We start from the raw sequence: 144,179 nt of genomic DNA on the forward strand, positions 1-144,179 counted from the left end.
TCAAAGTGGGATCTACGAACAAGCAACATCAGCATCTCCACGCCATCACTCAGAATCTTAGGCCCCACTCCAGATGTACATTATAAAAACCTGCATCCTCGTGATTTGTATGCACAGTAAAGTTTGAAAAGTACTAGTTTAGGAAAACCCAAGGCTGCTTGGGGAATGTTCTTAGCTGTCAAAATGGAGGCACTATAACTCTGAATTCCACAACTACCTTCTGGGCATACTATACTGACTATGTGATATTCAGGGTAGGTTAGATGCTTCTCATAACGATTGCAGTAGTTCAGAATGCAGTTACTCTAAACATGAGACGCTCACACCAAAAGATCTGGAGTCAACCCCTCAATGCCGTGGTAATTCTGACCCTTTCAGCTGTGACTGCAGTAGACCAGAGAGGATTCCATCTCCCAAAGAGTATTCAGTTTTGGTGTGGAAGTCACTTTACAGTCATTGCTGGAATTTTCCTTTGAGAAGCATTCATATAATCTACACAGCCAAATGAAGAAAGAAAAGACAGTTCATAGCTGACACAGGTCAAGGAACAACGTTCTAGCTTTACCATCTAATCTGCCATGGCCTCTGAGTTTGTACCTGCCAGTCCCAATATTACTCTGATCAAAAGTACAGAATGTAGGGGGAGGGTATAGCTCAGTGGTAGACTGCATGCTTAGCATGCATGAGGTCCTGGGTTCAATCCCCAGTACCTCCACTTAAAAAAAAAAAAAAAAGTAAAAGTACAGAATGTTGAGGAAGATGGTGATTTCTTACACATGGAAGTACTTTGCAAGACTGAATTCCGATGTACCTCTTCAAAATCACAACAAAACCTCAGTTTTAGACAAGACACACACATGTTCAGAAGAACCAAGTGCACAAGAAAGAGTTTATCCTCTAAATGAAGATAACATGCTTGTGGCCCCAGTGAAAAGAAAGGACACAAAAATTTTGTGTGGGTTTTGGTTTTGTTTTGTTTCTTTGTTTTTTACCACTTGGACAAAATACAAACATGATATAGCAAAACAAGAAGGCTACAGTCCTGATGGACAGAAACCATCAGAATACCCAAGATCCTGGATGCCTTAATCTTATAAGACTGAGCCATTTTCCTTTCCTTCTTTCATTAAGTATCTTTGATAATGTACAGGTTTCTGAGACAGTTATACAGTCTGGTCCCATATTTAAAGGGCTCTTTTTCATTCTGAAGAAATGCTACAGTCATTGTTCATAAGCTATTATTTGATACATCATCATCCATTTCTCAACGGTCACTTTTTAAATTGTGTGGTCAACTGAGCTGTGTTGAGCTCATGAGTACAATACTCAATGGCTTTTGGAGAGGCAAATGACCTGTCTTTCCCTCTTATTTTTCCTGTTGTGACCACAATAGGTATATTAATACTATGTCATTAGGATGGCTGTCTAATGTATAACAAAATACTAAGCAGGGATTTCTGGAAGTGTCTAGGAGCTTTTTTACATAAGAAATTCCAGGGGTGGGAAAGAGACATAATTTTTAAATCGCAAAGTTTGTGCTAAAGACATAATGTATGCAAAAATATTAATAGAGCCTTTCTAATCTTCTTTTGACAAGTTCTACTGACAGTCATTTGAGAGTTCTTGTTTCTGGCGTATTCTTTGAAATTCAATAGAGGATTTATTGAGGAGTCTGCAACAGGGAATAAAGAATGCTGACTCGAAATTTGTAATTCAAATGTACTTTTCTCTAAATCCTAAAATGCAGTCCATCAGAATATAAGTCAAAAATATAACTGAACAGCTTTCAAAGTGTTGAGGGGTGTGGTTAACAGCACACACAGACTTTGAAGTCAGAGGTCAGAGATGTGGTTCTGTCACTCAGCAGTTGTAAACTGGGGCAAGTTACTCAAATTCTCTAAGTTTTAGTTTCCTCATTTGTAAAATGGAAACCAAAATGTCCACTTCCTCAGATTGTTCTGAAAATTAAGTAAGATAATTGCTTAATAAACCTTAAGACCAATGAATGTATTATTATATTATTATTATATACCTGACAATATCTAGCTAGACAATGAAAGATACATTTAGATATTATTATATAGATAAATATTGTTATTATGGATATTTTTATTACATATCTACCAATATCTGGCTAGATAATGTAAAAGATAAGATACTTTGTTCACAATAGTCACATTTCATGACCTACATAAAGAAAAAGCTAAAAATATACTATGTTCCCTGGAAAAGAAAACTGAATAATTTAAAGGTGTCAAATCATTCCAAATTGGTTTATAAGTTCACTGACAGTCCAAAAACCATTTTTAAAAATTTTTTCAAAATGATCTTAAAATGTATTTAGATGAAGAAACACACAAAGTAAGTTTAAAAATGAAAAATAATAATTGTGAGGGGAGATGTAACATGTTCAAACATTAAAATATTATAGTGCTACCAAATTTTTTTAAATATATGATAAAGAAAACCTCCCAAATTAAAAAAAAAAAAAAAGGATTATTCATTAAATGATTCTGGGGAAAGTCATGAGCTTAGAGGTTTTTTTATAACTCATACTATAAAATATATGATATAAACCATTTCATCAAATACATACCAAATAAATTTAAGAATTAAATGCAAATTTTAAAATATAAAAAGCAAGCATAAAATTAAGTATGTATTAAATTTCTGCAAGGAAGAGCTTCCTATAATTAAAAATAGTAAAAGAAGTCTCCAGTAAACATTTTTACAAAAGATATGAACAGACAATTGCCCATAAGGAAATTAATATGTGTTAAAAATGTGGAAAAGTCTAACATCATTAGAAGCCTTTAAAAATTTTCAAAATGAAATGATTAGATCCAGGTAGATTCCATATTCATCTCTTCATTTATTTATTTTAAAAATAAAAATACTCAGTGCTGGTAAGGAGGTAATAAAACAAGCACTCTCATATTCCCTGGGAGTATAAACTGGTTTAAACCTTTTTGTTACTATTAGATTAAAAGTCTTAAAATTACTGAATCCCTTAATCCACTTAGTTCCACTTTTAGAATTTTCTTCTTGAAGAAATTCCTATACAAAAATTGTAATATGCACACATACAATTATCACAAAAGTATTTATAAAACTTGAAGATACCATAAATAGTAATGTGAGTGAATATGATATAAGATAAATTTTGGAAAATATTAAAAATAAAAACATTTATAACGATGAGAGGAAATAATTTTTTAAAGAAACAAACTTCAATATAAAAGTATATAATAAACATGCAAAAATATTAACTCTTTGTCTTTGGATTATGAAACTACTGGAATTTTTTGTATTTTTGAAAAAACATATGTTCTGATTTGTCTAATATGAACATGTGTAACTTTTAGGATCAGAAAAAGATAATGTACTTTTGAAAACTCAGCAAGTAACATATTTGCTTTTATAACAATTCATGCTTTTCCACCTATGTCAGAAATATACAAAATAACAATTGTCAATTTATATTTCTTCCCTGACCATGTGCACAATTATAGATTCCCAGGTATCCAAGTTGAATGATATTACATACATTTCAACAAATTTTGATAAGAAAACATGAAACTTTTTTCAGTTTTAATCAGCTAATATAAAGAGTACCTGCAATTTACATTTTATAATATTTTAAAATATTTTATATTCTACACAGTAATTTCAAAACTGAATGATGATAAATAAAATGATTGGGAAAAGAAGAAGAAATACAGAATTATAACTGTGGGTCACATTTTAATTTTTATTACAATTGATACCTATCTAATTTTTTTTTCCTTTTTAATTCATAATAAGTTTTAGTGGTTCATGACAAGAAAAATTAAAATTTGTGACTATGGAGAAGATGCTGAATTATCCAAGGTATTATTAAAATATAAAAGTTTAGAATTCTTATTAAGCAACAAAATGCATCCAGCATAGGTTTTCAAAGAACATCTGTAATGAAAAAAAATTGTGGGGAACTATTAATAGAGAAATGAAAGAATTGGAGCTATTCCACTGGGAATATTCCCAGACTGTTAGCAACCATTACCATGTAAGAGCCTTGCAAGGGTAATTATGTTTGGAATATTTACATTTGGACTAAATGCACACTGGAGGAAAGTGCACTGTAATTAGTAGCAGATAAGCTTGCTAGGATAAAACCATGCTTCAGCCAGCAAACATTAGATATTTAGACAATGTCTTTTTTCTAAATTTCAGTATTTCACAAGACAATTATTCATTTATGTGTCCCGTTTGGCATGCACAATTTTTTCCAGGGTACTTCCAGGAGAAAAGTTACCCTGGTTGCAGGGAGCTTGCAATCAATCAGGCTAGAATGGGCAGACTATCATGTATATTACAGTTTATTATTTTGAATTTCATTGATTTAAGATATTCATTCCAGTCTGACTGGGCTCTTGTTTTCTGTGGAATCAAGGGAGAAAATGTTTACAATGCAAAATAATATCATAAATGAGAACCCCCTAAGAGAGAAAACTAATGTAATCACGTCAGCACAGTGTTTCGCTATGAGAGTTAAGTGAGTTCCATGTGAATGAGCCTTACCTGCAAGGAAGGAGAGAGCACAGCCGTGAGGACCGAACAGCAGGTGAGATGTGCAGGGTCTGCTGCTGTAACTCCTGCAGACAGCTGAGCTCTGCAGATGAGCGGACTGTGGAATCAGCACAGTTTGAACAAAGATCATCGCACACAGAAGGGCCAACCATCATCAAATAGGCAATAGTTTAGGGTTGCATATGTAAGAATAGCACTCCATCCTGATGTCAAAACCAGCCTTCCATGGGTACATAAATATATAATATGAATGTGATTTTTAGAATCCTTCCTGAAAGGAGGAATCAGTTTATTTCAGAGTACGTAAACCACAGAATCCATTAACTAAATACAGTCATATGTTTATTTTTAAAAATGAAAATTCTACATAATTCTCTGTGAAATAAGAAACATCCCTAATTGACCTTCTGACCGGTGGTGAGACAGCTAGTGCCCAGCAAAACATTCTGATAACAAACTGAAGTCAATATAAATGATGCATTTTGGCACTTTGGGTGTTTTTTAATTTAACTTTTTAGTATGAACATGTTCAAACATATGCAAAAATAGAGAGGCTAGTATAATGAGTCTCCACATATCTATCACCAAATGAAAATAATTATCAATATTTTGGTGGCCAAAAAAAAATTTGGTGGCATGAACTGTGATTAGAATCACTTCCGCAGGGTATGTCTGTCTCTTTCACCTCATTATCTGGAATTCCAAGCACAGTCATGATACCTTTATGAATGAACGACTTAATGAACAAGTTTCAAATTAAAAGAAAAGTAAAAGGATTTAGTTCAGAAAACTGTAGCAGGGAAAAAAGGCTAAGGCCACTGCTGGAAGAATACTGCACTCTAACTCGTAGACCAATTTGATAGAAGGACTTGTAAAATGAAAGTGTGATAACAGAATAAATCACAATCCAATCTCTCTCTCTCTCACACACACACACACACACACACACACACAGACGGAGGTTTATCCACTTTTCAGGGCCCAGAATGAAGGAAGAAAAGTCAGTCAACATGTACCAACTTTCCAAAGACTAACAGAGAAGCTATTTTGGATCTATAAAAGAAGGGCCAATCAGGAATGAGGGTTGGGATTGGTACAAATAACCGTGTATTGCAGATGCAAAATGATGAAAGAATCAGAAGCAGGTAGGGATGACTGAAATAAATGGGAGAAGACAGGCACTTTTAAGGAAAAGAAACAGGAAGAGCTCTGTCCAGTGAAAGGGCCCTGGAACCCAAACAACAAGTGTACTTTGTGCCATGACCCTGGGTCTCTAACATCATCCCCTACAGAAAGGAACCAGGGCTTCTAAGAGGAATGGTTGATTCTGGGACTGGCATGTGGCTACGATATTGAATAAAGGTTTAGTCTATTCCCTGTTTTATAGACTAGTAAATGGGGATTTAGGGAAGTTATGTAACTTTTTAAAAGTCATACAGTTCTTCAGAGGCAAAAATCAAAATTAAAATCCACATCTCCTGACTACTAGAAAGTTGCCTTTTCATTATGCCATATTATTTATACGTGTGAATGTTTATATTTATATAATGTTTCTTTTTAGTTAGTATTTTCTTTTCTTTTATATTTATGTATTTTATATTTACACACTATTACACTTACTTATAAAGAAAAATAAATGTATTTAAAAATGAATACTATACTAAAAGCTCCTTGAGAGCACGGATTTTTTTTTTTTTTCTGATTCACTGAATTTTCCCAGGGCCTAGAAAAGTAATGACATATATTTAGTGCTTCTGAAATATTTCCTGAATGAATGAATATAGGAGCAAACAGTTATAAGATGTCAAAATCATTAGTGATGTGATATTGTAACTAAGCTGGTACTATATGGAGGCAAGTACTATATTTTGTTCACTGTCCTATCTTTAAGCACCTAGAACTTGGGCTGATATAAAATATTTAAATAACTTTCTGAAATAGCTATGAAATGGTGATTTATTTGTACCACAAACTTTGATGAGAGGCAGCATGATGTAGTAGAAAGAGCAGTAGCCCAGATGGGTGGCCTCAGTTAGGTCCTCAACTCTGTAATTAGCTGGCTTTGTAGCTTTGGCTAAGTTCCTTCAGCTCTCTGGGCAGTGCTAAAATGAAAAGTAGAACCGTATTTCCAATCTCCAATTCACCCCTAATACTCTAAGATTAATCTCTCCACACCTTTGCCAAAAAACCCCCAATATTAATAATCTTGTGAGACTCCAAATGTAACAGCTTGGTAACTCACTAATTTTTAAATGTATGACATTCTTCTTCTGAAAACTGTCATATCAGATAGGTCATGAGGGAGCCAAGACATAAAGTTTGGCTACAATCGCTCTGAGCAACAATGTTCATCTAGATCACAGAGGTAAAATGTTGAAAAACAGACATCTTGACAGTAGCATCAAATAGATCTAATGGCAAAATTTTCTAGCCCCTGCAGTTAAATGTGAAATGTATCTAAACATAGATGTTTCTAATGTTTCAATTTCAGACATCAGAATATAAAGAGCTGTAAAATGTCACTTAGGCATAGAGTAGGGTGCATAACGTAACAGGTCAACTGCTATCACTGGAGACACCATTTTCTGCATAAAACTGACCATCATCAATAAACTTGACTTAGTCATTGGTTCCTCTTCTACCTAGCTGTGTAAAATCCACCATAGTCAACAGAGTCTATTTTTTCAAGAAATTCTACTGGTGTGCTTATTGGTTTCATGTACTGCCTACCCTCACCACCACTCCCAATCAGAATTGTCTTGAATAGGAATAATATTAATAATTCATTTTATTATTTGTTATTGGTGAGTTAGCCCTTGAAATTTTATCATATTTAGAAAGTGATGACAATATGAAGTCTAAAAGGCAAGTTGTGTCAACTATAAGAATTGCACTTTTTTTTTTTATTTCTCTCATGATTTTTAAGGTGTCTTCTCTTAGGGTAAGCAAATGGATTGGAATTTAAATTTGACATTCAAAATCTAAGTTCTAATTCTGAAGCTTGATACATGCAAGTTTGAATGGTGGCAATATGCAAAAAGGCAAAATCACATGTTTTCAGAGGAGGTTATGATGTTTACTCCTCCATAGTTTTCAATATCATGTTCCCTCTTCTTACAATGAATTTTCTCTCCACTTGTCTATCTGTAAAATCCTATGTATCCAAAACCAAGCTCAGGCATCACCCTCTGTTCCAGATCGTTTTCAGAATTTCCCTCCTTACACCCAGGAGCTTGGGTATTCTGACTTTTGGCTTGGCCAAGGAGAATAACAAATGTGACACAAGCGACTTGAAAAGTGATTCTGCATTGAAACTTACTTTCTCTTGCTGTTTTAGGAACTCAGCAACCATGTAAAGAAGCCTCGCTTCCCCTGCTACAGGTTGGAGACGTGTAACACAATTGCCCCTGTTGCTCCCATCACCCACCACAGATGTGAGTGAAGCCATTCATAAACAACCAGATCCCAGTGATACCACCCGCCAAACGTAGCCACATGAGAGTCCAGGTGAGACCATCCAGATATGTCCCATCAAAATCGCTAATCTACCGATTAGTGAGCTCATAGATGATTATGCTTTTAAGACTATGCTTTGGAGTGGTTCGTTATAAGCAAGAATTAACTGATATAAAGACATGTTTCTCTAAGTAAGGTGTTGCTATAACAAATATCTAAAATGTGTGACAGTGGCTTTAGGACTAGCGGAAGCTGAGAAAGCTGTGGACCAAGGCTGTTAGCAAAGATCGGAACATTAGCAAGAAAACTGTAAGCAAAGGCTAGAAAGAATGTTGAGCAAACTATTAGTGAAAGCTGTAACAACAATAAGTAAACTGCTAGAGCAGGCTGACAGAATGGTGACCCACCAGGATAGCAATGTAACAACTCACAACCGCCACCTGGACTACTTTGGAAGAAAGAAAATATACCTAATGGGGGGAGGGTACAGCTCAATGGTAGAGCGCATATCTAACGTGCGCGTGAGGTCCTGGGTTCAATCCCCAGTACCTACATTAAATGAATAAATAAACCTAATTACCACTCCCACCTCTCCCCCCTCAAAAAAAAAAAAAAAGAAAGAAAATATATCTAATAAACTTGTGGAACTGACAATAGCAATTTCCAGGCAGTGCCAACTGGTTTCTGCTAGCTGTCTATTAGAAGTACTGTGAGAGAGAGTGAAGGAACTGGTTGATTTGTAAATAGAATTTAGAAGACAATGACCTTCAAGAAACTTTAAGAATATAAGACTGCATTATATTCATATTTCAATTTTGTATTGAATATTGATTTGTACTTTCCTTGAGTCTGCAGATTCTTTTACTAGACCACGATGTTTTATTAGAACATGCAAATCTCTGAGGTTATAGATGAAGTAATCAAAGCTAAGAAATTTACCCAATGACAGCACGTAGTTAAGCCAGGATTTGATCTTGAGCTATCTGGATTCAAAATTCGTACTCCTTCTATCTTCCCAGTTTCCCCAATTCTGTCAATAAGGAGAACCTTCTAATTTACAAGTTATTTCACTTAAAATGAAATGTAGACTATTTTTTCATTTGTAATGGTCCTCAAAAAACATACAAGATTTTCACAGAACGGAATCCTTTTAATATTCAAGATGGGTGATACATTATGTGCAAAGGGCTAGACTATGCCTTCCACTTTTGTAATTATAATGGAGAGGAAATTACAGTGTCCCAATAGTTTGTGCTGTTGAAGGTGGAATTCTCTTTGATATCTGACCCGTAATGCTCCCGTGGTGTATCTCCTGCTATTTCTGGCTTAGCATCTTCCTCTTTTTCTGGAGAAGCTTTTTCTCTATTTTCTATTTGGAAAATTCCCACTTAGATTAATGAAATGGAATTTTCCCTGGCAGGAGAACAAGGAAGAAATGGATTTTCAACAACAAGAGGATATAATATTAAACCTACTCAGGAAGGGAGGAATACATTCAGTTAAGATAATTGCTCCCTTTCTTTCTCCTCTACAAAGAAAAGAGAACTCTATTCTTGGAACAATTTATATGTTATTTTGCCTGGAATTAGAGAACATATAATACATTTCTTTAAGTCCTTTATTCTTTGAATTTTTGCATAATCTCCATTCTCTTGGGATTTGGAAAAGAGAAAATTCTCCATTTCTTTAAAACATGAATACAATAATAATAGTCTCCTACAGTGACCTTTACATGTGCCAGAAGAAACTTTAATATAAAACAGTACTGTATTTTACTTAATTTTTAGATTTTTAAAATTCAACATTAGTTTGTACTTTCCTTGAGTTTGCAAATTATGTGTGTTACTGCTTCTGCCATGGTATTTAATTTTAAAATGAATGCCCATCAAATGTGATTCTGTCATTTACCAAATATCTTAAATGTTGTAGAAGGAAGAGAATTAAAGCACAGCCTCATAGTTTATCATGAGTTAAATCATCATAATGCATGGTTTCTCAGTAGAGGCACTATTTAGTAGCATTTTGGGCAGACAGGTAATTCCCTGTGTGAGACTGTTCTGAGCACTGTATTAGCTTATAATGTCAGGTCCCACACACTAAATGGCTACAGGGCCCCAGAGTCACTGTGATGAGCAAAAATGCCCTCACACATTTACAATTACCCCTTGGGTGGTATAGTGCTGTCCCTAACTGAGAGAGATTCATTGATACAGTGAAAATTTGAGAGATCCCAGACTCTCTCCTTCTCCCCTCTACATCTCTCCCAGGGAACTATAGAAGTCTTTGGGGGACACCTCACTTGTGCTCATGAAACAGACCTCTCCTCTCCAGCATGGCAGCAGTTAATTTCCTTCTTCCCGCTTCAGCTTTCTGCAGTGATATCCATCTATCTCATCACTGCTGATGGTTTTTCTTGCTACAGCCCTTTCCAGATAGACACTTGCTTCTCAGAACCTGCATGTTTCCTCTGCATTCCCACAGTCAGTATTAAGTGAGATGAGTGGTACCCCATGGTTCGTTTGGGGGTGAGGAGGACAGAAGGTAGAGGAGCCATGGAGCTGAGAACTCCATCCTTTTATCCCAGAACCCGTTCTCAACACTCTCCTCCCTTCGAATGAGTGACTTCCCAAGAGCATCTCAGTGCCTACCCGATTCTGGACTCCATGAGAACAGGGATTTCTGAGGAACAGCACCTGGCTCATTGCCAGTGTCAAATATTTAGGGTTTGGATTTATGTTGAATTCAATGTATTCAACCTTTTGAATTAAGAAGCAGCCTCTGCTAGACCTCCAGATGTACTCAAAAGTGACCCATCCAACCACAGCCCTGTTTAAATTCTTAGGCTGAGAGATCCAATTTTAGCTTCTAAAACTTAGTTGAAATCTTAACTATGTGCTCATCTCATGCTTCCAATGGTTTATATTTTTCTATTGTCTCAAACTCATTATGTCTAGAACAAAAGTATTATCTTTCCTATCAAACCTGCTAGAAAGTCTTTCCAATTTCCTAATTTGTGGAGGAAGAGAGAAGAATCAGTAGTATAATCATAACATCATGGAAAAAGTTGAGATAATCTTTGACTTTTCCCTTTCTTATTTTTGTATTAGATACTAATTATTATATGTTTATAATTCCTTTTAGTGACCTATTATGTCACTAATTTCAATGATTCCTTTATAAATATTTCCTTAATTTTCCAACTATGTTGTTTTCACATTGCCATGACACTTTTTTCAGGCCTTTATTACCTTAAAACTAGATTAATCAGCTATCTTGTGATACAGTTTTTCCTTGAGTCATTCTGCCCTCTATCAAAACCATCAAATGAATTTTCCATCGGACCACCATATATACCTCTGCACCTATTTGGTCAAATATTCCTTGATGTCACTCATTTTACAAATACTTTTTGAATGTCTATTATGTACCAGACCTTGCTCTTCCTTTCTTTATTTAAAAAAAAATCCTACCCATTTAATGTGAAATTTATCCTGATTACTCAATCCACGCTGTTCTCTGCTTTCTCTGAATTCTTATTCACAATAACTCATAGTCAGAACTACAAAGTTTGGAATTTTATTGATAATCAATTGTTTTCACAATAAATTATAAATCCTTGGGAGACTGAAATTTTACTCCATTTACATATTTTTATATTATCTGGAACACGGCTAGCTAGGTACATTATAATTGCTTATGAATAGATACTTGTTCCCTGACTTTATTGAAAGCTTAGATCCTCCCAAGATAGGCCTGATTCAAAAGTGAGCTAGATGGGATGGAACATATAAAATCTCTACTCATTGATCTTGGCTGGTTTCCTAGAGGCTGTGATGTTTCATGTTTTGTAAACAAAATAAAATCTGGCTAATTAAATTTATTAGGATTGATGATATTGAGTTAACTCATTCCTTAATCTCTCAGCACTCCTTTAAAATGATTTAACACTTATTTGTGCAGACTCGGTCTATGTTATAGAAAAAAAACTGTAATTAAAGAAAGTAAACCTGCAGAAAAAGTTGATTAAATTGCTTTTGTGGGATGTGATAAGCTAATTTAAAATTTATACAAAAGAGCAAAAGAATGAGAATAGCCAAGGAGAAAAAAGAACAGCCAATACACTAAGGAAGAAAAAAATGTGCATATGGGGATGAAGAGAATTTACCCACCAGATTTCGAGGATTATTTAAAGTTTCACTAGTATGTTACTGGCACAGAGATAGACAGAAAATATACCAATGCAACAAAAATAGGAACCTCAGAGACAGACCTTCACCTACGTATATGGAAGTCTGAGCTGCAATTTTAGAGTAGTGTGGAGGGGAGGTGTTAGAGCAGGCAGATAGCCAGATGTGAGCAGAGAAAGGGGAACACAGGCCAAATGCAGGAAACTCCAACAACAGGGGTCCCCAGTCAGAGAAAGAAAAGCAGGAACCTTTGGGCTGATAGGTGGTCACACATTTTGGGGTTACAAGCGGCCTGGAGACTGACAAAAAAGGTGGGAAAAGGCAGGAATCTCTAGTGTCTGAATGTAACCTTTTGCTCATTATACCCTTATTTCAATAAAATTAGCCTTGTAGATTAGAAGTGCCATATCATGCCCTGATGCTAGGACACTTTCAATCCAGACTAAATAAGGACAAATATCCCTCCTTCCTTTGGGAAGGTGGAGTTGAGATGAAAATCAGGAAATATGACCCCAAACCCCTCCCTCCCCAGTGAATATTCCACCCATTCATTTTACACTCTATGTAACTAACTTGCCAAAGAAACTCAAGGCAGCTGCTCACCTGAGCTTGCCTGCTCTTCCCTTGAGACTGTACCATTCATCCCTTAATAAATCCCCACTTTACTTTCTTAACCTCCGTGTCCTGTCTCTGAATTCTTTCTGGGATGGGACAAGAACCTGGACATCAGTTACATCTACCAGTAACAGATGGACAACTTAACAACTAATGCCTGGACGGTTTGCTTTCCCTATGGGCCCACATCATAACCAAAAAATAAATTCCTGATGGATTAAATACATACACACTTCTAAACTTTCTGAAGAAAATATAGATTATCTTTGCAAACTTGTCACAAAAAGGATTTCTTAAGACAAAAAAGGGACAGAATCCAGAAAGTAAAAGAGACAAACACAAGTCTATCAAAATAAGAACTTCTGTTTATTGGAAGACACCATTTTCAAAATGTGAAAAGACAAGATATAAACCGAGGTAATAAATTCCAATACATACTAGTTAGAATAAAGTATTAGAATTATGTACATATATAAAAACAAACATGCCAACCACTAGAAAAACAGGCAAAAAGAATGGATACCCATTTCACAGAAGAGGAAAAGCCAATAATAAGAAAACATACAAAAAGATGTCCAACTTCACTCGTAATCAGGAAAAGGCTGAAATACCATTTTACACCCAAATTACTGGCCACAGTTTTAAAGCCTGACAGATCAATGTGCTTGTGAGAAAGAGGGGCAACAGGAATTCTTAAATACTGCTCATGAGAGAGTAAATGTGTCCAACCCCCTTGGAGAATAATTTGACCTTACTTAACTAAAGTTAAAGATGTACACACTTAATAGCCAGCAATTCCAACTCTAGATAAATACGCTACACTAGGGAAACTCTCCCACACATGCAACAGGACACAGGTACTAAAATATTCCTTGCGGCACTGGTTTTAACAGTAAAAAAACTGGAACCAAACCCAAAGGACCATTGACAAGAGACTGGCTAAATAAATTGTGGTAGATACAAAAACTGGAATATCCAATGTACAGCAGTGAAAACAAATGGACGAGAGTTTCATGCATCCACATAAATAAAGAAATGATAAGCTTTAATTCAAGATAATGTTTACCTAGGAATCAAGGAGTGGAGTATGTGGGGAGGGTGGTGATGCCAGGATCAAAAATACACTGTAGTTCATTCTTAAACTGAGTGGTGGGTACAGGCATGTTTATTTTATTTTTCTTATTTATACTGTACATACGTAGAGCAGATATTCTTTAAATATATGAAATAATTAAATGAATTTTTGTTACCATATGTACTAGGTGTTTAGCTAAATAACTCTGCTCCTGGTTTGTATCTTGATTCTAAAGTGGGTTTGTTTGCCTATTCCTGGATATGGAACTGAAGTGATCAATTTAAGCACAATTTCTGCTTTGTATGCATGGTTCCAATAACTGTAGGTAAAGAGAATTTGCTCTGTACAGTTCTGTCTTCCTTCATAGAGAATTTACACCCAAACTCTACAGAGTCAGACTTAAATTGGGAACATGCAGAAAGTCGGGATAGGTGTGATGAAACTGGGGGCTGGGATTATTTATTTTCGCTCTGTATGTGAACAATTTGGGAGATTTCCACTTCGCTCCATGCTGAGTGGTAATGGTCTTCGTGTCTACAATTTTAAAATAACATTTTCAAAAAGAATCCCCTTTCCTCTTGTTTTTGTTTTTTGTTTTTTTTGGTTTTTTTGCAACTCTCCACTCACTCCATATCTTTAGGAACATATGGTGGTTCCCAGAAAAAGCCAAGTGAATATCTGAAATATTAATGTGCCTTGCTGCTATGATCACAAGAATAAAGAAAACTGGGAATCCAGCAATCTCCTAACACAACCAGTGCCGCCTGCTAGTTCTTATATCAAACAAAAATCATCACTTAGGGGAAGGATAGTGGCACGGTGACTAAGCAGGCAGATGGCAGGTGTGAGTCAAAACACTCTGGGATGCTAGCACAGATCCTTCTGCATTACTCACTGCTAGAGAAAGAGGGAATCAAAAAACCAATTGCCCGGTGGACTAGGAGTAAAATGCTGAAAACCCAACCAATAGACAGAAATAAAAAAGGTAGAGGAGATGGCCAAGGCTTTAAGTGTGTTTTTTTTTTTAATTGAAGTAAAATGTTGTGTTAGTTTTTAATTTTTTTAATTGAAGTTCCAATGTTGTGTTAGTTTCAGGTGTACAGCCTAGTGACTCAGTTATACACATGTACATATACCTGTTCTTTTTCAGATTCTTTTCCACTGTAGGTTATTACAAGATACCGAGTCTAGCTCCCTGTGCTATACAAGTAGGTCTTTGTTGGTTTTAAGTGTTGTAACTTCTAATCAAATTCCTCAGGCCTGCCCTTTGATCTTTCTCTGCCTTCATCTGGCTTAAGCCTCTCCCGCCTTTCCTGGCTAGCACTCCCCGCGAGGCACAAGGAAGTTATTGTTTCTCTACTTTACCGCCCTGCCTGGGCTGGGACCACCTGTTACAAAGGTTAGCCGGCTGCATTCCTTGAGGGCACTGTCCCAAGGCCAGAGATGTTAACCACGTCCTTGGTTGGCCAGCAGCCCGTTAGTGCAGTTCTGTTTCGGGGGCAGGGGTGGGGGCGGTGAGGGGGAATCAAATCTAATTTGTCTGTACTAGATGTTCAGAACAAAACAAAGACTCGACCGCTCTCACTAATTTGCATAATTGTTTTCCATATTGCCATCATAAAGGAGATCAGCTTTAATGAATATGAATGTAATTATAGAAAAGGGCCCTAGGTGGAGCCTCAGTACTGGTGGCCACAAATGCAAGAACAAATTGAAAATAAAATAAATCAAAGTCCTCTAAATATTCCATAAGGAACTACAGCATTTTATCCTAGAAACGGCTGTTGTGCTTCCAGCATTGAAAACAGATGAATAAAGAAACATATGTTTTGCTGAAGACTCTCAAAAGAGCGTGTTCTGTAATAAAGAAGGAAAGCACATTAACACGGCAACGGGTATTCTGTGTCTGAGAAGGTTTCTACCAGGCAGTGTTTGGATGGGAGGAAGTGTCCCAGCTGTTAGCACGTTCTTCTCAACATTATTTCTCCTTGCTCTTTAAAGGGACACCACCACTCACTCATTTAATGAATTAAACAAACAAACAAACTAAAAACAACTAACCTAACAAAACCAATCTCACATTAGAGAAATAATCAGAACTCTTTTTTAACAACTTGCCTTCATTAGATTACAAACAGAAACCGTAAGGTATCAAAATTACTTTTTTGTTTTTTTTTAAAAATCTTTGTCTCATTGCCAAAGAATTGAGACAGACATTTGATTCTGAAACCTTATTTTATCATAAGGAATTTATGTAGCACAGAGTTTAAAAAAAAACCTATTTTTTTTGTGGTCACATATAAAGATTATTAATGCAAAAATGAGATTTGGAAGATTTTGATGATTCTGCTCAGTGACAAGTAAGTGGTTGAAATTTTTTAAAAAGTGAGAACACCTGCTTATCGTGCAGGACTTCTTAACCTGGGGAGGGGCTCATGGGTAGAATCCTTCGGGTCTGCAGTTAGAATTCAGAACATTCACCCTGGTTCTCTCTTTATTTAAAAATCTGGATATTTTGCTCATCAGGATTCTTTTTAACTGAACTTTTATTTTTAAAGTACTTTTAAATATTTTAAAATTTATTAAATATCTTAAAATTTTAAAAATAGCTTGAAAACTGAGTTTTTTGGTGCTCCTTAAATGTTGCGACTGAGGCTAATGCTTCCCTCACCACCCCCTTGGTTCTGGCCCTGATATACAGACTGTTACTATTTTCACAAACTTCTAATTGAAACTTAGCATTAGAATCTTTAACTATAAACTCAGACAACACGCTATAATAGTATAAGCAATATCCGTGTCTGAAGGCCAGTAGAAATTACAGATGTTTTCATGTGACATTATGATTGTTGCAAATATTACTAAATATCATTTATGTTCATCATTACTTTCACATTATGTGTTATTCTATCTCCAGTTGAGACAGGAGGGAAGAGGGCAGGAGACAACCACTGAAGGAATGACAAAGCCTTTGAGGACAGGACAAACTGGTTAGAACCAAGACAGCAGAAGATCTGACTTCCAGGAGACCTTGAGCCTCATGGCACAATCACAGGCGCCATGACAATTCCTAGGCCGACCTTAAAATGTGAAAAAGTGGGCAGGGGACCAATTCCTGGAAATCCCTGCTCTTTCTGCAAAATAGTTGGAACAATCCTCCTACTCATTAGCATACGAAATTACTGAACCCATAAAACCGAACTCCGCACTTCATGGTCGCTCTCTCTCTTGCCTTTTGAGACAGCCCGCACTGTTTACGGAGTGTGTATCTACTTTTACTTTAAACCGAACACCGCACACCTCTCAGTCTCTCTCCCTCTCACCCTTTAGAGATGGCCCACATTCTGCCGATGGAGTGTGTATCTCCTAAGCCATTTTCCCTTCCGAGTGAGATGGATGCCACTCTGTCTATGGAGTGTGTATCTTTCTAAATAAACTTGCTTTCACTTTACTGTGCCTCACTCTTGAATTCTACCCTGTCCAAGAACCTATCCAACATCACTGTCTATCTTATTATTCAATGCCTTATTACAGAAGCACACATTAATATATCACAAATTTATTTACTTTAATAATTTATAACTACATTTTAATATAATTGGTTTATTTTATAATTTTATGTAATTTATTTTATTCATTTATATGCACTGTTTTCAAAAGGGACCCACAACTTCACTAGCCTGTCAAAGGATCCAAAGTACAAAAAGGTTAAAAACCCCACATAAGTAGATAGCTACCAGGCTAGCTAATTATCTCTTGGTCAAGTTATCTCTGAGCTAGGACTACTCATTAACTCAGGCAACCTAGCACTCACATATACATACATTCATACTCACATAAAGTATATATATGTAGATGAATAAGAAGTTTTTTGAAATCAATTCATGGCTGAAGCAAACCAAATCAGCCTACCTATACAGACACAATCTGAACGACATAAGAACACTACGAGAGTTTTATAAAAGTTCAAGTTCCTGGGTCCTACTAGATGGGGTCTTGGGTCCAGAATCAAACTTTTATGTGAGCTTCCTCGAGATTCTGATTCAGATGCTGTTTGTCCTAAATGTGCATCAAGCTCCAGTCCTTAACGGTTACTACAAGAAGCTGTTAAAATCGTTCTCTGCGAGGCTTCCAAACCACTGAGAAAAAAGTATTTTTTTAAAGTTTTGTATTTAGTACTGCCTTTTGTCCTTCCCGCATCTCTCTCTCTCTCAAAAGAGAAACTGATTTTTTTAAATGATCAAATATTTCAAATAATGTAAAGAGAGAATTTTATAACAAAATGTGTATGTGGATGCACCACACAGCTTAAGAAATTAAACATTGCAAACAAAGTTCAAATTCTATCATTAACCTTTCTGATCATATGCCATTCCCTCACAGTCAAGAAGTAACATTCAGAATTTGGTGTTTATCATTCATGTATATATGTTTAAAATTATACTACATATGCATGTATCATTAAATAAGACATGATATTATACTGAATGCTTTTACATTTGTATATTTGGTTACATATTATATGTGTCATCTTCAATTTACTATTTTCTCAGCATTGTTTGTGAGATTTATCCATAATGACACAAGTAGCTCTCATCATTCTTTTTTTTAAATACACTTAAATTTTTTATTTTTAAAAATGTTGTCTTTACATAATTTTTAAAGATTACTTTCCACTTACAGTTTCTACAAAATATTGGCTCTATTCCCTGTGTTGTACAATACATCTTTGAGTCTATCTTACACTCAGTAGTTTGTGCCTCTCTCTCCCCCACCCCTATATAATAAACTTTTTATTTTGAAATAGTTTTAGACATACAGAAAAGTTAGAACAGAGAGCTCCCATCATCACTTCTCCAGCTTCCCCCAGTGTTAACATCCCACACAACAATGGTACTTTTGTTCAAACCAAGAAATTAACATTCATACATTACAAATAACTACACTACAGACTTAATTCAGACATCAGCAGTTTTTCCAGTAATATCCTTTTTCTGTTGCAGAATCTAATCTGGGATACCATATTGCATTTAAGATTCACTCTATTTTTTTCCTATCACATGATCAAATCAAAATTTATTTCTCCCTTCTTATATTTATAGATGACTAGGTTGTTTCCAGTTTCTCATTAATATACTTGATGACATCTTTGTGTACACATATGATCTCCTTGTGCACATACATGTAACATGTATTCTTCAGAGTAGTTATACCAGCATACAGCTCACAAATAAGTGAAAGCTCCCACTGCTCTAAATTATTCCCAACTTTTGGTATCATCAGACTACATTTTGACCAATTTCATGAGTGTAAGATAGCATCCATTTTTATTAAAATTTATGTTTCCTTTACTACTAGTGAGACTGAGCATTTTTCCTGTGTTTCCTATTCTGTGAAGTGCTTGTTCATCTGCATTGCTATTTGATTTTTTTCTGTATTGATTTGTAGAGATGCAATATTCACACACGCATACTCTAAATCATGGTTGACAGTATGTATGGCAATTATCTTCTCTAGTTAGTGGCTTACCTTCTCTCACTTTTTCACACAGACGTTTTAAATGTTAATGTGGTCTAACTGAGTCACAGTCTCATCCTTGAAAGCACAAAAATATTCTTCTATATTTTATTCTAAAGGCTTGAAAGTCTTGATTGGTACATTTTGGTCTTCACTTGATACAAATGTTTGTGCATAGTGTGAGGTAGGAATCCAGCTTTATTTTCCCTCTCTCTCTCAATGTATATATCCATTATCCCTGCAGCATTTATCAACTGGCTAATCTTTCCCCACCACTCTGCAATGCCACTGATGTTAAATATCAATTTTCCAGATGGTCTTGGCTCCATTTTGTAGTTTTTCTTCAAGGGTGACTTGGTTATTCTTTGCCCTCTGCTCTGCCATTTCATTGAAAGGACCCTAATGAATCTTTCATTTTAGGATCAGCTTGTTAAGGTCCATAAACCAAAGCAAAACAACAACAAGAAACTTAGTGGATTTCAGAATTGTGTTAAAATTGAAGTAAAATTGCTATCTTTAAGTTCTGAGTCTTTGCATCCACATACATGATGTCAGTGAAAAATTACTCAGTCAATCGAAGAAAGAAATAGAAAATTTCATTTTTTAAAATTTTATTTTTTTATTGAAGTGTAGTTGATTTACAATGGTGGTTCCAGGTGTACAGCAAAGCAACTCAGCCATACATACTAAAATTTTATTTGAGCCAAATTTGAGGATTATAACCCAGGAAGAGCATCTCAGAAAGCTCTGAGAACTATTCTACCCATTAGAAGTTCAGGTACAGCTATGAAAGTTTTTGAGAGAGAAGGCTGTACATTAAATGACTATGTTATCGCATTATTGACAGCTTACGTAATCCAGATCTAAGCATCATCACGGTCCCTTACAAGATTAAGAAGGAATGTTATCTTTAAGACGTTGTCTCATTGATGCTGGGAGAATGCTGCTCTTCATGGTTGAGCAGGTATTTCTGCCGAGGGGGGAGGTTTGCTTGATGCCTAATGCAGATACAGCACGCACAGTGTGGGGGAGAGGAGGAGGTCAAAGGACAGAGAAAAAATTTTATGTTAAAATTTTTCTTGTCTTGCCATAAAACATGAATTTTATTTCATAATAGAATATTAGCAGGTCTCTTTTAAAGTATCTCAATAAAGATTTATAATTTTATTTCTAGAGTGAGACTGAAATAAAGGCAGTCATAATCTGAAACAGTTAACAACAATCGTCCCTCACTGTAAGAAATTCTAAAGAACATACTCCAGACGGAAAGTGATCCTAACTGGGATGGGAAGACAGGCTCCAGATTTTTAATTAATATGCCTAAATATGAGGATATGGGCATTGAAGGGCTGTTAATGTGAGAGTGGCTGGAAGTCAGATTTCCCTAAAGAAGGAGCAGAATCTGCTTCCAACAGTCCTTGAGGGCACACGTCTGCCTATTTGGACTTAGGTGATCTTGCCTGAACTCAAAGGTTAAGAAAAATGGTCTCATTTTGGTAACTTTTGGCTTTATACTTGCTTTCCCTCCCTTATCTCCTATTTAAGTAAAAGAGAGACAAGTGAGAAATGCAGTTGGATGATGGAAACATTATAATTCAGATTCATATTTAAGGTTGGAATAATTTAGAGGTTGAAAAACCAGGAGGGAGTTATATGAAATGTCTCTTCTTTTTCAGTCTGCTGAGGGTGTGGTTAGAGGGGAGAGTGCAGGGGAGAGGAGAAAGGGGCAGGACCTGGGGGAAAGAGAGAGTGAGGGTGAGACAGTGAGGGTGAGAGAGAGAGAAGGAGAGAGAGTGAAAAAGAGAGAGAGAGGAGAGAGCCTCTGCTTTAAAAGGAATGTGATGCTGAAAAAAGCTGACAGGCAGAAAACAAGCCAAAGCGGTGTTGCTATGGTTACTGTACTATCTGTGTTCTTGCCAAACCCACAGCAAAGGGTTACATAACCTTGTAGCTAGATAAATATGAAAATAGACCTGACAGTGAAACCTGTCATTTCTGTTATTTTTAAAAAGGGTGACTCAAAACCAAAATGAAACACTACACAACTGCTTTGAAGGTCTACCCCCAGGCGAAGCCCTCTAAGAGGCAGGCCCAGTTACCCTCCAGGGCATCAAGCAATCTCTGGAGTGCTGCAGTGGCCCTGATTTTCAATCCTTGAGAAGCTATCATGCTTATTTAATTTACAATTAGGCGATGATGTCCCAGCAGTGGATACATTTATGTTTTCAATTGCAATTGATTTACAAATAAACCAAAGGTAAACTAAAGCACAAGAACTGTTCTCTACAAGGAAATGAGGCTCTCCATTGACCAAAAATCCAATTTTCTGCAAATGTGGGAGCGTGCAAAGAATATACACTCTCCCGGGCACAGAGAAGAGAACATTCTAGATTCATATTGAAACGGAGCAGGACCCTTCGGGGTCTTCCCTGGTACAAATCCTTTCCGTGTCCCTCGTTTCTTGTTTGTAGGAAGTAGGCTTCATTCAGTCTCCTTGACCTTCCCTGAGTTCCAAAGGACAGATTCAATCAGTTGCTAAACAGAAAGGGAGGAGATGCAGAAACCCCCGAGGAACAGCCAAGAAAAAAGAGTGCAGACTTTGGCCAGCGTCCTGGTTCCTCCTCAGGGAGTGCACAGAACAATATCCCTGAGTTCTTCTGCAGGAACCAAGGCCCTGCAGCCAGGTGGAGGCTGGCAACTTCAGGCCAAGCATAAGATTCCTGGACACCACCCTGTTACCTCACCACCAACCAATCAGAAGAAAGACACACACCCCACAGCCTTCACCCCAAATTTTGCCCACAAAAACTTTTCCTCAGAAACCATCAGAGAGTTCGGGTTTTTCAAGTTCGAGCCACCCATCCTCCTTGCTTAGCCCGGCAATTGGCCTTTGTCTGCTCCAAACTCTGACATTTCATATGAGTTGTTTGGCTTCACTGTGCGTTAAGCACACAATCTTTTGTTCAGTAACAATATCTCTCACTAGAAATAGAGCTTTCCCTGCGCAAACTTACAGGAACTGTGATCAGAACTGTCATATCACAACTGGCAGAAAACCCAGCCCTGACCATCCCACCCACCCATGACCCAAAAGACAATATATTAGAAACCGCCAGCCACCAATGAGCAACTTGAAACCGTGACAAGCTCGAATTGGGCAGCTGTTGGAATCTGCCAGGGTTCCATCCCCAAATGCTGCTCAACCTCTCTGGGAAAACTTGTGTTAGGATCTCATGAAAGCCAATCATTCATAATTCTGTATTTCCAGCCTTCAGCTCTTCCCCATAGAAACCCTGCTGGGACTTTGAAAGAGCAGAGAACTAACAAGATGGCTACTGAGTTGTTCAGGTCTTGAAAGAAGGTCATGGACTTGGCTCTGCACCCACCAAGAAGCAAACCCAATTTTCAGGTAACACTCCCTACAGGGTCCCAGTACATAATCATTAGCTTATTGCAGTTTTCCTGACCTTGTGTCATCATTGTGTTGGGTGTATAGGGAAGAGAAAACTTGCCTTTTTAGTTCACAAGTTTCTAGATGGAGAGAACCACATGGAGCAGCTGCAGACAGGGGCACAAGGAACTCACCCTTCCACGTTTGCACCAGATGGAGATGCCTAGATCCCAGACTTGGAGCAGACACCCTAATATGATGAGCTGCAGAGAAAGGTGGTGATCAGTGGACTTTGCATGTGGCTGGAGTGTGACTTGTTTTAGTTAAGAGGTGGAGTATGGTAGATGGTTTTCCAAAATGGCGGCATCCATCTCTCCCCTCCCATAAGCTTTTTGCAATGTGACTTTGCTACTTTCTTCTCAAGAGGTGATGTCTATTTTCTCTCTTCTTGAACTGGGGCTGGCTTCATGTCTTGCTTTGACCAATAAAATGTGACAGAAATGACATAGGTCTTGTAGCTTCATTTAAAAGGTTTTATAGCTGTTTTCACACCCTTGGAATCCTCCTTTTAAGAATGCTGCCTTGAGCCCACCACAGTGTTAGAAATGTGGAAAGGCTGCATGTGGTTAACATCAGTGTGCCTCGCTGACAGCCAAGCTGAGCCCAGCCGAGCCCAGCCTCCGGCCAACCTGCCACATGGGTGCAGCCAGGAAAGAATCACCCAGGCAATCCACAGGATCCTGAGAAAACCATGAGTTGTTGAACTATGAATCATGTGAATGAATACCTCCATAATCTTGTTTCAGTCTTCTTACAGTTTAATTTCCTACCCCCCACCCTGTATGTCACATGAGGAATTAATTTCCACAAATATTAAGATCATAATTTTCTTCACAGAGTATTATCCAAAACCACCTTGAATTTTCAATGTTGTCGTAAAGCTGTAATATTCATAGTACATTTTTAAATGTGGGGAACTGAGTCAATGAATACCTAGATTCAAATGTTAAGTGACATATATTCAGAGAAAACTCTTACTTGAAAAGATACTTGCACCACAATGTTCATAGCACTAACAATAGCCAAGACATGAAAGCAACCTAAATGTCCACTGGCAGAAGAACGGATAAAGAAGATGTGGTGTATATACATAATGGAACACTACTCAGCCATAAGAAAGAATGAAATGATGCCATTTACAGCAACATGAATGGATGTACCCAAAGATTATCATATTAAGTGAAGTAAGTCAAATGTCATATGATATCACTTATATGTGGAATCTTAAAAAAAAAAGACACGAACTTATTTACAAACCAGAAATAGACTCACAGACATAGGAAACAAACTTATGGTTACCAAAAAGGAAAGGGGTTGGGGGAGGGATAAATTAGGAGTCTGGGATTAACAGATGTACACTATTATATATAAAACAGATGAATAACAAGGACCTAGTGTATAGCACAGGGAACTATATTCAATATCTTGTAATAACCTACAATAGAAAAGAATTTGAAAAAGGTTTTGGTTTTTGGTTTTATATGAATATATATTTTATATTACATATTTTATTATATAATATATATTATATATTTTATATTCATATAAAACCAAAACCAAACAAACAAAACAACCCAAATGTTAAGTGCCCAGATGAAATCTTGGGAATTCAAGCAGCCGAATAAGCATTGTTATCATGAATTGACTGCTGGTGCACAGGAGAGTCAAAATGCAAGTCCTGTAAGGAAAACTTTGAACACGCGCGGTTGATTATAGTCAGTCTGATTAAACACAGTCCAAAGAGAAATGATTCCCGCTGAGCAAATCAGGAAACAAAAACAAGTATCTGAAAGCATTATGGCAGAGTTGGTCACTAGGAAGCAAATTTCAACCTGAGATGAAACCTGGTGGAAAATTTTATTTTGATTACTTCTCCTGGGCATTTAAGATTGCTGACTTAATCATATTCATCCCCAATAGAAAGAAATCAGGGGCTTCTAACTGAACATAGATAATAATGTGATGAAGTTTTCTAGTCCTATTGAATCGGTCGTCAAAACCCGACTCTGCATGTTGGGAAACTGATGCTGCAGGGCTTTTCCAGAGACGGGAGATGGCTCACAATCACCGGGCATCCTATTGATCCTCGGTGGGGGCTGCAAAGTGTCCTTTCAGCTGTAGGAGAGGACAAGTGTGCCCTGCTTAGATCTCTGGGTGTCCATCCTTGAAGCCTCAGGAAAATCCTAACACAATGTGTTTAGGTTTTAGTCGGGGAGGCACATATATTTTGTTTTCCTAACTCTCCTTAGCCACATACACACCTACAGCTGCCTTTTTTTTCCTATTCTCAGGTCGCTGAAGACTTATTTTCTTCATGCCGGGCATTAAATACCCTTGCTGGAAGAATTCAGACCTTTCTTCTGTCACAGTGATGCTTACACTGCATTTCCCTTGCCATGCTGAGCTGCTGACTGGTTCTACTGGGACTGACACTGGTGCATCACAGAAAAACAGTCTAACCGGTGGTGTCCAGCTGGCTGGCTGGCAGACCCTTTAGATGTCATTTGCTTTTTGGTTAAAATGTGATAACTGACTGTGTCAAGGAACTTTGATCTTTGGCTTTTTAGAAATCAGAAACCTGTATTCCCCTTTCTTTTTACTAAATACCTTTTTTTTTTTTTTTTTTTTTGTCATTGAAGCTCAGGAAAAGTTCCTTTTTCAGATCAGTTTCTATAAATGAACAAATTTGGTCATTTACTTACACACTAAAATCTGGATGGAAAGTTCTGCTATTAGTACACGTTGAATAAGTAATGCTGTTAGCTACTACCACTTTTTTTTTTTTTTGAGAAAACGATTTCAGTTTTGGATGTTCATTATTTTCAGAATTAAACTTTCGGCTCCAGTTTTGAGATGGACCTGAATATGTTTTTTCAATTTTTTAAAAGGAAAACACACTGTTTCTCTGTGAGAATAGAGAGAGACAAGCACCCCTCTATAGGGCATTTTTAGAATTCTTCAGACCTTTAAAAGAGACTTTTCTGCTGACTTTACTACCAGAACCCCATCCATCTTTCCCTGCACTCGTTTTAAGAGAATGTAAATAACTTTGTTTTACAACATGCCCTTCTGCACAGAGGCCTGGGTTGCTCCCAGACTCACTGTGGTCTCCGCTGATGTAGTTTGGTGCAGCTGGTCTTAAGTTTTTCTGTAGTTCGGTGCTTCTTCCTCTCGGCTGATTCCCTGTAACTTCAAAACCACAGCAGTGGCCCTCTAGCCTTGCAATAGAGCATGGACAAACAAGAAAACCAGCAGTCTGCCGGACAGATTCAGGGCTGGAAGGCAGGTGGCGTGCTGGAATATCAGGTTCAGAAGGCACAGCTGGACAAACAGCACATGCTGGGCTCCCAGTGTACCTGGCAGAAGGCAGAATTCCTGGCCCTTTGGATTTCCTCTTCTCTTATCTTCAGTAGCATCATCTTCCTCCCTTCTTTAAATGCACAGTCCAGTTGAGTACTTTCTCCACAGATCTCTGGCATAACTGCATATTCCAGCCTTTCTTCAGTTCTTCCATCAGAGGTGGGAGGTGCTTCCATGCTGCTCCATCCTAACCCTCTTGGGACAGCTGCACTCAGCACATAGGCACTGCCCTTGGGCACTTCATCAATTATGAGAAAGAAAAGAAGCAACCTTGGCCCCCTAGGAAGACAGTTACCAGCATCATGTGGGTCAAGGTGTTCCAGGATCATCTCTTCCGGACCTCTGGCTCCTTCAGTCTGTAGATTATCACCTGATTACTCATGCATGAGAGTCTAGATTTTTCAGTCTAGATTCAGTGTCAGTTTCCTCTAAACAGAAAACATGCTTAACCTACTGAGTTGCCCAAAGGGCTTGGCACATGGTAACTGTTCAAGAGGTTCTGACTTAATAGGATCCAAAGCCTCCTTCAGAAAGATTACAGTTCCAAACGAGAGCAGGACGAGAGTGACGTGGGGCATCCTGACATTGGTTTTTACCAAGATTCCTAGACTGTCTCAGCAGTTGTTATTCAGGGGGGAAATTCTCTTATGACCTACAAAATCTCTCTACTTTTTCCCCCCAGAATTCAACCTAGGAATCCAGCTTCCCATTCTGACTGTAGATCAGAACCACCTGGAGTGCTTGCTAGAAAGACGGCTGTCCTGCCACCACCCCCACGCTCCTCACCACTAATTTTGATTCATCAGATATGTGATTCAGTTGGAAAATATGCATTTATTTTAAGTTCCCTGGGTAATTGTCTCACGCCTGGCAAGGTTTGGGTGCGCCGCCTGCAGAGAATGCTGAAATGCGAGTTGTTTGCTAAGAGAATAGTGAGACTGACCTTTCACACCCTGCAAAGTTGTGGGGGAGGCTGAGGGTGTAGCACTCCACAGCCGTAACAATCGGTTTCCTATCAAGGCTGCCACAGGGAGGGGTGGAGAGTCTAGTTGATCATTTACACAAAACATACATTTTCACTTTTGGTGCTAGAGGTGCCTCCTCATTGGTAAGCAACAGACTTTTCCCTCGTGTGATAAGCACCTTTCCAATTCATGACACTGGACATTAAGATATGTATTTGAAGCTGTTGTGCTGGGCATCAAAGTAGTGAGATAGCACTGGCTGCAAAATGAAAGTTTAATGAAGAGAAAAATGTATATAAAGGGCAGGAAGCATGTACTGCTTGAGAAGTCTCTGTCTGATGGGGGGGGATGGCATAGCTTAGCACTGAAGTGTGTGCTTAGTATGCACGAGGTCCTGGGTTCAATCCCCAGTACCTCCATTAAAAAGAAATAAATTTGGGAGTTTGAGATTTGCAAATGTTAACCACTATATATGAAAATAGATAAAAAAAAAACAAATTTAAAATAGCACAGGGAACTATATTCAATATCTTATAATAAACTTTAATGAAAAAGAATATGAAAACGAATATATGTATGTATATGCATGACTGGGACATTATGCTGTATGCCAGAAACTGACACACCGTGATTGACTACACTTCAATAAGTAAATACATAAATAAACCTAATTATCTATCTCCCCAAAGAAAATAAAAATAATAAATTAATAATTTTTTTAAAAAGAAAAGTCTTTGCCTACCATGGGGGCTGTTGTTTAGATACATCCTTGTTGACTAGAAGGAACAGGGCCCCAACAGCACCGTCCCTATCCTCTCCCTGCTGACAGATGGGTCTCCCAGTTAGAGGAGTCTCCTTTCATCCCTCATGCTTCTGTCCAGGCTCACCCATCCCCAGCCCCACAGCACGGTTAAGTCAACAGAGTTGGGACAATGCTTTTTCTACGGTGATTATTAATGAGTCATTCATACACCATTTACCCAATAGCCATGTTGATCCAAGCAGTCACACAGCTGTATTTCCATTAGCCATCAGGGTTCCCCAACATAGAATCAGTCAAGTCTCAGCCTGGCAGCCTTTATGATAAAGATGGTCTTCTTTTCCACTATTGCAGCAAGTGTGCTTGTGGACACAGAGTTAGAGGACACTGGCTAGAATCTTATCATCCACTTATCTGAACAAAAAAGGCAGGCCATTCAAGTCTCATTTCTCATGTAGCCCAGCAAACAGAATGATGATTGCATTTCTGCACATGGAGGAGGGCACATTTCCAATGTCAAATTAGAGAATTTTAGAAATGTTATTACCCCACCTGTTAGAGCTTTAGTGGTATGCTGCTTGACATAACGCCTGCCTTTCCATACACTGACTTACATTTGCTTCTTCAAAGATTTCAAGACATTCTGCTGACATTCTTATTCTGAAACAAAGGAGGGCACAATATTACTGCCCCTTTTTATAATGCTGAAAGAGTCCAAAGAAGCTAACTGGAAGAATGAAATAGAAATTGGATGGAGGCTTCAAGACCAAGATTACTGCTAACTGGTTAAGTAACTTTGGATGTTACTTGACTCACTAAGCTTACTTTTCTCAGTCATGCATTTTTTCATTCAACATACATTTCTTAAATTATTTGCAAATATTTAGAGCCACAAGAGTCTCAAAAACAAAGTGGTTCAGGAGTTCATGTTTTTGGCTCAGAAAGACAGAGGATCTCATAGGCTTGAGGCCAATGGGGAAGCTGTATCCTGGGCTTGCATTGTGCCCGGCGGGGCCACTTTTATCTTCAGAAATGCCCCGGGCAGTTCACAAGTTGTGACGTTAATGAACATGGCCTTTTGGTATAGAAACAGATGCTTTTTCTTATTCTTAGTAACTGCATTACAATAAGTCATCCAGTAAGGTTCTAGTCAACACTCATGGACTTCATTTTGTGTGGGACATAAAACCATTTTGATTTGACTCTGACTGAAGCTTGGATGTTTTGGCAACAAACTTCCTCTTGAATTAAGTTCTGCCTGGGATAAAAATCAATGGCCATTTCCTGAGTTCACAGCCAACTGAAAGCAGGAACAGGCAGCTCAGAAACCTACTTGGTTTCAGAAAAGCTCACCTTGTTCAAGGTTAACTGTTTGCTACAGAAATCCTCCAGCAATCCATAAAATGCACTGAATCAAGAACTGTCTACTCATCAAGTGGGAAACGTGTGGAGAATGGACTGAATTAGCAAGCGCTAGCCAGTCCCACTCAGGTGCCTGTGTTCTTCCTGGCCATCTAGGGGCCTGGGGGCAGCCCTCGGGGACATCTGACTGCAGCCCCTGCTGTCCTTGGCTTTGCTCAGGGGACCCAGGGCTCCCTGCTGAGGAAGACCCGATTTACTGGGACTTTTTTTTACCCAAGAGGCCCACATGGGGACACCTCTGCAGGGCTGTGAACCCCAAGCCAAGCAGCACATTGTTGAGCCCACAGCTATTAATAAAAGATCATCCAGGCTGTCCTTTTTCGAATCAGAAATGAAAAGAATCAAGGATAACTCTCTTCATTCTTATTACAGCATCAAAACCTAGCTTTCAAGTGCCTTAAGAAGGCTTTTTTCCCCTAAAGTGCCTGAAATAGGTAAGCAAGGGCCTAGAGAAGGAAAGAGTCACATTCACTTAAGTGAGTGAAATTGACCCTTATAAAGATGCTATGTTAGTTTATAGTAAACTATCCATAATTTCTGGGAATATTTTGGGGAAATAATGTAGAGAAGGAGTTATATTCTTTTTTGTCACATGAAAGTATTTGAACTCTAGAGATAATGCTTTTTTTAGTGGTGGGGTTGGGGGGATTGGTTTATTTATTTATTTATTTTAATGGAGGTACTGGGGATTGAACCCAGGACCTCGTGCATGCTAAGCACACACTCTACCCCTGAGCTATACCCTTCCCCCTAAGAGAATGCTTTTGTGTAAACTTTAGAAACAGTGTTTTAATGAACTTTGGAACGCCCACCTGTCAGATCATTGTCCTTCAGTTACTCCTGAAAAGCAAATTATTTTGACTGGATTCTTTCGTGATGTTATTGTGCTTCCTCTTTGGAAGAGGGGTTTGGAGCATCAGGTGATGTGAGACAGGGCAGCTGGCACCCGGGCATCTGGCCCCAGCCCCAAGCCTGGCCAGGGGGCAGCGAGAGGGGAGAAGCCACATCTGCCGTCCTCCGTGTCCAGAAGACACCCCACCCATGATACTGTGGCTGGGGGACAGTCTGAGCTGTTCAGTTACACTTTTGCTCCATAAACACCCTCCGTTCTCTCCCCCTGCCCATTTCTCTCCTTCCTCGACTCACTGCCTCAGAGGAGACACAGGGTGAGACAGGAAACAGAGGGGTCTGTAGATCCTTTGGGATGTTGTTTTCCAAAAGCCAAACCCACGGAAGAGGACAGAGTTTGAAGGAGAGGCAGACCCCTGGAGGACGTCGGAGGGAGGTAACTGGGCTTAGATGAGGTCGTGAGAGTGGGACCCTCATGATGGGGTTAATGCCCTTTTAGGAAGAAGAAGAGACACCACTGTGATCTCTCTTTCCAGCACACGCAGGGAGAAAAGGCCATGTGAGCACAGGGCTAGAAGGTCACTGTCTGTGACCAAGGAAGTGAGCCCTCACCAAGAATAGAATCTGCCAGCACTTTGAGTCTTGGACTTCCCAGGCTGCAGAACTTTGAGGAATAAATATCTGTGGTTTAACCCACCCAGTCTGTGATGTTTCATTATAGTAGCCCAATCAAAGACCACATTTGTAGAACGTTTCATCATTTTTAGCGCTCTGTGGGCCTCCCTCCCAGATTCTGATGCGACCCTGGGAGGGAGAGGAAGAGCCCCAATACTGACTAAATGAAGCCCACGTCTACTCAGGTAGAGGCCTGAAGTATCAAGATTAAGTTGATGAACAGATTATAGGAAAAAAAAAAACAGTATTTCTTGAATAAATGCATGCATGGACAGAATCATTTCAGCAGATATAGACAGTGCAGTGATCTGACTGTTTCCCCCTGCCCCAAATCCATATGTTGAAACCCTAATCCTGCTCATGAGGTTATTAGGAGGTGAGCCCTTTGGGAGGTAATTAGGTCATGAGGATCAATCGCTCATAGACAGGATTAGCGCTCCTATAAGGGACCCCACAGAGCTCCCTCACCCTGCCCACCACATGAGGACACAGTAAGAAGTCTGTGACCAGAAGAGGGCCCTCGCCCCACCTTGGGGCACCCGGACCTCACACTCCCAGCCTCCAGCAATGGGAGAAGTAAATTTCTGTTGTTATAAGCCACTCAGTCTGTGACATTTTATTATAGGAGCCTGAATGCACTAAGACAGGTGGCTTTCTGTTTTCAAACCATCCTGTATTTGAATTTTGAGAGTCCCACGATTTCCACTAATCAGAAGTAATAACAATAAATGGGATTCTACTTTGTCTATCTATTGTATTTTACCAAAAAAAAAAAAAAAAAAAGTCACATTCACCTGGAGCCAGTGCTCTTGGCACCAAAAGAAGCGCTTTTTTACTTTTATCCTGACTTTCAAAGGAAATTCAAGGTCAGGCTATGTCTTTAACCTCCGGAACCCTATAGTTTTTCATCCGCAATACTGAGAAGGCACTTACGGAACGGACAAGAAACAGGCACAAAATGAGGTATTGATATTCAGTCCCTGGCTGTTCCACTCTTGGTCTCCATGGCTGTGACACCAGGAATTCATTTCTGTCCCCAAGTTTAGTCAATGCTGAGCGAACAGCGGGTACTTGGCAGACAAATGATGATGAAGAAACTTCATATTGACAGCAACGCCCTTGAACATCTGTCAATTTTGTTATGGTCCACAAGGCAGGTCCAAATATTTAATGTGGTTTGACACTTGCAGCAACACTGTATGCCCCTCTTGCAGGTAAAGAAGCACAGAGAGCTTAAGTGAGAGGTTGTGGTTAAGGTGTCCTGTCACACGGTAGAAGCTCCATAAAAGTCTGAATTGTTCCCACAGTGATGCAGAGCTGGTTTTAGCCCCCGTCTTCACACTCTGAGTCCTGGCTTCTTCCTTGACGACAAAGCCACCTCTACTTTTTTGTCTTTTTTTCTTTTTAACTGAAGTAGAGTCAGTTACAATATGGCGATTTCTGGTATATAGCATACTGCTTCAGTCATATATATGTAAATTTGTTTTCATATTCTTTTTCATTATAGGTGACTACAAGATATTGAGTATAGATAGCTCCCTGTGCTATACAGAAGAAACATGTTGTTTATCTATTTTATATATAGTAGTTAGTACCTGCAAACTTTGAACTCCCAATTTAAAAGCCACCTCTTTTAACCAGAACTTGGAAATGCAGATGTTTGTTTTCCTCATTTTGCTTCATAATAAACGTCACATAATGTGCCTGGTTTTTCTGGCTATCTCACTAAGGCTCTTGATAGAAAACACTGAAATAAAGAAGATTTGGGGTCAGTAGCCTCACACTTTCTTCTCAGTCTCATTTCTTGCTCTCTGTCCAGTCTTCCTACTTCCTTGTTCTTTTCTGCTATCTGGTTTCTTTTCCTGCCTGAGGAGCGAGTTGTGGCTGTTGGGGACAGTGGAGCCACATGGCCTGGTTCATGGCTCTGCCCCTCACCCTCAGCAGCACCTCCTGAGCCTCAGGCTTCTCGCCTGTAAAACGTGGAGAGCACTCACTTCACATGGCACTGCCATGAACTGGGCTCACATAAAGAAGCCAGCAGAGTCCTGGCCGTTAGAAAGTACATTGTAAGTGTTAGGTGCTGTGGTCTCTTAGGAAAGCCACATCATCAACTCATCTAGACTAAAGTGTGTCCGACTTTTTTTTTTTTTGGTTATGACTTTTTTTACATTTTAATTTACATTTACAGTCCTCAAACTTTGAGACTAACCAGAATTGCATGGGAAGCAGTCCCCCTGGCTGGGTTCTGAGACAGTAGGCCCGGGCCAGGGCTGCTGCCCTCCAAGCAAGCCTGAGGGGATCAGTGTTCAAAAACCACAAGGAGTGGGGAGGGTATAGCTCAGTGGTAGAGTGCATGCTTAGCATGCATGAGGTCCTGGGTTTAATCCCCAGTACTTCCATTAAAAAATACATTTAAAAACCTAATTACTGCACCCCCCTCCCGCCCAAAAAAGAGAAAGTCAACAAGTTGGAATTAATAAAATTAAAAAACAAAATAAAACAACAACAACAAAACAAGTATAATAGAAAGAGCCAAGGCTTTGGAGGCAGAGACCAGAGTTGGTTTCAGTCATGGGATCTGTCACTTAACTCTCCACACCATGTCCAAAAATTAGGAGCTGAAATATCTCTGTCATGCGGTTATCGTAAGAAAAAAAGCAGAAAATGTATAGAGGTCCTGTGTATAGAGCACAGTGGGATCTCAGTGCATGGGGGTAGTTATATACAAAAGGAAACTCAGAGGAGTTCTAACTAATCCTCCTTGTTTTAGAGAAGGAAAAGCAGACTTCTGCAGTTAAACAAATAGGTGCTCAAAAGACACTCACTGAAAAGTAACCAGACCTCGAACGTCAGAGCCGGACTTGAGTCTGTCCTTCCTGTGTTATTAGTGCGTAACACCCTCAGGATCTTGAGAAGGGGTCGTGCTGACCACACTGCGCTAGATTGGGGTTTTATGCATCAAGGAAGGAAGCACCACATAATTACAGTATGATTTGGGAGAAGGAAGGATTAACTTCTTTCTTTTTTTTTTTTTTTTTGAGTCTTTTCATTCTGATTACCTTTATTTTATTTTTTCTTTTATTTTACTATTTTTTTTTTTAAATACAGGTACTGGGGATTGAACTCAGGACCTCATGCATCCTAAGCATGTGTTCTACTACTGAGCTATCCCCCTCCCCCCCAGAAATATGAACTTCTCCTCCTCCTCTTCCTCCTCTTCGTCTTCCTCCTCCTCCTGCCCTTCGCCCTCTCATCTTTTGGCAGATGCTCTGTGTTCAATATGGAACTGCCACCAAAGGGGAGCCAGAGGGCTTCCTCTTGACCCCTCAACGTGAACTTCTGAGCTACACAAAGTATGTTACTCTAGATCTGGTACCTGCCATTGCACTGTCATGAACAATTTCTTGATTGAAGATAGTATAACTGACTTGTCAGCACAACCTGAAGTTGCTGGTTGTTGTCATGAGTAAATCTTCCTTAAAAATGAAATTTTTTCTGCTCCTTTCCATCCTCAAACTTGCAAAAAAAAAAGTTGGAAATAATATTTTACACATCTGGAATTTTAAAGCTGAAAGGGGTCTAAAGAAATGTGCTTTCAATTTTTTTTTTGATCATGATGAACAGTAAGCAACACACTTATGTACAACCCAGGAGACACACACACACACACACACATACATTAACATATAGTCTATTTCACATTATTGTTTGTTATTTATTCTGTCTTCTATTTTGATGTTCGTCTGACCCATTAAATTGGTTTCTTGACCCATTAATGGGTCATGACTTGAAGGTTCAAAAATACTGCTATAGAGATCACAATTCAACTTCCCCATGTTACATGGAGAAAAAAAAAATCAAAGCCCAGAAAAATGAAGTGACTGCTCCAAGGTCGCACAGCAGATAGATATATAGGACAGCAAATTCCAAGGCAAGGAGGACTGAAATAGGATGTAGTGGAGGTCGAGGGAGATGAGGAATTCGGGGGCAGTGAGGTCAGTAAGCCAGTGAGCCAAAACAGGAAGCTCTGCGTGTGCTAACACACACATGTGTTCACACATATAAATGCCACAGCTATGGGAGACAAGGAAGGATTCCCAACAACCAGCTAACCAACGAAGTCCATATTTTCAGCTGTTGGTGGCCAGGGCACTGAGGATGTAGTGGGGCTGGAGAGCAGGGAGAGGCAATCTCCTTCTCTTAATGCCATACCTTCTCTCGTCCTTTGTAAGAGCATCTTCCAGCTCTTGCCCACATTCCCAGCTGATGCAAGGATCTCATCCCTGGGCTTCCTGCCTTCCCAGCACATCCCTGTACCTCCTGGTCCCAGTCCTGGTGACTAAAATACCCATTTGGATGATCTCTCGAACACCAGGATTCATAGTTCTCTGCTCCCTTGACACTGATGACCCCCCCCCCCCCATTCTACCTGCATCACCTGAAGCAAGGCCATGCCTTAGACCAGCACTGGACACTGTTCTCAGGTTTTATCCTATGGAATTGCCCACATTCACCTCATTTTTCCACCCACCCACCTCCAATTCCAGTAAGCATTCATTAAACGCTTCTATGTGCAAGGGCGCGCACGAGGAATGGAAGATACCAAGGTGTATAGTATATAATTCTGTGCTCGAGAAGACCCCGATCATGGGATAGACAGACAAATAAAGAATTACAACCCAGAGTGATATAACCAGGCTGCCAGTGGTACGAGCAGTAGGAGTTAACAGCAGTAATAATTAACATCTGTTTGTTGCTTCCAATGACCAGGCGCTATTCTAAGTGCCATGTGGGTATGAACTCAGTCCTCTTAAACAAGTCAAGGTAATTTAGCTGGTAGGTGTCAGAGCCGGTATTCACAGCCAGATAGTCTGGCTCCAGAAGCCATGCTAATAACCATGGATGTTAGAGACACATGATGCTGTGGGAGTCTGTCGGGAGGCACCTCATAGAGACTATCCTGGGGAAGGTGACCCCTGACCTAAGTCTTGAAAGGTGATTAGATTTAGCCAGTTGGAGATTGTGGATTGGATGGAGGTGATCCAGGTAGAAAGAGCAAAAAGTTTAAAAAAAAAGAGCAAAGAGTTGGAGGTGAAAAATGATGGACAACATTATGGGTAAGGCACATGGCCACAGGAGAGGGAAAGGGCAGTTTTAGGAAGGGCTGGGACTGTAACTTAGGACAGACAGCAGGCAGGTCCCTGGAGAAGGAGGGCTACAGCCTTTTTCTGATTTGGTGGGACTCTGGGAGCAGAAACAGAAAGAGCCATTTAAGTGACCCAAGGTGGCTTGGCAATTTGTTCCCCAGGAAGAGGGCTCAAAGGCCAGGTAAGCCACTCCTGGTCCCCTGTCAGGGCTCAGCCCAGAGACTCCTCGTACAGGGACCCACATGGGTGTGGGTAGAGGTGGCCCGGAGGACTCACTGTTAACGTCCACAGGGGACAGTGGCCTCGGCACCAGCACTCAAGAGACACTCTTGGGTTGGTTGGGCATCACCCCACCGCTCTGGATGCCATGAGGCCCCACAGATGCTTTAATTTTGGGGTCCCCCTGCAGGGATCACTTGCTCCTGGAGTAAGAGCAAAGGGCTCAAGTGGAGCTTGGGTGTCAGACAGTTAGCAAGAAGGGCTGCACTGACTAGGCCATGAGCTTACACCTGGCCTGTACTCCCTGGCTGACGTGGTTGGAAAAAACAGCAGTTCGGGTTCAGCCGAATGGATCTTATCACCATGGTGACCTCCATGAGGCCATTTCTGGGCAGGATAACTCCGCAGCTGATGTACCTTATTGGTTAATTAAAGTGCAGGCTTTTAAGTGGAGCCCAGATGCAAATATGACTCTGCAGCAGCTAACTGGAAAAATCACTCCATCTCTCTGAGCCTCCAAAGCCTCATCTGAAAAAGGGGAATAATATCTCTCTTAAAGAACTGCCGTAGTTGGGGGTGTGGTTATAGCTCAATGGTAGAGTGTGTGCTTAGCATGCACGAGGTCCTGGGTTCAATTCCCAGCATCTCCATCAAAAAAAATATAGTAATAAATAAATAGACCCAATTACCTCCCCTACAAAAAAAAAAAACAAACTTTAAAAATGTTTTAAAATAAATATGCTGATTCATTTAAAAAAGAGTTGCTATGAAGATCAAGTGTGATCACACCTGCAAAGCACCCACTGCAGTAACTGATATGGATTAAACACTCCCCGAGCTGTGGTTATTTATTTTCACTTCAAGAGCCATTGTCTCCTCCTGTCTGTGAGCTGCAGCACACAGTAAATTGCACCTGTCTACTGTCAAGTGATTTCCGGATTTATACTTTTCTTCCTATTTTCTATTTCTTGTTATAAAATCTGTTCTGAGCCACCCCGATTTCTTCCACGTTTTCTCTGGTAAGAATGGGGGCTGAAGCCACCGTCTTTGATCGCGTTGGAGAGCAGGAGGCCCTGAACAGCTGTTAGTGATGCTTCCTCAGCACAAGGGCACGTCAGCATGGTAGCGGAGTGCAGGAGCCTGTCTGCACTGTGGTCCTGCACCTGGCCTTTCTCACGGAAGCCCAAGTGAGATGGATGCTGAAAGCGGCAACTGCAGGACAGGTCAGAGGAGGGAGAAACTAGAGGATGGCAAGCAGTTGGAGGCAGAAGTAATAAGAACCAGCATGTACTGGGACTGTCAGCTTTGTGGCGGTTTGCCCCAAGTTCTTTATGCACGTTGTTCTCACTTCATCCTCATAATGACTGTGTGAGACCATATTATTACCCCTTTAGGAGGATATGGGAGGGAGATACACCTCAGAGATGTTAAGTGACTTGTCTAAGATCACACAGGGGCTTTGCATCCACATCTTCCTGATTCCAGAGCTCATTCTTTCACTGGGGAGAGCAGCCAAGCCTCAAAGAACCACTGTGTTCAGGGACCAGACCTCATCTTCCTGACGGTCACATTAAGGGGCTGGACAGATGATCTCCTTGGTGCCTTCCACCTCTCACATGCTGCCCTTGTTACTGTGGGAAACTCTGCTCAGTGACCCAGGCAAGCAAAAAGAAAATGCATGGAACATGAACTTACTAAGTGCCAGACACTGTCTCCTACTCTATTTAACTCACATGTGGATTTCCACCCAACTTTTGATTATGACAAATATCAAAACTTTGACTCAGCAAGTATTAAAATTTTGCCATATTTGGTTCTTCCATACCTACCTACCTACCTACACAACTATTTATCTATCATCTATATGAATGTTTGAAATGAAGTAATGGACATCTTGAGATTTATTTCATCCTGCATCTCCTTAAGACTAAGGTTATTTTCTTAGACAAGCACAAACCATTATCACACATAAGAAAATTAACAGTAGCTCCCTATTTATATCCAAATTTAATAGACAGTCCAGCTTAAAATGTCCTTGTCTCCAATGGCTTTTATAGCTATTGCTTTGGTTTTTGAACTAAGAACCAATCAAGTTTCACTCACTGTATTTGGTTTAGCAAGTTAAACAAGAACAGCCCCTCAAACTTTGGTATGTTTGTTTGGTTTTAGAACACTGACTTTCAGGAGAGTCCAGGCCAAAGTTTGGTAGAATAACTCATATTCTGGACTTCTCTGATTGTTTTCTTGTCGTATCATTTAACTCCCTCCCTGCCCCTGATTTTTCCTGTAAACTGGAAGTTGGGTTGAAAGGCTGGATTGGAATTATGTTAAAAGACTTTTAGCAGGGATAATTCACAGGTGATCTGTACCTCATATCACTTCAATCAGGAGACAGAATGCCAGGTTGTCCAACAACAGTGACCCTAAATATGATCATTTGGCTAACATGACAACCCACAGGTCTTTCCATGGTAAAGGTGGGATTCCCTTGAAAATCTGGTTGGCAGGGTGTGTGGATCACCTGTTCTGTACTTAATGGAATACACATCCATTGACACTATTTATTTGCAAAATGGTGATTTTCTAAATTTTCATTTCTTCTTCATTTATTTGCAGGCATGCCTCTGTAAACGAGAGCTTTTCCCTTACCTATTGGGGATGAATTTTAAAAAGGCCGGGTAAGTGCCTCTTTTTCTTTGGTTGCTAACTTTCAGAATGAAGAGTTGCTACAGTCACTTTCAATGGTGGCAAATCAGTTGTTTTCTGTCTCTCTCTCTTTGAACAGTGTTATGATGTGTGGCTTTTTATTTTTTAAATTTTTTAAAATTTGCATTCTTTTTTATTGAAGTATAGTCAGTTTACAATGTTGTGTCCGTTTCTGGTGGACAGCATAATGTTTCAGTCATCCATATACATACAGATATTCCTTTTCATATTCTTATTCAATTTTTATAACCAACTGCAGTCACTTTTGGTGCTCAAACTGTACCAAACCTGGCCAGAGGAAGCTCCTTCAAGCAGGCTGGCTCCTGTGTCCTTTGTGATGTCCCCACCAGCTCGAGCACTTCCCTGCTTCTTGATGCAAAAAATGTCCTGGGCTCACCTTGTTCTTTCCACGCCCCAGATCCAGAATCAGCCATTTCTTCAAGGAGCCCTGGGACCTTTCACTGGAGAACAGTATTTAAAATCCAATATCTCTGTATTTGGTGAGCTCATGACCATTGGAGTGTCATTGCCTGTAAGTTCTTTCAGTGGCTTAAGCTAAGAAAAACATTTAAATCATGAGTTCTTACTGATACTCTCAATTCAAATTTAGTATTACATGGCTTTTCTTAACTTCTTAAATTTTATATTTGTACTTCTTTTCTGTTACATAGAAAAATACCGGTTTCTAATAACATTATTTAATAGTTTGCTATAGTTTACAATATACATAAAGTAGGTTTAAAATGGAAATAGCTGAAAATTACTTGGTGAATTTTAGATTTTTTTTTTTTTGGAGGGGCATTTCTTTTCGTCCCCAGAATATAGTCAATTAAAGCTGAACAGTAAGCGTATTATGTTTCAAAGTCACTTGAAAACTATTTTCTATATATATGATATATATCCATATACTATATAGTTAGAGTAACTTGTTTTGGTTTGATTTCAAAATGGGTTTGCTTTTATTTTCTTCATAAGTAAATTTTATTTTTGAATAGGTAAAACATGTTTGAGCATTTATACAGCTCACATTCAAAATTATATAAAAACACAGTTAAGGAAGTTGACAATATTCATCCACATCTCCTCCATCTGCTGCCCTCCCTCCCCATCTATAGGTAACCAATTGTTTTATTTCTGTTGGTTTGCTACTTTCTATCTGTATGTATATCTTGCTCTCCCTTCTCACATAAAAGAAAGTGGTGATTGCTCCCTAACAATACTAACAATATTCCTGCGAATCCACATACATTTGTACGTATCTTCCTTTTTCGCTCCTGCATACTTTACTCTGCAGTCCTGCACTTCTGTTGCTATTTAATCTCAGAACAAGTACTGCTGCTTGTATTATCTTACTGGTGGCCCCTTTGGCCTTTGCTCGTTCCCTTTGGGTCCTCACCGGCATCTGAGGTTTTGACCTCTGCCAAGGCTTTCCAGCTGGCTGGAGGCAGAGAACCCAGGTACAGTCGATTCCTGGAAGATTCATCCCAACCACCCACTTGCTTTTGGTGGAGATGAGGGTAACTAGGAACGAAACTCTGCTGTTTTCCCTCAGATCCTGCCCCAGGCACCCTGGACATTTTCCTGTTTAGATGGACAGCTGGGGAGTAATGAACAAGGGAAGGGTGAGGCTTTGACACCGCTTAGTCTAACTTCCGGTTTCCTCCCTTCCTCTTCTCTAGTAGGTACAAATGGGAATCTTTTCCATCTCGTGCTAACTTAAAGGCAATTTTTTAAAAAAAGAAAGAAAAAGGAACACAGGATTTTGCTAACATCCAAGACATACAGTTTGGGTGAAGAAAGATTATACTGCACACTGAGCCTGGAGCTTCTAAATTCAAAAATTAATATTTCAGATTTCTCAGAATAGCTTTAAATATATAGTATGTGATTTTTTTCAGCATTTTTTTCTTTTTTTTAATTTTTAATTTTAACTTTTTGTGACAGGGAGGCAATTAGGTTTATTTGTATTTAATAGTGCTGGGGATCAAACCCAGGACCTCATACACACTAAGCACACCCTCTACCACTGAGTTATACTCTCCCCCCATATGTGAATTCTCTTGATGCTAACTTCTTTCCATGCTTGTCTCCAAAGCTCATAACACATGCATTCTCTTGTTTTCTTTTTCTGTTGTGTTCCATTCATCAGTCTCCCAGGAGCCAGGTTCTACCTTTTTTTTTTGAGATTAACAAATGTTCTTTCTTGCTGGGTAATTCTTTGGCAAATAGAGTCTTTCAAAGTTCATTTCTTAAGTCATTTGTCCTATTTCTGCCCTACTTATTATTTTTTAAAAGGTGGATAAACCGTTTTGATTAAATGGGAAGGGTTTTGCCTTTCCCTATGATTTTCTTCTGATCTTTGAGAGTGATATGGCAAAAGGAAATTAATGCAATGAAATCTGTTTATCATCTAATCCTGGCACACTAGGTGCATGACTCTCCTGGCTTGTGAATTACTTATGCTTTAGCACACACAGGATAAATTAACCGAGCTCTGAACAGATCACCTGTTAGTCCTTGGAGGATAACTGTCTCCTAGCGATCTGGAGCCCTGTGTGAGGGTCAGCATCCTTTTTTTAGCCTTTGGAGTCAGGAACAGGGCAAAGCTGTGATAATTTCCTGGCCAGAAAGGAAGCGAAAGGGGTCAGGAGCAAGGAAAAGGAGCAGGTATGGGAAAAGAAGATAGAAGAGTAGATGTGAGAGCAAGTGGGGAAGAGGGAGAGAAGAGAATGGGAGAAAGGGAGAAGAATAGGAGATAACAGAGGGAAAAAGCAGAAAGGGTCGACATTATGTAACAGACATGTTTGGTAGAAAGAACTCTCCTCTGCGGGTTGGAAATCATGTTTTCCAGTTCTGTATCTTCTGCACAGGGTCCAGTTCCAAAACTCTGTGGAATTGGGTTATAAATCTAGCACTTTGGGAAATATAGTGCCTCTTTTTAATACTTATGAGAGCTTACCATGTGCCAGGCATTTATTCAAGCCCTTAGAGTGGTTTATGCCATTTAATAATTCCCCCAAATCTAGGAATCAGGTTTTATAATTCTCTTACTTATACTGATGTTGAAACTGAGGCAGGGACGCTAAATGACTTACCCAAGGTCCCACTGAGCAAATGACCGTAGCAGTCACTGATTGCTGCTGTAGGAGGGAAGAAAAAATCTGACACCATATCAGAGCTGTTTCTTTGGCTTAGGCAGAAATCCTTGCTCTGACAAGGACCCTACTACTCACTGAAAGCATACGAGCAAATCCATACACAGACTGTCATAACACATTCTTCGTGGTGCATGCTCGCGGAGCAATCTGGAAAGAAAGGGGGCTCCTCACTTCAAACAATAAAGACAAAACATGCTTCTGAGATCCTGTCACTGTGAGAAGCAGTCCATAAGCCCTCACAAGTGGCCATAATGTGCTGCCCAGGCCACCAAAAAAGGCGAAACTCATGTAATAACAAGCAACTGGTTAGCTGACCAAGCTGCAAAGAGAACAGCAAAGGAAGGCAATTATCACGCCTTGATAGGGTCACTCCTACCGTAGACGGACTTGTCAAAATACCAGCTGGTGTATTCAGAAATGGGCAAGCAGAGGGCCAAAGACTGGGGTTTCACTCCTGATCACAGCTCACCTGGCTGGAGATACAGTGCATGAGAAATTGTCTTGACCCGAGACACTGGACACTGTGCTGCAGCACATACATAACAACACCCATTATGGGAGAGATGCCACCTTACAGTGGATTCAAAAGTATACAACGGGGCCCAACCTACAAAAGACCATTCAGCGAGTAGCTCAGAATTGAATGATTTGTGCTAAAAAAAAGACCCAGACTACCGTCGGACCTCTCCAGACGGGGACCAAACACAGAGGAAACTGCCCCACCGAGGACTGGCAAATAGACTTTACTCAAATGCCTCGAGCCGTGGGAAATTTCAGGTACCTGCCAGTGTTTGTGGACACTTTTTCAGGATGGGCGGAAGCATATCACCCCGGACAGAAAAAGCCTCTTAAGTGGTTAAAGCCCTCGCCTCCTTAAGGAAACGATCCTCTGATTTGGACTGTCCAGGACCTTTCAAAGTGACAACAGGTCTGCTTTCGTCTCTAGCATAACCCAGCAAGTGTCTAAAATAGTGCAAATTAATTGGAAACTACATTCATCCATAATTGACAGGAAAAACCGAGAAAATGAATCATACATTAAAAAGGAACATTGCCAAAATATGTCAAGAGACTAATTTAACTTGGGACAGGGCCTTGCCAGTTGCCCTGCTACGGATCAGAGTGGCTCCCAGAAGCAGAAGTAAATTAAGTCCCTTTGAAATACCGTATGGTAGGCTATTCCAGGTGTCTCCACGGGCAGGAGAATCTATAAATGCTCTAAAAGGCCTAGAAGTTGCCAATTATATTACAACTTTGAGCGCTATACTAACTTCTCTTCATGAGTTTGCCTCTAAGAGGTCTGCCTATCCAACCAAAGTAGCCTTACTTTGGAGACTGAGTCCTGTGTAAAACCTGGAGGGAACAATGGCCTGAGCATCAGCTGACTGCAAGGTGGACAGGACCACACGTGGTATTACTCATCACACACTCGTCTGTCAGGTTAGCTGGGGTAAAGCGATGGATTCATCACACTCAGATTAAAGCAGCACCACCATCAACAGAATCAAAAAATGACCCAACTCCTGACAGGCCTGGAGAGCGATGGGTTTGTGAACCCTTGGAAGACTTAGGTTGCTCTTTAAAAAAAGATAAGTATTGAGATGATAATTTCAGCGTAGCTGGAAAAATGCCAACCTATTTGTTTACTCTTGTCCAAATAAAGAGCACAGGAATCTAGTATGATACAGTAAGAAAGTTAACATTAATAGATATGTATTGGGAACTGGAACCCAAAACCCCGAATTCAGTGAAGTCCTACGGGGTTTCATCAGGTTCAAACAGTTGTGGATAAAGAAGGAAAGAGGACTGTATCACTGACTAAAGATTCTAAGGAATGTTCCCCGTACAAGGCTGATCAATTCCATTCCATGATCACCCCCTCATCACCTCTGTTCAGCAGGAAGTAGCCAGAATGGTTGTCCCCCCCTTTCCCACAAGACTGTGAAATGGACATTGACAGTGGGGAATTGTAATAGGGAAGAACAAACCTGACTCCATATTAGGTCTGTTCCTTTGGTTCTAACCCTCTGCTCTGTTTCCTGTGCTCAGTCGTGCTGGTTCTGCACCTTTTGTAAAACAAAAAATGTTGTCTATAGCCTGAAATATACAGGACAGCCTATTCTCAAGGCTCTGACCTTGAAGGGTGTAACACTTATCCATTCATATAAAGATAAAATGCAGAATAGAAAATAACATTTGCCTTACTGGAGATTTACAGGAACATCGTGACCTGACCTATGTGGATGGCTGCAAGAACAAAGGATTCCAACACCAAGGAGTTTGCAACAATCAGCCACATCCTGTCCCTCTTTTTTAGTTAAAAAGGAGCCTGAACTCTGACTTGGGTTCTCTAGGACATTAATTAGTCTCCCATCTTCTCGGTCTGTTGGCTTCCTGAATAAGTTGTTAGTCGAAGACCCAACAACCTTGCTGGCAGAACCCTGGTAGTTGGGTTGGCTGTATGCCCACCCTCCACCCCAGTCCTCGGGGATTTAGACCTAAACCTGTCTTGCCTCTGGCATTCTCCTTCCTGTTATACACTCTCCCAGCTTCCCTTGTAGTTGGCCATATGACCCAGTTCTGATCAAAGACGTTTAGGGAGAAGTCCACTGAGGGCTTCTGAGAAAGCCTTTTCTCTGTGATAAGAGTAAAGCATCTGCTTGCCTTTTCCTTTCTTCTTGCTTGGGATGATAGTATGACAATGCCATACTTGTGGCTGAGGCAGCTATCTTGTAACCAAGAGTCAACTAGCCCAAGGAAGGACATCAGTATGCTGAGGATGGAGACTGGAAAGGGGAAAGGGTCCTGGGCTTTGAGGACATTGCTGGATTGCTTCCATAAACCTGGGTTCACCTCCTGTACTCTTCCTGTTATGTGAAATAATCAAACGCCACCACTGCTGCTAGAAGTCTGTCAGATTTAGCCAAACTTGACACTGCACGTATATGAACTGTTATGGGAACAGAAGTGGATTTTGGACACAGGAAGCCTGTCCCTGTTTCAGGCTGATAAGTTGCTATTCAGTATTGCAGAATTCTGTCTGCTTCTGCAGCTCTGACCCTCAACCCTGACTCCACATACACAGTTGTTACCCTTAACTGAGGAGCAAAGGGAAACTAGCAAATTGTAGGAAAATAGACACTGATGAGATTTTTAACTACTGAAAATATAACTTATTCTACTTTATCACCTAAAACCAGAACAGTAATGATACATATTGCAAGTAAACTTTGGATCATACTACAAAGATTCCTCTCCAAGGACCCATATTCCACATTCCCCGGCACAGTTCTCACACACTCACTCACTCACTGGCCTTTGTGCTTCTACTCAAGGAGTTAGTTTGTGCTAAAACTGTTCACTCCACCTCCAACACACACACTCTGTCTTACAAATCTTGATAGTCCCAGCACCTAGAAGAGTGCCCAGTGCCTAGTAGGAACTCGATAAATGCTGTGGTATGGATTTTAAATTGCAGAATACCCCCTCTGTTGAAAAGCTGTCAAAGTCACATGCATCTCAGGAATTACAAAAACATATTAATATTTTCCTGGTCCTGAGAGATGAGGTCTTAATAATTATTAAAAAGTTAAAAAAATGCAAATTGCTGAGAAGAGATTCGTTAAGTTGCTAATAGGGAGCAGGTGTTTAACAATTAAAGTGAACAGGTTGGCTTTTTAAAAGCTCCACATTCTGGGAAATGTAAATCGCGGTTAAAGTAAAATAAGGCATTTCCATTACATTGTTCTTGGGGTAAGAAGAATTTAATGAATGTTTCAAATATGTTTGGTTTACAACCAGAGAGCAATGAGCACTGGAAGAACTAGAACTCCTTTGTTAAATGCTTCATTTCTGCCATAAACTTAGTGATACCTGGGCCAGATCATGGCTTCCAAATACAATGAGTTACATTCACAGGGAAGTCTTGCTCCTTGACTTCAGTGTTAAATGGAATTCCACTTAATGCAGAAATGCTTTCCCTCTCAAAGATGCTACTGAAACACAACGGCTCTCACCACAGTGGAGACCAACGTAGGGCGATACCTGCAATTTAAGTTGCTTCTGAATGAACTGTCTCGAGATGGATGCAAAGAACTCAGGAAAAGAAGTGGTAACCTAGTTATTGAAGTGCTTGTATATTTTTTGCCACCCTTTGATTTTACTTGTAGGAAAGAGTTGAGGAATTTAAAGGCAAAGACTTCAATGTCCTTTTCAAAATCATTATGGCTCAGGTATTTAAAAGTACTAAAAGCAAATAATGTTCATAATTTCCACTCAATAGGCTCTTCAAAATCATAGGAAAACCCTAAAAGAAAGTAATAATTGCAAAAACAAGACTTTGTGTTTGTTTAACCTGACTCTTCCATTTTCTCTAATTGTAGCTACAGATAAACATTTTCATATACTTCCTCAGTTGCAATTATTTTAAATGGTCTTTATACCTAGCATAATGAGAAATTATAATGAACTGAAAGCTCATTAGTAATGTATTCACGAGGAATTAAAATAGTCTCAGAATTCAACAACAACCTAAATGTAAATTTTTGTTTATTATAATATGATACTCATTTATAAAGTAGTGAACTAATAACCAAAATATTTTAGAGTATTGGGAGTTCCTCTAATTTGTGTTGTCTAGATATTTAAGCAATATCAACTCTTAACCTTTATTTTGTTATTGTGATATCATCTCCCAACCTGGCATACAATTTGGGAGGGGTGGTGCCTAGGGAGATACATATATATATGCACAATGAAAATCATCAATAAACAATCTGTAATAAAAATAGAAAAGAGCTTTATTTGAGCCAGACAAAGAACTATAGCCCAGAAGCCATCTTCCCAGATTATTCTGTAAAACTGCTCTGGAGAAGCAGGGTTTTCAGCACAGTTTTCTATTTTGTCAGAAAAAAGAACATTGAACAAGTCAGGAATACACTTCTTCAAGGTTTCAAAAAATAAACAGACCGGCACATACACATTGAGTCAGTACGGACTTGACACCTGGGAAGGGGGTCTTATCATTGAGGAAGAATCAGCGCTGACTTCCCGGGAGCAGGGGCATTTAATCTTTCTTTTTAACATGGACATTTGTTACTTCTGGTCAATGTTCCCTTTTCTTTAATAATTAAAGCAGACGTACCATGTAGTTTGATAGGCCACAAACAGGCTGTTTCAGTTAGCAAAAAATTCAGGTTAACTTACGTATAAGCCAGAATGACTTCCCCCTACCTCAATATGTGAACATTTCTTCTTTCTATCTATCTTTCTCTCTCTCTCTCTGTCTATCCATCCATCTATTCCTTAAAAAACTAAAAACAAACATGCCATATGGTCCAGCAATTCCACTCTTGGGCGTTTATCCAGAGAAAACTCCAATCTGAAAAAAATACATGCACCTCAGTGTTCACAGCAGCACTATTTATAATAGCCAAGACACGGAAACAACCTAAATGTCCATCAACAGATGACTGGATAAAGAAGTTGTGGTATATTTATACAATGGAATACTACTCAGTGATAAAAAATAGAATAAAATAATGCCATTTGAGGCAACATGGATGGACCTAGAAGTTGTTACACTAAGTAAAGTAAGCCAGAAAATAAAGACAAATACCGTATGTGGAATCTTAAAAAAAGTCATAAGTGAACTTCTTTACAAAACAAAAACAGACTCACAGACATAGAAAATAAACTTAAGGTTATCGTGGGGAAAATGAGGGTGTGGAGGGATAAATTGGGAGTTCAGGATCTGCAGATACTAACTACCATATATAAAATAGATAAACAACAAGTTTTTACTGTATAGCACAGGGAATACTTGTAGTAACCTATAATGAAAAAGAATATGAAAAGGAATATATATACATATAAATGAACCACTATCTTGTACACAAGAAATTAACACAACACTGTAAACTGACTATACTTCAATTAAAAAAGGTAACCAAAAAAAAATACATACATACATATATATACACACACACCAAAAATAGTTGATTAAGAGAATCCTACAAGATTAAAAACAACAACAAACAATAAAAATAGTTTTTCCTTCAAGCACCTAGCATACACTTGTTCAGTTTTCACCTTCCTGATTAGCCATAATCTCCATGAGGGTCAGGACTGTGATTTACTGCTGAGTCCCCAGCACGCAGCCCAGCATCTGACACGTCCTGAATGACTACAGCTGTGAGATGTTAACTGCACAGAGGTTTCCTGTCCTTCCTGTGGTTCCCAGCAGAGCTCAGACCTTCCTTGTGACAGTTCTAATACAGCTCCAGGATGGTGGCTCCCGCTCTTCAGCTCTCTTCTCCTAACTTTTTTCATATTCGAGTGGGAACAAGGTGAGACAGGAGGAGAGGGGGCAGGGCACAACCACTGAAAGAGTGACACAGAGACTAGCACCAAGATGGCGGAAGATTCAACTCCCAGTAGACCTTGAGCTTCATTATACGCTCATTGTAATACAATAGCATGCTAAATGGTACTCTCACAGGTGCCATGAAGGTTCCAAGGCTGACCATCAAAGGTCAGAAAGTGGGCAGTGGCCCAGTTCTTGGGAATTCCAGCCCCTTCCCCAAAGTAGCTGGAATAATCCTCCCACTAGTTAGCATATGTAGTTACCAAGCCCATAAAACTAGCAACCCCATATCTCAGACTTTCTCTTGCCTTCTGAGATGGCCCATACTCTGTCTATGGAGTGTGCATCTCTCTGAATAAATCCACCCTTACTCAACTATGGCTCACTCTTGAATTCTTTCCTGCACGAACCCAAAGACCCTTACTTGGTGGGGCGCATCCCAGGGACTTGCCCAAGACCTGGCACATGGCTATCCTCTTGTGCCCCATTTTTCCTGGATCAAAAGCATCAGGGAAATGAAAGTGTTTTCTCCTGTGAGAAAGGAGAGGGCACTCTGTTGGTTGGGTTGAATGTGAACTGATTCAAGGATATGTCCTGAATGTTGGTTTCAAGCCTAATTCCTTGCTCTATGACTTGCCTCTAGTGCTTAAACAGGAGTGCTGACAGTTCCATCCAATTCTGGGATTGCTTAGTATGGTTCTGTTAATTAGGATTTTATTTTATTAAGAATAGACAGGACAGGCCCCGGGAAGCCACATAAAAGCAGTGGATGGATTCTCTATGAAATTCTAGCTGCATTATTTGACTTCATTGCTGCTTTGTTTCACTAATATTCCTTTTATCTTAAGTACGGCTTCTAAATTTCATTAACATCAAAAAGACTTTGTTAAGTATTTGAACTGAACATGGCACTGTACAAAGAGTCTTAGACGAACCAGATCCTTGTTATTTAGAAAGTTCCAATCACAGACATGAAACAGAAATATTTATAGGATTCATATGCTTTATGCAAATGAAGGCCATTCTCTGATTTACTCTGCATGATTCATAATAGGTAATACTTTCAGAGTCCAAACTATGTCCCAGGCACTGAGTGAAAAGCACTTAACTCACATCTTCTCCATTAAGTCCCCCCTACCCCCTGTACTTGGAGGTATTGGCAAGTTACATAAACCACCTAAGAAAGGTCATACAGCTGTGACATTAATCCAGGTCTGACTCAGAGGCCTGGTTCTTAATCACTCTGACCTACCCCTGCCCTTTGGCTTATAACCTCTCTCCCACAAATCTGTGGCTCACTGACAGCCAAATGTGCTAACTCAGCTTTCAGAGGGGCAGCTGCCTGGAGCAGAACAGGGACTGTGACAGGCATGGCGTAGTTACTGACCTTCCTTACAAAGTTAAACTCTTGGACATTTCTCCAAAGATGACATCCAGATGGCCAACAGGCACGTGAAAAGATTCTCAATATGGCTGATTACTAGAGAAATGTAGATCAAAACTACAATGAGGTATTACCTCACACCAGTCAGAATGGCTATCATTAAAAAGTCTACAAAAAATAAACGCTGGAGAGGCTGTGGAGAAAAGGCAACCCTCCTACACTGTTGGTGGGAATGTAACCAGTGCAGCCACTATAGAGGACAGTATGGAGATTTCTTAAAAAACTAAAAATAGACTTACCATATGATCCAGCAATCCCACTCCTGGGCATATATCTAGAGAAAACTCCAATTCGAAAAGATACATGCACCCCAATGTTCATAGCAGCACTATTTACAATAGCCAAGACATGGAAACAGCTTAAATGTCCATAGACAGATTACTGGATAAAGATGTGGTATATTACAATGGAATACTACTCAGCCGTAAAAATAAAGAATGAAATAATGCCATTTGCAGCAACATGGATGGACCTAGAGATTTTCATATTAAGTGAAGTAAATCAGACAGAGAAGACAAATATCGTATGATATCTCTTATATGTGGAATCTAAAGAAACCACAAATAGACTCATGGACACAGAAACAAACTATGGTTACTAAAGGGTAAATGGTGAAGGAAGGAGAAATAAGGAATTTGTGATTAACAGATACACATTACTATATATAAAATAGATAAACAATAAGAACCTACTGTATAGCACAGGGAACTATCTTCAATTTCTTGTAATAACATGTAATGGAAAAGAATCTAAAAAAATATATATATATATAACTGAATTGCTTTGCTGTACACCTGAAATTAACTTTGTAAATCAATTACACTTCAATTAAAAAAAATTTAAATTCTTGGGAAGCTATGTAGTACTGGATTAAGTGATGTTAAGAACAGGGCAGCCCTGAGAAAACAGAATTAACAATCGAATTCAATTCCATCCCCAAATAAAACCTGGACAGCTGTGACTCCAGACTGTTTAAAAGAGCTCTTCATTTAATGGGGAGATAAACCTGAATGAAGAATGTTGCGGTTCCCTAATTCCCCTGCAAGCTTCTGTCCGCATTCCTCCCCTCTTATCACTCCTCAACGGCCAATCAGAAAGCCTAGATCATTGCCTCTGCTGCCTCGTTAGCCATCCATCCTCAAGCAGCTGCAATCTGGCTTCTGCCTCCGCCCGCCTGCTCTCGCAAAGGTCAGTGATGATAACAAACCATTATTATAATAGTGCCTAGTGCTTCTTGTGGATTTGCTGGGCGCCAAACACTGGGCTCAGGGCTCTAGTTACAGGGGAGGGAGAAACCTGGAGAACTGCAGAGCTGTACACGGCTTGCGGATGGTTTTGGCTTAGTTGGCTCAGTTTTTAAACATCAAGTCCACATTGAAAAATCAGAATATTTTAGACAAAAATCTGAATGTTTGAGTCGTGCTGTCCAGTTTACTACACCCCTCCTAGGGAAAACTTGTGCTCTGGGACCTACCTCCCCTCCCTCATTTATGTCGCTTCCTAACCCATATAGGGACATGATTTATTATCTGCACTTTACGTGGGTATTCTGGTCTAGATGGTGTAGCTACCAGGAAAAGAGACCCTTTAAACTAGCAGAAGATACAAGACAGCAACCCAAGGGCAGGAACTTTGGCAGCTGTGGGTTCACAGGCACTGAGACTGGATGGAAGATGGCCACCGCCACCTTGTTAGGGTTTCCACTTCTCCTTCCATAGCAGCTCCTCTCCTCCTGTCACAGACCGACTTCATCTTCTTATTCTTCAACCAGTTCCCTCATTGCCTCTACATGCTCAGAGCTTTGCATCCCCACCCACCCAACTCGCAGCGTGCTCCTTCACACTTCTACTGCTAATCGCCTGAGTCTTTCCATTTTCCAACTGCAAATTCCTGAAAGAGGGCCAACATGTATTCTTTTTTTTAAGAAATGGATTTTTTTTTCCTTTTTTAAATTATCTTGTGGGGGATAATTAGGTTTATTTATTTATTTTAATGGATTGAACCCAGGACCTCGTGCATGCTAAGCACTCACTCTGCCACTGAGCTATACCCTCCCCCTCCAACATGTATTTTTTTAAGCCTGGTCATACTGTCATAAATTACTTTCAGGCTGTAATAAGTCACACTGTGGGGAGTACACAGATGTGGTCCAAACAGCTGTAACCAGGTGGACTGGGAGTATCCTGCAGCAGGGCTGTGGGCTGACAGATACCATAAGGCATAACTTAAGAGAAAATCCTAAGCAAAATTAATCTTCATAGCAATCTGAAGTGACAGCCATTATTTATACTCATTATATAGGCATGAAAACCAAAGCTTAGGGAGGTGACAAAATTTGCCCAAGATGTTAGGTGGCAAAGCGGGAATATGAACTCAGGCTGCCTACCTAACAAACTCAAAGCCTCCATCTTTATTATCGCCTCCCTTGACTTCCAGTGGTGTTCTTGCTATTCCATTCCCTACTTCTTGAAATTTAAAACCCTTCTCTTGGGTTCTGTGATGCTGTATTCTTTTGGTTTTGTACTTTTCCGATTGTTCCTCCACTTCTTTTTTTTTTTTTTTTTTAAATGGCAGTACTGGGGATTGAAGCCAGGACCTCGTGCATGTTAAGCACGCATGCTACCACTGAGCTATACCCACTCCCCCTGCTCCTCCACTCCTTAATTCCTGTTCTCCTTCCAAGTTTTAAATGGAGGAATTCTCCAAGGAACTCTTCATGGCTCCTCTTCTTAGGCAAATTCACAGGCTTTTACAGATTTGGATATAGTCAGACACCAAGATTTCTTAACTTGGGATTCTTGACACTCACACACACACACACCCCCACACATACACCCACACGTACCCATTCCACTAGGGACTTATGGAAAGAATTTAGGGAATTCATGAACTTGAATGAGAGGAAAAACAATCTTTTTATTTTCACTAAACTGTAACTGAAATTTACCTATGTCTTCAATTAGGAATGTAGGCAACACACCATTGTAATAGCAGCAAACATTTGTGACTTTGTTTAATATTTTGATAATTGTTTTGCAATATAAGTAGTTTCCTTTGTAATCCTATCTCTCATTTTCTGTACTTAGAAAGTTTTTTTTGAGAAAGAATCTGTAGACTTCATACTACTAAAAGTTAAAAACCCCTGCTTTAAAACACGCTAGTCTGTTAACTAACCTTAATATATGTATGTTAAATCATCACTGTTGTATACCTTATATTTACACAGTGTTATACATCAATTATGTGTCAATAAAGCTAAGGGAAAAAAACCTACTCTCACCAGATGGTCTATGATGACTCGTAAAAGGGATTACTTCTCAGGCAATGCAGGAGCAACTTCCCTAATGCCTAATGACCTACTCCATTTTCTGAGTTCTGTCTTTAAGTTTCAGCCACCTGCTTTATCTGCAGACTTTACTTGTGAGATCGGCATCAGATCCTCTTCGTGCTATGATACCCTGATGCTGATCTTGGACTCTTAGCTGATATCCCAGATTGCCTTCTACTTTCTGTCACTCTCTGGGTCTCAACCCCAGACAGGCTATTGCGGGTTCCTGGACTGCTAACATTTTGTCCTGCACATGAGCACTGGAGATAAACCTCTTCACCCAGGGTGGAGAGCACAGAGCTAACTATTAGCAGAGTAATCATCTCAAACCATAGCTCAGACCGTATCCTTCTCTTCCTCAGAATGCTTACAAACTAAGTACAAACTTCTTGGGGCATTTTTAGTTGCACAAAACAGAAACCTGTATGAAGTGACTTAGGTAAGATGAGGACTTTAAGATATGGACACAGGAATATGACACAGGCCTCAAGGGATATAGGAGTTGAACCATAAACATGGAAACTAGCCAACTTTTTCTGTATGAGGCTCTGCAGGCCATATTGGTGTCTGTCACTCTACCATAGACAACATGAAAAGTAATGTGTTCCAATAAACCTTTATTTACAAAATAGACAACCAACTGGATTTGACACACAGGCCAGTTTTAGGGCTCCTGGGTTAAAGCGTTAACAGGACTCCCAGAAGTGCATCTCTGTTCCCCTCCACACATCTGCTGTGTTGTTCTCTTCCTGCTGACTACCTGCCTCGGCCTCTCCGGTTCTCATGTTGGAACATGGCTTCTAAAAGCTCTGAGCTCCCATGTCACAAGTTAAAGTTCAAGCTCTCTCTCTCTTAGTCCTAATTCCAAATCCTTAGGGCAGAGATGTTGCCTGGCCTTGCCAAGGTCAGGTGCTCAGCCCTAGAGCAATCAGCTGTGTCCAGGGGTTTGGGTCTTGCTGTGTGAACAGAAAGGGCGTTGGGACACCACCCCTACGATCCCTCGGATCAAAGTGGAGGAACAGATTACAGAAAAGAGCGAGGAGCTGGACAGATAACCCGGTGAGAACCCCTTGCTGCATTGATCCAAAGCTGTATTTTCAGCACCGTCCCCTACCCGCGTAGCCCTTCCTGAAGCCAAACCCACTCCATGCTGTTCTCACAGACTCTGCATAGTCCATCCTGCACTCCCTCTGTCTGCCAGCAGAAATCCTACTCATCTTCAAAGTCTCTTCTACAAGGCCACCCTTTCCCTCTCTTTCCTTTATATCACACAACACTCCATTGGTACAGTGTGTCTTGTTCTGGCACTATTTCTGTGCCTGCCTTTCTTTTGCGCACAGTAGGTGCTCTGCTGACTCAAGAAATGACTTATTCAGCTTCTCATACACTCTGGTACCTTTCAGAGCATAGGCTCTGGGTTCCCATTTGCTGAGTTTAACCATATCATTCAAGCTGAACCACTCCAAAGGGAAGAAAATTTAGACTTTTATGAAGTTTCATTTATACAGGAAATACAGCATTTGCCTTTAAGAAAATTATTTTAAAATTTATAAACATTCATTTCTACATTTGTGGTAACCAAATTAAAGCACATTTGCAGAGAGACAGTATTTCCAGCAAAATTTATAGGTAAAATTGTTCAACAGTAAGAAGAAATGAAGTCCCATTAGGATTGTACCTTCTGTTATTGTACTAAATAAAAAATACACTACTACAGAAATGACTTAAGATAAATAATAAGAAAGGTTATACACCTGAAATATTCGAAATCGCTCTAAAAAACAAATTCTTCAAAACGATTAGCATTCTTGCAAGAAACTCACCAAAGAGCCAGAGACCTCATCATCTAATTTCTTTCTTTCTAGAACTATTAATTAACATTGTTCCCAGAACTCTGCTAAAACTCCCCTGCCGAAAGGAAGAAAGTAAATACAGTACTGCCGGGAAAACACGTTCATTTTCACAAAACTGTGAAAGGCTTGCGCTTTTGTGAAACAGAAACCACTTGCTAAAGAAGTATTCCTAAACTATTAGCAACTACATAAAAGCTTTTATTTAACAGCACCCTCCTGGGAGACTGCGCTGGAATATGCAGCAGGTCTAAAAAAAGGTACAGGTTTGGCTCAACTGTAAATATTAGGTGCAGTGAGGCGAAGCCATTGTGCAGGGAAGGGAGTGGGGCGGGTGGGGTCCTGATTCCCGATGTTGATAGTAGGATTCTAATTTTCCTAGTATTTATTTTCTTTTCTACTACAATTACAGTTTTGCTAGAAAAATAAAATACCGGTTGTGCTCTCACCTGGGCTTCTAATTTTCAGCGTCTACACAGAAAGAAACCCTCTCATTTACCCCAGAGAATCACCTTTCTGTAATCTCCAGAGCCGCTGGGAAAACAGAGGAGCGCCCAGCCCCACCGCCCCCATTGTCCCCAAGGTCCTCACTGCCCCCACTGCCGCCACTGCCGCCACTGCCGCCACCGCCGCCACCTTCCAAGCGCCCGGCCCGCCCCACCCCGCCAGCCGCGGGGTCACAGGCGGCCCGGAGACGATTGATCTCCGAAGCACCACAGTGTTTGTTGACGTTTCTGGGTGGGGATGCTCCAAACCAGTAAACCACAACACAGAACCCAAGCTTGGACTCTGAGCCAAGCCCCTTTGCCTAGCTTTCTATTCCCCTCCTCGTCTGGCCAGGATCCTCGCCACCCCCGTCACAGCTGCTTTCCAGCCTCGGGTTGCCCTCCAGGCACCTGCGCGCGTCCGGGATGGACGCGTAGGAAGGAGGCGGCTAGAAGGAGCTCGGTTCACCCGCCACTCCAGGGAGGGACAGAGACTACAACTCCCATCACGCCCCGAGGCCGGCTCCCTGCCCTCGCCCTTCCCCTCCCCACTCCCCCTTACCTCGGCCGGCGGCCGGGAGGCGCTGAGCTTTTATCTGCCGACCCGGCGGAAGGGATCCGGATCCCCGCGATCTTCCCAGACGCGAGTGCTGTGCCCCGCGGTGGCGGCGCCGGCGGCGGCGGCTCTCAGCCGAGTTCTGCCTCCGTGTCCGCGCCAGCCCCGAGCCCGCGGGAGCACACGGTCCGTCCTGGAGCGGCGAGACGATGGTCATCCGCGTGTTCATCGCCTCCTCCTCGGGCTTCGTGGCGGTGAGCACCGCGAGGGGACCGGCCGCGGGCCGGGGTCGGGTCTGCGCGGGTCGGGGGCGCCGGGCGCGGGTCCTGAGGGAGGCGCGCGACGCTCGCCCCTGTGCGTCTCGGCGCGCTGCGCGTCCGGCCGCGGGAGCCCGCGCCGGCAGGTGATCCATCGCACTTGGACAACAATGAATAGGGCGGGGAGCAGCGGTGGGTGCGGGACCCCGGACTCACCCACATGCCCACTCTGCACCGCCTGAGGGGGAGACAGCTCGGCAGGAAAATGGAGTCGGCGGGAAGCCCCCAGCGCCAGTTCCGTGGCTTGGGAATTTGAGGAGGGGTGGTCCGAGAGCTTCATGAGGGGGGTCCCCGGGGGGGGGTCCCCACTTCCCTTGGTGTCAGTTCTTGCCGATTTGGGACTTTCAGCACAGTTAGGTTTTGTACGGGCGCTTGTTAGGCTGCTTGGTGTGCTCCCCTAGCTTCTGAATGGAACAAGTTTAAGTGGGAATTGCTCTCCACCCACCTTGCCCCGCCGCCAAGTGCATTTCTTCAGTTTTGTACCTGAGCAAAGAGAACGTAAACCAGGTTTGTCCAGTAGTGCCAGGGTTTTTTGTTTTGTCCTTTTTTTTTTTTTTTTTTTGCCTAGGGTGCTATAAATATTTTTACATCTATATGTAAATGTGATGTGTTTGTTTTTTTCCCCCTGTAATGGAATAATGTGCTCAGTTTCACCTTAGGGATATATAAATTGTGGCCATTTTAATTATTTTAAGCTGTTTTGTTTGGTCGATATCCTTGAATTTTTTTTTTAAGAAGCAGTTACATAGCTAGATGTCAGACTTTAAGGAAAATTCAGTAATATACTTGATAGCCCACTGAATAAGACGTGTAGCAATATTTTACGTGATTAAGATTTGGTTACCTTAGCTAAGAGTTAAACTATAGATTTAAGAAGCTCTTTGGTGAGATATATACAAATATAACAAAAAAGCGCAATATTGATGGCTTAAAATTTGGTCTGGCCAGTTACCTGCTCAGCAACTCAACCAGATTTTTCCCAAATTTCTTTCTGAAACAGGTGAGATGGAGGATGAAATAAAATGTTGCTTGCAATACAACACTGAGGTTTGTTTGTTTTTGTTTAAAGGAATTAACTTCTAATAGGAAAAAAGGCCCTCTTTTGCATTAGAAAAAGTAGATGGGAAACTACAATTTATCTTTCTTTGCAGGCTTGCCCTGGTCTGCAGAGTCCTGATAGTTCTGGTGTTTCTTGTTATTTGTGGCTGCTTAGTCATACCTGCCTTTTATAGATTTCTCCACCGAAGCAATATTTCATGTGTGAGGAAACCCGTGCTGTTTTGTGGATAGATTTTTTTCAAATTTCGGTAATTGTTACCATAGCCTTTTATTGATTGCAGAAGGGATGTTTTATAGTATTAAGAAGCCCACACTATGTACATTGGACAAGTCAAAGTCAAACTTGAGGTAATTGGCCTATCCTGTCAGTAGGTAGTTTATCAGGAGAGTTTTGGAACCCCGCATCTCTGTTTTCTCAGTTCTGTTAACAAATATTTATTGTCTGCCTGCTATGTGCCTTTTTAATTTTTAAATTTAATGTTAGGTGTTTTGCACATGAAGCTAGACTTAAGATACCCAAGTTTTGAGATAGGCTCTGACGAGTGATGTGAGCTTGGTTGAGGTACCTCATCTCTGCCTGAGTTTCTTGTCCAGAGAATGAAGGATTGAGATAAATAACTCAGAATTGCACTCTAGCTTCAAAATGGTTGGACTTCATTCGTTGGGTAAATGTATATAAATCCTCATAACAGCTTCCTTCACTTTAACAATATACATATTAGTATCAAGGTGAATTTATTCTTATCCTGTGGTGAGAGGTCTCTGGTGAGGTCTCAGGTCCCCTCACTGCCCTGCCCAATGGTATGTCTTCTGACATGAATCGATCTGAGCTGGAAGACACTCTGGTTATCACAGACATGCAGTTGGTAAACACTAGTTATCTAGTTTAACGTACTTGATCTTTTCAGGTCTCAAGCAATCCTTAGTCATTGAGTCTCACCCGTTGTAATATCTCCTATGTTCTTCTGCAATTATATCATATAGATACTTTTGATAATGATAAGATTATGCTCATATGCAAGAATTAATGACTCCTAAGGTGGAATGGGATCATTTAGGTCAACTGTTGAGCAGAAGAGGCTCACTGGGGCTGACAGCATGATGCCGAGTTCCGCTGTCATGACGGTGTGGCAATGTTTCCCCTCCAGCAATGTTGTGTTGTCCATTGGCTCTGTTCTATTCGATGACCAACCGTCACCAGCAAGTACATGGAGGAACAAAGAATTTGATTCCCGAGTCAGTTTGGTTTTAGCTGAAGTTTATTAAACTGCAAGGAAAGAATGTGACTAGAATTAGACTAAGCAGCTAAGTCAGTCCCAGGAATTTTCCAAAAAGATGCTCTGCCTGAATCAACAAAAGATTTAAACAAACCACCTGTTTAGGGAAAATCCTCACGTCTTGTTCTAATTTCCCTGAACTCTCCTGCTTCAACACTTAAAAGTGGTATTGGAATAATTAACACTAAGGGATAATTGTCCTTTTCTCTTCCCCAGCTCCAGGTACAACCTGCTGTCACTAGGAAATAAAAGTAATGCCCCATTATTATGCTATGGATTCCTAAAAATCAGATTTCTTATGCAGCCCATCATCTTGCTGTCATTCATGTCGTACTCAAGGACATTTTATTTCAGTCTAAAGAAAATAGCAAAGTCAGAGAAGCACCATTTTAAATTTAACTTATTCTGGTTCTATACCCAAAAGGGGCGGTCTTGGTAATTTTACCCAGGAAATATGTTAATATGACTTCCTAATTGAAAAACATTAGAATCAGTGATTTCACTCATTCATTATTTTATTCTTTCAACAAGCGTTTTCGAAGGGTCTGCTCTTTGCCCAGTTCTGTCCTTGGTCTTCTGGGAATTGGAGGATAGCAGAGGGTGTGGTTTCCATCCTCGAGGAATTCAGGTGGGGAGCAGGCAGGGAGATAAGACAGGAAAGGTGAAACCACCGGTAATAAAGTACAGCCCAAGGACACATGCCTCTTTCGGGAACATTCTTACCAGAGATAGAAATAATATAGGCAGCAGAGGGAGGCATTGCAGGATGTCAGATAAGGAGGAAATGTGCCAGAAATCATAAAATATGCATGTGGGAGCCTCAGGCAGATGGCAGGGAGAGGGACTGAACTGGATTTGGAGCTGGGGAGATAGTGCCTGAGCCCACCTTGTTCAGGCTGGAAAGGAAGGGACCTTAGGTGGGAGGGGCAGGTGGCAGAAGTCCCTGTGGACCTCTTTTGAGGACAGGTAGTCCTTGAAAGCAACCCATAATAACAAACTCCAGGGTGCTCAGCATCTTGAGAGATGTCTTCAGGACCTGTGGCTGGTATGCTGTCTGGAGTCTTCTGTCCGCAGGGAACAGGGTGCTGCCTGGCAGGGAGGGACCCCTGGTATGTGATTTCAAAAAACCTTTACCCTCCTGCTTGTCCTGCCTGAAATTTCTCAAAAAGGAAATAAAGTTTTCCACTCTTTGTTCAAGTTCTTGGGCTCTGTTGTTAGAGCTGGACGAACCCCGAAAGAGATTTGCTAGTGAGTCCAACCACCTCATTTCACAGAGAAGAAGATTTGAGCATAAAGGTTAAGTGGCTTCCCTGAGGTCATTTATGTCAGTCGGTGCAGAGCTGAGGCTTAAATGGAAGCCAGATCTCCTGACTCCTGAATGTATTTGTTCGTGCGTCCACTCATACATTGATTGACACACACTCATCAAACAATCATTGAAAACCTGTTAAGTACCAGGCTCTCTGTTGGGTGCTAGGTGTGTATGATGCTCAGGAGAACAGACACAGACTCTGCCTTCATGGTACAAATCAGTGCTGACTCTCCATCTCCCAAAGACGTGGGATGCAAGCCATTTCTTCAGGGAGAATGAAGGACTGATTGGGGGATGTTTCCCTGGGACGAGGTGAAATGAGCTAGACTATAGCTGTACATCCCTGGATGTTGGAGGGGGCCGTCCCTGGGAGGGAAAGTTACAAAGAAATTGGAAGCAGAGATGGAAAACATGGACCTTTGCCCACGACTGCAACTGTGTTTTCAAATAGGGGTAGGGGTGGAGGGGAACAGATAGAAACTATGCTCAGACTCCTCTCGCTCTTTGCAGCTGTAGAAAGGCATACCCATGGTTGGCTTTGCATGACTTAGAACTATTTTAAACATGCAGTGATCAGTTCCATCTCCACAGGATGTTTTGTGAAGCTTCACTTGTGTACAGGAGCTTCTAAAAGGAGTTCTGAGGCAGTTAAAGTCAGGATGTGACCAGGTAGGTGTGAGCCTTAATTCATAAGTGATTCTAACGCCAGAAGGAGCTAGTGAGGGTAAGCCTGGGCTTGCCAGGATCTTTAACTCATTGAATCCTCAGAGTCACGCATGGCAAGGTTTATTCCCATTCTATAGAGGGAGAGGCTGAAGTTGACTGACCTGAATGCGTTCATACGCGGTAGACAGTGGGACCCCCAGTTGAAGTCTGGCAGACAGGTGGCTTCAAGGCTCCTGGAGCAGAATTTCTCCACTGTGGGCACTGTCACGCCCTTAGGGGAATGAGAGTATCAGGGATGCTTGATGTACTAGACAGTCCCCCATAAGAGCTGCCCTGTGAAAAATGCCAGTGGTACCCCTAACAAGGAACAGCACTGCAGGGCGTTGGAATGGGAGGGCGTGGAGGGCATTTAGGGAAGTGGTGGGGAGTGTATAAGGAATAATCAGGAGAAGCAGGAATAAGTTGGGGCCCCGAGGACAAAGTTGTAAGGGAACTTCAGGCAGAGAAGTCTTGTGTATTGGTTTTCTAGGACTGCCGTTAGCAAAGTATCAAAATTGTGGGGCTTAAAGAATAGAAATCTGTCTGACAGTTCTGGAAGCTAAAAGTCAAGGTTGGGGTGTTGACTCAGTGGCTTCCTTTTGAGGGCTGTGAGGGAAGCTCTGTTCCATGCCTCTCTCCTAACTTCTGATGCTTTGCTGTTAATCTCTGGCCCTCCTCAGCACGTAGGTGGAGGGCCGTGATGTGTCTTCGTGTCCACATGGCATTCCCCTGTGTGTATGTCTGTCTCTGTGTCCATATTTCCCCCTTTTGTAAGGACATAGTTGAGATAAACTTGAGCCTACCCTAATGACTTCTTCATCTTAACTCGATCATCTGCAAAGATCCTATTTTCAAAATAAGTCAGAAGTCATAGTCATAGGTACTGGGGGTTAGGACTTAAGCATCTTTTGCAGGGACATAATTACACCCGTAACAGCATGCAAGATGAGAGTTGAAATAGAAAGACTGATTGATGGCATTCCCCCTCTTTCATTAGAAAGACTGTGGGCAAATTTCCTGAATCTTAAAATCAGCAGCTGGATGTGGAATTATATGGAATATAGTCAATATATAGTAAGGTCCATTGCTAGAAAGGGAGACTGATTTATCAATATCTCAAGTGAAGACACCTGACTACAGTTTTTCTTCTTCATTTTAATGTTTCCCAAATTTGATATTTTTTCCATTCTATGATATTTGAAACTTGTAAATAGTAAATATAATCAAGGGCATGGACTCCTTTACGAAATTAGGGACTTAAAAAAAATCTGTTTGCATTAGGACACTTTAAATAAATATTGCATTCTATTTGAGGAAACTAAATTTTGACAACTATTTATGAAAGTATGAGGTGGTTTCCACATTGCAGGAATGTAAGACTAATTGAGTCTTTTTTCTGTGTTTTCCAATTTTTTGATCAAAAACAGAAAACAGTGATTGCGGAAAAACCCCAACAGTTCTGCAGGAAGCAATGTGAGATCCTAACTCTAAAGAATATTTCTTCAAATTTTTTTCATGTTTAGTTTATAAAAAGTTCTGAAGTGAATTGCGTTTTTTTTTTCAGTAAAGTTAGAAATGCGTGACAGAATAGAAAAAGTCTAGATTCTTAATAAATGTTTCACTTCTAATGTAAAAATTAGCATGACTTCCTGATCTTTATATATGAAAGTTTAAAACACTATTTTAATGCAGATTTGAAAAAATAGGATCAAGAAATAATTCATTCAGCTGCTAAATGTTAATTTTTTCAAAATTTACCCTCCAAACTGTAAACTCAGGAGACCCTTTCAGGTTTCATCAATCTTTCAGTAGGAACTGTTTTAATGGGTGTTATTTTAGCCACAGTTAGCTAGAAACCTAAGTTCTGATATAAATCATATTCCTGTGTTCATTATTTTTCTGTGATTAATTTTGTATTATTCTGTTTGTCCATTTTGTGAAAAGGGATCTTAGCTTTTCCAATTAGAAACCTAGTGAAAATTTTATTTTTTTTCTGGAATGGCAAATGCTTATTAGCATGTGAGGAAGATTTTCCACTTCTGATTATGTCCATTTGTCTTTTGGGGTCCTCTCTCTAGTTGGAGCTGAACAACATGTCATTGAACCCTTCTGTTTGGTGCTTTTAGACCAACAGTGATGAGTACTTGCCACTGCCAAGTTTTTGCTTGGTGGTTCGGGGGGCTGGGAGAGGAGGGGCAGGAGGGGTTGGAGAGTTGGAGGTTGGAAACCAACAGCATCTGCAACTGAGCAATCTAGTTTAAGGCAGTGGTTTCCCTTTAGTCCTTTTAATGGATTTTTCTGAGTTTATCTGCCAGCATGGGCTAGTCACTCAGGAACTGACCTGTGGTCATTTAAAGGTAATGTTGTTATAACTTGTGTGTTGGTTTTTTTCCAAACTCCAACAAAGAAATCAACCTAGGAAAAGTTCTTAATTGAATGTTTCCCTTATGGACTCATGACAGCTTTGCTGTAGGACTGAAAGCTGAACCAGATTCCAGCAGAGGTGGGGAGACCCCGCCCCCTTACCTATAATCCCAGGTACTTTGAGGCTCTACGGCCCCTGGGAGACTGGAAGAGTTCGGTTGGTCTCCTAGATCTGATACCTTTTGTTACCATTGACAGCTTATTTATTCCTGAGGGGACGTGGTTCTTTGGGGCTGGCAAAACCGCCGAGGGGGTTTCCTGACACTGACCCCTGAAAGTGGAAGAGTGGGGCGTGGTGTCCATCAGGGCGTGTCCGCCTTGTTGTGGGACCTTTGTGGGCTCTCTGCCAAATTATCTCGGAGTTCTCAAAGCCGGAAATGGGACGTTGGCTGTGACTGCGGGCCGAGTGCTCTGCCACTCCAGGATGCATTTTTCCATTTCCAACCAGTGATAGAGAACTCAGATTTGGAAGTAGCTTTTTGTCACCTTGGTTTTAGTGGCTTTGGGTGTGGAAGGGCTCAGAGTAAGAGAGACCCAGTTAGGTGACTTGCTTGAGAAGTCAGCTCAGTGGTATTTGGTAAATGCAAATACGTATAGTTAAAGGCAGCAGCCACTGCTCTGTACCCATCCAATATTCAAAACAAAACAAAAAACCCAAAGCAACACGGCCAGCATAGCTTTTGAGTTAGTTTTCCACCTGTGGGTTGCACAGGAAGTTGGGAGTATGGTCTTCATTCACGACATTCCCATGTAGATTAAAGCTTCCAGGTTCTCTGTTTTAGTAATTACATTCATTAGAGACAGTTCCTTTGAATGGGAATTAGCCATTTCCCAAAGCCTGGATCCCCAGTTGACAGGAGGTTTGAGTTGCTTTATCCTTTTATGATAAAGTACATACTAGTCAAAGTTGGTCTTTGGGTTGAGTATCTGCTGATTTTTTAATTCTAGAATCAGTTTATATTCAACCCAAACAGCTACTTCTGCCTCATCTATGGGTTTTCTGTCATCAGATGGAAAGAGCACAGTGTAGCCCATTGACTGCCCTGGTGCAGCCTCATGGTTAAAGGAGGCTTGGTCCAAATCCTTGTCTGCCATTGGTGAAGGATATGGCTTTAGGCAAGTAGCCTCAGCCTCTTCATTTGTAAGAGTGGGACAGGACTGGTACCTTCTGTGTAAGATCGCTGTGAGCATTGAAGGAATGAAGTCTTCCACATAAGATATTTAGTGGAGTACCAGGTTCACAGGAAGTACTCAGTGCGTGTTAGTTAGTATTTCTATTATATCATCATTAGCAGCAGCAGTAGTAGTAATAGCAGTAATAAAAACATGAAAAATTATAACCCTGGATCGTGCAAGTTCATTAATCAAAATATTACGTACAGTACATAATACTAAACCAAGAGTGCATGCTATTATTTTTGGAGAGTTTTTAGTAAATTTAAGTACAGAGTTTTCAACTGAAACTTGAATTAATAAGAACATTCCAATTTGAGGTTGTTCCCGCCAAACAAACCACTTAATTAGAGTTCTTCTGTAATTTTTGAACACATTATATAACACAGCATGTTGTGCACAAGTCACAAAACCGTATTTATTCACTGCCTACAAAGTGCTTACTACAGTGCAAGTGGGCACTGCTCTTTGCTCTACATAGTACATGGTTTTAGAGTCCCGGTCTGATTTAAGGCTTCCTAAACTTGGCAAGTAGATTTCATCCCAAATGGCAGCTCTGTCTGATGGATGATGGCTGCCTGGAGAGCTGGGAGAGGAGTTTGGGAGCCTGTTTTGGGATCAGCTGGAAAACACACAGTGTGATTGATTGTTGATGTCTACCCTGTCTCCAGAAGAGGGAGGACCAGGGCTTATCCACATGTTTGCCAGCCCTGTCTTAGGCTCTGTGTAGTTGAACTCTGTCTTTCAAATTTGTGTAACTGAATATAGAATATTTTCAGTCTGTGAGTAAGAGGGAAGAGAAATATGAGACAATGGATTGAATTGATGGATAATATCCTCTGCAAACATCTCACCTCAAATATTGGGGTGGGAGGTGGCAGTGGAGAAAGGTCACGATTTCTATGTTTAATGAAGATGAGTGGTACTTCCCGGAAAAGACAGTGATTATCCTGACTGTGAAACTGATCATTGAATCTTGATGCTTGTCGATATATGTAGGGTGCTTTCAAATCTGGCAGATGGACAGTGGATGGTGGTAACAGAGATAAGGGGGCTTTGTGGAAAAAGGTGGTGGACACAGGAGAGGGAGAAAAATACCACGATAGGTGGATTCTAGGTTAAGCCTGCCTACCGCACTGAGCCTGGGAGCGCTGAAACGGCAGGTGAACAATGAGTGTTTACCTGTGCCCAGCAATGTGGGAGGATTTTTTTCTGCATGTTGTTTAATCCTTGCAGACGGCAATTTATTATATCCATTTTACAGATGAAAATATTGAGGCACAGAGTGATGAAGTAACATGCCTAGGATCATTCAGCTTGATGCAACCGGATTCAAACCCTTGTCTTCTGATTTTTGCGTCTGGTTCTTTTTTCATTACCCAATGTTGCCCACCAGAATGAGCCCCTGAGTGGAGACCAGTGAGAACCTGGTGTGCCGACCCAGAAAGCTGGCTAGGATAACAGTGTGTGAGCTCAAGCTAAAGAAAGGGGAAAGGGTCTGGACCCCTAGAGCAGTTCCAGGGGTCCTTACTCAGCTGTTGAGCAGATCATTTTAGGTGCAGTGTCCTCAGGTCCTGTGAAAATGATGGCTTTGCTTCTGTAGAGACTGATAAAAGCTGTAAGGAGTATGTGTTGAAATGCAGGCTAATATTTCATAATAATAACTACCATTCACGGGGCTTTGCATTTGTAATTTGTATTCTTAAAGTAACTTGGCATGGTACCCCTGGAAGTGGAGGGAATGTAGATTTTAGGAGTAGGAAGACCTGGGTTCGAATTATGGCTCTGGGACCCTAACTGGCAGGGTAGCTTAGCAAGTCTTTTTACTCCTCCGGATCTCAGTATCCCCATTTGTAGAGTTGTTGGAGCTTAATGAGATGGCAGCCATCAATAATATTATGAGTTTCATTTAAATTAAGTCAGCAATAATCCTCCAGTCTTTTGTGAATTTTCACCTTTAAATAAATGAACTATTAAATTTTTTTAATTTTTATTGACGCATAGTCAGTTTACAATGTTGTGTTAGTTTCTGGTGTACAGCATAGTGATTCAGTTAAACATTTATATATATTCTTTTTCATATTCTTTTTCATTACAGGTTATTACAAGATATTGAATATCATTTCCTGTGCTGTATAATAGGACCACCTTGTTGTTTATCTATTTTATATATAGTAGTTTTTATCTGCAGATCCCAAACTCCTAATTTATCCCTCCACCCACTGCTCCTTTGGTAACCATAAATTTGCTTTCTATGTGAATCTGTTCTGTTTCATAAGTAATTTCTTGTCTTTTTTTTTTAGATTCCACATATGAATGTCATTTTCTTAGATACCATATATAAGTGATATCGTATGATATTTGTCTTTCTCTTTCTGATTTCCTTCACTTAGTATGATCATCACTAGGTCCGTCCATGTTGCTGCAAATGGCAGTATTTTATTCTTTTTTATGGCTGAGTAATATTCCACATCTTTCTTATCCAGTCATCTGTCGGTAGGCATTTAGGTTGTTTCCATGTCTTGGCAATTGTATATAGTGCTGCTATGAACATTGGGTTGCATGTATCTTTTCAAATTAGAGTTTTCTCTGATATATGCCCAGGAGTGGGATTGCTAGATCATATGGTAAGTTTATTTTTAGTTTTTTAAGGAACTTCCATATTGTCTTCTATAGTGGCTGCACCAATTTACATTCCCACCAACAATGTAGGAGGGTTCTTTTTTTTCCACACCCTCTCCAGCGCTTACCATTTGTAGACTTTTTTAATGATGGCCATTCTGACCAATGTGAGGTGGTACCTCATTGTAGTTTTGATTTGCATTTCTCTAATAATTAGCAATATTGAACAGCTTTTCATGTGAGCAAAGATTTTAAATCCTGGGAGATGTCTTTCTCACCCACACACAGAATCTGGATTTCCCTCTCTTCTTGAGACATCTGAAGATCTCTTGACCCCAGTGCCTCACTCCATTATGGTGAGGATCCACTGAAGCTGACGAGTAGTGGCCCCTTCATTGGGTCATGTACCCCTGGGGTAGCCACAGCCCCCCACCACTCCCACGTCTTCCCAACTCTGAACCATTTGTCCCTGAGCTCATGCTCTTCTTCTTCTTATAATAGAAAGTCTTTCTCTGCAGCTATGTCTATCAAAAGGGGGTCATATTGAGACCATATCAAGAGGGTTATATATGTTTCATGAGGAGTAGGAGCCAGAGAAATTTTTTTTTGTGGGAAGAAGGAAGTAATAGCCCTAAGTGGTCATTACGTGTTTGTTGGCTTCATCTCTTTGTGTTAACTGCCAGACTTCTATGGGTATTTGAATATTTGGCTCCTTGTGGAAGCTAATTATTATGGGAGGTAAAAAGTGTCTATTTCCCATCTTTGCTGTGCCAGCCTCCCAGTCACTCTGTAATCTCAGAACTGCTGCTTGAGGTCATCATACTCTAGGACAGAACTTCTTTGTAAAGGTTAAAAATGAAGTTGATCATACCCTCAGCCAGGGCGTATCAGCAGCACTGCTATTGGCATCTTGGGCTGAGTAGTTCTTTGTCGTGGGGCTTGTCCTATGCATGGCAGACATAGAGCAGCATGCCTGCTCTCTACCTCCCAGTTGTGACAACCAAAAATATCCCTAGACGTTCTCAAATGTCCCCTAGAGGGACACCCCCCCCCCCACTGCCCGACTGAGAACCCTTGCTCTCATCTATAGTAGCAGAGAGGAAATGCTCACAGTGTAAGACTTGGAATGTGGTAAAACTGGAAGGAACTGAAGAGATCATATAGTTCATCCTTCTCTTCTGCTGAGGTGTGAGCTGTTAAATGACTAGTTCCCGTCTACACTGCTTGTCCTGATCCTTCTGGAGCAGTGTGTTGGGAATCGGGAGACTTGGAGTCTGGTTCTGGTAATGCCGTTTAATCAACTTTGTGTCTTTGGACAGGAAACTTGGCTTCTTGGGGCTTCAGGCTTCTCAGTATGTTATTGTTGTTTTGTAGCTCAGATAATTCACATACTGTGATTTTCCCCCGTTAAAAGTTCATTTCAGTGGTTTTTTAGTATATTCATTGTGTTGCACAACCGTCACCACTAATTCCTTTCATCATCCTCCCAAAAGAAACCTCGTGTCCATTAGCAGTTACTCTCCATTCCCTTCTCCCCCAGCCACTGGCAACCACGGGTCTACTTTCTGTCTCCGTGGATTTGCCAATTCTGGACATTTCATATAAATGGACTTGTACAGGATGTGACCTTCTGTATCTGGCTTCTTTCACTTAGCACATGTTCTCAAAGTCCAGTAGACTGTATCAGCACTTTGTTTCTTTCTGTGGCTGAATAATATTCCATTAGATGAATATACCACAATTTGTTTATTTATTCATCAGCTAATGGATATTTGGATTGCTCCCATTTTTTGGCTATTATGAACAATGCTGCTGTGAATGGTTGTGTTGGAGTCTTTGCATAAATGTGTTTTTAGTTTTCTTGGCTATATTCCTAGGAGAGGAATTCATGGTTCATACAGCAATAGCTTGTGAGGAACTGCCAGACTGTTTTCCAGAGCAGTTTTCTATTTTTCATTCCCATCAGCAATGTACGAGGTTTCCAATTTCTCCACATCCTCACCAACACTTGTTAATGTCTGTGGTTCTGATTCTAGCCATTTCAATGGGTGTGTAGTGGTGTCTCAGTATGGTTTTGGTTTGTACTTCCCTAATGACTGATAATTGCTGTTGCCTCTTGAGAACTGGTTTAGATCTTTTTTTCTTTTAGAGATCTAGCTCTCAATTTTTAATGTTTTCTTTTATTCCGCACATAAGCCAGTATGACAGAATTGAGTCTTGAGGGGATATATTTTGAAAATTAATTGAGTTAATCGATTCCCATTTATATGAGTACCTTCTATCGCTCAGTGTTTAGCCACATTCAAGACGTGGCATGATTATCTGGCATGATCCTTTCCCCTCAAATAGCTAAGAATCTGATTGAGGAGAAAAGATGAGCACAGAAAACAGAGCCATAGGGAATATTATGCTAGAATGATCTGTCCCTTAGGTAAGTCTCCAGGGCAGGTGTATTTATTTGGATGAAGGCAAAGAAAGTCATATTCAGAGCTAGACAGAATGATAGCATCTCTTGAATTGGGAGGGTGGCTGTTTTTAAGATTCTAGAAAATGCTGCTTAAATAAACGCCTCCCATGGAAAATTGACTTTTTTTTCCCCAAAATATATTGTATGGGCTTGTGAACTGGAACAGAAGTCACCTTTCCTGTTCTTTTTTTCTTTTTTTTTTTGGTCAAAGAAATGAATTTGATTTGCCCGTGCGGGCTGCCCTTTGTTCTAGACTAGCTGGCGCTTTTCCATTGGTGGGCACTTCCTGTGGCGTGAGGGAGTGTGACACGTGGGTGCCCTGTGGTTAGCTCCACAGGGATATTTTAATAGCGAGCTTGGTTCTAAGAGATAATGAGCGGAGATGAGATGATTAATAATTCACCTTTTTGAAATCCCTTTCCATTAAAGGAGGGGGAAAAAGCATCAGCCTTTCAACAAGAGTAAGTCTGTGTTAGGTTCAGAATGCAGAGAAAAACCTCATTGGTCTCTGAGAGCTTCTGTCTTTGGGGCCTAACTTTTTTGGCCTGGCATCTTGGGTAAGTCCTCTGGGATCCGATTCTGACCTACCTTTGCAGCATTTTCTCTCACTGTCCTTTGGACTTCTGTGTAAATACACCAGGTTTTTGTTTTTTTTTTTAAACCCCTGCCTTCCATGCCTTTTCTTTTCTTCTTTCTCTTTTTTCTTTTTTTGTCTTGTTTGGGGGGCGGGCAATTAGGTTTTTATTTATTTTTATTTAAAAATTTACTTTTTTTTATTGAAGTATAGTCAGTTTACATTGTTGTGTCAATTTCTAGTTATTTATTTACTTTTTATGGAGGGACTGGGGATTGACCCCAGGACCTCATGCACACTAAGCACGTGTTCTACCACTGAGCTATACCCTCCACCACTCCCATGCCTCTTCTCCTGCTGTTTTCTTTGCCTTGACTTTGCTCACTTTGCACTGGGACTAGTCAGAGTCCCCGCCTTCCTTTGAAGCCCATGCCAGTAACATTTCCCAGTGAAGCCGTCCCCAGGCCCCTTTCTCCCTCCCTCCTTTGCCCTCCAGCCCATGGAACTGCTCTCCTGGGGCCTCAACACATTACAGCCTTGGTTACAATTATTTTGTACCCAAGTGCTTTGAACTACAAGTTCTAAGTTTGTTGAGGTCAAGGACGGGTCTGTTCATCTTTTTATTCCCCCTGAGTTTCCTATTTGAGAACTTGGCATGTTGTATTTATTGAACACATGAAAAAGAAATACTGTTTTGGTAGCTTCCACAGCAAAAATAAAAGCTAATCCAGAGTGGGTGACCATGCCAGGGCACGACTAGAGTGGATTATGTAGATGAAAGTCTGAATGCACAACCTCAAGCCCTCGAGGGACATGATTTATTTCACTGCTTTTTAAATAAGTGGCATGAAGAATCTACCTTATTAGAGATAATTTTATTATAGTATTACTTCTCTTAGCCAGATAGCAGAATTCTAGAACCTTCATTTGGAAGGCAGCAGAGAAACCTCTGAGAGGCAATTGGCTGTTCTGCATTCTGTGGGGCAGGAGGCTGTCCTGTGAATGATGCAGGAGTCTTTGCTAGGACAGAGGGAGTGAGGGGAAAGGGGGCGTCCAGAGCAAGGAGGCGGGTCACCACGGGAAGCCCTGAGAGGGGACAGCTGCCTTTGGAAGGCAGAAATGGAGAATTCCAGAAGCACAGCTTTGGGCTCTGTTTGGCATAAAGTAACCCAGCAGGCTGTGACACCTAAGTGGACCCTGAGAATGTCAGCACACTACATCAAAGGACCTTAAAATGGGTCATCGTCGTGATTCTTGGTCCAGAACAGCTTCAATCAGGTTTGCATATCTTGGTTTGAGGTACTCCACTAACAATGCAGGAACACATGTGGTGCCTTCTAGAAAGATTTCTAAACTAAAAGGAGCTTGAAATAAGATAACAATAAATTTGTGCTTAAAGGGTTGGGTTTCACTTATACGGAAAACCTCATTCTCCAATCCCAGGAGAAAGTAACTTCCTGGCTCTTGAGTCTGTTCCCCAGTTGCAGTCTTCTTTCGCCGTCCATCTGCCTTCCTCTCTAGCTTCTGATTTAATAGCTGTAGACTCTTGTTCCTCATCATCTTAGCAGCTGTTTATGTTCCTTCTCTTTACATATCTGATGCCGTGCTTCTGTCCGTTGCTTACACATCACTAGCATGATAGCCCTTCCCGTGTTTCTTCCCTACAAAGCACCTGCCTTTTTCCTTCCCTGACAGACCCTGCAGGCACTTCTGTGTCACTGCCAGTTTCATACAGAAGTTACCTGGTGACAAGCCCAATTTCCCACCCCCTTCCCCCAGTGACTATACACTGCATCAAATGAGAGGCTTTGTTTGGTCACCTGTGTTCCCCTGGTTCCTCGGGCAGTGTCTGTAACATCTCAAGGTCTCCATGAGGTCTTGTAAAACCTGTTGAGTGACCCATGGCTCCTTGACCTTTGAGAGACTCTGCGTTTTCGTTGTGCTGCCTCTCTGTGCTCTGTCCCTAATTCTCATTTGTTACTTTCTCCACTTACTGTTTTGAGTCAAGACAGAATGCAGAATTTACATGGCTGAAGATAGACAGGAGTTTGAGGTGGAGACACTTGAATTTGTAGGCACTCTTCAAGACAGACTTTATCTTGCCTGGGTTGCAGGACTGAGGGTCACGTGGGAAGGGTGAGATGTCTGCGGAGATTCCAGCAAGCTTTGAAAGCTCCTCCTGGCAGTTGTGTAGGACTGAAACAGAACGTCCAGCCTGGCTCAGTAGCCCACAGAGGGAGGAGAAAATTGATGGGGCGGGTCCATAAGATTCAGGTGGGAAGGTCCAGACTTTCTCTGAGGCATCAGTGTGCGCCCACTGTGGAAACAGGAACTCATTATATGATCCCCCATAAAATGTAATTGTGAAAATGATCACTGTCCCCATATTTTTTGTCAAATGTAAATAGACGTAGTTTGGAGATCATCTCTCGGGATCTCTGTGGATGGACTGATGGAGACATGGGAGGAACATACTCCAAACACCCTGCTGCAGGGCAGCACCTCCGGCCCCTGATAGAGGCATGGCTTTGGGCTGCAGCCCTGTCATTCTTGCCTGTGCAAAGTGCCATCCTCAGCAGGATTTCCTCCTCACTGCAGCAGATTTTGACTATCATAGCAAGTTTTGCTAGAGCAGCTTTTTCTGCAAAGTATCCTCTAATTAGCAGGAAGCGTGTGTAAGAACAGTTGTATGTAATTTTCATCGATAGTCTGGCAAAATAGTGGCATTCTAGGTTCATATTTTATACTTGGCTGACTTTTTCCTTGAAGGAAGTAAACATGTAATCTTGACGGGGAATGTAAAAACAATAACATCAAACCACTCACATCTTTCATTTCAGGCTTTTGCTCATTTTTTTTTTTATGGCTTCCTGTCACTAAGTAATACAAGTTTGTTTTTGTTTTTTTTTTCAAAATGCAGAGTAAAAGTAGTTTAATGCATGAGTTGATGGAGAAATTAGTTAGAGCCATTTATATTGCGTCAAGCAGGTGGGAAAAGAGACAGATCAGCTAACAGGTACGTGGCGAGCAGCTCCCCAGAGCTACCCTACTGAGTCCTGGGGGAGGTGCAGATGTGAGATGCACATGATCTTCATCCTCCAGAGGAATTTATAGTTAAGTTGGGAAAAGAGGTACAGACACACATTTTGTTATAAACAGTGCGGGCTCTGTGTCATTAAATGCTAGATTGCTGATGACCGTGGGGCATAACGGGTTCGTAAGGAGACCATTAGGGAGGGTGGTGGTTGGTGTAAGGGTTTCTCAGCGTCAGCATTATTGACATTTTGGGGTGCTGTCCTGTCCGTCATAGGATGTTTAGCAGCATCCCTGGCTCACTAGATACTAGGTGTAACCCCCAACTGTGACCACCAAAAATGTCTGCAGACATTGACAGATGTTTCGGGGGGGGGGGCAAAATTGCCCCACCTGAGAAACACTGCGTAGGCAGAGCTGAGTGCAGTGTGGGTTTGCAGCTGAGCCTTGAAGAATAAACAGAACTTGGATAGGAAGTGCGGACAACACGGAAATGATTTAGTTGAGAGGAGCCATTATGTAAAGACCCAGTCAATTTCTTTATCAGTCCATCCTGGAGCAGGGCTCCTCAAAGTAAGATCTATGGACCCACCCTTGTTACTGATAGAAGTACTGAGATTGAGGGTAAACATTTAGAAACTTCTCTAGCAAGTTTACAGAATAACTTTATGGTTTTTTGACTACAATCATGAAAACTTTAAGCGTCTACTTTGTAGGTCTTTGTGATTTCCTTTGTCTAGAAGTTCATTTTTTGAAAGTATCAGAATACTAAAACATTGGCACTTGGAAGTATGGCAACGTGCAGACTGCAGTAACAAGAGCAAAGTGGTCCTCGACCCCTGCTGCTTTGAGGAGCAATGAGGCTGTGAGCAGACTTGAGGGGCACAGTGGGGGATAAGATAAGTTAGGTATGACCCACGTGAACCACGAAGTTAGACTGATTTCTGCAATCGCACAGTGAACCTGACGCATCTTAGGCCTGGTGCTCAGTAACTGTTTTCAGGACAAAATGACTGAATGCCCGCAAAGCCTCCTCGTGGAGCAGAATGGACCTTGGAGTAGGGAGTGGATATTTCTGAGATGAGAGTGACCTTTAGGAGGGTGTGTTTGTCATTTGGCCTGTTCTCTGGATTTAATCTTCAGTCGTCTGATTATTCCCATTTAGAAACCCTTTCTAGTGGCTTGCCCTTGGACTGAGATTTTGAATGGATAATTGCCCATTTGAAACTTTAATTTGTACATTTGAGCCCTTGTGCTCCAATGGTGGGTGTCCTCCCCTCTTGGGATTTGTAAACACTTTAATGTCTTTGGCACAAAGTAACTTTTGTGATTATTTGGCAGTGCTTAAAGCTGTCCCTTAAAGAAATAAAGGAGAGTGCTTTTGGTTCATTTGCATTTGCTGTGAGTGGAAACAGGTCTGTGCCCTTGGCACTGTTTTTATAGGGGCGTGGTGGGTCTGTGCCTCTCTGTTTGTAATTTGGATTCCTATTTGGACTCCTGGATGGCACTGGTGTGGGGCGTGGAGGCTGATTGGTTAGCTTGTGGCCATGGTCCTTTACTCATGTCTTCTAGAAGCTTTGAAGAACTTTAGTTTGCTCAAAGTCCACCTACCACTTATTTTTTAATTACCTTTCTTTTCTTTCTTTGAACATCCTGAACATACTTATTTTATATTCCATATCTGACCATTTCAATATCTGAAATGTTTGTGGGATTTTTTCCTCCCTTCTGTTTTTGCATCTCTGACTCTTGATGCATTGTGTGTTTCCTGGAATGCTTAATTTTTAAATATTAACTGCTGCCTTGCTAATATCCTTAATCTAATCGCTGGGCATAATGTATGGAGCTTAGCTTTGAATTTTCATTTGGGGGTGATATTCTGGGACAAGGATTCTTGGTTTCCCAACTCCTAAACATAAATCATTTGGCAGAAGAGGGAAGCAGACGTTGGGCTTCTTGTTAGGAGATCTGGATTCCAGTCCCAACTACAGGGTAAATTACCTAACTAACCTCTCTGTGTCTCTGTTCTATCATTTTGTCAAAAGTGTCGGTTGCCAGGTCATTGAATAGTTGTAGGGCAGATGACTCATTTCCAGATCGTTGACATGGGTGTCGGCAATTTCACGTCCATTGTTTCCGTGCCCATGTCATCATTTGCTGAGGCCGTGTACAAGATACTTGAAATTCAGAGAAGAATAGCATATGTTCCCAGCCCTGCAGAACTGAAAATTACTTGACTTGACAAGACTCAGTGGCTCTTAGACACGAGAGGGATATGGGTAGAAGTTCAGAGGACGTAAGTGGAGAAGATTCTGGACTAGGGTGGTACTGGGTGAGAGGTGGGCCCTAAGTTGAGCTTTGTAGAAGGAGTGGGACTTAAATGTTAAGAAGTCAAGAGGGCATTTCAAGGCAAGGGAAGCAAGAGTTCGTCACTGTGGTGAGGACATAAGTGTAGGGAAAGGAGAGGTGTGAGATTACATGAATTTGGGACCTCAGGTGCCAATCCCACTTCCCTTAGCCATACTCCAGTGCCCCCATCTTCCTCACCCCAGCCCTCGAAAACCACTAATCTATTTTCTATAGATGGGCCTTGTCTCTGGACATTTTACGTAAATGGAATTATACAACACATGATCCTTTAAGACTAGCTTCTTTCACTCTGGCATAATGTTTTCAAGGTTCCTGCATATTGTGGCCTGTATCAGTACCTCATTCATTGAGATGGCCATGTAACATTCCATTGTATGGATATGAAATGCAAATTCTTGAGCACCACTCAAGTCTTACCAAAGCAGAAACTTTGGAGTCTACCTCCTTCCCACAATTTGTGTTTTAGACAAGTCCTCCAGGGGACCCAGGTGCACTGATGGGGAGAGAACCACTGCTACAGGGTGGGTGGAAGAGGGGTGCGGGGTGCAGAGGTGGGTCTTGTGGGCCTGGGCATGGATTTCTACCTTCATCTCAAGGACAATGGGAAATTACTGGAAGGTTTTTAAACAGAGATGTGAATCCATTAGGTTTATGCTTCTTTAACAAATTCCGAAAAACAAAACAAAACAAAAATTCATTTTAGCTTCTTTGTGAAAAGTGGGTTTTGGGGAAATCTGGCTAGAAGAAGAAAGATGCAGGAGGAAAAAGGCAGGGCAGAGATGGTGGCGTGGCGTGGGCTACTGGGAGTGAAAATGGAGAAGCGTGGATGGGTTCAGGAAAAAATTTGAAAGCCGAAGCTTGATGATTACTGACTTGATGATTAATGGTATCATCAGGGAGGGTCAAGGATGAAATCCAGGTTTCTGGGTTGGGCAGGTGAGTGGGTGGTGGTACTAGACTCTAGAGCTTCTGAATTTTCTGGTTTTCTAATATATGATCACATGGGATTCAACATTTAAGTGTAGTTTTGGAAAATAAAGTTAGTAAATTTGAGGTGGCCTGTTTTAGGACTCGTTTCTTTTAAATTTGAATTCAGTTCTCACATTGTCTTACGTGGATGTCTTTCAAAATTATACCCAGAATCAGAAGCCAATATTGTTTCAGTACCCTGTGATCGGGCACGTGAGGGAGTTGCCTGAGCTACTCTGAAGTACTGGTTCCCAGTCAGGAAATATGACAGGTAGTGTTGTCCTTAGTTGTGGGTTAGATTTAAGTTCACGGGAAGAATCATTCTCCGGTGGCGGGGCCACGAGAACCTCTCTTTGAGCAGTTCTGAAATATTTCTTTAAACTCAACATCTGTAGACCATAAACTCTGATACCCGCCTTAGTTTCAGTTAGGAAGGTAAATGAAATGATATGATTTAATTACATATTAACTTCCTTTAAAAAAGTGTTTTTAATTGAAGTATAGCTAATTTACAATGCTGTGTTAGTTTCAGGTGTACAGCAAAGTGATTAGGTTATACATATATATGTATATGTATTCTTTTTCAGATTCTTTTCCATTATAGGTTATTACAAGTTATTGAAGAGAGTTCCCTGTGTATACAGTAGGTCATTGTTTATCTATTTTATATATGTAGTGTGTATATGTTAATCCCAAACTCCTAATTTATCCCTCCTCCCCTTCCCCCTTTGGTAACCATAGTTTGTTTTCTATGTCTGTGAGTCTCTTTCTGTTTTGTAAATAAGTTCATTTGTATCATTTTTTTTAGATTCCACATATAACTGATATCATATATTTGTCTATCTCTAACTTCAGTTAATATGATAATGTCTAGTTCTATCCTACATATTAACTTCTTGATCTTAAACCTGTAATTCCAAAAGAGACAACCGAGTGTGACTCCAAATAACCAGGTGTTTAAACTGATGTTGGTTATCAGCTTTAAAAAAAATTGATGTTGGTTATGAATTTATAATATAAATACACCAGGGTGGACTTTGAGTCCTTGAGGACGGCCATAGGGACGTCTGTTGATTCCTGTTTCCTTGGATGACATTTGTGGTTCTTTCTGTTTCGCTTCCTAGTTTTAACTCTAGAATTCCTCCTCTCGGTCCCCATGTGCAGTGGGGATGGGAAAGTCAGAAACACAACACAGGGAATAGCACCTGTCTACTCCTGGGTTTGGCGAGTCTAGACGCCGCACTGAGCCGCATTCTGCTATGACAAGCCTCTGTGCAGGGGTGCACCCGAAGAGACCCCTTCCTGCCCTCATCACCTGCGGGCAGCGTTAGCCTGCTTCCCGGCCGGGATGGGAGTGCAGCCGGGCTAGCGTGAGAACTCAGCCTGCCAGAACATGTACGCCTGTGATAGCATCATGCTCGGATCTAAAGGGGAAACCTGTTCTCACCAAAGGGTGTGTTTCCAGAGAGTGGATCCTCTCCGTGTTTAGATCAAGATTTATGGTTCAGGCACTATCAGTGCTTTGACCATGCACTCCCTGTAGGTCCCAGCTTTTTGTCGGGGACGAGCTGAAAGAAGGCAGAGGCATGTGTGTACCCCTGCCCCATGCCTAGCACAGTGCCTGGCACCTGCCCAACCCCCAGAATGTCCTTCTGGAATGAACGAATGAGTGACTCACTGAATGAGTGGAGAGAGAGGAGCTAAATGACCATGGACTTGTAGTGGCCCAGGCGTCCCCAGTGACTGGTGGGAGAAAAAGCTTTCCAGAGAACAGAGTAGCTGATGAGGTTTGTGGCCTTAGAAATAAAATTGTGACACTAGTAGTAATCACCATGTGTTGTGTTGAGCTCTTTCGGAGTGTGCTGTGCACTAAGAACCCTGTGAGCATTACATCATTTAGTTTTCATCGCCACTGTCTGTGCCAGATTCTGATCTGCATGTCACCGATGAGGAATCTGAGGCTTTGATAGAAGGACCTTGTCCAGGCGACACAGATCCATCCCCTTTCCGGTTTGTCCAGAACTGGAACATAAATCGAAGCTAAGTGGCGCAAATGAGGATCAGGCCACTGCCTTTGACACCTTCATCAGATGTTCCGACTGTCCTGGAAAAAGTCTCAGATGAACCAGGGCCCCTCGCAGCCCTGTACTTTCTCTGCACCATCCCTGTTTTAATGCTACCAGACTGAGCTGGGAGAGGCTGTCTTCATCAAGTTAAACAGTGCGTGCGTGCGTGTGTGTGTGTGTGTGTGTGTGTGTGTGTGAAGGCATTAATTTAGTCAGGTTATTTTTGTTTTTGGGGGGGGAAGGGTAATTTGATTGATTGATCGATTGATTGATTTAATGGAGGTACTGGGGATTGAACTCAGGACCTTGTGCATGCATGCTAAGCTTGCACTCGACCACTGAGCTATACCCTCCCCCTAGACGGGTTATTTTTTTAACAATAAATGTCAGACTTATAGGCAGTTCTGTGCTCATGCTGAGTCATCCACACAGTGAGGTATTGTTGACAGAAACAGGGAAGTTAGGAAAGGAGGTGGATAGGTAGGTTTGCCTTGTAACAACAAGGTTTTGTTGTCATTTTTGTTTTGTTTAAGCAGTCAAGTTTGAGGTGACAGTGGGACATTTAAGCATATATTTCCAGAAAGGCTTTGGAACTGTGGATTGGCCCTTGTGAAAGAGGGCAGTTTTGAAATGCACATTTTAGCTATAACTCCGTACAGGAGATGGTTGAAGTTGAGGAAGTATGTGCTGTCTTCCAAGTATTGGTATGAAGAGAAGGCTGATGATGCAGGCTTTTGTAAGGTGTTATGATGATTCAAGTACATTAGCATGTGCTTATATTCCTGTCTTTCCTGCCTCTAAATTTATTACCGTGTCTCATTTATGTTAACTCTCAGAAACTATATTAGCATTATAGTGTATTTATATATTTACGTGAAATTCTAGTTTGTTTTTTAGGATTTATCAGTCGGGTAATTTTCCCGGTTACAGGTATGCAAGGATGCTTCTTGGCAAAGATTACCAAGGTGTAAGCCATACTTTCAGGAAATATGGTGGCATTCTTTTCTCCCTCCATTTTTGCAAGATAGGAATTTATGAATTGACCTTCAAAACCTAGTTTAAGAAATAAGGCACTGAAAAATTAGAATGATAGCATTTAGTACTTCTCACATGTTTAGAAAAGAGATTTGCCTTCTGGCTTGAAAGTTATTTAGACATTATTTTATATCATCAAAGAAAATAATATAGAATCTTGTGTGTTTGCAGACTCACAGTTTTCTGGTGCAATGGTCTGCAGAGTGTTTTGATCACATGTCCCAATAATAAAAAAAAAAGTCTTGAGTGTATTTCCTCTCTATACATACTTTAAATAAATTCTCTATATATGTAACTATTCTAATAAAATATGTGCATTATAAAATGTCAACAAAAGCAATTATAAAGTAATGGGAGACAGTTGTAACAGTATTGTTTTGTTTTTTAATGATAAGAAATTTCTCTTTCATCAAAAACATCTTTTTCTAAATGAGAACAGTGAGAGCTAAAGATCAGTAATACAGTTTGAAGGTCTGCTTTTAACTGTTGTCACTGTCAAAAAGGTAACTCCTAAAAAGATGGAGATGCAGATGGAGGAGATCGTCATTAGAATTAAAGGACAGTGATCATTTTTCTGATCCCATTCATCAGTAATGCAATTTTGTATCACACTGTCTTCCCTGATGTCAGTTGTTTCCGAAAACCGAAAGAAAAATGTTAGATTTTTACATTAAAAAAACTCACTGGAATTTTTTATTTGAAAGACTTTTAGTAGATTAGAAAATTGCTTCTATGTTTTCACAGTGACAATTTTTGTAGACAATAAGCATTATTTTCAGTAACAAAATAATGGTATCAAACATTTCCTAAAATCCATTTTATAAATTAGTTCCTTGATAACATATCATCTTTACCCTGAAGGGACAAAGCAAGAAAGAAGAGAGTCTGTGTCTGTGTGTCTCTATGTGCTTTTTTTCCCCCTGATATTCCATTTTTACCATTTTTTAAAATTGAAGGATGGTTGATGTAATATCTGTTAGGTAACTTACTATTGGTATTAGTTGTCTTTATGAAAAATGTCAGCCCATTCGGAACAGTTTTCTTATAAAAGAAAAATTTCCCTAGAACACACTTAAATTTCCCATGGTAGGCTAATGTTCTAAACATTAGAGTAAGTACTTAATAGAATTAATGCGTGCAATAAAATAACTACAAAGATTATAAAAAACAAAATATTTGTAGTACAACCAAAACATCCTACCCCAAATCTGTATGCTATTACGACAGCTTTATAAAGTCTATTACTAAATGTTGAATCCTTGGAAGGTAATATAAAAAATAATTATTTCAGGATGATATTATGTTTTTTTTTTAATTGACAAGATGACTTAACATTATAATCATGGAAAAAAGAAGCTAGTGCAGGCTGGTTAAGAAAACAGGACCCCAAAATATTTCATGGTTAAAAAAAATGTGTTAAACGTATTTATTCAAGCTCAATAATGTTTATTTGTTTAATACTAATATGTTGAATACCTAGTAAGTGCCAGGACTGTACTAATGACACAATCACAATCTTTTCAATCATTAAAATTGTATTGCTTTTGATTTATAACATATAATAATGTTTTTTTTTTTCAAAAATTGCCCTGTATTTCATAATTCACCTTTCTGACACTCTGATTCCCTAAAACTCAAGTTTCAGTCTCTTGCAAGACAGCCTCTCATTGTTATCTTTGGCTTGGTAACCTGCTATTTGCTTTCTAGTAAGATAGACTGAAATAGACACCAGAGACACAATAGTTTGTGTGTAATCTCACGTTTAGTTAAACAGCCTTTGAATGCTGACTGTGAGCAGAGGGCTTGTGGGGGTTTATTCTGCACCCTCCATCCTGCTCCCCAGCAAGGAAACAGTATTGATGGGTGTTTTAGGGAGGAATGTGCCCATCTCCAGGTAGGAGAGAACCTGACTGACGTGAGCTGAAACCAATACAGGTATTTTGGCTTTTCTTGGTAAGTCTGGAGACTCATTCTTCAGGGCCTGTGTTTTTGGGGATTCTTTTGGCCTTTTCCTGATGCTGTTGCCTCACGGTGGACAGGCTGCTCCTGCACCTCCAGCCCTCGCACTGGGGTTCCAAGCAAGAAGAAGGAGGAAGGGCAGGGACCAAGGGCATCCTGACCCATCCTTGTCAGCAGATGAGCCAGCCCTTGTGCAGAAGCTCTCCCCACTGACTTCAGTCCACAGCTCACCGCAGATCTGGATCACGTGGCTGCCCAGCTGCAAGGGTGGCTGAAAATACCACTTAAGAGAATTAATGCATGCAATAAGATAACTACAGAGGCTTTAGTTTTCCAGCCTTCACCGGAGAGGTAGCAAAGAGCTCTGGGGTAACTAGCCTAGCATCTGCCACCACACCTCCTGCTGTCTGCATCCTCTTTATGACAATATGATGCCTAGTGAGTCCAACGGGGTGGCATTAGTTAAAGAATTTGCCATGAAATAATGTATCTTTTTCTTTACTATTTATTTATTGCTTGTATTTTGGGAGGAGATAATTAGGTTGGTTTATTTGTTTATTTATTTTAATGGAGGTACTGGGGAATTGAACCTAGTACGTCGTGCATGCTAAACACGCGCTCTGCCACTGAGCTATACCCTCCACCTCGGAAATGATGTATCTTTGAGGTATCCTACTCCATCGCTGGAAATTTCCTGGGGTCTTTGACCAGGGAAAGATCATCAGTCCTTTCTTCCCTTTTTAGTTGGAAGGAGGAGTTGTCTTCGGGGCCCTCCACCCGTCCTAGTCTCGCCGAGCCCCTCCTCTGTAAGTCTTACCAAGTTACAAGAAAATCCATCCTTCCTGTTCTCTTTCCTCGGCCTGTCTTTGACTTTTTTCATGTGAGATACATAAAAGGCCCTGATCAGCCTTACATCTGCCTCAAGTCAGAAGAAAGAAAACTGTGTATTTGAAGTGTGAAAGTAGGTGAAATAAAGAACTATTGCATCAAATACTTGAAGCCTTTGAAAGTTCTCAGAAAGTTACTTTATGTTTTTTGCAGAAGGCCACATCTAGGGCAAAGGAAGAAAAGTTAATACGCCTGATTGAGTGAAACAATTGGGCAATGCCCATTTGTGTTTAGCTCTCTTCTTATTTTAATCCTCTCAATAAACCTATGAAAATAGATACTGGGTCCATTTCACAGATCTAGAAACTAAGGCCAGAAGAGAAGCTTCATAATTTCTCCAAGACTCCTCAGCTGACAGGGCTAGGATTAAAACCAGGACAGTCCAACTCTAAAATACATTTTCCCTCCAGTTTTCCTTGTTGTCTTCCATCTATGTTTTATTTGCCTTTAAACTTGCTTTCCCACAATTGCTCACATTAAATCTCAGTTTAAAAAAACCAAGTGCTTTATTTTTCAAATTGATCATGTCTCCGTATTTACTAGTGACTCCCAAGGTCCCAGGGTGCAGCCTCAGCTGTGTACACCCCGGAATTCAAACATGACTAGACACGTCTGAAAGCGTGTGGAAGGAATCTGGCAGGGGCTTCTTAATTACATAAGTTAATTGGCAGCCGCCTGGGAAAGAACTAATCCTATAAGAAGAGAGGGTATTGGAGTGCAAGTTTACTTATAAGTCAGTGCCTCAGAACAGGGGGGTAAGTCTAAGTCAAGTGCAATGTAATTTATTTTGCCTGTCCTCAGATCCCATCCCTAGGGATTCCTGGAGTCAGGAGGTTGCCAGTGAAAGCTACCCCTGTCTTCACTGAGATTTCCGTGGGTCATCGAGTTCTCATGCCACGTCAGCAGAATCAGCGGCACCAGCCCAGACAGCTTACTACCCAGGCGCCGGTTGGGGTGGGTTGCCCAGGATTGGGGTCCTCAGCAGATCTGGGTCCTGAGTTGAAAGGGTAGAGGTGTACAGCCTTAGTCTGCTCGGGCTGCTGTAAGAATACGGCAGACTGGGTGGCTTTTATTTTTTTTAATTTTTATTTTGTAGGGAGGGGGACTAGGTTTACTTATTTATTTATTTTTGATGGAGGTACTGGGGATTGAACTCAGGACTTTGTGCATGCTAAACACGCACTCTACCACTGAGCTATACCCTCCCCCGGCTGGGTGGCTTTTAGACAATGGAAATTTCTCACAGCTCTGGAGGCTGGAAACTAAGATCCGGGAGGCAGCATGATCAGGTTCTGGTGAAACCCTAATTTCAGGTTGCAGACTGCAGTCTTTTCACATTGTAGGCGGGGGCACGAGAGCTCCTGGGCCTCTTTTATAAGAGCACTCCACCCTCATAACTTAATTACCTCCCATCAACCTCACCTTCTAACGCCATCACCTGGGAGCAGGGTAGGTTTCAACATAGGAGTTTTGGGGCGATGCATTCAGTGCTGTAGCACGAATCAGTGCAGTGGCCAGGAGGGCTGCTTTGAAGCACAAGTGAGGAGCTTGTTTCAGAGCTCTGGGAGATATTTGGGGGAAGGGGTTGAGGGCAATAGAATTCTGGGGTCGCAGAGTCAGAGAAATACCAACGTATTTGCTTAATTTTCAGTTGCCATCAATTTGCAAATATATCAGCGATCTTTTAAAAACATTTGGGCAAAACAAAGTACTACGTTACTCACTTGCAGTTTTTAAAATTAACTGACAATCACATTTCTTGAAACATGCGATCGCATACGACTTTCTTCAATATCAGTGTCAACGTTAGAAGCGAGGCCTTTTTCACATTCAGGGTTTAGAGAGTCTTCTGAATTATTTAGGCTCTCTTACAGTTCCATGTAGCTTCCTAGACATGCTACTTTTTAAATTCATGCAGTTTTAGCATTAACTGAGAAATATTGGTGTTTGATCTACGTTCCTGTTTGGCTAAACTTCAGTTCCATTTGTTCCTAAATTAAATTATCAACTCATTTTGATCGCTGGCATATCACCTGGAAATCTTTGATGTTCAGCACTGGAGTGATAATTCTTTAATCATCCACTCAGTTAATATTTACTGAGGGCTTCCTGTGCGCCAGTCCCTATGCTTACAGAACTGATCCTGTGGAGAGAGAGATGAGCATGAAAACAAGTAAACAGATAAATAAATAAAATTGTAATGCATTTAATGAAAACTTCAGCTGAGGTGGTTAGAGAGGGCTCGCTTGGGAGGTGGTATGTGAGGTATCTCATCCTCCTTGATGAGAGAATCAGCTCTGCTGTTACACCAGTCCTTCCCCTTGTGAAAATCCCTGTCTGTTCATTAACAACTGTCTATTGAGCGTCTGGTATGTTCCAGAGACCATTCCAGACCCTGGGGCTGCAGCAGCGAACAAAACAGCAGACAGAATCCCCTGCCCTTGTGGAATTTGTATTATCCTAAGAGGAGGTGGACAAACAAATGTGTAAAATGATCAGTATGTCAGTCGCTACGGTCAGATGCGATGGTGAAAAAAAAAAAGAATTGAAGGGGGAATAGGCAGTTCTGGGAAGGGCTGGTAAAAATGTAAAATCATGTGGTTTCGGGAAGGCCTCACTGAGAGAGTGAGCTTTGAGCCGGAAATGAAGATCCATGATCTAGGGCAGAGTTTGGCAAACGTTTTTCTGAAAAGAGCAAGTGATAAGTAGTTTAGGCTTTGGGAACCAGACAGCCTCTGTTACAACTGCTCAACTGTGCTTTTGTGGGGCAGGAGCAGCCGGAGAGAGTGTGTAAATGAATGGAGGTGATTGTCTTCCAATATCACTTCATTTATGGACGCTGAATTTTGACGTGTCATGAAATACTATTATTCTTTTGATTCCCCTCCCCTCAACCATTTAAAAAGATAAGACTGTTATGGGCTGTGGGCCATACAAAAACAGCAAGCGAGCTAGGATTGGCCTGTAGGCCTACCTGCGATCTAGCCCAAGAGATTTAACAGCGTCTGTCCCCTTTAATCGCTTCGGATGCTGTGTAATGGGGTATGTTTGAATGATAAGGTGAAATGCAACTTTCATGCCTTTGTAGCTATCTTCCTGTTTCAGGTCCAACAACTTTGTGGTTGCTTTACAAAGAAAAAAATGAAAACTCATCTATTTATCCAGTGACAAATACTCATTTCACTTATGTGAAATTGATGTCTTACAGCTTTTATTTTCTGGGCTCTGCTGTGCAATAATACCTTTTATTTTCAATCCATCATACTACAGTATTGCTGAAGACATTTTATGTAGCAGTTAAGAGTTTTCCCAAGTAGCGCTGCATTTGGACACATGCTATAGAAAATTTGATAAGGAGTGGCTTAATGAATTAGGGGTTTATTTGTCTAACCGAGAATGGTTTCGAGGAGGCTGCACAGGACTATTGTGGCAGCTGTAAAATTTCAGTCAAGTACCCAGGCTCCTGTCCTTCTGCTTGGCAATCCTTAGTGTTGGTTACCACATCTGCCGAAGGGTTTCTGCACCTCCAGTCACCACGTGTGCATTTCTGCAAGGGAAAGGAGAAGGAGGACCAAGTGCAGAATGGGCTTTGTCTGTTCATTCATTAAGTGGCGCTTCCCTTACATCTCACTGGCCAGCACTGTGTCATGGGATCACCCCTAGTTGCAGAGGAGTTCTGGTCCACAAGTTTTTGTAGCTGAGCACGTTGCTTTCTTAAACAAAACCAGGCTTCTGTAATTAAGAAAAGGAGATTGGCTACTGGGTAAGTAACTAGCATCGTCTGCCATGGCTTCTAAGTGTGTTTGAAGGAAAAAAAAGACAGCTACACGAGTCATAGGTACCATGATCCCTGTGTCCAAATCGACTTCAGTGAAGGCAGCCACTATTGCCCCACAAATTACTTCTTCTCTTCCTCCCCTGCTCCCCACAATTTTTTATTTGAATGTCTTTTTTTTTAATTTAATTATTTTGGTGGGGGTGGGGGAGGTAATTAGGTTTAATGTATTTTCAGAGGAGGTACTGGGGGTTGAACCCAGGACCTCCTGCATGCTAAGCATGCGCTCTACCACATGAGCTATACCCTCCCCCCTTTCTTTTTTTTGTTGGTAAATGCTTGTGTAAACTTTGCTTCGTGACTTCTCAAGCCCTTTAACAAGTACCGCACATACCACGTGGTTCACAAATACCTGTATACAGTGATGCACAGATGAAATTCACAAAGTAAATTTATCTGTAGATATTTATCTATCCCTGAAACAAAAGGGAAAAAAATAATTTTAACAACTTTCTAATTCATAGGCCTTTTCGATCACGAGAGACTTAACTTCTACTTCCTAGCACCACCCTGATTGTCTGGTTATCAACGTTTAGAGATTTTCTCTCTGAGAAAGTCCTATGTCCCCACATTTCTTTTGATGTTGACTGTAAGATGCATTTTGTTTCAGGACGGTTGAAATGTGAGGAGAATAAAGCTCTTTTGTCAGGGAAGTGATGGTTTGTGCTATTATTATTCAAACTTTGGGTTTAGGCCAGCATGGGAAGTGACCTTGATGGCTTCCTCTTGCCACGTGGGAAGCCTTTCCATGACCCCGAGCCCCAGCTTCTCCCCAGTCCTGCCTCCTGAGCTGGCCTGCCCCTGCCACTCATGCCTGGGCTCCCACAGTTCCAGCCACGCTCACCTGGGAGATCTCAGAATCAGCCCTGGTGGCTGACTCATCTTCCTTCCTGAGGCTAATGTCACAAACATCCCCTTGAAACTTGCTTCTCTGGGTTAAATGCCTCTGCTTGTTTATTTGGGTGATTCACCATGGTATTAGTTAATTTTCTGTGGCCTTAGCTTTTCCCTCTCTCTTTTCTTTGTAATCTTCTGGCCTTTCTTCTAAGTGTAAGGAGCCATGGAGGCCAGCGAGTCACCAAATGCTCTAAGTCCAGCTTCCTGCCCTGCTGGGAAACTTGCTTTCTATGAAACGCCCCGTGCCTCTACGGCCGGGCACTGCTGCTCCCCTCCGAGTTGTTTTCTAGGGAATCTTTCCTTCTCTATCAAAATCAATTTCTTCTATTTAATCTTTTGAATATTGACACATTTACACTTTCCAAAAAAGTTTAATGTTTGCACACATGGAGAGGGAAAACTCTTGCTCTGACTTTGCCCCCGTCATCCAGTTCCCATGCCCTGCCTCCTGGGCAACCACTTTTGTTAGTTTCTCATATCATCTTCAAGTGTTTCTCTAAAAAATGAAAAAATGCAAGTAAATACAAAAATGTTCCTATTTCTGTTTCTCTTCTTCTTCTTCTTTTTGGTTTGTTTTATTTTTTTAAAAAGTGTCTAGTCTACACACAGTTGTTGGTTTTTTTTGCTTTTTTTTTTTTCGCTTACTCATACATCTTGGAGACCTTTTCATAACAGTGTTAACAGTACATACAGAATTTCTCCTTTTTTCTTTTTAAGGTACATAGTGCTAAAGCGATCTCTTTGAAACACAAATCTGGTCATGCCTCTCCTGCTCTCCTCTTAAAATGCAGATATGATTACAGACATTTCACTTCTGACACTACCGCCAACCGTCACCAGGGTTGGTGAGGAACTATCCTTTGCTTCCTGAGCATTGATAGTGTATAATGATGCATTTGAATGTTTTCTTAGGACAGCAACCATTTCGCCCCCCCCAATTATATTACTGAGATATAATTTGATATATAACACTGTGTAAGTTTAAGCTGTGCAGCATAATGATTGGATGTCTGTATCTACTGTGAAATGATCACCACGATAAGTTTAGTCATTGCCCATCACCCCACATCATTTGATTTTTAATATTCCACAATGCAACTTTCAAATATTGGCATTCAGGACAGAGGACTGTTGGGACATGGCCACTCATAGTCATTGCAAACGGGAGCATAAATTGATATGACCTTGTTGAAAGGCAGTTTGGCCTGAGTCCATTAGGACTCCGAAAAATGTCTCCGCCCTTTGACCTGGGCTTCGTTCACAGGGCTTGGTCCTAAAGGAGTATTGAGAGATACAGTCAAAGATTTATTAATAACGATATTCACTGCATGCTGTTATTCCTAGTGGTGGAACTTATAAGCATGCCAGCTGCCCAACAATGTATTAATAGTTAGCTGTACAGCTACATGATGGAATTGCCAGGAAGATATTAAAATTAATGCTTTGAAAAATTTTTCATGACAGGGGCCAGTGCTCATGATATTTCGGTGAGTGGAAAAGACAAGGTGCAGCTGTTTTTACTGAATATAATCCTGTGGAAGGAAAGACCAGTTGAGCTGTAGATAATTATAGTCCAGCAATAAATGTTGTGTGTATGTGTGTGTGTGTGTGTCTATGTGTTTAGGGCCAGGAGGTGGGGGAGTAAAAAAGCTGTATATATGTATTGACTTACGCTTGTATTGAGAATGTGTGAGTTTTTAATTACCTGCATTTAAGGGTAATAGTGAATGTCATATGTCTATACATTAAATATGGAAAACCAGGGTTTGACTGTGGATAAGTTTCATTTTTGATCACTCTCATGAACAATTGAAATGAGCTGGGTATGCAGAGCTCCCAATATGGACATTAAATCCAGACCCCTTCCTCTGTTCAAATTTTGGCAGTTATCTGGGTAGTACAGCCATAGGTACCTTTTGTTGTTTGGTTTACGAAGGGCAGTGGGGACCCACTAAGGAAGGATTTTAGGGCAATGACATGATTGTCTTGACTAGAACACACACTAGGACTTGATCAAAATAGGTGAACACTTTTAACCTCTGGGACAATAAAAACGACCTGGTAAGGCTATAAGGGGAAATTAAGTAGGATGAATGATATTTTTTTGCACACTGAAGTTATGAAATAATATAACTATATTCTGAAATTGTATGAGTGAGGCAGGAAAGTTAACTTTTTCAGACATGAGAAGTGGCTTAATTAAAGTTGAGGTGTCATTTTTCGACTCGGATTTATAACTGTACACAAGGAATTCTCTTATAACATCATTGAGCTTAAAGATGTCCTATTTTGCCAGCTTTTTATTTCTGTCCCTACTAACTATGCCATCTTGTTAAGTCATTCATGGACTTGAATCCAGGGAGCAGAACCTTTTTGCTCATGGTATGTAACAGATTTCTACCTCAGAGACACATGTCACTGAAACTTTTGTGGGGGAACTGGATGGGGAAAATCAGTATGTGAAAGTTCGTTCTTTTTTTCTTTATTTTTTAAAATTGAAGTACAGTCAGTTACGATGTGTCAGTTTCTAGTGTACAGCACAATGTCCCAGTCATGCATGTACATACATATATTCGTTTTCATATTCGTTTTCATTAAAGGTTATTACAAGATATTGAATATAGTTCCCCATGCTATACAGAAGAAACTTTTTTAAAATCTATTTTTATATAATTTATCCCTTCCCACCCCCTTTCCCCTGGTAACCATAAGATTGTTTACTGTGTCTGCAAGTCTGTTTCTGTTTTGTAGATGAGTTCATAGTGTACTTTTTTCTTTTGTTTTTCTTTTTAGTTTCCACATATGAGTGATAACATATGGTTTTTTTCTGAAAGTTTGTTCTTTAGCATTTTGTTCTCTGTGATGAGCGGTCTTTCCAGCTGCTTGACCTCTCGACGTGATTCTTTTCTTTGGCCATTATAAAATTTACTTTACTGCCTAAATTTGTTCTTTATGCAGATTTCCCAGAATCATTTAGAAAAAGCATGCTTGTCTTCTCATGTTTCACATGTTGCACTTAAGATACTGAATATTGTCACCCCATCTCAATTAATCAGTACGAACCTCGGTAACGTTTCGAAAACCTCCAGATGTGTTTGCAGGTCTTCAAGAGCACACCTGACCCCTAGTGACGGGAGAAGGAAACGTGAAAGATCAGAGGAACCATAAGAGTTAAGAAATAAGAGTTCAAAGTAGGATGGTGCTTGCTGTTTACTCTCACCTTAGACGTGGAGAACATTTTTCTCATGTGAATTGATGAAAGGATGCTTTCATGACAGTGGCTGCAGCTGTGGAATATCTGAAAGAGGCTGCTGAAGGGAATAAAAATTGCCGCTCCCAGGAATCAATGAAGTGTCAACACCTCAGATGGGCTATCCCTGGTTTTCAAATGGTTTTGGGAAGAGGGGGCTTTCATGACTGTACATGTCAGCTTCCGGGGGTGGGAGTGGGGAGTGGTTATGGCCCCCTGAGAACTAAGTGAATCTCCCACCTGCTGCCTAGTCTGTTCCTTCAGACAATCTGAGTTGTGCGCCAGGATTCTGGGGAGTCTAAGTGGAGAAACCACTGTGACAGGACTTGGCTTAGGCCTCTCCTGGATAACCAGGGACTGGACAGTGTGTGGCATCTGCGAAAATGCCTTTGTTTTTGTATCAGTGACCTCTGACAAAGAGAAATCAAATCTAGTTCAATTTGGAAATATTCACACATTGTTTCAGATGAACATTTCTCCTTGTCTGTCTTCTCTTTTCAGATAAAGAAGAAGCAGCAGGATGTAGTGAGATTTCTGGAAGCCAACAAGATAGAGTTTGAGGAGGTGGACATCACAATGTCAGAAGAACAGAGGCAGTGGATGTACAAAAACATCCCCCCGGAGAAGAAGCCTGCTCAGGGCAACCCTCTGCCACCTCAGATATTCAATGACGACCGATACTGTGGAGTAAGTAGCTAGATGGTTATCACGTTATTTCTTTGCCTGCCTCAAAACACAGAGTCACCCGGAGTGCAGTTGTTTTTTTTTTCAGTGAAGACTGTGACCTTCTCACCTAGTAGCAATTCAGGTCCACAAGTCTAACAGAGCGTGCAGTTGGGAGGGTGTATGAGTTCAGGGTCCCAGACCATGTGAACGTGAGAGCATGCGTGTGTGTGTCTTCTTGCCTCAGTGTTTGTTGTGGGAAAGGAGGTGGGAAGGGCACCTGTGTATGTGCGTGTTTACTGTGTTCTATTTTTTTGATTAATACAATTTGGGAGGCAGAGTGGAAGGAGTAAATATTCTTGAATCTTCCTCTTTAGTATAAAAAACTGCTAATTTTTTTCTGATTATAAACCAGAGTTTCCCTTTTTTATATGATCATGAGCCAGATGGGTCATTATGACATCTAAAATATGATGGGGGGACAGTATAGCTCAGTGGTAGAGTGCATGCCTAGCATGCACAAGATCCTGGGTTCAATTCCCTAGTCCCTTCACTAACTAACTAAATGAAACTAATTACTTCCTCCCCCCCAATTTTTAAAAAAATTTTTTTAAAAAAGGTTAAAAAATAAAATACATTAGGGGCCTCCCTGCTATATGTAGCAATGAGAAGCTGAAGGCACTTTTGTCTATTATGTTTTCCTTCTGACTTTATAGGTTAAGAAAAAAAATCAAGAAATGTCTTCCTAATGAGTAGTTAGGATTTGCTCTTTGCCATAGCTCTAAGTAAATGAGTCAGTGTTTATTCTGAGACGTGCACAACAGTTCTTCAAGGATGGCCTGGAGAAGGGGGTGGGACTACAGGGCAGAGGTGTTTGAGGTGAAATAAATAACTGTTGTTGTCAGGGTGAGCAAAAGGATAGCAGTGCTTTTGGTGGCTAGAAAGGAAACAGTTCTCCGTGAACATAAGGGAGAATGAGATGTTGAGACATAAAGCCATGAAGACTGTGCACAGCATTCTTACGTGTCATGAGGAGAAGCCTGAACCTGGCCCTAGACACAGATTTGAGTTCCAGTATTACTTCATGTTGGCTTGACACCTTTGGAAAGTCACTTATCCCTTTACGCCTCAATTTTCTCATCTTTAAGCAAGGGATGATAATACCTATCTTACTTCCCAGGTATTTGTGACTCTTTCTAAAGTACTTCTTAAGTACATTATTATGTAAGAATAAGGGTTATGTAAGAATAATGGTCGTTACTTTTGTGGAGTTTTTTAATGTCATGGTCTCATATTTTATTAGGGGATGTATATGCCAACCAGGGGTAGATCCCATTCATGATTACAGAGTCTAGAAAATGTACTCTGTGCCCACAGACCAAAATGAGATAATAGTTGAAAATGTATGTGAACTGTACAGTTCAAAATAAAGTAAAGCTACTAGTCAAATAGTGCTAGAAAGCATAAAACAAAAATCCGGTGGTTTTTGGTCACTCAGCCATTGCAGCTATGAAAATGCCTTTATTCTGGTTTTGTAGTTGTATAGTAGTTTGGCTGGGTATAGAATTCGAGGTTGAGAAGAATTATCATCTGGTTTCTAGTGCTGTAATTGAGATATCCAATGCCATTTTCCTCAAGTTGTGTGTTTTTATTCAATTTCTTGTATGCAAGTTTTTACAATCTCTTACTCATGTGTAATCTAAAATTTTTTGTAAATTACCTGTTTTTCCTTCACTGTGCTGAGTGCTCAGTAGGTCCTTATAGTCTAAGAATTATATGATTGAGTTTTATTAAATATATTCTTCTATTATTTTCTTTGAAAATTTTCTCCCTGCTTTTTTCCCTGTTCTCTTTCTCTGAAGTGCCTATTAAGTTCGACATTGGACCTTTTTTTTTTTTTGTATTGCCCATTTCCCTAACTTTTTGTCCTGTTTTCTAGGAGATTCTCTAAATTACCTGTGAATTCTTTTGTTGGATTTTTAAAAAAAAAATTTATATTGAAGTATAGTTGGTTTACAATGTTGTGTTAGTTTCTGGTGTACAATATAGTAATTCAGTAATTCACACACACACATGCACACACATATTCTTTTTCAGATTCTTTTCCGCTGTAGGTTATTACAAGATACTGAATATAGTTCTCAGTGCTATACAGTAGGACCTTGTTGTTTATCTATTTTATATGTATCACTGAATTTTTTAATGCCATCTTTTTTTCCCTCTTTTTTACTTTCTTAACGTTGTGCTTTTATGAGATGAGTGCGAGATCTTAGCTCAGTGGAGACACTAAATATGATTTGTTTGACATTTTCTTCTCTTTTCTAGTATTGTCCATGTTTCCACTAATTTCCTTTTTTTCACTTTGTTTATCATGGTCCTTTCTATGGGTGTGGTGAGCCTTCCTCAGATGTCTGATGATCCTCGTCTTTTGTTTATTTAAGTGATGAGGCACTAGAAGGCTGATTAGAAGCTGTGTGTGCCTGTATACGCCTGTAGGCTTGTTTCTCACTGGACCTCGCTATACGATGACTGGGTAGCCTGTTAGCATTCTCACTGCAGATACTGATAGTATTGTCTGTGGCCTTTTCTCTGATGATGGTTTAATATTCCCAGAGAATGGCCCTTCAGTTTCTTGCTTCAGGAATATCTATCAGCCTGGCTTCTGGAGTTCTGGACCTGTAGGGGGAGAGAACTGGAGGGTCGCATTCTGTCATGCACATAACTCACTTCATATCCCCATTTTCACCCCCCACTCCCTTCAGCGCTGCTGTTTATAAGTTTGTTGCTTCCGAGATGCCATGTCTACTAACAGTGTAGCTCCTCTGGGGAGAGTGAGGCACCTGGCAGTGTATCTGCTGCTTCTACAGACTTTCAAACAGTCTCCCTGTCTCCTGCCATTGGCCACTCACCCCATCTTCACAAGAGCTGACACTTCCAATTCCTGATGCTTCCCGTGGGTCCTGCAGCTTGTTTCTTGGTGATGCTGTTCTGCAGACACTGAGGTTTGACCGCCCTCTGCTCTTGAACATCCCTCACCATTTTTCTACCCAATTCCTGCTTATGTTATGGTTCAGGACCATCGACGTCTCCCAGTCTTATTTAAAAAATAGAGTGTTTTTTTTTAACCCTTGTTGTTTCATTGACCTCTCAAGAGAAAGGAAGTAGAGACATCTTTGCTCCATCACCATAAAAGCAGAAGTCTTCAGAGTCCTTTGAGTAGAGGAATGTATTTAATGAATAAAAGGATGTGATGTGAAATAAAGTTAATTCCTTCCCCTTATTTTCACCCCTTTATGACTTTCTAAATCTCTGTGTATCTTTGCCGTACGGAGTCTATGGACATTTTTGTCCAGCAGCTGGCCAGCAGCTTCCATACTGATTAAACTGTGCCCGATAAATGGCATCTTCTCTGCTTGAGCAGCATTAGTCCCGTGGTGATGGTGACAGCAGAGCTGGTGTGTGCATTCTGTCTTTATAGTCTGTTCCAGCAGGAGTTTTGAAGACAGTGTCTGTTCTTATCAAGGTCGGATAAATTCAACTCTGACAAAAGGAAAAGCACTAGAGGGCAACTAACCACGGCTGCATTCACCCCACCTGCTCCTGTGCACCGTGCTTTACCAGGGATGGCTTATGAGGGATCTTGTCTCGTCGGATGACCTATGGAAACACGCCATATTGCAAGTGACAGGATCTAGTAAATATGAAGCTTCTCCCGTTTCCTGGAATTGGCTGGAAACTTATTACTTTATGTTAAACTGGATGCGCTAGGCATGTGAGATATAAACAGCCGCTGAGCTACTTGCTAGCCAGTGTGGCCAGTTGCCTTTTCCCTCCCCTTTAGCTTTTGAATATCTTGCCCATTGGGAGGAATTCCTCACCGAAATGGAAACTCCCTGGCAGATGCAATCAATTCTTCCCAGCTCAGATTTGCACATCAAGGGAACGATGCAGAAACACAGGATGAGTAGGAGGTGGCTCAGTGAGTGTCCGGGGGGTAATGGGGCGAGGCATAGCCCGTGGCTGGTGTCCTAAGGTGGCTGATCCTGGGATGTGGTCTGGGTGTGTTCTTGGCTTCCCAGGCACAGAAATTCCTCCTGTTTTCTAAACTGGTCCTCTAGCCTTAATTTGGATTCTATGAGCTCCCCGACTATACCTCCATACATTTTTTTCCCCTTTTAAGTTGCCAGCATCCATTTCAGTTACTTGTAGTCAGGAATGCTCATTGACACAGACTGGTTGTTCTCGCCGGTTCCCTGGTGTATCCTACCATGAGCAAGATTCTTCTCTGGAAATGGGATCCAAAGGTAAACATCCCAGCGCCTAGGCTTCTCTCATGGGTTTTAGTGCCTGATTTGGAGTTTAGAAAGCTCAGATCCTCATGTTGAAGGTTTAAACTCTCTTCTCTCTGTGTGCAAGTGGCAGATATGGAACACCCCAGAAATGAAAAGGGACACATTTACAAAAAAGGAAAACAGTTACTCCCATTTCTTTTCTCCCTCCCCATTCAGGAGGGGGAAAAAATTTGGATTTCTTTATATTTTTTCTTAAAAAAATTTATTGTCGAAAAAACATACAAAATTTACTGTCTTAAGCACTTTTAAGTGGACAGCTGAGTAATGTTAAGTATATTCACATTGCTGTAAAACAGGTCCCCACAACTTGATCAGCTTGCAGAACTGAAACTCGATACCCATTCAGTAACCTCCCTTTGTTCCCTCTCTCTGGCCCCCTGATAACCATCATTCTCCTTTCTGTATCTATGAATTTGACTACTTTAGATACACCATAGAAGAGAAATCATACAGTATTTGTCCTTTTGTGACTGGCTTACTTCACTTAGCATAATGGCCTCAAGGTTCATCCATGTTGCACGTCCATTAAGGCTGCTGTAACCAAACCAGAGACTGGGTAGCTTATGAACAACAGAAGTTTATTTCTCACGGTCCTGGAGGCTGGAAGTTCAAGATCAGGGTTACATTATGGTTGGCTTCTGGTAAAGTCTCCCTTCTGAGTTGCATTTGCCAACTCACTATAGTATCCGTACTTGGGGCAAGGGACAAGGGAGCTCTCTCAGCTCTCCTTTATAAGAGGCATTAGTCTCATCGATGAGGGCTCCACTGTCATGACCTAATCACCCTCCAAAGGCCTTTGGACATCAGTATTTCAGCGTATGAATTTTGGGGGGATACAGACATTCAGCCTTTAGGGTTGAAGCACGTGACAAGATTCCTTCCTTTTTAAGGCTTCTGTTAGATGTATGTATCACATTTTGTGTTTCCACTCATCCATTGATGGACACTGGGTTGCTTCTACCTCTTGGCTATTGTAAATAGTGCTGCTTTGAACATGGGTTTGCGAAAATCTCTTCAGGATCCTTTTGAATTCTTTGGGATGTATACATAAAAGTGGGGTTGCTGCATCGTATGGTAGTTCTATTCTCAATTTTTTGAGGAACCACCATATTGTGTTCCGTGGTGGTTGCACCATTTGGAGTCCCACCAAAGGTGCACAGAAGTTCTAACTTCCCTACATCCCCACCAACACTTGTTTTCTTGGTTTTTTGTTTGTTTGTTTGTTTTGTTTTGAGAGTAGCCATCCTCATGGGTGTGAGGTGATATCTTATTATGGGGGGGGTTTCCACTTTTTTTTTATTGCAGTATAGTCAGTTTACAGTGTTACATTGTGGTTTTGATTTGCATTTCTTTGATAGTTAGTGATGTTGAGCATCTCCTATGCACATTGTCCTTTTGTGTATTGTCTTTGGAGAAATGTCTATTTAAGTCATTTTCCTTGTTTTTAATTGGGTTTTTTTACTTTTTTGTTGTTGAGTTGTAAGAGTTCTTTGTACATGTTAACCCCTTATCAGATATCTAATTTGCAAGTATTTTCTCCCATTCTTAGTTTGCCTCTCAATCTATTGATTGTATCCTTTGGTGAACAAAAGTTTTTAAGTTTGATGTAGTCCCATTTGTCTGTTTTTGCTTTTGTTGCCTATGCTTTTGGAGTCATATCCAGGAAATCTTTACTCATCAAATATAGCTTTTCCCATATGTTTTCTTTTAGGAATTTTATAGTTTTAGGTCTTATGTTTAATTCATTTTTAGTTAATTTTTGTATATGGTGTAAGATAAGGATCCAACTTCATTCTTTTGCATGTGGATATCTAGTTTTTCCCACACTGTTTGTTTATGAGACTGCTTTCCCCATCAAGTGGTCTTGTCACCTTTGTTCAAGGTCACTCAACCATATATACATGAGGGTTTATTTTAGGGGGCTGTCTATTCTATTATATTGGTCTATATGTCTGTCTTCATGCCAGGACCACACTGTTTTGATTACTGTAACTTTGTATGTTTTGAAATTAGAAGTATGATTTCTTTAACTTTGTTCCTTTTCAAACTTTTTTGGCGTATTTAGGATTCCTTGAGATTCTGTTTGAATTTTAGGATTTTTTTTTTCTATTTCTGCAAAAAACACCATTAGGATTTTGATAGGGATTATGTTGGGTCTTTAGATTGCTCTGGGCAGCACTGACATCTTAACAGTATTAAGTCTTCCAGTCTATGAACATAGGATGTCTTTTCATTTTTTTGTGTATCTGTTCATTTCTTTCAGCAATGTTTTATAGTTTTTAGTGTACAAGTCCTTTTACCTCCTTAGTTAGGTTTATTTCTAAGTTCAGTTTTTTTTGTTTTTGTTTTTTTGATGCTACTGTAAATAGAATTATTTTCCTGATTTTCTTTTCTACTTGTTCATTATTAGTGTGTAGAGATACAAGTGATTTTTATATGTTGGTTTTTTGCCCCATAACTTTGCTGAATTGATTTATTAATTCTTTCATTTTATTTAAAAAAAAAACAACCTGGAAGTTAGAAATGGGAATGCAGCCAAGTTTTATTTGACTGGTGTCATATTAACCAGTCTGTGGATTCACTATCAAGGGGGAAAAACACAGTGACTGTTCAGATAATCAAGACAAGCAGGTGCATGCATGGCTGAGGATGCCAGTACTCAGAATGGGCTTTGGGTGAAGGTGGGGAGAGAGATGAAGTGAGGTGGAGTGTGTGGCTGGAGGTACTCATGTGAAGTCCTCTCTCATAAGGAGGAGAGGACAGCTCAGCTGAGAGACAGATGGCAGACTATTTTTATAGAAAAATACCCTTTTGATCAGTTTCCATGCAGCAACTTATAAGATGATTTATGTTTTAAAACTATTGAGTTACTTTTTTTGTACTTTTAGATGATGCTTATAGAATGTTAGATTTGTACCTACCCAAGCATGTGGTATTGCTGACCAAATAAAGGTACATTAAAGCTATAGACTAGTTTTAAGTCATGATTTGGGGGCCAGCTACGACTGCCTTTCTCTGTACTACCTTGGTTAATTAGAGCCTTGAAGTGGACCAGAAATAGGTTAGACTGACCTTCAGGAGGCTCAGAAAGGCTGCGTGACCAGCAGTGGTCCTTGGCAGAGTCTCCTCTCCTTTTCTTCCTTAAATATGAAAGGAAACAAGGAGATGTGTTAGCATTTTCTAGCCATTGGTGGAGATTCAGAAGCACACCACAAGAGCACCTAAATAGTATGTTCCCAAGTGCAGTGTTTATGTAAGACTTTTGAGAAGACAGCCTTGCGATAATATATTTTAGTGTGTTTGCGGATGTTTTGATGCTGAAGAACCAACTCCCTTAATTATCAGTGTTACAAATCCCTGCTTCATACGTATGATTTTATTTTTAAAAAGATTCTATACACACGGAGACACCACCCCCAACACACACACTCGTATATATACACACACATATATACAGTTGTCCCTCAGTATCTTAGTTCCAGGACTCTCCATGGTTACCAAAATCCTCAAAAGACCGTCCTATATGCCACTTTGTACCCTGCTCTGTTCTCTAACAAAAGTAGCTTCCATGTCATTGTAAACTAATTTTTTAGAGTTTGCATATTATTCCCCTGGATGGATTATTATAATTAACTTAATCATCCCCTGCACTGTGGGCTACTTGGTTTGTTTCTAGCCACGTGAAACAATAGTTTGTAACTGGCAAGCTGTTCTGAAAAGTGCATGAAATTGAATTTTATTATAGAAAATGTGTTCTCATTTTAGGCTATTCCACTCTTCTTGCTTTTGTGAGAATCCTCTGTCAAACAACAAAAATTTGGGGGGATATTTTGTCATCGAGATATGAAGGGTTATTGTCAGGGGCCTCAAAATCTGGGTTCAGAATCGAGAAAAAGCCACTTAGTGAAACCTAGTAAGAGTTAAAATGAAATAATTACTGTACATGTTGCTGGTAAAACCAGAATTGGTTTCTCAGGGCCTGGAGGTGCCCAAAGTCATATGAGTAGAGAGTGCCCATCTACCCAGAGCAGCCGTTTGACTGGAAGATTTTCCAAAACACAATATTTTTTTTAATAGCAAAACAAACATTGATGTATTATGGGGCAGGACATCTGATTTCCATGAATTTTTGAGATTAAACAAGGCTCCAAAGACATTTCACATCTCCAGGGGCTGCCTCAAAATATATCTTCTAATTCTTTAGATCAGGGGTTGTGCCACCTGGTTAATACTTCAGGCTTTGGGTCACATAGTTCTCTGCTGCATATTCTTTTTTGTTCAATTTTTGTTTGGTTTTGTTTGTTTTGTTTTCCTACCCTTTAAAAATGTCATGCTTGGCTTGCAGGCTTCTCCACGGTCCATTTGCATTTCCCTCTGCTTCCTGGGGTTCTGTAGTGGTCTCATTGGAGAAACATAGGATTAGCTTTTCCCCAAGTCTCCTTCATGAAAATCTGGCAGAATGGAGTGGAACATTGTGATGGACAGAAATTTGACCTATATCAAAGTCCAAATGGTCCAAATGTCTGTAGTAATTATATATTATAGTTAAAGTCTAAGATTTTCATCATCCACTGGAGATGTGGTCTATCTCTAAAGTATAGATGTTATTTATGTAAGTTCATGGCTGCATCATTTATGTGAGACTTAAGGCAAAGCCCTGAAAATCACCCCACACTCATTTTCCTCACCTCACCCTCTTGGTTACCAAATATTGTGGTTTTTACCTCCTACATAATTCTGTCCTGTTTCTCTCAAATCTCAGTTCAAACAGGCCTTGTTATTGACTCTCTCTAATTAACTAGGACTCTGATTATTTCTCCCCTTCCTCCTCGCCCAGCAGACCTGTGTGTCATCACCCCTGTTATGACTTTCAGCTTGTAGAAATTTTTTTCCATGTCTTTGCCTTCAGGCAGTCTCTGAGTTCCTTGTGCTCACCCTCCACAGACTCTGTGGCTTATTTATCTTAGTACCTGGTACCTATCAAAATACTAGAAACTTAGGACATACTTAACAAAAATTGGTTGTCAGAATGAATGAATAGCTGCATGGATGTTTTCAGCCGAGCAGGTAGCTAACCCAGTCTGTTGGGTCTTACCTTGTCAAGGTTCTGAGCATTCACATTCCTGTTGATTTTTTTTTTTTACATTTTTTGTATTGAGTTTATAGTCATTTTACAATGTTGTGTCCACGCATTCCTGTTGATTAATAAAACGCGAAGCCAGATATCGCAAAAGCAAGCTTATTGAATCTTTTTTCTCATTACAATGAAATCTATTTGGGAAATCACCTCTATTAGAAGCTTACCCACCCCACAGGTAGAATTTTCTTAGGAAACTTTTGATCTGCATTTGAAAATCTGTATTCCCAGGCTTTCTGTCTTAAAGATCAGTTATCTAGTCAAGGAGAATCTTCTTCAGATGTTTTACTGTAAATGATCTCATGTGGCATCCTTTCAGATACCAGGAAAGGGAGATGGGAAAGGGTGGTATCAGTTCCTCTTTATTGCTGATTGCTGGATGCCCAGAAGCATAGCAATTTAATTAGATATTCTTGTGGTTTTCTCTTCTGTGTAATCCTAGTTTTTATTCTTCTGTTTATAAATGTTTAATCTTCCCTTTTCACCTTACTGAGATGTTTGCCTCAATACTCTACAGTGATGAATCCCTGGGACATGTCTTCCTTAAAAACAATGCCTTGTGCTTTGAATATGGAAAACCTTCATCTGGACAGTTTCAGGGGACCCCAATTGCATGTTTTGTGGTATATCTGAACTAATATCCAAACTGGCAGTTTTCCTTTTGTTAAAATTTTCCTCTTTACTGAGCCTTATGCCGCTAAAGTTAATGAAAAGAAAACAAAACTCTTAGAACACTAAGGCCATGTTAATGTCAGCGTTAAGACAATAAAGCCTGTTGACAGGAGGGTCCAAAGTGAAATGTTAGTTTTCCTCTGCCCTTCTTGGTAAGTGACCTCCCCCAGATTCCCAAGAGCTAGCCTCTTTTTTGAGGTACTGGTTTGTGGTTTTCTTAAGTTATTGCCACTCTGTGTTTCAGATACTATCTGTATTACTTGATTTTAAAATTTAGATGGTATTTACCTTTTTTCTTTGGAAGATGAGAAATTTGCATTCTCAGAGTTTCTGTCATTTCTCCCCCATTTTGATTTACACACACACACACACACACACACACACACACACACACGGCATTGCAAATGTTTGTTACAGTCACATTCTTTTCTGTAAATATAATAACTATTATAGTATGTAATATGTAAATATAGTACATTTATATTGTTATAAACATAAACACTATTTTCTTTTTTGTATATATGTATATTTTTATTGAAGTATAGCAGTTTACAATGTTGTGTCAATTTCTGGTGTACAGCACAGTGCTTCAGTCATACATGAAAATACGTATATACGTTTTCATATTCTTTTTCACCATAAGTTACTACAAGGTATTGAATATAGTACCCTGTGCTGTACAGTATGAACTTGTTGTTTATCTATTTTACATATATTAGTATCTGCAAATCTTAAACTCCCAATTTATCCCTTCCCCACCTAGTAACCATAAGTTTGTTTTCTATGTCTGTGAGTCTGTTTCTGTTTTGTAAATAAGTTGGTTCGTGGTTTTTTTTTTAGATTCCACACATAGTGATATTATATGGTATTTTTCTTTCTCTTTCTGGCTTACTTCACTTAGAATGACAATCTCCGGTCCATCCATGTTGCTGCAAATGGCATTATTTTATAATTTTTTAATGGCTGAGTGGTATATAAACCCTACTGTCTATAGAACTCTTTAGTTTTATAAGCAGTCATGGAAGAGTTATATAATTTTATTTTTCTAAACTCCTGTGGCTTAAAGAAGAATGACACAAATATGATTATTTAAGAGATTCTCTTAATTAATTTTAGCCTTTTCACTTAATCCTCTAGGTATTTCTTAAAATTGTTATTGCTGGTTGCTTTTCCTATGTTTAGCAAAAAAATTTTTTCCCATCCAGTTTCAGTGGGTGCTTGAGTAGATGTAATTTACTTCCTCTGCCATCTTATACTAGTCATGGTCAGAAATGTTCAACACGAGTGAGGAATTTTAAATCTTCAGCTCTGGGCTTATTCATATTTTTGGTATTTGGCCTCAAAATTGCTGAATGAAGCTGTTTTAGACAACTCCATCTTACATATCCTCCAAGGATTGGAGCTGTCAACCATTTTTTCCTTCTATATCTGGATTTCACAAAATAGAATATAGCGTTAACGACCCTTAACCACTGAATCTAGAAATTCCGCTCAGAAGCAACCCTCAGGCTTAAAAGAAATCTCAGGAAGGCGTCTCTGCCTGTTTGCAGCAGCAGCAGTAAATCTTTTAGTCTTACCAAGGTGTTTGTTTTTTTTAAAGAATTTCTTCTTTGGGGTAAACCAAATTTGCTGTGGCTCATTTAGAAGCAGTTGCTGCCACCATTTCCTTGGGGGCCACGTGCTGTTTTTGTTCCCCGCAGCCTTCTGCTTGGAGAGGCCCGTGGCACGGAGAAAGAATGTGGGTCCGTCACTTAACTGTTGACTTAGCGTGGGAAGGATACAGCTTTCCAGAGTGGCTGCTGCGGGTTTTCTTTGCCATTCTCTTAGGGAACGCTAAAAGGGCAGAGAACTTTCAGGGCTTTGTCTCCAGTGCTCGTCTGGTCCAGAATAGTCTAATGGCAGTGGTCGGGTGATGTCCTTAAGTAAGCTCCGTGGAAGAATGGGCCTATTGTGGGCTCTACCTGTTGTAGATTTTATCACGAACTTATAAATGCTTCTAACGTTGGTTTTCACTTAAAAGCAAACAGAAGTATAGGTAATGGAAGCTTTACTTTTTTTTTTTTCCCTTTTCTTTTAAATAGCTGCTTAGCTGTTTTTTTTTTTTTTTAAGCTTGCTTATTCTTAAAATAGCAGCATTTAGATAAATACTCCATTAGTAACAGTGCTCAGTTACTGACATACATATCCCGATATCAACATAGTCCAGAATTTTTTTCTTTTCATAAGCAGTCATCACTGGAAACAACGTGAATTTTCTCCGCCTTTGTTTTAAATGTAATAAAGACCTACCAGCTTCTGAAACTGAATGATTTTTTCTTGGATGTGCTTTATGTGTTTGTATTCTTCTCCAAAGGTGATGTTAACAGATCTTAGATTCTTTAGTTACAGGAAGTCTTACAATGTGCAATTTGCAGACATGTATTTACAGACATTTGAAAAAGAGTGTCTTTGACTATAAGGAATTCAGCAAGCCTATTTAGAAACTTCATAGTGAATTTTTAAAATGCACTGCTTTTTACATTTGCAGTATGAGCCTTAGTATGTTTTTTTTTTTAAATAAGCCTGATAAGTGAAGTGAACTTGATAAGAAAGCAGATTTTTCTCTTTTATTGGGGAATGCCTAAGGCCATAGTGTAAGAACTTATATCTTAATAGGAGGTGATTTTTGAATTTCTAACACTTCTGGGAAAAAAGTGAATGAAGGGCCGCAAATTGCAAAATATCCTTCTTTCTTATGGGTGAGTTGTAGTCCATTACTTATATATGCTGCATCTTCATTATCTATTCATCTATTGATGTGCATTTAGGATGCTTCCATATCTTGGCAATTATAAATAATGTTGCTGTTAACAGCGGGTGTATGTATCTTTTTGAATTAATTCTTATTTTGTGGTTGGCTTTATTCCTTTGATAACTATGTAAGTTTAAAAAACTAAAGTTCTAAAACTTCTTAGAAACAATGAATAGTACATATGTGTGAATTTAAAAATATGTGTAGTATGTTGTGTGTATGTATTTACATGCAATATGTTGTATATATGCAGTCAAACTAACGATTCTACCTAATAAAACTGAAAAATGAAAAAAATTTCTAACACTTCCTACACTTAAATTATTTTATATCATACCGTTTAATTTATGATTTAATATAATCGATTAACCCTCTAAAAGAAGGGATTAACTGTTAAGAAATCCTAGATCTTAAATGATAAATCACCTACTCTTTGTCTAAACATGACAAAGAAAATAATTTAACCTCTTACACTTTGAGATTCATTAGGCCATTCAAAACTTTGTTATGTCAGAAAGTATAACTTTTATATCATGCTTTAAAATCTGTAAATATTAGAGCAGAAATGGAATTTACTCAAATTACGTTACTAGCATAAGATGACCTACAAACGTAGCAGGTCCGTCATTAATTCGCAAACACTGCTCATCCCTCCACGTTGCCTGGTGTGTGTCAGGTCCTGTTCTAACACTGACTCTTAAAAATGATTTCCTTTCAATTATTCTGCTTTTAAAGTTAATTACCAAGTTTTGTATTTGTCACTTTGGAAGGAGTTAATTACCTTAAGTGACAATTGCTTAACTGTTGGGAGGATCCAATTTAATATTCAGGTTGGAAGTCTTCTGCCTGTAGTGATGTGGCATTGAGTTAAAGGTTCATAAAATAAAAATAATGGGTATAATTTTTATGACAGAAATACAGCTCAAGAGAGTTTTTTTATATAAATAAGAAATGTTGCCATTCTGAGATTTCTAAATATCTGACGTTTCTCAATACCTTTGTGGGTGACTAACATTGATGAGAACAGTTTTGGGTCAATGTTAGTTAAATGGGTTTTAATTTTCTAATGTTTTAAGTTTTTAATGTTACATATCTTCTCTACATGTATATATTTTACATCTTGTTTTGTATATATGAAACTTGCTTGTGAGAGTTGACCTTATTTCTAGTTTTGTGATTTGGAGAATTGTAATCATTTTGAGATTAAAGTTTTTAATATAAACACTGAAATCTGAATTATACATGTTAAGTCTCATTGTAACTTGCCTTTTGATCTTTTGCAAGCACTGTATTTTCATGTTCACACTTCAGTCTATAAAATTCACGCCGCAGTGATTGAGTCAGACATGATTTCTTTTTTTAATGTCTTACATTATTCTATTTTTTCATTCCTGCATTTCACACTGACATCAGAGATTATTAATCAAGTAGAAACAGGTAAAGACCTTTCAGAATTCAAGAACAGGGACAGCATTTTGATGACCAAGTCACTAGTCCTCAATTTTTTTCTCTCACTATTGTCCCTTCCCTTTCTTGTTCAGTTAAACATGCTTCCTATTCCGAGAGGGGTAAACTCCTCAAAGAGGTGTCTAGCAACAGGAGTGCATAGGCTGGACTTTACATCTGGACACAGCTAACAACCCAGTTAAGAGCCACTCCACTGCGTGTTCCATCATTTTATAGAACTCTGGAGCTTCAAGGGACTTTGGTGGTATCTGATACAGAAAAGAAGAAACAGTCTGAGGAGGTGAAATGAGTTGGTCAGGGTCATAACTTGGATAGTAGATCGTCGGACATCACATCTCCAGTTGTCTGAGCATGTAGGCCACTGGGTTTCCCAGAAATGAATCTGTGAACCAGATGTAGATGTTGGTGTAGGTGGAAGGACAAGACCTCTCTTCTCCCCTACCTTGTCTAAGTCAGACCTTACAGCACCTCTTATGTCGTAATAAGAATTTTAATTTGCATTGTACGAGCAATGAGAAGTCTTGAAAGAAAGGATTTGAGCTGAGGGTGATATGATCAAAATGGCAATTATAAAAGATCAGTCTGTCTTTGCTTGAGAATTATTGGAGGGAAACAGGTTAGACTGAGAAGGGTTGATGAATTGAGGTGCTACTGCAGAAGTCTAGCTTGAATTAAGGTGATGAGACCAATGTAGAAAAATAGAGAGTTTAAAGGGATGTGTAAGATAGTTATTGGTTGAGGGAAGAAGGAGTTCTGTGATGCCTTGATTTCTGACTGGTCGAGCCCATGAGATGGTGGTGCCATTTTTCTGAGACATCCAGCTTGCGGGGTGGAAGGAAGATCATGAACTGTGATTTAGACCCATTATGTTTGAGTCTATGAACAGTTAGTTGCTTATGGAACCAGAACTGAGAAGAAAAGTCAGAGTTAGAGATATAAGTTAATTAGGGCCATGGCTGTGAATGGCATTCCCTAGGGAAAGAATGTACACTGAGTAGTGGCAGAATATGTACAAAGAGAAACAAACAAGTACACCGATTTTTATATGGTGGGTATCTACAAGGGTGAGACCACCTGGCTACAGTTTAGCCCTTTTCCTCCTGTTACCAAGTAGAACATAAGCTACATATGATCAGGTAGAGAAAGTATTTGTCCAACAGGATTATTTCTTGAACCCAGATGAGTGAATTGCTACTCAACTATTTGGAACTATCTTTGTTACGAAGATTATTAGTAACAACATTCTCAGTTCTTGGGATTTTGCCTAAATTGTCCATCAAATTGAGACCTGTATTATTTGTGACATAGTTTTCCTTATAAAAAATTGCCAACTTTTCCATAAAATTCTATGAAATCTGTAATACCCTAGAGTCACTTGGAACCTCCAACTGCCCAGGTGGTATCTTCTTCACATCTCATACAATTTCTCAAACTTAATGTTTTGAAACTCAACTCCATCCTTACCCTCAAACCTGCTTTTTCTCTGGTCTTTTCCATCAAGTCACAAAGTTCAGAAAGCTACTTTAATTCTTTTTAATTTTTTTTACCCAAAATGCTTTTTTAAATTGAGGTATAATTGATTTATAATATTATATAAGTTTCAGGTGTACAACATAGTGATTCATAATTTTTAAAGGTTATACTCTATTTACAGTTATTATAAAATATTGGCTATATTCCTGTGCTGTACAATATATCCTATAAAAATTATTTATTTTATAAATAGTAGTTTGTACCTCTTAGTCCCCCACCCCTCTCATCTTTCCTCTCTCTAATGGCAACCACTAGTTTGTTCTCTATATTTATGAGTCTGTTTCTTTTTTGTTATATTAATTAGTTTGTTGTATTCTTAGATTATACTCTTAAGTGATATCATACAGTATTTGTTTTTTTGAGTCTGATTTATTTCACTAAGCATAATACCCTCCCAGTCCATCTGTGTTGTTGCAAATGGCAAAATTTCATTCTTTCTTTATGGCTGAGTAGTGTTCCATTTATATATATACACCACATCTTCTTTATCCATTCATCTGTTGATGGACACTTGGGTTGCTTCCATCTTTTGGCTATTATTAAATAATGCTATGAACATTGGGGTACATGTATCTTTTTGAACTAACATTTTTGTTTTCTTCAGACATACACCCAGGGGTGGAATTGCTGGATCATGTGGTAGCTCCGTTTTTTGTTTTTTGCAGAACCACCTTACTATTTTCCACAGTGGTAGCACCAATTTACATTTCCACCAACAGTGTACAAGAGGTCCCTTTTCTCCACATCCTCGCCAGCATTTGTTGTTTGTGGTCTTCTTGATGATAGCCATTCTGACAGGTGTGGATTATCTCATTGTGGTTTTGATTTGCATTTCGCTGGTGATTTGCAATGTTCAGCATCTTTTCATTTGCCTGTTGGCCATCTGCATGTCTCTTTGGAAAAAATGTCTATTCAGGTCTTCTGCCCTTTTTTTAAATTGGGTTGTTTGTTCTTTTGTTGTTGAGTTGTATGAGAGCTGCTTTAATTCTTAATTCTCCCCAGCCCTCTGCACCAGTTCCACAATTGAGTATGATCAATTCTTCCTCCAAACTCTCTCTCCAGTCCATTCCTCTCCACCTTTATTACCATCGCTCTGGCTTTGGCTGCCACCATCTCCTACCTGAATGACCACAGAAGAGGGTACTCCTTCTAATCTTTCTCCCCACTTCCCTTCTTGCTGCCCTCTCTCTGAGCCATTCTCTACACAGTTGACATTGGTATTTTCTTAAAGGAAATAGATCATTCTGCTCCCTTGCTCAGAACCCAGACACAATTCCCTTTTGTACTTAAGATAAAATTCAAAATCTTTTTCTTGGTTTACAAAGTCTGGCATATGCTGATCCCTTTCAAACCTGGCCCCACTTCACTGATGCTGTTCCCTGTCCCACACGCTCCTTTCCCAACACTTAACTTGGCCAACTCTTTTGATTCTTCAGATTTCAGCTTGAAACTCCACTTTCCAAGGAGGTCTTCCCTGAGCCTCCCTCTTCAGATGTGTCACCCCTTCTTGGCAGGGTCAGGGAAGCCTTCTCTCTGGGGGTGACTGCCTGACAGCTGATCTGAATGACAGCAGGAGGGACCCCTTGAAGCTCTGCAGAAGGAACAGCTGTGTGAGGCCTGAGGCTGAGATGACCGGGAACCAAAACCAAGCTGCCCTCAAACCACATGAGACTCTTGCACTCTGACGAGAGAGTCTGCACAAAATCCAATAATTCAAAAATTTTTCATCAGCAGAGGCAATGCTTTGCAAGAAGCAGATGTCCACTCTACGTCATCAGCTCTTATTTAGATTCCTAGACAGGTTTCAAAAGTACTTGTAATGCCATTGACTCAGCTCAGCAGTAGGTTCATTAGGGCTCGGTGACTCCAGTATACGGGGTGCCCTGTACCTGGTTTCCTCTTGGGCAAGAGGCATCATAGAATCCAAAAAGTGTTGATTTCAATACCAGTGATGCTTCAGCCCAAATCTCAGCTCTCTCACATATCGGCTGGCAGACTTGGGCAACATTTCTTGCTCTGAGCCAATCTCTAATCTGGTGGGCTGTCATGGGCATTAAATGACATGCTGATTGTAAGGCACCCAACACAGGGCGGATGCCTAAAAATGATTCTGACCATTGTCTGCCTACAATATTCAGGCTCTGCATAAAGTTATTACAGGGACTTCTATCAAATTTTAAAACTGCTTTATATCATCTTAGAAACTATGTAGTATTATACATGTAAACTTTTGAGAAGAAAACAGCTAATGAACATATTGACCAGAATTTCTCAATGGGTTCTCTCATGACAGCAGAAAAAGAAGAGTGTTTCTGTGTCAGAGACAAAGATAAATGTTATAGAGAATATAGTTTCCTCTAGTTTTTATTTGATCTTTTTATTCTGTCTGAAGACACACTCTCAAAGAATGTGGAAAACTTCAAAAGCAGAATCGAAGCACATGTATTGACACACGGAGACCTTTACGGCTTTTCTGTTTAATCTGTGATTTTTTTTTTTTTTTCCAAAGCTCTAGATAACAAAATATCAAGAGTGGAATTGGGAGGCAGCCTTCCATATTGAAGTGCTTGAGTGAAATCTTAGGTCAGGGTGATTCCACACAAATGAGTGTTAGTTTGACACATGGAGGAGGGTGCGTGTTCTGATTTCATTTCTGTCGTCAATGTTTTACGTTTTAATCTGTCACAGGTTTAGGATTAAAAATTTGTTACTTTCATCATCAGGCCGGAATGTTTAGGCTCAAGCAGAGCAAATCCAGTAGATTCTTGTAGTTTTCCCCTGGCCTGGATGGAGCAGTGGTACATTTTTTATTTACAGAAAGAATTTATCAAAAGCACCAAAGACAAAGGTGATTGTTTGCTTTTTGTTTCTTTTCTCCTCTTTTCTAGGACTATGACAGTTTTTTTGAATCAAAGGAAAGCAACACTGTCTTTTCATTCTTAGGCCTAAAATCACAGTTGGCATCAAAGGTAGGTAAATCTTTTCTTGTTTTAAAATTTCTCTTTCTTGAATTGTTCTTAGGAATTGAGGTTGAAGGAATGCATACATAGTCTCCTAACTGTTTAGCTTTTGCTTTCTCAAATGCACAACTGGGACTGTCCAGGGTAAAAACACACAAAGCAGCCAGGTTTTTTCCCGTCCTATTTTTAATTCTTGCTGTATATTAAAGTTTGTTTTTATTTATTGATAATTTGGTTTACTTAAAATTTATACCCCCTTCTTCCAAGAAAAATTTAAGGTGCAAAAAAGTAATAGGTGCTTTTTATTTTAAAGTGCAAGTTCATGTTACTTTTTCTGAACTAGCCGAACTAAAGCCAGATTTTTAAGGTCTTTTGCACGTTTTAAGTCACTTACATTGGAAAGGAGATGGTTTGCAAGAACAAATGGTCAACCTTGAAAAAAATGCCTGAGTTCCTAAACTAACCAAAATGTTCTTGAAGCCACTTTATTGTCATACGTCTTTTAGGGAACGTAAAAGCCACAAGCTTTTCTAATATTTAGACCGATAAATGATATGTACTATTGCAACTTTGTAAAGCAGGTGGATTCACTTTCAAAATAAACTTTAGCATTTCTTTATTAAATAAGGTAATATTTTGAGTCTTACTTCCCCTTTAAAAATATTATTTTTTTTCTGATTATGAAAGTAGCCTAGAAAAAAAAGTACAAAGTAGAAAAAATTTTAAATCACCTATTATTCTACTACCCAGAGAAAACCACATAAACATTTTTGCTGTATTTCCTTGAAATCTTTATATCCATAACAGTTGACTGTACTTCAGATTAAGACTGAATTCTAAAGCGTCTATTTTTAACACTAATATGAAATGAAAGTACATTACTGGGAACTTTGATGTCTGTAAGTAATAGGTCTTTTGAGGCTACCCGGGATTTGTACCATTTCTGGAACACCTGTGGGAGGAAGGCAGTGACGATCAATGATATAAATTATACCCTGGCACCTGTAGTTCCTCGCCGATGTGAAATCTTGCTTTGTTTTACATCAGTAAGTCCACAGATGGCCGTGGGTGGTTTCTGTGCACATGTTTTAAACAGAGGCAAAGCCCACACAGAAAATATTTTAAAGGCTCTTAAAACTATTTTTATAAAGATGGAACATTGGAATACTTGTTAGGAAAATGATAGTATTTTTATAACATGTTTATCATATGCAAAGATATTAAACAATCCAGATTTATCTTCAAAGAACTAGGGAAGAAACTGGAGTAGAAGTAGTCTGGTGGATGCTAAAATCCAGCAGACATCAGTGTCTACAGAAAACCCTTTGAAAAATACTGCGTGTTTACCATCTCTGCTCTCATTTTCCCTGAAGATGTAGATCCCTTAGAGACTCTGCGGGCTGACTTTTTTTCTCTTTGAAAATATTTATTCTGTCAGAACTTTCTCAGGAAACCCACTATCTGCAAAATCTTCATTCTCGCACAACTCGTGATCCTGGGATGAAAGTTGGTCTTGATGCCATTGAGGTTTCATGATTTCAGGGGACCATTCCAAAGGCAGGGAGGGCTCTGGGCACCCCGACCCATTCAGCTCACCATTTTCAGGCTCCTGAGTCAGTCACACCTGAGGAGGAACCCCGGGGCCCAGAGTGGAAGGCCACGGTGCCGTGTTCATGCCACACCCCCCACCCCAAACTGCTCAGGGGCTCCAGGGTTAATTGCCGCTCATATTTCGTTATCATAGGAGAGAAGTGAAAATATCTGGAAGAGCAATGCACATGTCCCCCCTTTCTTGTTGCTTATTTTGTACCTCGGCAGTCATTCATTACCCTGTCTACATTCTGGGGATGGATCGCGCCCGGGGGTAAAGTACGAAAGGATGAAGCCCCCCACCCTTACTCATCTCCTTTCCTGTTTTCCTGTTCTCTCTGCAATTCACACACACACACACACACACACACACACACACACACACACACACACACACGGCTCAAAAGCCTCCTGGGGACGTATAAAAACACCATTAGCATCTGCAGTTGCTCTTATACAGTGAGGAGAGAGAAGAAACTCCGCAGGAAAAGAACGTTCACGGGCCCAACCAGCATGGGTGCCGTGTTGACCCTGGGCAGTTGGATGGGTGGGGGAGGCAGGAGGTCACAGGACAGTGGGCTGCCGGCCACGCTGGCTCTGGCTGTGTTTGTCCTGCACAGACTCTTTTAAAGAATTCAAGTGGGTTGCTGATATTTAAAATACAGATTTCCCACTTTCCTCCAAAAGTTGAAGGTGATGAAACCCTGGGGGTGGGGTGGGGCGGGGGACACAGTAACCTAAAACTGGCCCACTGTGGTACCTCCCTAAGAGGAAAGAAGACCTTTTCAGCAATAATTTCCAGGTAGAAAATCATGCAGTTTGTTATTTTAATGGACTCAAAGCAGAGCTGAAGAGGAGGTTTCTGTTTTTGGACCCCTGCCATTCAGGGGTGATATTAAAAATATGTAGCAACCAGTAAACCCTGGGCACTGACCACCCCAGGCTGGAGCACGTCTAGGAGGCCCCCACCCCACCTCCATGCCGGGGCTCAGCCTTCAGTGGTTGAACCATGGTGGCACCCGGGGGACCTGGGTATCAGCTGTTTACCAAAGGTATGGCCATACAGGTTCTGTTGCCCATGAGTGAGGTAACCCTGCCCACCCACTCACCCAGGTGTGTGTCGATCAAGCCTTCTGAGAGGAGTTTCAGCAACTGTTGAAAACACATGGCTTTCTTTCCACGTTTATATTTGGCAGATTGGGTGGGTGTGATTTAAATCTGGGCTCTGATCCTGAAACCCAGGATTTGCTCTTATCAATCACATGGGAGTGATGTATTGTGATTTCCAGCATCTCCGTTCCTGACATTCAGAATATCACTGCCGGGGTGAATTTTCTTGTCAACACAATGCAATAACTGGCTTTTTTTTTTTTTTTAATAACTAGGCAGAACCTTAGTGAAGACACGTAGAAGATGACAGAGATGCATTTCGGAGCACCCCCTGGTACTCAGCATACACCTGCTTACCTAATGCATCACTGTGACAAAAGCCACATGCATTACCAGTAACTTTGCTTGCCATGGAAAAGGTGTTTGGGGAAGACATGGGTATAACAGGATTGCATGATTGCTTTAAACCAAATCAGGACTGTGGTGGGTTTTTTCTTGTTTTCCGAATTGCCTGCAGTTGCCTCACTCCCCCAGAGGTCCTGTAGCCTGTTACTGGTGTGCTTCCTGAAGGGCTGAGAGATGAGGGGGCGACACCATCAGAGAGAAAATGTTGGCTCTGCCCTGGGTTGTAGTTGACACCAGTATTGCCCAGACCTGCTTCTCTTTAAGCTGCCTGGATGGTGTCCTTGAAATTAGTCTTCGGGCTCTTAGAATATTTTGATCAGAAAGAAAAAAAGAGCAGTGTTGGTTGACAAAGGGCAGAAGATTTTTGCTGCAGAATCACAAGCATCACTTTCCAGTGCTTTGTAGTAACTGTAGAAAGAATTAGATGTCCTAGCCTCCTTTTGATAATGGAAATTCTCAACCCCATAAATCCCCTCAGCTCCTATAGATGTTCCCAGAAATCGTTGCAACAATGTGTGATTAGAACCAAGTTACAAGGATGAAAATGATTGCTATTTTGAAAAAGATATGCTTCTTTATCTCTTGCAAGGGGAAAGTTTCACCTAAGGCATTAAGATTGCTTAAAAGATATATTTAAAGAGGTGCACTCATTAGATAGTAAATTTATAAGGAAATTATCTGACTCATATCTGAAGGCATTTCAGCTCTAGCAACTGATTTATGCAAAAGTGCACATATATTTTTAAATGTAGCTCCCCTGACTAACAGCTGCTTATTCTATTTTGTGAAAGGATTATATTTTTTGAGAAAGGGAGATCTCGGTTAGATGTATTTTGTGAACACTTGATGAGGCATATTAAAAGATATGAATATGGCTGTACACGTTAATTTTTTTCCTTGATTCTTCATTGGTTCTCTAAATTTACCAGCTTATATTTCTGGCCACTGCACAGTCCCAGATTTTCAGAGTAACGTGTTCTCATTCCGCATTTGAACGCTAGTGATTTTTCAGAGCAGAACATACAAGAAAGGGGCTATCAGAGAGTAACTCTGAATTGTACTTGGCACATGAAATTTCTCCTCTCTTTGGAGTGGGTGCTGATAAACACTGAATGTGTCTACTTCATCAGGGCAGAGACTACTTCTGTGCATCCTTGTCCCTGCTTATGCATTTTTTTAGAGTTTCTAGTTGCCAAACCTGGGAATAGTCTTGACTAGGATAAATTCAGAGAGCTGCCTAAGGTCTGCTGTTCTCCGCGTCCTGATGCTGAACTTTGCCGTTTAGATTCTGAGCAGGAAGTTTGTAAGAAATTTAAAGAACAGAAGACTTAAGTCACTGTCACCCGTGTTCTGTCTCCTTCCAACTTGCTGAGTGTGGACTAAAGAACTTATTGATTGCTAATGCCAAAATCTGCAGCCCAGGACTACAACTGGAAGAAAAGCCTGCCACCGACTCCTGATTGACTGGATACAGATACAGGATCCACAATTTTCCCTCCAAGGAAAACTGCTGTGAAATTATGACTATTACTGCTTAGCTGGCATTAAATAAGATCCAGGTTGAATTCTATTGGATCAATCCCAGGGACTATCCAGGATTTTTTTTTTTTTTTGAACTGGATATCATGGTAAAGTCTGATAAGACTGAGAATTTCTTTTTAAGATACAGCAATTTAAAAAAAATTAATATTATGATGCTCTAACTTAACATTAGTCTACTCTTGGTGGTGAGCACCAAGAACCAATTTGGGAAGGCTGAATCTTTGTGAGTTCAGTTCTAGGGGTGAGGGGTCAAGCAATACCAAACTTGCTAGACAAAGCTACTCAGACCAGCCTCAGAACTTTTGAAATGCTCTGGTTAGAGTAGGCCTAGTATGATTCCCCTAAAGAGACTAGAGGAATACAGTGCTAAATTACTACCACAGGTATACACCATCCACCCCACCACCTCAAATTTTTTTTTTTTTTTTTTTTTAGTTTTGCTTCAGCAAAGAAATAGGAGAGACCAGCCTCACCTGGTACCACGCTTGTTATAAGTGAGCTCGAAGCACATTGTAGGGTATTTCCTACAGGACCCAGGCTCTGCAGAGTCCTGAGGTATGGCCCTCTGGGACCACACTGTGTTCAGAGAATATTATGTCCTTGTTCTGTTTTACCAGCTGAATTCCAGACGTGTAATGATTTTCTTCCTCCCTCCTTTAACTAGCTGCCTTCAGGTTTGAATCATCACAGTCTTAAAAACCTCGGGAAGAAGTGGGTGGGAATGGCAGACATACATGTAATACTAAGAGCATTTCAATACAGAGTTTTGATTTCCTGGAGTACGCTTATTGGGGCAAAGAAAATGTGCTGCTCAAAATCAAATTATGCCATTTTAAACTCAGATAAAACCGAGTGCCATCCTGCTAAGGTGTATGCAGACTGGAAGAAAATTTAGTTGGGGAAGTACTTGTTTTTCCAAATTCTGGTATTCTGTTAAAATCAGAGGTGAAAAGGAAGATTTTTTTTTCTCTCAGGCTCTAATACATTTTAGATTTGTTTCTGTTTTATAGATTTATGCAACACTCCCACATAGATGTTTTTATATTACATGAATTTAATAATGCACTAAATTTATTTTTGTCTTCTGTTGTTGAAAGGTACCAAAGCCTCTTTCTGTTTTGTTTTGTTTTGTCTTTTATTTGATTTTGCTATCTAGGGTTTTGCTTTTTCTAGAAATGCTTTTCATTTAACATCTTTTCTAAAGTGTCAGGGCCCACTTTGATCTGCATAATTATTGTTTCTAGATTTCAATTTGTGTGCATTTGTCTCTCAAGGCATTGGTGAAATCTCAGATTTTATATTCAGCATTAAAGAGGAATAAATTCCAGAAAACACCTATTCTGAAAATGGAATGTTTGTTCCCTTCCATTTCTTACACCTTTTCTAATTTTAGTTCTGTGTTTGGTTGAAACCTTCCTGTTCGGTTGGGATACTGTGTTCCTGCTCCCATCATGAACCTCGTACCTGAAAGCTGCAAATTAGTTGTAAAATGCAGACAGATCATTTGACCGTTGGAGGAGACACACATGTGGTTGTGTGTGTGTGTGTGTGTGTGTGTGTGTGTGTGTGTGTGTGTGTGTTGGAAGGGGACTGCAGAATCATCTCAGGCAGTGACCAGGACCTAGGATGGCATTAAATCAGTCACTCCTCCCTTGACTGGTTCAAAAGATGACTGGTTTTGTGAGTACCCTGAAGCCACGGGCTGTGAATCTGGTCCCCTAATTCAGTGCAGAAGAAAGTGCAGTGTGGCCACAACTCTTAATAGCAGGGCCCCCTTTGATGCAGCCACCTCTGAAGGCAGGACACATTTCTGGAAGGCAGTGTCTGAGGTTGATCTCATCACTGAACTATTTCCAACCTTCAGCACCAAGCTTAGGGAGGGTGAAGGAGGCGGTAAGAGAGAATAGGCTGGTAACCACTGATTTTTTTACTATCGCCATAATTTTGTCTTTTCCAAAATGTCATATAGTTGGAATCATTCAGTATGTAGCCATTTCAGATTGATTTCTTTTATTTAGGGCAGGTGGAGCACAGATTTTAAGGCAGAATACCATAACAATGAGTGCATGTCATTATATGTTTGTCCAAACTAATAGAATGTACCATACCAAGAGTGAACCCTAACGTAAACTGTGGACTTGAGGTGATTATGATGTGCCCATGAAGGTTCATCAGTTGTAACAAGTGTAGCACTCAGAGGAGGGATGTTGATAATGGAGAAAGCTATCCACCTATGGGGATAGGGAATATATGAGAAAGCTCTGTATTTTCCCGTGTAATTTTGCTGCGAATCTAAAACTACTCTAAAAAAATAAAGTCTTAATTTAAAAAAAAAGAGAGAGAATAGGCTGTAAGTTTCCAGAAATGCACTACATCATGAAAGCAAGTGAGCCAAATCATCCTTACCCACTGGTAACTCAGATTTTCAAAGTTTCCCTGGTTTTCTAGAAATGCAGGTCAAGTCAGGTCAGTTTGGTCATCCCTTTAATCAGCATGGTGCAGCACTGGTGGTATAGTGGTGAGCATAGCTGCCTTCCTTTAATCTGCATGTGTTGAGCCCCTGGAATGTGATGGGTACCGTCTGAGCAGGACAGTGGTCTCCGCCGTCAAGAAGGAGAGAACCAGAGAAGCAGAAGCAGCAATTACAGCCGGCGGTGAATGAGAGAAAGAGGTAAGTTCACAGCACTCTGGGTGGTGCTTTGTCATCTGAAACATGTTGGATAATCTTTTCGTTTGTTTGTTACAACCATCCCAATTTTTAAAATTATTTCTCACAAGCAATGGAATAAACATGCACACACACACTATATGTAAGAGACACACTGACAGAATGAGTAACAAACCCTCACGTGTCTCCCACCAGCTTCTTGTCTTACCTTTGAGGCACCGTGTGCTCTTCCCTGACCGTATTCCCACCCCTGTTTGCTACCGGGAGCCCCTCTCCTGAGCGCTGTGTTGACTGTAGCCTTTATTTATTATTTTGCTTCTATGTACGTGTCCTCAAAAACAAATTTTATTGGTTTTTATATGAAATTAAACTGTATTCTTCTGTTACTTTTTATGTTTATTACATTTTGGCATAATCATTTTGAAACAGGTACCCTAGTTTATTTTCACTGCTAAGTGTTATTTCACTGGATGAATATGTCATAAAATTACCCTTCTCCTGTTGCTAGATATTGAGGGACATCTTGCTTTGAAATAGAAAAAGGAAATGTTGCTATGAACATTGTTTTATGTGATCTCTGGTGCACATACACGAGAGTAGATGTAAACCTCGAAGAGATTTGCTGTTTCATACAATAAAGTGTGTCATCAACCTGGTTAGATTAGGATGGTTTTTTCCCCCCAAAGTAATTGTACCAACTGAACTCCCACCGGTGCACTGGGATTTGTGGTACTCTAGATACTCACCGATGTTTGGGATCATCGGACTGAAAATTTTGCCAAGCTGGGGAGTGTAAAATAGTATCTCATTGTGGTTTCATTTTGTGTATATTTGGTTACTACTAAGATGACCGTGTTTTATTATGGGAATTCCTATTTCTTCCTGGAAATCCTTCTTCATGTCTTTTACCATGTTTTCTACTGTGTTGTGTTTTTTAATTATTAACTTTTAAAAGTTCTTTATCCTTACCTTTTATTGGTTAATGCTTAATCTAGTAGAGAGAAACCACATTTGGAGTAGAAAATTCTTCTGAGGCTCTTTCCAGAAGTATGAAGGCATGTGGAACATTATCCCATTCGGAAAAAAAATGAAGTTAAATGTGTGTATTGTATGTTCTTATTGTGTGTTTATTTTCACCTTGTCAGCATATCAGCCAAGTGAAGATGTACTTTGGAAACTTCTCTATGATCTAGAAAGGCTTCTTCTTTGAAGTAGTTTTAAGACTCCTCAATTCCAGTTATTTGGTAGGAATACCAAAGATAGACTTTACATAGATTCTGTGTTCATATATGCACATTTCCTTAGTATGTCAAGATACAGACTTACAGCAATGAACCAAAATGATGTTATTCTTAAAAGAACATTTTTAAAATGTTTTATTTGAGGCATAGGAGATTGCAGTGAACCCAAACTCATAATTAAATAATCCTTAAGCAAATGAAATATCAACCTCATGTGAATATAACCCAATACGTTGTGATAGTAGCATGTTTTCATGTATGTCAACTGGTTGGCAGGGGTAAGAACAAGAAACTACAATGCAGTCTTCTCTTCTGAGGCCCCTACTAAGTAGGGGAAGCATTTTTAATACACCAAGGACCCTGGCATCTGAAAGCATATTAGCTGAAAACTTGGTACTGCTTATAATGAATGGCACAAAGATTTAGACCTTTTTATTAAAACAGCAGTCCACACTCTTACCATATACATCCCCTTTGGTTCTATAGTAATAAAATTCACCATAACCAAACTTTCCACTGCAGAAGCTGCAGTGCAAACATCTATCCTCATTAAGTAATGGAAATGAAAGTTCTCAGTACCGAGCAGTGCTGCCCAGTGTGGTACCAACAAGCTGCAAAGAACTATTGGGCACTTGAAATGTATGTCACTGAATCTGTGATGTGCTGTGGTGTAAAATATATTCCAGATTTTGAAGACTTAATATGAAAAAGATATAGAAGATCTCTTTAGTATTTATATCGATTACGTTTAAAACGGTACTATTTCAGATATATTGGTTGAAGGGCTCTGCTGAAGTGGTCCACGTCTGTGAACTGAGTCACTGGTGGCATTTTAAATGTTAAAAATGAATTCATCTTTTTTAAATGTGGCCACTAGAAAATTTTAAATTATGTATGTGGCTTACGTTTTCATTCTGTTGGACGGTACTGTTCTGACCCAGCCTATTTACCTGAATTTACCATAGAGAAAGAAAAGGCTTTTTGAGTTTTGGCAAAATATTTCCTTCCTTTATTTGTAATAGGAAAGGAAATGTGAACATTTTCTGGAATATAATTTTCTAATACTGCTGCCAAGATAAATGCTTTTCTCATTTTGCTCTTTTGTCCTTCTAGCTTTGAAGCATTTTTATCGTGAAGGGGGAGGTTCTTTTTTTCCTGGTATAAAAGAGTAATGTGTGTGTGTTGTAATATGGGACCTCTCTCCGTGTCCAGCCTCTCGGTCCTTTATTGTCGGATAAAGTCGATGTCCCCTGTTGAAGTGGTCCTCATCTGTGAGCTAAGTCCTGGTGGCATTTTTCTGGGGTTTTTTTTCTTTTCTTTTTTTAAAGAGGGAATTTAATGAATCACACTGATACCATGTATAATCTGCAGAACAGTGATGAATATTAATAGAATTTTGTCCTAGATTTCCTAAAATGTTACATTCTCTGTATCTGTAAAACTCACTTGAGCTCATAAGAATATATGGATAATCTGCTTTTTCAACGTTTCTTTCTGGTCTCATTGCCAAAGATTAAAGCAGAATGTGAGTATAAGGGAAAATTCCTTTTCCTGCACAGAGCTTTTAACCATTTTCTTTTTGCTACTCTCCTGGCAAAATAGTTTTTTGGGGAAAACCAGTATTATTTCTGTCATTAATTGATGGTAACAGTACTCGTGAAATGGAAGAATGTTTCTTTGGATTATTTTATTTGGAATCCTTCCCTGAAATAAGAACATGATTATAGTATAGCCCTTGCCAGCCAAGAGATGCCCACCATCTGTGTCTCCTACGTGCAGCTTCAGGGCTCTGTATTTGTCTTTCTAATGAGCCACCACACCTAGGCTGGATTTAGCCTTGGTGGAGGGGTGGAGCAACCTGTCCCACATAAATGATAGACACATTTTTCATGCTAATTTGACTTAGCTCATTGATATTATTACCCCATCTGTTCGGCTGGGATAATATTTTTTCTCTTAATTTTCTCCCTGTCAATCCATTTCATGCCAAGTGCTAATAACATCACTAGGTTTTAATACAGATTCTAGGCTCTGATGACAGCCCACAGCTAGGCTCAAAGATGATGCCAAGATCCATAGCTGGGGCAAAAAGACCAGCCATTTGGCACATTGACTCCATCACCCTAGACCAGACTTGTCCTTTCCTCTCTCCCGTCCTGCCTTTCGTGGTAAACTGCTCTTAAACCATCTGTTCCTAATCACATCCTAACCAACAGGACGGGTAGCACAAGTGAAGAGAACAGCAATAATTTTACTCCCCAGACTGGCAACCAGAAGGAATGACTCCAGCTGCAGCTTCCTTTACTGGCCTGTTTTACATATTCGTTCTCCAGATCCCCGTCATAAATGGGGAACCAAATCCTAACAGGTTTCCCATCCTTGTCATAAGGTGACTGGGCAAACAATTTAGTGGTGACATATTTAACAGGTAAAATGCTTACAGCATTCAGACTTGTGGGCAGTTTCTAGGACGACAGCAAGAAACCCTTTCCTTATCATTGACTCATTTAGGGACCAGGGTGCCACTTACTGAGACCATTCCAGAGTGACCCAGTTCTCTAGGGACAGCTTTACCTGTACCCGCAGGTGTATCTGCAGTGAGGATGGACAGGAGCACCACTGGAATCACACAGTGCAGCAAAATGACAAGTTGAGGGGCGGGGGAATTTGGGTGGGAAGTGGTATCTAATCAAGGAGACAGCTGTCTTCCTAAACATGGGTCATGTTAACAGAATGGATTTTATTTTTTCAGAGGATGGATTTTAAACGTTGGTGAAGATCTGTTTTCTCCACCGTTACCGAAAACTGTTTCTTAGTCATTCTCATTGCAAAAGGCCCTTTGCTGGGTAATAGTCTCAATATGCTGATGTTATAATTTATATTTTAATTTTTTTGCTGGTTGAAACAGCATCCTTTGCATGACTTGTGGTAGACATGTCACCAAATCAGGTATCTAGCCAAAGTCAAAGATACCCGCTAATGTCATGTTTATTTCCTTTGTACCTTGGTTTGTATCTTTTACCTGGCAAACATCTGATAAAGGAGAAAATAAACCCTTTCCTGTTTGAGAAAGGGCATAATCACCAACCCCCAGCTAAGCCCATATATGATGTTATAAAAACCAGATCCGTGTGTCTTGGACTGAGACCACCGTGGGAAGTGTGTTGATACTACATTGGTACCCGTGTTTATGCTGACGTTTGTATGATGTAATCATCTTTGCCCTTTACGCGGGAGCATGAATGTGTACTGCTTAGTATCTCAGAAGCTGCTTTTTTGGATGTTTTTTATTTTATACTATTTGGTCTGGGTCAGCTTTTCATTAAGAGAGGAATGACTTTTATGTTCTCTTTTTACTTGTATATAATACGTTTGTTATATAAAAGCTGATGCTACAATCACATGGAATACATGCTTTATTAGTATGTGTTCGATAGTCTATTTGATCATTAAGTATATGACCATGTACTGAAAAGTCTGGTTTTTTTTTTCTAGACTTTGATTCCTTCTGTCTTTTCTACTGGCAATTTCTGGTTGCTAAGCGGGAAATGTGTTGTATCTCAGTCCGTGACCAGTCAAGAAATACACACCACCTGATGATTTACACAGGGGAAGTTAAATACAAAGAACGGTTAAACTCTAGTAAAAGAGAGATATCAGGTCTAAGAAAGCTATGTATTCCCCTGGGGCTGAGGGAGCCTACCCGAGGGAGGACAAACGTGGAAGGAAGGGAGGCAGGGCCGGGGGAGCCCTGGCCAGTGTGTGCGGGCAGAGGGAGTCGAGATACCAGTGCAGGCGGGAGACCTGGAGCACGTGTGTCTGTGTTCAGGGGGCTTGAGAGGAGGTTGGTTATCACCAGGCCAAGCCAGAACTCCGAGGTCCCTGAAGCACCGTGTGTTCTGGGCCCCCCATGTTGAAGCAGCACTGTCAGACTGACCCACTGTGCAGCCCCACAGGAGAGGCCCTTCTTCCTTCAGTGTCCCTCCCACACCTTCTACTGAGAAAGTGACCCATTGTGCTCACTGTGAAGGAAAGATGCTTAAAGGAGTTCTGTCCATTGTTACAGAGCACATGTTGGAGGGTGAATTTGCTCAGACACCGTAAATTGATAGCTGGCACATAACGTAACAGGATTCTCTTAGTGACTTCTCATTTGAAATTAGCCATGTTCATGGGGAACAATAGGATGGTCAGTGCTTTGTGAAGTATGGGTAATTGAAATGAAATTTTGCATTACAAGCAGTACTGATGCCTCGCTGTCGAGTATCCAGAACTTCATTGTGGGAAGCTAGCAGTTGTTAACTAAGCTGGTGAGTGTCTTGTCACAAATATAAATGTTACGGGAAGGTGCAAAACTCGGGATGTGACCTGACTTCCAGTTGTCCTTACTTTGCAGTTCTCAGTCTTAAAAAGCTGTCGAATTTTAATGTAAAGGAAAAAGCATGGTGCTGAGGAATTTAAAGCTTCTAGAAATGACTCTTCATGTAACCAGTTACTCAGAGGATATGCAGCCACCTATTTTTAGAGCACTGGTCTCAGCCTCGCATTGGAATTTCTGTTTAATTCCAAAACAATAACTACCAAGAACCCAATACTTCCATAAAAGACATAGCCATCGGCTCTTTCTCTTTTTGTTTTTAATTTATTCCTGTGGCAAACAGAAAACTGAAAAACTTCTCTGTAAAGTCTGACCTATTTACTCACCCTAAAAGATCTACCTCTAATGGAAGACGAGGCAGAAAATGTTATTAGGAAATGTAGGTGCCAGATCTAATTAAATCCAACGATTATGTGCATTCGTAGACTCTCTGTCCTTGGTGGCTAGTGATTAAGCAGATGGGTAAATGGAGAGATGGATGATCCTGCCAGATAGCCTTCCTTTATTAACTTTCAAGTGAGCCTGAAGTGAAAGAAAAATTAATTTTCCTGAGAAAGTAATTGGCTTCACAAGATGACTAGTCCAGGATACTCCATTCCTCCCCAGCGCCTTTCTCGGCTTGCTGCTTGAATGCTAGGTTTGCCCCTGTTTTCTGTTTTGATATCTGAACTGTAGTTGAGGGTTTTGTGTGCCTTCAAGTCATGTTTCCTAAATCGAGAGTAACAGATAACTACTCAGAGTACCAGCACCATTCTGGACGTTGTTGGGAACAGACAAGTAACTTCCAGTGTGGCCCCGTCATTTTGGGAGTTTACTGTGTGGATGTCATCGTGGTGCCACCAAGCCCACCTGTAGAAAATGTTCTGTGGTGGTGAGCTGCACTGGACAGATCCTCCATCCTTTTCATTCTTAGGTTCTATGGTGTGTGTTGTGGGGTTCAGTGGGCCTGTGTGCGGGCAGTAAAAGACTTTACTAAGGACAAAGGATGAAAATAGAAAGGAGTTTATTAGGTACACTGCCATAGACAACAGCAGTGCCTGTGTGAGCCCTGAGGGTTGGTTGCTGAGGTCTTTTATTAAGGAGGGTTACGTCCCATCGCAAGGGGACACAAGGTATGTGATCGGCTTGTGCCCAAGTCTCTGATTGGCTGATGTTGAGGTAACAGGGAAGGGAGGGAGTCGTGAAAGGGCAGGGCTGTCAGACTCTGGTAGGGGGCTGTGACTGGTTCTGGAGGTCAGGCTTCCAGGCTTTGTACAGATGATCATTATCTCAGCTAAGGCAGGTATGTATTGGGAAAGGAATGTTCTTTGTTATCTTTAAGGGCAGCAGCCGGGCGCCTGAGGGGCCTTGGAGCAGTAGGGCCTTGGAACAGGAGTCCGCCAGATGTCTGTGGACCCCACAGTGTGGATTTCACAGGTGTCTATAAATCAGTAGTAACATTGATGTTAGTTCCGGGAATTAATTACCCGTACCCGACAAGCCCAGACTTGTCAACTGTAATACGTATGCTAGGGAGGTTTGGGACTTTAATATTTTACAAAAATATCAGTTAACTAAGCATCCTAACTTCCCCAGTAGCCGAATGGAAGGGCCTCTGCTGGCTTACGATGAAAGCAGACCAAAATCTGATACTCATTTTTACTGTGTAACTACCCGCTTTTTCAATTTGATTGACATACTTTAAAAAGAAAGAAAGAAAAAGAAACTAGCACAGCCAATTCATTCACTAACATAGCCTTTGGGTTGTTTCTCTGTTAAGGAAAAACCTGTCCTTCCTGGGCTTCTTACTAATTTTAACTCTGAAGTCAGAAATTGATGCGAATTGCGTTTAGAAGCCTGACCGAAGTTTGCCAGTTTAGCAGTAACTAGACACAGCCCTTAGTATGAGCTAATTGCTGTTCGGTATTTTCCTTGGGTATAGCGAGTGGGTGGACGGTAAAAACAGCATGTTCTCTTGTCTTACAATAACCTTGATTACAGTCAAAGTTCTTTGTCTAACAATAGCTTTGACTATATTCAAAGCTGTCAGAAAATGACCATATAAATTTGAAATGTAAGATTTGGAAAGCTCCCATTTACTTACTCTGTGTGCAGGCACGCCTATACAGACATACATATATCTCTTAGAGGAGATTTGTTGTAGGTTTTTTTTCTACCAAATCTTAGTTTTAAAAAAAAAAGAGGTAAGGAGTATCTTTAAACAGAATGTTCTTACCAGTTTTTCAATTTCAGCCTTGGCTAGCCCATGAAATGTGACCTACGGCAGACATCAGAAGTAAGATGCACTACTGACAAAGTCAGGAACAAGAAGAATCTAGGGAGTGACAAGAAAAATTGTGGAAGTGGTATCAATGCCCCGGCATAAATGAGGACACGTGAATGAAGGAGGCAATTCTAGCATAAAGTGAAAAACTAGAACAACTAAACTGATGGTGTTTGGAAAAGTTTTGTTGTATGTTTTGAAACCAAGACAGACGAATCTTCTAAAGTGGTAACTTAGGGAAAAACTTCATTTCACAAAGGAGCAGGACTGGAGGGCAAGGTTTCACTACTTTTGAACCCTTCTAAATTCTCCCACCTAGCAGTCTTATTTCGGATTCAAAATATTGTATACTTACATTCACATGCTGTCAAATTTCAGAATGGGTGGGGGAAGAACGTAATGTAAGTGACTAACCTGTGTACTTTCAGAGCATTTCCAGAGCTCTATAAAAGCATCCATTCTTCCATGTTTGTGGCTCTCCACTTGCTTTAAAAACCAAATCATCTCACAGTGGTCTCCAAAAATGGATGCAAATCCAGAGGAAGGGAAAACACTGACACCTTGTTGTACAAGAAAAACGGGTGGCGGGGGTGAGGTGTGTCTTTAATGAATATGCTGATAGTCAAACAAAATCCTGGATGTTCCAGTGTTGATGTGAAAGACAGAACAAAAGAATAAAATTTAAAAGTTGCCAGGTACATCATTTACTCTCTTAGTTTGAATTTTGCACAGAAAACTAGAGGTGGAATGGAACAGAGGAAAATAACAATGTTCTTCATATAGATATAAATAGATATTTATATATAAAATCTAGGCCCTTAAATATATATTATACGTATTACATAGGCAAAAATATATACATTGTATATATTATATAATATGCTTTTTTTTTTTTGCTGGATGATCTTGAAAAAATACTGAACGTTTAGCACGTATGAGCACGGCCAGCGCCCTTTGATAACAGGATTTGAGTGGTAGTGACACCTAGAGGCCTGGCAGCTAAGTACAAGTTGCAGAATGGACTTTGTGTTGCATTTTAACCGTCACCATAGTAATGCAAAGACCTGTGAAGATAACTGAGAAAAGGAAATCTACCTTTCAACAAAAGTCCTTTCCAGTGTATGTTCACATACGTTAAACTGGAAATGAAGGCCTGGGGAAAGGGAAGTTTTGCTGTATTTCAGAAAGTTACCTAAGAGGGTTGGGAAACCTGGGTTCTCCAAGGAGGTAGGCAGTTCTGTCTTCCTGGGGGAGAAGCGGAGCGTGGAAAGAGCCCGTGGCGGTGGCGGGCGGAGTTGATCGCCAGAGGTGTTTGGCTTGAATTTACCTTGTTGCAGTAGTGGTTCTTAAGGAGTTCTAGAGAATCTTACAGTATGGTACAGACCAAATAAGGTGGCCTACAGCACCAGCCACAGGGGCTTGCACCAGTGGGCGATAGAAGATATTTAATGAAGCCGCACTTTGCGTTTTGGTGGAGTGATAGATATTTCTCTCCCAGCCCTGACCCAGCCGGGCCAGCAGAAGGCGGAGCGGCGGCGGTGCTCAAGGCTGTGGGTGTGAAGGGAAGGTCAGGTCTTGGGCCATCGTCTGCAGCTTCCCTTGAAGCATGGGGAGAAGGAGGAGCTAGAAAGAGCACAAGGACAGGAACATGAGCCCAGAGGCATTTTTCTAGGCATGCATTGTGTAAAGGAGCATTCTTTGAGCACTGTGTTAGTTTCCTATGGCTGCTGTAACAAATTCCACAAACGAAGTGGCTTAAAACGGCACAAATACATCTTAGAGTTCAGGAGGTCAGAAGTCCAACATGGGTCTCACAGGCTAAAATCAAGATGTTGACAGGATGCGTTCCTTTCCGCTGGCTCTGAAGGGAAATCTATTTCCTTGCTTCTTTTTCAGCTTCCAGAGGCCTGAGCTCCCGGCTGCATAACTGGACCTCTGCTTTCACCTCTTAAGTCCTTCTCTGACTCTGACACCACTTTCTACCTCTTTGAAGGATCCTTGCCATTACATTAGACCCACCCAGATAATAATCTAGGATAAACTCCATTCCAAGATCATGAATTCCATCAGCAAAGTCCCTTTTAGCAGTGTCAAGCTGGTAATTCGAGACATGAGGATGTGCACATCTTTGGGAGGAGTGTGCATTCTTCTGTCTACCACCAGCACCTTATAAGTCAACACTGTGCCATCTGGTCATAGGAGATATAAAGTCCTGGCCACTAATGGGGGTGGAGATGGGGGGTCATGCAAATAAATCCGATTTTCCACATTGCAAATGGTGGTCATCCTAGGTAACTGAAGAAGAAGCTAGCTCAGCTGAGGCCATCAATTCAGGCTTCCTAATCCAGGTGACATTTGACCTAGTTCTGAAAGATCAGGATGAGCTAGCTACGGAGGTGAGAAAGGGAGTTTTAAGCAGAGCAAATGGCATTTGCAAAAGTACAGAAATGTGTACAAATAGCTCAGCAGTTTTTGCGACCAGTAAGATGCTGGGTTATGTCGTTGGACATGGCCGGAGATGAGGTAGAACCTAACAGCTCCACTATGTGATGAGAGGTTGCTCTTCTACAGTAGGATCTGTTCTGGGCTCCAAGAAGGAGGAGGTTGATCTTCTTTCACAGAAACATCGCTTCCCAGTATTTGTGGTGTTAGGAAAGTATGTCCAAGCCTGGTCAAACAGCTGAATGTATTTTAATCTACTTTTGTATGAGCCACTTTTATGATAAAAGAAGCTCTAAAGCTAGAATGAAGATAAGCAATTGATAATCCAATGAAAATATTAAAAGAGAATATCTAGAGATGGATGGATAATCTATTTTTCATAAGACTCAATATAGTTCTGTTCTCTCACCACTGGCCTCATGAAAACTTTAGTGAGATTTTCATTAAGGAAAAAAAGAAGATTACCATGGTGAAGACCCAGTGGGTGAATTATTAACAAATGTGAGACAAATGTAATATTATTGAACCATTTCACACTAAAGAGGTTGTAAAACATGTATTTCTCTGCTCTTATGGAAATTATATTTGATTTTTGTCTTTTGAATATGGACAAATCCCCAGTTGGTGCTTATTTCACTGGCTGACAAAAGAAATAAGAAATGTGACTAGAAAATCGTGAGTGTCCCTGGATCGGGGTGGAATGAAGGTTTGGAGCAACTCGGGTATGACAGATATTTCCCAGGTGATGTCAGGAATCACAGCTGTAATGTTAAGCAGAGACCAGACGGTCAGGGGCTATGGGATTTGAACTTGCACCTGGAACTCTTGCTACTGGAAGTGTGGCCCAAGGAGCCGCAGCTGCATGGGGAGCCAGCTACGCCCCCACCCAGTCAAAATCACATCTGAACAAGCACCCAGGTGATTCAGAGTTATGTTGAAATTTGAGAAGCACTGCTGTAGAGATTAGAAAGCATTGAAGGATTGAAATCAAGAGTGTCAAAGAATCATACCTGCGTCTTCAGAAAATCAGAGTTGGCAGGGAGAGGAGAAGATGGCGCACAGAGAAGGGTAATGTTGGGAAGAAGAGAGCCTGGGAGACCAATTAGAAAGTTAATTCAGAGACAATAAGGGCTTGGACTAGGGTCAGTCTTATGGTTACCGGGGAGAGGGAGTGGGAGGGGATAAATTTGGGAGTTTGATATTTACAAATATTAGTCACTATATATAAAAATAGATTTTTAAAAAGTTTCTTTTGTATAACACAGGGAACTATGCTCAATGTCTTATAATAACCTTTAATGGAAAAATTATGAAAATGAATATATGTATGTATATGCAAAACTGGGACATTGTCCTATACACCAGAAATTGATACATTGTAATTGACTGTACTTCAATTGAAAAAAAAAAAAAACCAGTAGCATTGGCTGTTAGCCATTTTAGTGAAGTCTCTGAAATGAAAGTTTTAGGCTCCTTTTATCATTTTCATAGGCAGGGGATCATGGACCTTCATATGTGTACCGAGCATCTCTTATGATGGTCATGTACAAGTTTCATGGCTCTGACTTATATTTTTCAACATTACCAATGGGGATGTGGCCACCTGTGAGCCGTTGAGGTCAATGTTGCAGCCATGATTTCACTCTAATTGTTGCCACACTGAAATGGTCAAGAAAAAAGATGGAAAAAAAAAAAGATGGTGATTGTGTTGTGTGTTTTCAACAGCTTCCATAAGAGTAAAGATATTTGATTTGATTCACTCCTGAGCATTACACTTTCTCCATTCCCTTCTCCAGGAATTTGGAAAGAAGCTCTGAAAAGGCTGTGTCAGGAGATAATATCACTCAGGGCTGTACCCAGAACGTCTCTCCTTCCCCCACTCAGGGTTGATGGCTTTTGCAAATGTTTTCTGACTCTCCCCACTTTTGAGCCACTTTCCCTTTTTGTCCTAATTCTTTGTTCAGGTGGTTGAGAGACATCTGTGGTTCCCCAGTCATTTAGGACACGAAGCCAGTTGTTTGTGCCAAGGCTTCTACCCATTATCTTTTGTAGCAGCCCATCAGATCCTTGTGTAATTAAAGCCGTTGGCTCTGTGGCCAGCGGTTGGCCATTTGGTGATGTGCCTGGATTCCCAATGCAGGCTGCACAATTTCCGTCTTTCTTCGTGGACTCTTGTTATATTTGGTCTTCAAAAGATCTAGATGTTGTGCCCATTAGGACTACTTCTTTCCTATCTTGTAAAATCTCAGGTGCACACTCTTGCTTACTGCTCATCTCTCTCCTGCTAGAATAACAGCAGATTCGTCTGTTTTCTTTGTACTTGTGTAATTCTCTTCTGTGCTGTAGCTTTGAAGAGTATCCATTTCTTATCATTCTTCTTTACCTGAACACACTACATTTCTCGATTGTCAATCTGGGAAACCCTTCATCCTGACTTTCAAAAATCTTCCCAAACCCCCATCCCCACGCTGTTCCTCTCTGTCTCCGGCTTCTCCCCATCCTACCCACCTGCTTCAGCCTGGCTGCGCTTTTCCTCTTTCGGCCTGGCTGAGCCTTTCTCCCCCTCAGTGCTGGGCCATTGCCGTCCATGTCCCCATCTGGAATGCCTGCCCTCTGCCCAATCAGCCTTCAAGCTCCGACTCAACTCCCCACCTCCTTCCTTTAGGAAGTCTTTCTTGACTGTGTCTGCTAATTTTTAGCTCATTCCTTTCTGAATGGTTCTATAACTTGTTTCCAGAATTTCTCATTTGCCATTTGATTATCACCAATAATCCAAATATGTTTTCTTATCCCCGCCAAGGAGATGACATGTTTTTTGGAGGATAAGAGCCAAAATTTAGGTTTCCCCTCCTTCCCTCCCATTGACTTTAGCACAGGGCCTTCCCAGGTGAGGCACTAAATAGGCATTTGTTGACCAAATGACCTGGACATCTGGTGCTAGACCCTCTGGTATCACGGATGGGCATCTCCCTGGCGGTAAACTGATCCTCAGGAAGATTAGCTGGTTAATTGGTCACAGAGTTGTCTTTTTATCTGTCTAGTCTCCTGCTATCATTATCAATAAGAATCTAGCAGTGTACATTTGATGGAGAGGGTTTTCTTCCCGTGAAGGAATTCTCTGCTCCTCTTACCATCTCTAATTATGTAGTAGATTAAAGTGCAGCCTAGATGTCAGCTAAGGTGATTCGGTTAGAGGTAAAATTGACTTGAGCATAGTTCCTGGCCTGTGGAATTTAAAAGCTGTGCCGAAGATTCCTGTCTGTTCTTGGTGGACCTATGACCCTCTCAAAACTTCTAGCTCCTCCTTCCTTACGTCTGGCTTCTGTTCTACACTGTGCCGACCCTCCTGTGAAATACAGCCCCTTCCCTGAGCTCCTCAAAAAAGTCCCCACCCACACAAGTCTTCTTTTTTTTTTTTGGCTTTTTTTTTTTTTAACTGAAGTCTAGTCAGTTTACAATGTTGTGTCAGTTTCTGGTGGACAGCATAATGTTTCAGTCATACACAAACAGACATATACACACATGTCTTCCTGAACAAAACAGACTTTACTAGAGATTTCAGAGGATGTTTGTCACAGGAAATGATAGAACCCCCGTTTAATTCCTCTGGACATGGAAATTTTTTTCTGGGTTTTGTTTTTTTCCAAATAAATATTATGTCTTCTCTAAGAGGACTGATTCAACTCTTTACAAAGCAGTGCCTTTTCTCCCTTCTCAAATTGTGGGCATTCATTTGTTCATTCATTCAACATGTGTTTACTGACTACCGATTACAGTGCTGTCTAAAGAAACTTTCTGCAAGAGGGGAAACGTTCCATACCTGCACTGTTCAGTACGGCGCCCACTAGCCGCACGGGACTGTTGAGCACTTGAAACGCGCCTAGTGAGGAGCTGAGGAGCTGAATTTTAAACTGTATTTCATTTAAATTGATTTACGTGTAAATAGCCACACATGGCTAGTGCTACTACCATCTTGGATGGCACAAATCTAAGATGATCAGGCCACTTAGATGCCCTAAGAGGCCCTATTAATACTCACTCCCTAACCCTCAGTACCAGTTTGGGACTGGGCCTTCACGGCCAGTGTGCAGGGTTTAATTAAAACTCCATGGTTTATCATGACTGCCTTGTAATCGATAATGTTCAAAGCTTTCAGTCTTCACTTCTGTCATGCAGCTGAAGAGAGTCCTTGGCTTCAAGGTTCTCTCCTATTTTCCACTTCAACTGTACACAAATGCAAAGATTCTTTCCCCCCAAGGGCATATTCCTCACACAAAGCACATCTTCAGCCCTGTGTCCAAATGCTCTATTGATTCCAGCTGTTTCTTTACCATGTACATAGACACAACAGCTGATATTTTTTTAACACCTCTCCATTTAGGCTAAATATTTCATTTTAAGTGCTGTTTTAATATATTAGCTTGGGATGACCCATATGGAAACATTGATGGTTTATTCACAGGAGGACTGACCTATCCGGATGAGGAAGGGTTCGAAATAGTGCTAGGACATTTCTCAAAAATGTCAAATGAATACTTAATTTAATCACCATGGAGAAACCCAGTCCCTTGGGCAATGAAGCCAAACTTTTGGCATTGTCACAAGGATATAGAAAACCTATGTTTTACAGCAAAGCTGGAATCACTGTTACCAGACCACTTGGAACATTCTGCCAGAGAGTATAACATTCAAAAACATGTGGATCCAGGAGAAGCTTGGATCAACAACCCCAGAGGCTAAATTAGTGTTGGAATTCCCTCCAGAATTATGGGTCGAAACAAGACGGTGTCTAGGAGAGCCAGCATATTCAGGAAACCACTTATCTCTAGTCTTTCCCAGTTGTTTGAGTCACTTAGCAAGTGGTAGGGGTGTAGGAGTCAAGATATGAGATATTGATGACTACTTTCCATTAAAAGTTAGATTAGATATAAAACACCCACTTTGGACCTTGTCATATAACAATCACCTGACGTATATTAATTCTCTGTCCCTGCACCTTGCTCCTTGGCCTTTGAGACGTCAGTCACTAGGTAGGTACCACATTGGAAGTTGCCCTCTCCCAGGGAAGCTGTGACCAGACAACCTTCCTCCGTGGAAGAGGTGCCCTGGAGGGACTGTGGGACAGTACAGAGGTGAGAACTAGCTCTGACCAGCCCATTCCAAACAAGGTCACTCAGGAGGAAATGGGGCTCTTCTCTCCTATAAGTGCTGCAAACCTAGAACACAGAAAGTTCTTACAGAGGGTGTTCCAGGAAACGAGCCCAAATTAAAACCCACTTAAATGTAAGAAGAAATAAACTACCATAAGCAAGAATTAGCAGAAACAGCAAACTGCAGAAGTAGAGTTTGATATTGGAGAGATTTGATACTAGAATATAAAATAAAGTATTAATATGCTTAAAGAAATATAAAAAGTATTGAGCATGTGAGTGGGACAAAGAGACATAAAATAACCAGGTGGGGTAAAAAAATAAATAAAACTTTTGGAAATAAATATATAATTATTGACATGAGAAACTCCTTATTAGTTATAAAACTTTCAATTAGATGAAACCTAAGGGAGACTTTAAGGGGCTCTGCATTCTAGGTCTACCAGTTGGTAGTTGGTGGTGACACTCACAAATAAAGTTACATTTGGGAATTAAACTAGTAAATCAACACAATGAATAAGAACAATAAATTACAGAAAGTATTCAAAATATAGGAAGACTCCAGGAAGAGCAAAGTAGGGACATTTGTGATGTAATTATGACCACTATTGAACATTTATTATTTTTTATTAAAAAATTTTTTTATTCCCGTATAGTCAGTTTACAATGTGTCAATTTGTGGTGTACAGCATAATGCTTCAGTCATACAGATACATACATATATTCTTTTTCATATTCTTTCCCATTATCGAGCATTTATGATGCACCAGGTGTTGTACAAAGTGCATTATGTTCACTATCTCATTTAATCCTCACAGTAACCTTGTGAAGCCAGTATTATTGTTATGAACTTCATTTTACAGAAGAAGAAACGGGGGCATAGAGAGATTAGGTTAACTTGCTGAATGTCAGACATTTAATAAGCGATAGAAATAGAATTTGAACATGGAGTTTGATTTGGGAGAATAAAATAATACCCCCAACGAATGCCCCTTGTCTTGTGAGAGGCCGCTACACCCCCACAGCACTGACCGGAGCTCAGCGCAGGAAGTGAGTCTGTACAGAGCATGGGGGAGAAGCCCAGACAGGGTGGGCCCCAAATGGATTAAACCTCAACATGAGAGCTAAAAGTCGAAGGTAATTAGTGGATGAGTGAATGCCCTCAATTAGGAAGAAAGTGTCATTTATTTTGTGACCAAATATTAGATAAAAACCTCTTAGGACACCAACCAGTGTAACTTAACTGCGTATCACCATGATTCTCAGGTAAGTAACTGTCAGTGCGCCTTTCAGGAGAAATTCCTGAAAAAAATTTAAAGTGAATAACAGAATGACGAAGATGTAGAAATACAATTGGAGAAAATTTCCCTTCCTGAAATACAAGTTTTCAATGGTTACAGGGAAGAGAATAAACAAATTTTGAGTTTAGTTATAAGGAATATATAGAAATAGCCATCCCTCCAGACTGACGGGAATCAAAAGAGATCGGTCAGCAGATGAGATCTCAGAACTAAGGTGAAGAAGACAAAAACTAAGAACTTCCTTTAGCCATGTGGCTAAGGGTTTCAGGATTTGTAGGGAGACAATGTTGGAAATTACTATAAATACCGCTGTGCGTCGTGTTTATAGTTTGTAGTGAAGAATTATGCCCAAGCTTATTTAGAGTAATATGTTTCTAGTTCTTATTCCATATGGTCTTCATAAACTTATTCCCAATTACTCCTTTTGTGATCTTTATTAAGAGTTGAGTTAATGAGCTTCTCTAGTATGAATGTCTACATCCGATTGATCTCAGCTGGTGTATTAACCATGCCTTTTTTTTTTTCTGATGCTTTGACACCTGGAGACCTTGCTGAGCCTGGAAGGACTGCCTGGAGACAGCAAACAACTCACCTGTGAGCGCATCTTTCCTAAGGACACCAGCCAATCCAGAGCCCATGCCCCACAACCGCCTCCTTTATCAGGTTCTCACACTCTGGGCTGCTGCCCAGCTGCCCTGATCACCTCAGGGTCAGGTGCCAGACAACCAGGGACAGCCGCTATACCCCAGAGCCTGCTGACGTTACTCAGACTAGACAATCCTAAGCCTGTTTACCCTGCCTCACCGGTTTCTTCTCACAGGAACCACGATCAAGGCTTGTGCCCACATTTTCCCCTCACTCCCTCTGCCTCCTGACCAAACCCGGTGCTCCCTGGTGTGGCCCTCCTGCTGTGGCATGGCGTGCCCCCTCCTCTCGGGATCTGTGAACATGACAATCTCTTCTATGTCGTCTCTTGATCTGTTGGCCTTGGCATACTTGAATAATAATGAACCCTGTATTTTATAACAATTGGTAATTATCTTTGCAATTCTGGAAGCCTGGGTGGGAAGACCAGGTTAGAAGCTCTCTTGATTGAATACCACCTTGGCTAGGTTTATTTTCCTCTGGATGTATGTCACATATTTCTAAAGACCTTGATGGGGAGGGTGTAACTCATTGGTAGAGTGCATGCTTAGCATGCACAAGGTCCTGGGTTCAATCCCCAGTACCTCCATTAAACAAACAAACAAACAAACCTAATTACCTCCTCCTGCTGTAAGCTCAAACTCCCAAATCCGCACATTCATCATCTGGTGCAGCAGAGGGCATTCCCCTTTGTAGGATTTCGTGCTGGCCAAGCAGTCTTAGGACTCCATCCCAGGATCCTGGTGGCAGAAGGGGCTGCTCCAGTAGCTGAAATGTATGACCCGCCACCACAAAGGAATATTCCTGACCCTTGATCTCAAGACTAATAAATTGACCTTGTCACATAAAACCATTTGCTTTGCTTTTTGTTTTTTGTTATCATTCAAGCCCGAGAGCTCTGAGAGCACTGGGAAAATGCAGTTCCTGACCCCAGAGGGCTGGCGCACAGGCACTGGCTGTGGTGACTGTGACTGGTCATCTCACCCCTCATTTCTACCTCATCCCTCTTGACCTGTCTCAGGCAGCCTGGAATTCTTCTGACCAGGCCCCAGTTTCTTTTGCTGTCTGTGTCATTCTGTGACCTTCGTGTGGGTCAGTGTTAATATTCTTCTTGACACTGAAATAATTTTCCAACACAGCAGCTGTTCTTTTCACCCTGATGAAAAGTTTTACATGTGGTTATTATTCCTGATTTTTCACAATGTATAATTTCTCAGTATTATTCATAGGAAACCAAGGATTCGCTTCTGAGAGAGGGGAGATGGATGTAAGGGGGGCCGTCCTGGGACTCCTGTGACTCTGGGGGAGGAAATACTGAAATTGAGTTAAATGATGTGATTTATTTGCTTTCTTCCAAGTTTGTGAGAAGATTGGGAGTTATTGTTTGGAACTGGCAGCATCATGGTGACTGTTTTTTTTTTATACACTTAAGTTCAGGCCTCAGCTGGGATATGTTGGTAAAAGGAAGGCAGCGGGCCTGCTCAGCCTTCTTTCAGAGAAGGCTTTCTATCTTTTTTTTTTTCAATTGAAGTTTATAGTTGATTTATAATGTTGTGTTAGTTTCTGGTGGACAGCATAGTGATTCAGTTATATATGTGTGTATATATATATTCTTTTTCATTCTAGGTTTTATAAGTTATTAAATATAGTTTCCTGTGCTATACAGTAGTTTATCTATTTTATATATAGTAGTTTGTATCTGCTAATCTCAAACTCCTATTTTATCCCTTCCTCCCCCTTTCCTCTTTGGTAGCCATTAGTTTGTTTTCTGTCCATGAGTCTCTTTCTGTTTTGTAAATAAGTTCATTTGTATAATTTTTTTAAAAATCCACATATAAGTGGTATCATGTGGTATTTGTCTTTCTCTGTCTAACTTACTTCACTTAGTATGATCATCTCTAGGTCCATCCATATTCTGCAAATGGTATTATTTCATTCTTTTTTATGGCTGAGTAGTATTCCAGTGTATACATATACCACATTTTCTTTATCCAGTCATCTGTCCACAGACATTTAGGTTGCTTCCATGTCTTTGCTATTGTAAATAGTGCTGTTATGAACATTGAGGTGCATGTATCTTTGCAAATTGGAGTTTTTTCTGGATATATTCCCAGGAGTAGGATTGCTGGATCATAAATAGTACGTCTATTTTTAGTTTTTAAAGGAATCTCCAATAATGTTTTCCGTAATGGCTACACCAAACTACACTCCCACCAACAGTGTACAAGGGTTCCCTTTGGGAGGGGCAGTCTTTGCCATTTGGCTCTAGCACCATGCTTGGCAATGGTAGGCACTACATAATTGTATGTGGAAATTAAAAAAAAATCCCTCTGTGGGTAAATGAAGAAAAAAATGTTCACCCAACGTAATATAAAAGATGATAACATGTGGTTGTGCCCCAATCTGAATAAATTTTAAAAATCCAATCTTTTGGCAGATAAATGGGAAAGTTATTTTCACTTTACAAAGTTAATCCTTCACAGGAAGATTCCTTAAAAGACTGGAGATTGATTTATCTGAAATGACACAGAAAAAATATACTTCAGCACAACTTTTGATAAATCTGTGTTCCTGTGTCCTATACTTAGGTTCCAGCCTCACGATGTGGGTTCTTGTTCCTAAATCTGCCATCCTGGTTCATGCCTTTGAGCCTCTGCACTGGCTGGTCATTCCACCTGTCGGAATTCTGCTCAGATTTCCAGGCCCTTCCCAAACTTTAACACTCACATAGCACCTGTGTTGATCAGAACTGATCTTTCCGCGGGTTCTGTCTGTGTTCATTGTGAACATATTTTCTACTTCCTAATTATAAGCTCCATGAGTAACGGGAACTTGGCCGGACTCTTTGCAGTTCCCTTTGCTATGTGGCTAACCAGTTACCTTACACAGAATGTTCTCGAATTTTCTCCGCAGGGTACCACTTACAGCAGAGGAGTATATGCCTTCAGACTGCATTAGGATGAAATTTCTTTGAAGCTGTGCTTTGTCCTAAAAATCCAAGTGAATTTTACATCATACAGATTTCTATCATATAGTATTAGTAATTTTAATGAAAAAAATGTTGAAATTAACTCCTGTGTAAAACTAAAGACTCCAGAAACCGCCCCCCAGTTTTTGCTTTGGCTAGTTAGACTTTCCAGCACACGGCCCTCGGGATACACATTTCTCAGTTGAAAAGCGTAGAAGTAGAAGTTTAAAATGTTTATTGAATTGAATTAAACAAGTGTAACATAATGGAAAGTGAGGCCTTTGTTCGAAACACCAAATACTTGAGATAATATAGTCAAGACAGATAAAGGCCGCTTGTCACTAAGAAGCCTAGAATAAAATTTACAAGAATTATTTAAAATAGCAAAAGGTCCTCAAAATGCATTGTATTCACATTTGCTGATGTTCCCCCCCCCACCTCCTCCAATTCTCACATTCAGCTTGTGAAATGACGATGTTAGTATGTTTACAGCCCGTTGCTTTGAAAACCCACAAACAGAAGGTCCCACAAAAGGAAAACTGTTCCCCCAGTTTCTCTTTGGCAGGTATTTTAGCCTATGAGTGTCTGCATTCATGTTTATTTTATGATTATATTAGAATAAACGCTGAAAAGACTTTGTAAGTAACTGACACCTAGAATTAATACCTTATCTAGCTGCTGAGGAAGTATCATCCAATTTTTTTTTAATTGAAGTACAGTCAGTTACAATGTGTCAAAATCATTCAGTTCTAATGCTCGTACCTCATAGAGATTTCTAAAATGGCCTCGGAGAATACCAGATGAATAAAAAGCCTTAGGATATAAATAAATTGCTGAATTTGAACACATAAATAAATAAAACAGCTCTAACTCTTACCCTCTGCTGAAATAGATACTCATGCTCAGGCACTTGACGAAATCACTCCCTAAGTAATATTCTTCTGGCCTCAAAGATGCTAAATACCACCCAAAGCAAACATCTCTATGATCACATAATAATAATGGAATCTGGTGTAATATGGAACTCATTGGACTCTGTGGGAACATGTGCTCTTGCAAGAACCAAGTGCTCTTCATTGTAACCTCCAACTACAATCACACTGATAATGATCATAGGTGTTTTGAACCAAACAAAACTCCCTGAGCACAGATGTGACCTGTTCCCTTTGCAGTCTCTCTGTCTCCTACAAGATCCTTGTTAATATTGGTTGAGTGGGAAAGGTAAATGGACCGGCACAACTACATGATGGAATTTTCTCTCTTGGCCTCCCTCTGGAGCCCTGAAATTCCTCTTCTAATCTAGCATGGAGTGGGGAAGAGTGTGTTTATAGTTTTCTCTCCTGGAATACTTGCCTGTGTTTTTCCTCCCTTGCCTGCCTACAAACCCAGCAGAGACATGAGCTTCTCTAGTCTGGCTTTGACAATGGAATGCCAGGCATCCGTTGCTTCTTTCTTAACGCTTATCAAGCTGCCAGCTTCCTTGCGTCTCCGAAACAGCCAGTCTGTTTATGGCTTGTCTGTGTTTCCGGGGCTGCCCTTCTGAGTATTTTCTATTGCACTTGTTTGCAACTGTGTATCTGCAGTTAAAATCACTGAACTGAGGAGGATCTGCCTGCCTGCTGCTCCCGTAAGGCACACTCTATCCGAAGCAGCAACTCATCGTGGATCCCATGGTGTGTCCATCACACCGTGACTGCGCATGCAGATTTAATCAACTTCGCCACGGACGAAATTCACTGCAGATCCCTATTGTTTCACTTAACCGTCCGAACGAACACACACAGGAAGCTCATTTAGCCTCCAACATTCATCATCGGCTGCCATATTCCAACATCGATTTTATATTCCCAGGTCAGAAATGATGAAATCAATACCTCACATGGCAAGTGATATTTGCTCCTGCCTTTTTGTTCAGATTCCCTGATAAATATTAAACGTTTTTACATTGCATTAATTTTCAAGATCAAATGCGTGAGATTATAGATTTAAATGTCAGTAAAGTTTAAGAGTTAATTGCCCATGAAACTGTGTTAAGTTTTAAAATGAGAGTAGTAATTATTAAACACATATGGAGGTATTGCATTATTTTATTGCCATGATCCACTAGTTTATTCATTACTTAATTTGTTTATTATTCTTTTGACATATATTAATGCAGTATTTAGTATTCTTTCAAAGAGCTTGAAAATAAAAGGTTAGGTATTAACATAGGAAAGTGCTTTCAAACCGTAAAACTTCATAAAACGATTAGATCTGGAAATCTTTTTTATATTTCAATTAATTAATTCATTCACAAAATGTTAGGCACTCACTGGGTATGGCCCAAGCCCTGTGCTGGGGACTGCGGATTCACAGATGACCAAGAGCTAGCCCCCACTGTCTAGGAGCTCATAGTTTAGTGGGAAAGACACAGGCGCAGAAAAGAAGGGAGCTAGTTAAAGAAGTCACAGATGAGGTGATCTCATGCATGGCGACCTCACAGGTGGTCGCCTCCTCCAGTGGGCTCCACAGAAGGGCAGAGGAGACAGCAACCAGAGAGAAGAGAAATGTCGGGTCTGAAACGGCTGGAGATTCTCAGGAATGTGAAAAATTCAGAGTGCCTGGAACAGGGATAATGAGAAAAGTGACCAGAAAAATGTAAGGAGGAACCAAAATGCAAAAGGCTATGGTGCTTAGACGTCATCCTTCAGTCATGGGAAACCACTGGTGATATTTCTGTTAAATAATTGCATGTCACATCAAAACTTTGTACCATGGTTAATTGTGTTACTTGATGCAGTTTCTGTTATGGTACAGTTAATAATAGTAATGAAAAGTCAAGAGTGATACAATAGGCCTCATTGATTTCCCCTGGTCTTCCTTTGGTCTTGGACCTTACTCTGCACATAACTATTTCTTTGAGAGTGTTGGGAGCGCTGTTGTGGATTCGGAAGACATGTGTCCAATTGCTGTTCAAAGCTTTGTAACCTTGTGTAAACCACCAGGTTTCAGTGAGAGCTGGTCTCCTTCTCTAATAAATGGGGATGATGATACCATACTCCCAAACTATCTCACAGCATTGTGATGAGAACCAGGTTAAATAAGGTACATGAATCATTCTTAAGATGGTGAAACATGACGCATGAGGAATATGTCATCATCATCATCATCATTATTATTATTACTTAAGAAGGGGAGGTAACAAAACGACTTAGGAATCAGTCATTAGAAACGATCTTCTTTTCTGGAGTACCAGCTATGGAATTGCTAATATATAAACACGTGGTAGAAGTTTTCTCATTGAAACATCAATTCTTTGACAAGTGACAAAATTGTCTGTACACAATTTGACTGAAAAGAAGTTGCAAATGAAAGGCTCACGGTCCTGGTGTGAATGGTGACCCTAAGGTTGTGCAGTGCATGACTTGCACAGACTCTGCCAACATAGAAATATGATAAGAGGGTAAGATGGAGATAGTGGGAAAACAGCGTTTGGAGAGATTGAGGCTGAGAATTTTCCAGAGTTGAAGGACACGATTCACTAATCCAAAAGCACGCTCAGAGTCCTGAGCTTGAGAAAGATGAATACACATTTCCAATTCTACTGCTAATTGGCTGTGGACTCTGATCAAGACTCTTTGACCCTAGATGCTCTAGTTTCCTTACCTATAACATGAAAATATTAACACTGCTGACCGCAGAGGCGGTTGTGAAGGGTAAGTGACTGCATATTTGTGCTGAGCACACTGCTGCAGAGCAAGCACTCAAAGAGCATTTGCTGTTATTACAAAAGAGTGACAATTAGGCTGACAGCATGGTTGTCACGGGCAGCAGTGACCGACAGAGGGTAATACACTAACATCCTTAAAGTGCTAAAGGGACAATAACTATCAACCTAGAATTGTATTAAGCCTAGGTAAATTATTATTCAAGATTGAGATGAAAAAAATAAAGATATTTTCAGGCCAAAACCAAGACTGTGTACAATCTATAAACCCTCATTAAAGAATTATTAAAGGAGACACTATGCAAAAAGAAATGAATTCATAACGCTTGAATTACCAGAAACAAAATTCATCATAAAAAGGCATTAAATTAAGTTTTAAATTAGCTATTGAATATACAGCTTCTACTATTTTTTTGTGTCCCAAAATTTAAAAATTAAAATTAGATTAAAATGATAGGAAGGAAAGAGTTATTTCATGAATAGCTGAAGCAAGCTGTGGTCTGTATCCTGTTCAGGAAGGATGATTGAAATATTGAAAAACTTTAAGTATTGTTAGAAAATATATAGTTAAATATTTATATTTTAAAATTAAGGTAATTTGTCATTTATAAAATACTACCTATAGCTTCTAAATTGACGGTGGGAGGGAGGGAATGAAAGAAAATAAAAATAAAGGTAAACAAAAAATATGGAATACAATGCTTAGAAACATGATGTCATTGTTTACAACAGCATAAGATGGGAAACAGCATTGTCAAGAGGAGAATGGATAAATAAATGTAGGTGTCATTGTTCAGTGGTTCACAATAGAGTAGGTCATGTGAGTGAACAGGAGCAGCAGGTAACAATAGGCTAAAATGAAGGGAAAGCAAGTTTCAAAGCATTTACAAGTAAGAAAGCATTTATCTAAATTTCTAAAGTGTGAAAGCATGAGAGGGAAAGATGACAGGAAAACTAAAATTGGCTAACAATTTTATCTGAAGTTAATATTTCACATATTAGCAATTTTTGTGACAATGTCTCAGACTCTTCTGATTCTTTTTATGAAAGCTTAGATGGTTTTGTATTATCTCATGTGCCCATGTGACAATAAGAAGAAGATATTTGGATAATCCCCCAATATTTGGAGATTTGTACGCACACTCCTAAATAATAATACATGGGGCAAAGAAGAAGTCTCAAAGTTAGGTAATATTTTGAATTGAATTAAAATCAAAATTTCTGACTGTAGCTAGAGGAGTGTTTAGGGGGAATTTATAGCATTAAATCTTACATTAGGAAAGAGAGTTCTCAAATCGGTGTTCTGTACTTCCTCCTGAAGAGACCAGAAAAAGAAGAGCAAATTAAATGCAAAGCAACTATAAGGAAATCAGTGCAGCAATCAGTGATATTGAAAAGAGAAAAACAGTGAAGAAACATCAATGCAGTGGAGAGCTAGTATTTTTTAGAAAATGGGTAAAATTGATAAACTTATCACCATCTTTCTCTCTAAGATTGGGAATAATGCAAGGATGTTCTTTCTCACTATAGTTACCCTATTTAGTTTCATAATGTAAGTTTTAAACAGTGCAATATAGCAAGGAAACAAAATAAAAGTCATCAAGACTAGAAAGGAAGTAATAAAACTGGTATTTTTCAAAGATAACATGATTGTTTTGTGAAAAATCCCAAGAAATCTACAAGAGAGCTCTTAGAACTAATAAGCAAGTTTAACAGTGTCACAAGATGCAAAGTTAATATATAAAACAAATTGCATTTCTATATATTGGTAATGAAAATTGATAATTGTAGTGATAGGAAATTATCCTTTCCCCCCAAAATCAAATATATAAGTATAAATTTAACAAAACACATGCAATTTCTCTATGTGAAAACCATAAAACACTGATGAATAAAATCAAAGGAAACCTAAATAAATAGAGAAGTGTGCCCCTCTATTTAAGTTAATGAAAGGCTCAATATTATTAAGAAGTCAATTCTCACCAAACTGATCTATAGAGTCAAGAAAATCCTAGTCAGAACTCTGAGAAGATTTTTGTTTTGATAGCAAAAATTTGCTACTAAAATGTATAAAGGAAGGCAAAGAAACTGGGATAGTCAAGACAATTTTGTCAAAGAACAAATTTGAAGGATGGACACCACCTGATTTCAAGATTTCCTGTAAAGCTGTAATAATTGAGAAAGTGTGATATTGGCAAAAGGATAGACATATAGATCCTCAGAGCAGAAAAGAAAGTCCAGAAATAGACCCACTCAGATAAAGTCAACTGATTTTTAACAATGATGCAAAGGTAATTCAACAGGGAAATAATAGCCACTCAGCCATCAACAAAGAAATGGACCTTAACAGTATACACTTTATATGAAAATTAACCCCAAATAGGTTATGAACCTAAGTGTAAAATATGAACTATAAAACTTTTAGAAGAAAAGATAGGAGAAAAGCTTTGTGACCTTGAATGGGGGAAAGAAATCTTAGCTATGACTTCAAAAGCATGACTATAAAAATAAAGATCAATCAGACTTCATCAAAATTTTAAACCTTGTGCTCTGTGAAAGACACTTTCAAGAGACTGAAAAGACAAGTCACAGACTGAGAGAAAATATTTACAAATCACTCATATGATGAAGAATTTGTATCTAGAATATACGAAGAGATCAGAAACTCAACACTAACAAAGAAGCTAATAACCGAATTAAAAAAATGAGCAGAAGATTTGGATAGACACTCTACCGAAAAAGATAGATGGATAGTACCTAAAAAGATACTCAATGTCATCATTCAATAGAGAAATTCAAATTAAA

General features: G+C 40.2%; 1 protein-coding gene across 1 annotated transcript; it reads left to right on the forward strand.

Moving 5' to 3' along the window:
* Positions 1-55,957: 55,957 nt before the first annotated feature.
* On the forward strand, positions 55,958-115,959 carry SH3BGRL2 (SH3 domain binding glutamate rich protein like 2). Its single transcript, XM_032484505.1, has 4 exons — positions 55,958-56,412; positions 90,892-91,077; positions 109,894-109,974; positions 112,941-115,959. The coding sequence occupies exons 1-4, from the start codon at positions 56,368-56,370 to the stop codon at positions 112,950-112,952; spliced, it is 324 nt and encodes a 107-aa protein (XP_032340396.1). The 5' UTR covers positions 55,958-56,367; the 3' UTR covers positions 112,953-115,959.
* Positions 115,960-144,179: the final 28,220 nt, after the last annotated feature.

Source organism: Camelus ferus, chromosome 8, assembly GCF_009834535.1.
Source record: "Camelus ferus isolate YT-003-E chromosome 8, BCGSAC_Cfer_1.0, whole genome shotgun sequence".
In the NCBI taxonomy this organism is placed as follows: Eukaryota; Metazoa; Chordata; class Mammalia; order Artiodactyla; family Camelidae; genus Camelus; species Camelus ferus.

Bases quoted from the DNA above. Each gene is read 5' to 3' on its own strand.
- SH3BGRL2 (XM_032484505.1), top strand. From the start codon at position 56,368: ATGGTCATCCGCGTGTTCATCGCCTCCTCCTCGGGCTTCGTGGCG. The intron at 56,413-90,891 runs GTGAGCACCGCG...TTCTCTTTTCAG, and splicing joins CCTCCTCGGGCTTCGTGGCG to ATAAAGAAGAAGCAGCAGGA. The intron at 91,078-109,893 runs GTAAGTAGCTAG...CCTCTTTTCTAG, and splicing joins ATGACGACCGATACTGTGGA to GACTATGACAGTTTTTTTGA.